At 53.8% G+C, this 114,069-nt stretch overlaps 2 protein-coding genes across 12 annotated transcripts; one reads left to right on the forward strand and one right to left on the reverse strand.

Annotated features, from left to right (window-relative positions):
* The first annotated feature begins 7,304 nt into the window (after positions 1 to 7,304).
* Positions 7,305 to 67,765, forward strand: KIAA0513 (KIAA0513 ortholog). Of its 3 annotated transcripts, none has more exons than XM_032323820.1 (13): positions 7,305 to 7,536; positions 48,454 to 48,926; positions 50,621 to 50,720; positions 52,263 to 52,336; positions 54,798 to 54,868; positions 56,547 to 56,754; positions 57,577 to 57,617; positions 58,170 to 58,248; positions 59,691 to 59,768; positions 60,937 to 60,966; positions 64,001 to 64,081; positions 64,556 to 64,650; positions 65,753 to 67,765. In XM_032323820.1, exons 2-13 carry the CDS (start codon positions 48,598 to 48,600, stop codon positions 65,800 to 65,802), a joined length of 1,236 nt encoding a protein of 411 aa, XP_032179711.1. In that variant the 5' UTR covers positions 7,305 to 7,536; positions 48,454 to 48,597; the 3' UTR covers positions 65,803 to 67,765. The 3 variants fall into 3 exon arrangements, with proteins under 3 accessions (XP_032179711.1, XP_032179712.1, XP_032179713.1); XM_032323821.1 differs by having other exon boundaries at positions 7,305 to 7,453; XM_032323822.1 differs by lacking the exon at positions 60,937 to 60,966.
* A 7,900-nt stretch (positions 67,766 to 75,665) lies between these two features.
* Positions 75,666 to 93,480, reverse strand: CIBAR2 (CBY1 interacting BAR domain containing 2). Of its 9 annotated transcripts, none has more exons than XM_032323831.1 (13): positions 92,818 to 93,480; positions 89,993 to 91,962; positions 89,582 to 89,688; positions 87,917 to 88,010; positions 84,374 to 86,329; positions 83,172 to 83,406; positions 81,482 to 81,550; positions 81,306 to 81,407; positions 81,184 to 81,189; positions 80,279 to 80,383; positions 77,905 to 78,018; positions 76,825 to 76,926; positions 75,666 to 76,023 (listed from the first exon to the last, which is right to left on the reverse strand). In XM_032323831.1, the coding sequence occupies exons 5-13, from the start codon at positions 84,391 to 84,393 to the stop codon at positions 75,895 to 75,897; spliced, it is 882 nt and encodes a 293-aa protein (XP_032179722.1). In that variant the 5' UTR covers positions 84,394 to 86,329; positions 87,917 to 88,010; positions 89,582 to 89,688; positions 89,993 to 91,962; positions 92,818 to 93,480; the 3' UTR covers positions 75,666 to 75,894. The 9 variants fall into 9 exon arrangements, with proteins under 9 accessions (XP_032179722.1, XP_032179714.1, XP_032179717.1 ...); XM_032323823.1 differs by having other exon boundaries at positions 89,993 to 91,984; XM_032323826.1 differs by having other exon boundaries at positions 89,993 to 91,984; positions 92,147 to 93,480.
* Positions 93,481 to 114,069: the final 20,589 nt, after the last annotated feature.

A 114,069-nucleotide genomic window follows, 5' to 3' on the forward strand; every position in this document is an offset into this window, starting at 1 on the left:
CTCTCTCTCTGTCAAATAAGTAAAATCTTTTAAAAAAGTAAATAAAAGAGAAAAGGTTATCTGAGACAAACATAACCACATGTCAAGTCTTAATGTAACTCGCCCATTAACGAAGTATGTAAGATGATACGTATAGTTGGTTCAGACATAAATCCAAAAGGCAGACGCATATCTAGGCAGTCAAGAATGCTAAAATGAATTTTCTTAATAGATGCAGAGCTGGCTTCTACAGCCAGGCCGGGGGGGGGGGGGGGGGGCAGGAATCAACTGAACTTTCACCAGAGAAAACTGACTTTATGTCTGATATCTGTGGACAAGCCCTGCAACGTGTAAAGTTATAAATAGCTTAAAGAAAAGGTCCCCAGGGAACAGATAACCCCAAAGGGTGTGCCAGACCTCTGGTTGTTCACTGAAGACACCCAATAATCATTTTGACCCATTTCAAAGTCTTTCCCAAAAAATGAAGAGTGGAGGAATCCTTACCCCCATGATTCTTCTTAGAGTCCCCATACTTGTTTGTGTTGCCTGTGTCCCTTAATCCTGGTGTAGCTTGTCCACTATAATGTTGAAAGTGCTCCCCTTACTATAGGAAATGGCACAGTAAAATCATCCATTAAAATATTTAAGACGGACAGCAAAGGTTGACACAAACAGTGCTACTGTTATCAAGGAATTTCATCTTAACAGAATTGTATGTTTTTTCAAAAGACCTTCTGCAAGTCATTTCTCCTTTCCAAGCATCAGCTTTTGTTTTTGTTACTTTTCTTAATCTCCAAAATATGAGATTAGATTTGATTTCTAGGGCTTGTTCCTGTTTTAAGACTGTGGTTCAAGACTGTGAGGTTTTGGTTTTGGTTTTGGTTTTGGTTTTTTTACCTCTCCCTGATTTCACTGAGGTCCTGAGAGCAGAAACCCTACTATTTCCCATTCCCTTTGCAGGGATGGGAAACATCCCGTGTCCAGGGTTGGTTCTGTTTATCCTTCAGGAGCTGGTTTCCCGCTCACCACTCATCCCTGGAAGCAGCCCTTTCAAAGCAGACACTCGATCCAAACATGTGGAAAGACGCTCAGGCTCTTTCAGAGTAAAAGGGATGAATGCATATTTGAAGAACAAGGAGGTACCATTTTTCACTGACTAGATTGGCAACGCTGAAAGTTTGGTAACACTCTGTGTTGGCACACAGACTCAGCTGATGCAATCGTAAATGTGTTCATCTCTCTGCAGAGTGAACTAGCAGTATGGACCACAGAATATGTAAGCGTACGTGCCCTTTGACCCAGCAACCCGCCTTAGTTTATCCTCCAGATAGGCTTACCCACATGCACGAAGCTGTTTGCGCTTGCGTGCATACGGTAGCGTGCTGTAGAAGCAAAACAGGCAGCACGCTGTAGGCCTGTGAATATATTCGTTGGACAGGTTGTACATACAAATGGGAATGCTGCGATGTATAATTGTAAAAAAAAAAAATGCCGATTTTCATGAATTCAGATGTCTGTGGTCTTCAAGGCATATCAGGTCTGTTGTGTCCATCTGTGTGCGTTCTTGTTAAGAAAGCAGAATGGGAAGATGTATATGTTTATTTTATTTTATTTTGAGATGTATATGTTTCTATGTACATAGAATATTCCTGGACTGAAATACAAGAAATGGGCCTGTAATTCATTAATTTTTTAAAACCATATATTTATATAAATACATAAAATATGACAAAATGAGAGTGCCCAAATGAGCAAGACACTCAAACAGGCCCTTCACAGAAGAGACTCTCCAGAACATGAAAAAGCGCGCATTCTCATTAGTCACCAGGGAAACGCAAACTTAAGCCACAGAGAAATATTTACACACCCACCAGAACAGCTAAAATGACAAAGCACTGAGCATTGGCAAGCATTGGGAGTAACTAGAACGTCCGTACACCGCTGGAGGCAAGGTCATTATTAAACCACAGGGGACGGCTGTTAGGACAATCTGCTGAAACTGAGCATACGTGAACCTGTGTTCACCAAAAGACACGTGCCGGAATGTTCCCTGAGCGCTGTCCACAGTGGCTCCAAACTGGAAACATCCTAAACATCTGGGACCGACAGGAGGAATAGATTGTATACACTCATAGAACCAACTGTCCGACAACAGCAGAAATCAGCTTCTCAAATACATGCTGGGTTAAAAGAAGCAAGATACACTATGTGATTCTATTACTAAAAGCTTCAAAATAGGGCAAAACTGGTATTTGGCATAGGAAGAGAAAGCAGGGCAGCGGTGACCAGGGGGTAATCATATTCCGCGTCTTGATCTGGATGCTCCTTGTACTGGTTCCCACTCGGGGTCAATTCATTTGCCTCTGGACACGGGATTTGTGTGCTCGATTTCAAGCACACAGCGGGAGAGAAAGGGATGCTTCTAATGGTTGTACAGTGGACAATCAGAGGTTTCTTCCGGAAGGGTGTTGGGGTTGTTCCTCATTTTTTTACCACGGCTTTGTGGTGTTGAATGCAATGGCCAGAATAGGGAAGCGAGAAGGCCGACTCTCCCCAGCCCATGGTGTTGGACAAAGCCCAGGGAGTCTGAAGAACCCAGAGTGGTACGATGTGTCCTAATTGCTCTGCACAGGGCCACCTTACCTCCAGCTGTGGATAGAGCCTGCTGGGACCCCGTGCCTATACTTGGTGGGGCAGGCGTATGGCTAGTGGACATTGCGTGGAGCACTTATTGCCGGCCATGTTGCTTGTGTCCACTGGTGCTTCCCCAGCTCCTGTTAACCAAAAAACCTGCACTGAATGAGGGAGTGAACACGCTATGGGTGGCCCCTTTCAGAGGTGAAGAGACAGGCTCAATGCAGTTAAGCAGTGTGCTCAAGATCACACAGCTAGGAGGAGAGAGCCAGGATTTGGACACAGACCTGTCCTCTGTGCTGCTGTGACACCCATAAACTCACCTCATCCTCACCGCCCTGCGAAGCTGGTGTGATCCCTTGCTGGGCTAGGGAAACTGAGGCTCAGAGTGAAGTGACTGCCCCCACGGAAGCAGAAAGCCCAGCTAGCTTGCAGACCTCTTTCTGTAGGCCTGCAAAGAGCCTACTTCTTATACTGTGCCAGACTCTTCCTCCAACGAGCCAGAGGCCAGGCTGTATACCGATGCGCTCTACACCAGGCCCTGATGGCTTGCTTGCTCCTGCTGCCAAAGGCCCCATCACCAACTCTCCTGGGAGCAAGGCCCTAACCACGTGTGCTCATCATCTTCTTGTCCTCTCCGCCCCAGATCCGTGTCTTAAACTCAGGTTGGTTTATTCAACAAGCATTTAATAATCAGCTCTGTGCTTGGCCCCTTGCTAGGTGCTGCAGACACATGAGTAAGCAAAACCAGCCAGTGCCTGCTTCTTACAGAGCACAGAGACTAAGGTGAACCAGTAAATAAGTGCCCAATTACAAACAGGGGTGTCCTATAAAGGAAAAGGACATCGCATGGTAGAAAGGTATACCTGGGCATCTGGCCTGGCCTGGGGTCACACAGCTTCCTTTTGTGTGATAGGTGAAGGACACATGGATATTTCATAAGCAAAGGCATGCAGGGGATGGAGGTGGAGGGTTCCAGGCAAAAGAGTAGGTCGGAAGGCCTTGCAGAAGAAAGCAGCGTGGATTGCGGGAAGTTCTGAAGGGGCCAGCATGTGGAGGGTGAGGAAACCGAGCTGGAGAGCTTGGAAGGGCCAGACCATGCATGGCCCAAACAACTGGAAGGATTCTAGCCACATCTGAGGGGCAGTAGGAAGCCACTGGAGGATTTGGTCCCATGTGTGATTTCTAAAGGTGACTTCAGCTGCTTTGCAGAGAAGAACCGGAAAAGGTCAAGGACTTTGATTAAGACCACTCCGATTAAGACCACTCAGCATCCGGCAGTCAGCCTGGCATTATCATTACTGGATGCTCAGCCGTTGGGTGGAAGTTCATTGGAAAAAGAGGATATTTAAATAGTCTAAAAGTATCTTTCCCACAGATGACAAAGGGGAAAAGATACTGTTACAGTAGAAAAATAGGTCACCATCTCAACCGTGGGCCAACAGCATCGGCAATAATGAGACAGAGGGATGTTTGTGCCTCCTGATCCGAAGCCCTGAGGACACACATCCGTGCTGTTGCTGCCCGCACTCTGCCACCTGACTTTGAGGGGCAGACAGAGAACCCTACACTGAGAGACATCCGACAAAACCACCAGCCTGTGCCCTAAATACGCATCAGTGCCTAGAAGGGCTCCGAAGAACCAGGAACTATTAAAGGGGTCTGCCTTGGAAGATTGAAGAAGACCCCTCCCCCAGCTAAGGGATGCTGGAAGCCCCCCAGAAACTGGAAAGGCAAGGAGGCCCTCCTCCCCTAGGGCCTCCAGAAGGAACATGGTCCCTCTGATACCTCAATGTAGAGATAAGTCACTTAGAACTTGAACTCCAGTGCTGTAAAAGAGTAAATCTAGGGGTGCCTGGGTGGCTCAGTGGGTTAAAGCCTCTGCCTTCAGCTCAGGTAATGATCCCAGAGTCCTGGGATCGAGCCCCGCATCGGGCTCTCTGCTCCGCAGGGAGCCTGCTTTCCCCTCTCTCTGCCTGCCTCTCTGCCTACGTGTGATCTCTGTCTGTCAAATAAATAAATAAAATCTTTAAAAAAAAAAGAGTAAATCTATGTTACTTGAAGCCACAACATTTGTGGCAGTATGTTACAGAGCGGGAGGGGGAAATAGGCATGGCGGGCAACCAGAAGCGGAAGAGTTGCCTGGCTGATCTCATAGAATTCGTTTTCCGAGCCATCTTCTAGTCAAGGTATTTTTGAGTATAGACTCAGCCATCCAATCAATTTCCTATTTCTCCCACCCTTTCTTCATGTCCTTTATACGATACCATGAGATACCTCAGCACATGCTTTGTCCTGGTTATCTGTGACATTCCCCTACCGGCCCAGAATCTATCTTCTCAGTTCCCTGTGGCGACGCCCCATCCCAAGGAGTCGGGTAGGGCGGAGCTTCACTCCTGTCCAGTCACCCCAACAACCTGGCCTAAGGGATGGGCTTGAGGGGATGAGCGCACGACCAGTGCTGGTCCACTGAGATGAAATCCTGGGACTTTTGCTGGAACTGTTGAAGGACAGAGTACTTCTGCCCCCCGGGGTCTCTAAGTTGAAAGGACCTGTGCCGTCGCTCCTGGAGACTACCTTATAAAAAAGTCACTGATCTTAGAGTGAAGCCAGATCAGAAGGAGGCGGTCAAGTAGGGGAGAAAGACTGAGTTCTGAGGACATCATTGGTACCCCTGGATCCCGCTGGGCCAACCCCAGAATTTAGGTGAGTTATGTAAGCCTTTTATTCTTTTATTCTTTTTTTTTTTGAAAAACCAGTGTGAATTGAGTTCTGTCACTCTTAACTGAAAGAATCCTGGTAAATACACCTCCCAGGCCCCAGTACACTCTTTCTATACTATTTCCTGACTTAGCAGTCTGTATGTTTCACAACAGAAATATGGTCAACCTAGCGATGACCTGGTCTTTGTCATCAATGCTTCCTCTTCTGAGGGCTCACAGTTATTTTGTGAGTGATCTGTCCTATTTCCCACGCCCTATGTCCAGTTCACTGGCCTGTGGTTTGCAGAACTCTGCTCCCCACCCTTTTTTAAATGGCTATGTATCTGCCTCTCTCCAACCTGCTGGCAAGGTCAGAAGACCTTTTCTGAGGCATGGCGAGGCAGGGTTCATACAAATCTCTTGAGAAATGATACTTTGCCTGAATGGAATCTGACCCTCAATGAGCTCACATTTTCCAGTTTTCCTGAAGAGTGGTTATCACCAGAGTCAGGTCAGGGCTGCTTGGGTCCTTGCCTTATGCTGTGTTCACTCCCCAAACTAGGTGAGGATTTGTCCAACCACAGATGCCATCCTGTTCCCACAAAGTCCACTAGATGGGCTCGTATTCTGCTGGAGGCATCAAAGGCAATGCACACCTTTTTGTAGTGTCCACTTAAGGGAATGAATGCTAGCTTACACTCCTTCCCTTCCTGAGTTCATACTAAACTTGAAATATTTCTCATAGATGATGGCCACACCGAGCTGGTCAGGCAAATCTGGAATGGGCCAGAAGTAGCTATGACACCAAAGGCCCCATAATTCTTGTGGGTAAAGTTTCTGGCTTTTTCCTTCATGTTGTTTTCTTAAACTTTGCCAACCCTCTGCTGGGATTAGCAGGTGCACTTGGGGCACAGCAAACATGTTTGGTCATCAGTCCAAGTGGCCTTTTTTCCTAAAAGTGGCAGAACCCCAGATCCTCCCGTGTAACTCCTAGGGCTTCAGAGAACCTGCAGTTCTCTGCATAGAAATTCTGCACTGACATTCCCCCCTGTTTCAGAGAGCACTACGCTTATTGGGACGGGGCTTTATCATTTCATACAAGCAACCACCAGAAGGAGCCCTAGAGCTCTGTAATGCAGGCTGGAAGCCAGGGGAGAAGGTCAGCCCACTGGGATCCTAGGCTCTATCTTGCTGGTGCTGGACCCAAGTATGACGCACCCCCGAAATTACTGGGAGTGGGCATCAGTTTATGTTTCTATACGTCCTTCCTCTAGAATTGAGAAGAGCTTCCACAGGAGACACTTTTTTAACCCTTTCTCTTAATTTTAGAGGTATGAGGGAACCAGGAACCAAATGGTCTGAAAGTCCTTTGCTGCATCTGCTGAAAAGATGCAGACTGGCCTAGAAATTTCGGGGCAAGCGAGGTGGGATCTATCAGCTTTTCAAGATGCCCCCTTCAAAAACTAAATCAGGCCTCCGCGTGCCCTTCGGTACCTGCTTCCTTGCCCGACTCACTCTGAAAGCGTGTTCGTTAAGGTCAAGACTTCACCCTATCCCTGGAACTGGAGGGCAGGGGACGGCAAACGTCATCTTGTCTTAAAGGTGGCGACAGTCGGGGCCCCGACGCACCCAGAACCGGTCTCACTCCGCGGCTCCCGGCCGGGGCTCCCCCAGCCCTCCGGACCCAAATCCCCAAATCCCTCTTTTCTGCGCTCGCAGAACGGCCCGTCCCACCCAGCTGCCCCCGGGGAACCCTAGTTCCACGACTTTCCGCAACAGCGATCCACCGGAGCCGTCCGAGCGCGCTCCCGGGCGCCGCGGGACCAGATTTCCCGCCCAGGGACAGCCCCGGTACCGAGAGATCCGGGACGGGTACCGGGACTGTAACTGCCCCGCCCGCGAGCAGCCGCCCCGCCCCCTCACGTGACCCGCGCTCCGGCCTGCCGCGGGGAAGGGGCGGGGCCACCCTCGCGCCTGCGCAGTCGGCGCCGGGGGGCGGGCACGGCCGCCTGACTGACAGCTTGCGCGGCTGTCGCCTCGGAAGGACCCGGCTCTCAGGCCCGCGCAGTGGCCGCAGCGCGGAGCCCGGAGGCAGCCGCTCGCTCCCCGCTCGGACCCGCCGGCCGGTGCCCGCCGCGGTGAGAGAGGCTCCCGCCGGCGCCCGGGAGGGGGAACACGGGTCACTCGTCCGGGCGGCGCGGGGCTCTCCGAGGGCCGGCGGGTGAGGGGCCGCGCGTGGACGGAGGGGGCCGCGGGATGACGCGGGGTCGCGCGCGGGGGTCGGGGCCTCGGGGGCTTTTGCAGGGTCGGCGCGAGCTGGGGGTGAGGAGGAGGAAGGGGAGCCGGGAGCCCGCGGTGCGGGGGGCGGTGCAGTACCTGGGGATGCTGGGGGGGGTGGACTGGGGGTCCCCACCCCCCGGTGGCAGATGGTGTCGTCAAGTGGCTTTGGGGTGGAGTCAGCTCCTCAGGGTCGGGGAGCAAGAACCCCCAGACTCCGGGGAGCGCGCGCTGGGGAGGGGGTGCCTGGGGCCAGGATGGGAAGGACGTCAGCCAAGTCGTGCGGGGTGTTCGGGCGCAAGTTCGCCGCCTCTCTGCTCCTGGGCGGCGGGCGGGCTGCGGGTGCGGGTGCGGGTGCGGGAGAGGGGGCTCCGGACCCGGTGCTGCCGCGCCAGCGCTGCCGGTGCCTGCCCGGGGCTCCCCCGCCCTCCGGACGGGCCGGCAAGCAGACGAGGTTTGCAGAGGGCACGGCAGCGCGGGCGCCGGGTTGGCAGCTGCGGAACAGCTGGCTCGGGGCGGCCTGAACCCGTGGTCCCGGGGACTGGGCGCCTCTTCCCGCCGGCGCCCGGCTTGCCCTTCCCTGGCTTGTACCTCGACCGGATTTCAGAGGACGACTTTGCGGTGGGCACTAGCCTTGGCCTGCTCGTCTGACTCTGGGGTTGAGTGTGGGGCGGGGGCGCCGACCTGCAGACTGAGCAGGAACTTGGCTCGGAGCAGGCAGGTGAGGCGCCTGGTGGGGAGGTTGTCGCTGGGGTGAGTCAGTGGTGGAGGCACGCGGACAGCTGTCAGGGCCCCGGCTGCTTTCCACGCTGCCGCCCAGACCGCGGCCGCCTAATGCTAATGTTTCAGAGTCACTTCAGGAGAGGGACCCCCTCCCGGAACCAAACCAGGGCAGCCAAGATACAGAACAGGGAATTAAGGAAAGAGGAAAAGGGTGATTTTGATTGGTTACACATGAACCCTCTCCTTGGTCTTTTACACCTTCCCGTTTGGAAGTTTGTTTTCTCTTTGTTCAGTCTCTCCCTTCCACTGTCACTCGTTTTTTGTTTCTTGTTGTTGTTGTTTAAGATTTTATATTTGACAGAGAGACATAGAGAGAGAGGGAACATAGCAGGGGGCGTGGGAGAAGCCAGCTTCCTGCGGAGCAGGGAGCTGGATCCGGGGCTCAGTCCCCCTACCCTGGAATCATGACCGGAGCGGACAGCAGACCCTTAATGACTGAGCCACCTAGGCACCCCTGTCACTTGTTTTTATGTCCATTTGTTCAGAAATAGGACTGCTTACGCATTTGAAACTTGGGGCGAAAGGCTTTTGAGACCTGCTCACAATGAAAAAGTTGACTCATGAGATTTTCTTTTTCTATAAAAGAAATGAAATGACTGGGGACTCACACATAGGCACTTTCAGTGATTACAGATGATCTCTAGCCTCTTGTATGGTTTTGGGATGCATTCCCATGGTTGTTTTTGGATTTGGGGGTTTTTTGGTAACATGTGTCTCTCCTATGGCATGCGTCAGCCTGAAGATGGTTTCCATTATTTGAAAATGTAACAACTAAAGGCAGTAAAAAGCTACTACTGGGTGATGTGAATGAATCACAAACCTTAAATAATTTGCTACAGAACTCCAGAGAATGGACAATAGTGATACTCTTTGTATGACAATTAACTTTGGTTCTTCAGAGGTAAAGTGCCTTATGGTGACCCCCAGAGATGACATCTTTTAGGACAATCCCGAGAAAGGTTTAGAATGGAATGAGTCACACTATATGCCCTCCCCCACTGCTTCCTCCCTCAAAAAAAGGAAAATAATTAGGTTAAAAGAAACATCAAAAGCAACCTGAGAAGATTTTTTTTTTAAGTCATGAAAATTCAACCAGCAGCAGGAAAAATACACAAAGGGAGGAGTAAAATCCTGTCGCTCATAACAACCCCTCAGTTGTACATGACAGAGTACTTTACAAAGGGGTCGTGCACAAAATCTCAATTGAGCTTCACCATAAACTTGGGAGTGATAGGTGGTGTTACCAGTCACATGTCACAGATGAGAGAACAGAGGCCAAGTGAGTGCTCAGAGTCACTTAGGTCCTAGTGGCAAAGCAAAACGATAAGCCTCACCTTCTGGGGTTAACCAGAAGCAGCAGTCTGCCATCAGCCTGTGGGGTGGGTGGGGAAAGGACAGGACAGTTTACGGTGCCTCCGAGGACGTGGGGTCTTCCCCAGCACCCAAGGGCAGAACATCTTTCTCTGCCATCACTGGCCTCTTGACTCCGTCAGCTCAGCTCCCCAGTACTCCTGCACCGGCGGTTCCCCCACCACAGCCCCAGAGCTTCTGCATCTACTCAGATTTGTTTATGCGTCTTTGAGAACTCTAGTAGGAAGTGGCTTGCAAGGAGCCTCTTGCCCAACTGCTCTGTGTTTCCAAATAGTCTAGGTGTCTTCAGCGGTTATAGTGATGCAAGAGAACAAAGCAATTCTAGGGAAATGTCCCTGAGAGTTTTCCTTGTCCTCCACCCGGAAGAAGAGCGTGGTGGTTGTGAAATGAGGGAAGCTGGCCCAGTAGTTTTATTGATCGGATACAGTATTCGATACGTGGCATTGTTTGGGTTATGGTGACACCTTTTTTTTTTTTTTTTTTTTTTTAAATAGAAAACAGGGCACAACTGTTCTTGTTAGAGAAGAACATGCTTTAATCCCACTTTCTAGCTCTGGGCATCCAGATCTGGAAAAGGACTTCAGAGGGAGGTTATCTGAGAGATGCCTCAATGGGCAATGGTAGAAAACAGAATTAAAAACCAATACAGGGATGTCTGGGTGGCTCAGTCAGTTAAGCGGCTGCCTTCAGCTCAGGTCATGATCCCAGGGTCCAGAGATCGAGTCCCGCACTGGGCTCCTTGCTCCACGGGGAGCCTGCTTCTCTCTCTGCCTCTGCCTTCCACTCTGCTTGCTTGTGCTCTCTCTCTCTGACAAATTAAAAAAAAAAAAAAGCCAAGACAACCTTAGGGCACAACAATAGATGTACAGTCCCTAATGAGAAAGATAACAGTTCCAATCTATGACTCCGTGCTTAGAGTATTGTGTTCTTTTGCGGACATCACATTTAAAAAGGAGATAGGGGAAAAAATCAAGAATAGCCATTGGAAATTGCTGTGGTGGTGAGTGAATTAGAGCTGGAAAGTGTGAGAATCTGGGTAGGGGGGCATGGTCACAGGGTTCAGGGCTGTCATTAATAAACTTGTTCTGTAGTGGCCCAAGAACCAAAGGACGCAAGTTATAGTTAGGAAGATTTTTTTAGTTTAGTTTTCTTTCTTTCTTTCTTTCTTTCTTTTTTTAAGATTTTACTTATCCATTTGAGAGAGAGAGAAGAGAGAGCAAGTGAGCGCAAAAGCAGGGCGAGGGGTGGAGGGAGAGGCAGACTCCCTGCTGAGCAGGGAGCCTGACTAGGGCTCGGTCCCAGGACCCTAAGGTCATGACCCAAGACAAAAGCAGATGCTTTACCTACTGAGCCACCCAGGCACCCCAGGAAGGTTTTAGTTTTAAGAACTGTATCATGCCAGAGTAATCTTGTAAAAACTGTGGGTGGAAGCATACCTCTCCCTGGTGGTTCCCCAGTACTCTGGGGATTGAGTTCACTTCTCATTGTGTTGTACTTCAGGTGCCAGGTGAGTGCTAGCTGACCTTTCTTGTTTCTCCAGCTTCACAAGTCACCTCTCTCTTACTCACAAAATCCCATCTTCTTCTTGTGCCTTGAGCACATCCGGTTCACTGTGCCTCAGGGCCTTTGCACTGACGGTTCCTTTCACCAAAATTTCCACTGGCTGGCTCCCTGTCATTCAAGGGACTGCTCTAATATCACATCCTTAGACCTTCCCTGACAACTAAAACAGTTTCCTCCTGGTCCCTACCCCATGTACTTTATTATATTAGAGTGTTTAATTTCCCTCATAATATCAGAAATGGTCTTCTTTGAGAAAGCTTTTATTGTCTGCTGCCCATTTACCAGTGTATCAGCAGTGCCCCAGAGAGCGCCTGGCATATAGTACATGCTCATTAAATATTTGTTGAATGAATGATTTTAATGACAGACTTTTTCAAAGATGGGAGGGATTGCTGCCACGGTCGATACTGAGTTAGTTTTCTTGTACTGGGGACAGTCAGACATAGACACAGACGTAGAATGGCTGACTAGTCAGTCATTAGACAAGACAGTTCAAGCAACTAGATAGAGAGGAAAACTGGATAACTTACTGTACTACTTTCCTGAGGCTTCTGTAACAAAGTAGCACAACCAGGTGGCTTAAGACAACATCTGTTTTTCTCCCACAGTTTTAGAGACCAGGAGTCCAAAGTCAAGGTGCCAGCAGGGTTGTTTCCTTCTTGGGGATCCAGACGGCGGATTGGTTCCTGCCTCTCTCCCTGCCTCTGGTGGTTTTCCAGCAATCCTCGTATTCCTTGGCTTGTAGCCTGCATCTCTCCGGTCTGTACCGCTGTGGTCACACGGCCTTCCTCTCCCTGTGTGTGCATGCATGTGTGTGTTTCTTTAATTCATATAAGGACGCCATCGAGTTGGTCATATTCCATCATGACTTTATCTTAAAGTAACTAATTACATCTGCAAAGACCCTGTTTCCAAATAAGGTCACCGTCACAGATTCTGGGGGTTAGGACTTCTGCATATCTTTTTAGGGGACACAGTTCAATGCGTAACAGCTTCTAACTTCAAGACCCAGTAACATTTTAAAGGGCAAGACTGGCAGGAGGTGCTGGGTTCTCTTTAGGGATGATGACGTGGATTTGGATATTTTTACATGAAGCCTTGTGCTCTTGACAACTTGCAAGGTCAGTGGTGATCTGCATGTGTCAGAGTGAGGAGGCCAAGGGTCCAAGCAATTGAGTGTCTTGCCCAAGGTCAAGAGGACAAAATGAGTCTCCTACATGGGATAGCAAGGGGCGTGCCCTCCCGCCTGCTAGCAGACGGGTCTCTCTAGTGGTGCAAGCCCGGGCTAGGCTGCAGGGTTTGTCTGATGGCTGTGTATGAGCCCTGGAGGGATGATTTCCTTCCTTGGTGGTTTGCTTTCTCCTGTCTTTGTAGTGGAGGCCTCTCTCCTTGACGTCCCACAGTGAAGTAAACGGTGCAGCTGAGCTGACATGCCAGCTGTGGGCCTCACGAGGCCAGATCTGCTGGGTGCTAGACCATTCGGAGAAGTTGCATCTCCCCTTGTTGGGCTTTCCCAGTGATTCAGAAGGGCTTTTCCATAAGGTTTTATGAGTTCTGGGTTTCAGTGTCTCAGGTTATGACCCGGGAAAAGTATTGCTGGCGTTCCGAGAATGAGCCCTCCAGGAATTCATGGGGGAAACTCTTTGTATTTGGGGGGCTGGGGCCGGGGAAACAGGGCAGACTGCCAGCGAAATGTCCAAAAGGACTTGCACCTTTGCCTTTGAGACCTTGTCACTTCTGGCTCTGTCTCGCCTTATTAAGGGAGTTAGAGGATCCCTTCTTTATTTAACGTGGAGAGGTTTTGGACAAGGTAATACCTGCAGATAGTACAGAATTCAGATGATAAGAAAAACATGCCCGGGGCGCCTGGGTGGCTCAGTGGGTTAAAGCCTCTGCCTTCAGCTCGGGTCATGATCCCAGGGTCCTGGGATCGAGCCCCGCATCGGACTCTCTGCTCGGCAGGGGGCCTGCTTCCTCCTCTCTCTCTCTGCCTGCCTCTCCGTCTACTTGTGATTTCTGTCTGTCAAATAAATAAATAAAATCTTTAAAAAAAGAAAAAAAAGAAAGAACAAGATGCCTGGTGAAGAGCAGTTCCTGCCTCTGCCCTCCAGCTTCCCAGTCCCTTCCCCAGGGGCACCCATCACACCCGGTTTTTCTTTGTCTCCTTCCAGATCTGCCGTCCCTTCTGATGTCTCTGAGTGCCACCCCTCACTCCCCCCACCCCAAAGGCGGTGCTTACATCCCCTGCTTTCCATTCTTCCTTCCTGCTGTATTTTCGGAAGCCCTTCTGTGGGGACCTGACGGGCCGATGCGTCCCCACGTGTTAGGCGCTGGTGACATTAGTCTGCCAGGAGTCCGATATTTGGAGGGAAGGTGCTCAGAAGCAAGGAGCCTGTGATGTGAAGTGTGCGGCTCTGAGGCCGGAGGGTGGGGAACGTGCTCGTATTCCTGGGGTGGTTCTCGGGGTCCCAGGTCCTGTAACGGCAGGGTTAGCCACGATGGGAGGCAAGCGCAGAGCCTTCTGGGGGAGAAAGGCGGGAGGGGCAGTTGTGCTCCTGGGGGGGTGGGGGGCGTCGCTGGGACAGGTCGTGCTGATCTGCCTCGCTCTGCCGGGCCCAGCAGTGTGCTGAGCGCGCTCGGGGGTCATCATGCTAAGCCCCCCAGGAACACTCCGGGGGAGCTGTTGGTGCCATCCCTGCTTCACAGACGAGGAATCGGCCCGCTGTCCACGCGCAGCTCGTCTTTCTGTCCCACGGTCTGATCCGGGTCCCGCTCTGGTCTGGGGCGGTTCTCGTTTTTCCTTGTTTCACGTTCCGTGTAGTGGTCCCCTTGTAAAACAATAGCGTCGTAGCTCTCGAAGAGCGACCCTCGTGTGGCCTGTGTGTGAGGTTGGTGGTGTTCCGTTCCGTAGAGCAAGAACGTTCCGGGAGAAGAACCTGCTTTCGTCCTCAGGGGTTTTCTGGGCTCGTTTCAGAAATGTCCTTTTGCCTCTCACAACCCAAGACGCATGACTGAGATTCGTTCCACCGTAGGAATCATCTCCAGCAGATGCTGAGGGACGTGGTAATTCGGAGGGGGAGGAAACAGGAGAGACGAGGGGATTTTGTTTTTTAGTTAATTACTGAATCCACTTAGGAAAACACCATATTCCTCAGTGACGTCCTTTCCTAAGCCAGGTGTGTGTTCTGAGGCATTTTCCCGGGCTTTGCCTCACAGCCAGGCATGACTCAGAGCAAATGACTCACCAGTGGCAAAAGTGACCAGTGAGCTAGGGGAGAAGGAGACGGTAGCAACAGCGGAGCAAACAGCAAATGGAAAATACCAGAGCAGATGAGCTCAGAGGGCCGCTGTTTGCCGACACTCCTGAGTTAGGGGACTTGGTTGGGGGGGATCCCAGGAGGCTGAGATGCAAAAATAGGGCCCAATTAAAAGGAGTGAAAGCCTCATGAAAGCCTCATGCGAGAAGAAAACCAAGTTCTGAGTTAATAGTAGAGTAGCAAGAATGAAGTAAACGCATTAAGTGAGACCAAAACAAATGACAAACCTAAAAATCCCCAGTTTGAAACTTCGTGCAGTGGTATAAGGAAGTAGGAAACCAGTTCGCAAAGGTTAAGCGTCTGACTCGTGGTTTCGGCTCAGGTTGTGCTCTCTGGGTTGTGGGATCAGCCCCGCATTGGGCTTGGCGCCCAGCGGGGAGCCTGCTTCAGGCGCTCTCTCTTCCTCTCCTTCCCTCCTCCTCACACTCTCTCTCTTTCTTAAAAACAAAAAAAACCCACCAAACTTCACTTACCTGCTCTTGGGGCACAAAGAGGTGTTATATATAATCAAAATTTTAATATAAGTTGAATTAACCAGACTTAAATATCCTGTGGGAAATAAGTAGCATCTCTGAACTCATTCCCTCGCCTCTACTTTCTGTTTTTAAGGATTTATTTGAGCGAGCATGGGCGCACTCTCTCTGTCTCTCTCTCAGAGCAGGGCGAGGGGCAGAGGGAGGAGGGGGCAAGCAAACTTCCTCCTGAGCGCAGAGCCAGTGCGGGGCTTGGCCCACAACCCAGGGGATCGCGACCTGAGTGGAAACCAAGAGCGCTGCTCAACCGACTGGGCCACGGGGCGCCCTTCCTGTCTTCCCCCCAGGAACCCTGCCAGCTGACCCAGAGTGCCCCAACAGCTCGAGGGGTCCCACGAAGCTCATGCCTCCCTCCCGGCAGGCCTGCCTCTGTTCTTGCTTGCATGCCAGTCCTCTCTCCACACAGCCACGCGAGGGTAGCATCTTGGTAAAACCTAAATGAGGTCATGATGTTCCCCCAATGCAAACCCTCCAGGGCCCTCCCATGGCTCCTGGGATGAAATCCCAACCCCTTAGCTTGGCCTCCAAGCCGCTGCCTCCCACTGGCCCACAGCTGTGCCATTCTCAGCTCCTTCCCTCCCTCTCTATGTCCCCCCCTCCCCACAGAGCCACACTGCCTCACTATCGCTTTAATGGGCCAGGTCCATTCCCACTGCAAAGCTGTGAATTGGCCATTTCCTGGGGCTGGGATGCTGGTGCCCCAGATGGCAGAGTGACCCTCCCCGGCCTCTCGGGCCGAAGGAGCTTCCCACTTCCATCTGGTTTCTCTGGCCCAGCACCGCCTGATGGAAATAGGGGCGAGCTGTGTGCATTGAACTAAGTTTCTAGCAGCCACACTAAACAAGTAAAGAGAACAGGCAAAATTAATTTTTATCACGGATTTTATTTAATCTGGTGTATCCAAAATCTCATTTCCACAGCTAATCGGTATAAAAATTATTAATGAGACATTTTACATTCTCATTTTGCACTAAGTCCGAAATCCGGTGTGGTCAGCACAGCTCAGCTTAAATGAGCCACATCTCACGGGCTTCCCAGCCATGGGCGGCAGGTGACTTCTCTGTCGAACGGCACAGCTCAAGCCCGTTGCTGCTTTACAGCCCCAATGATGGGCTGTAATGATTCCTTGATCTCCTTGTTCTCTGACTAGAAGAACATAAGCTCCCTGTGGGCTCGGCTTTTATTGGTCTTACTTACCTGAAACACTGGCGCGCTGCCCATGGACAGTGAGTTGAACGAGGGCGCAAACCTATGACAGCCACCGCCATTTGGAGCCTGTTGGAATCAGAGGGCTTCACTGCGCAAGGTCTCCTGTGGCTAGAAATGTAAACCGTTTCACACAGAGTCATATATTGTCTTCAGTCTCTTGTGGTCCCTTTTTATTGGATCTATCTGGGGGGTTGTGTGCCGTGATCCCCAGAGAGAGAAGGGTTCTCACTAGAAAGCAGTTAACGGGATTGAGGTGCTTTGGCCATGTTTGCTGCTCCGAGTTAATACAGATCAGAGGATTCGACTGGGGGAAGCATCCAGGACATTTTTTCTTTTAAAGATTTTTATTTATTTATTTGACAGATAGAGATCACAAGTAGGCAGAGAGGCAGGCAGAGGGGGGCGGGGAAGCAGGCTCCCCGCCAAGCAGAGAGCCTGATGCGGGGCTCGATCCCAGGACCCCAAGATCATGACCCGAGCCGAAGGCAGAGGCTTTAACCCACTGAGCCCCCCAGGCGCCCCCCAGAGACTTTTTTTTTATAAAGATTTTATTTATTTATTTGACAGACAGAGATCACAAGTAGGCAGAGAGACAGGCAGAGAGAAAGGAGGAAGCAGGCTCCTCACTGAGCAGAGAGCCTGATGCGGGGCTTGATCCCAGGACCCTGAGATCATGACCTGAGCCGAAGGCAGAGGTTTTAATCCACTGAGCCACCCAGGCGCCCCCCCCCCGAGACATTTTTTATTGTCTCCATGTTGGGGTGCTTCTGGCATCAGTGGGGAGAGGCCACAGAGGCTGCTGAACATCTCACTGTGCCCACACAGGACAGCTCTCCCTGCAAAGAATGTCCCAGCCCCAAAGCTGATGGTGGTGCTGTAGGTCAGGCCTGCTGTAGATCGGAGCGGTGCCGACATCCCTGGCGCTTCTCAGTCGCTTCTGAAAACGTCAGGATGGTTATTGGTCTCTGGAAACACGACAGGTTCTCGGCAGACCCCGTCTTTTCATTCCCTTCTCTCTCTCTCAGGTTAAACCTGCCTCTGATTCTCCGTTCTCTTCCTAAAAAGGGGAGACCGAACAAAACTGCCTTCAGCTAAAGCATTGGAGAGGAAAGAAAATTAGCTTCCCTTTTAAACTGGGAGTTAGAATTCTGCAGGGAAGACATCTGGAAGAGCCTGTGTCCTCAGAACCGCGGATCAATACGCTGGAAGCACCCGCGGAAAGCTGTTTAGTTGCCCTCCGAGCAGAGCCGCAGCTGAAACGGATTTCTTTTCAGTTACATGCAAACATCTGCCAAGTACCCTTGTAAAAAAAAAAAAAAAAATCCTTATTTACACTCCAAAGCAGGATTGGAGCACAGAATTATGTGCATTTTAATTCTTGTTCTACGTGTGGGCTCCCCCAAAAGAAAAGCATGCGGCTCCCATTTATTGGGAGTAGAAAAATGATCACGCACGTTTCGGTTTTCAGGTTTTGGGGACTACAGTTGACTCTGGAGCAGCAGGTTCAACGGGTTTGAGCTGCACAGGGTTGCTTATATGCAGATAATATAGTACCGAGTTGTAAGTGTGTTTCCTCTTACAACTTTCTAAATTCTGTTTTCAGCTTGCTTTATCGTAAGAAGAAAATACGTAACACGTAGCATCAAACACGTGATAGTCTGTTTACATCTTCGGTAAGGCTTCTGGTCAACAGTGGGTTCTCAGGAGGTAAGTTTTGGGGGAGTCAGGAATTATACGCAGATTTTCGACTGCGTGGGGTTTACCCCCCGCCCAACTGTGGTCCAAGAGTCACCGGTACTTGCAGATACAAACTGAAGTTGCGGCAGACTTGGCGATCCGTATTCGGTGTCCCTCCGGACCCTCCAGCAAGGTCAGAATGCGTCCGCGTTAACTGTGTGCAGGGTGTCTACTCCCCGCAGCTTCGGGAGAGACCCGTCCGGGGTCTCCTCCCGAGCCTGACCAGCAGGCTTCTCCTAGATGCAGCCTGAAGAACAATGTCTTTAAAGGGTCCCCAGGCAGAACGGAGGCAGAATGGAGCGCTCCTCCTTCTGGGCTCCCAGTGACAGCTGTGCCCTGGAATCAGAGCCCTTGTGATGTCGCTGTGATCATTTCCTTGTATCTGTCCTTCCCTCCATGGTGTTGGGGGAGGAAGGCACATATCCTATTGTTCCTTGACTCCCAAGGTCCTGCCACAGTTCCCACTGTCTGGTAGGGGCTTCATACACGTTTGTCAAACAAATGACCTGAATTCTACAAAGTAACACTGTGCCCCTGTCCACACGGGTGCTGCGGGCCATTCGAGGAGAAAAGAGAAGCAGCCGCCTCGTTCTTTGGCCTGGGGTGGTGATATTTTAGGACGTGGTCCTGAGCCGGGAGACGACAGACCAGTCCAGGGAGGAGAGTGATCGTTCTCCCGGGGTTTCCTTTACCCATCAGGTGATGTTGTAGGCAGAAAGCGTCGGTTCTAGACACAGCTGTCTGTGAACCACTTTGCTGTCCTGGGTCTCACGGCTTTCCCCCCAGGCTTCCTTCCCCTGTCCCTGTCTTGTCTGTCTGCCAGCCTCCCACCATCTTCTGGAAATTTCAAGTCCCATGCAGCTCTAACATCGTGGGATTTTTAGACTCTCACTTTTTCAACCATCTTTCACTTTTCCCAACCATCAAATGGGGATTCCAATAGACCTAGCCCACGGGTTACAGGAGAGTTAAATCAGGTTATCTGTACAGCATTAGCTCAGTGGCCCAGAATGTAGTGAGCTTGAAGTTAAGTGGTGATTATCATTTCAGCATTAAAAAGTATTAGATAATAGTAAGCATATTGGAAAGAGGACTTCCGAGCGGCTTGGCTTTCTTACACCATCGCATTTACCAAAGCAGCAGTGGGAAGCAGGGGCTCTGACCTTCCAGGGAGCGCGTAACGCCAGGGACACCGCAGCACCCGGGTGGGGCGGGGCAGCCCACATGTGCCCGGGAGAGGAAGGAGCAGCGACTGTTTTGAGATGTCTGAAATGCCATCCGTTATTGAAATACGAACTTGAAAGGAAAAATTTCAGAAAAATGTGATTGTCTATAGCTTCTAGAATGGGTGGTATAAAATTCTTTAAAATGTTTTGCTAGAAAGACCTGTCACGTCACATCTAAGGACCACTTGGCAGAATTGTGATGCCTTGTCATTGTATCCGATAGGGAGTCTCCGTGTGTGTGTGTGTGTGTGTGCGCGCGCGCGCGTGCATCCTTCCTTGTCTCCTCCTCTGTTTGTCCTCCTATCTCTCTCTGTCCCTCTGTCCTTCTGATCGTTGGAACAAACTGCAAGGGTGTTCTGGCCAGAGGCGCTGAAATGACTCTTTCCTCCGTGTCATGTTTGGGGGATTCTGAGTCCAAAAAAAATACTTGATCTCTTAGGTTAAAACTGGAGAGTCTGGAAGGGGATCTGAGGAAGACATTCATATGTGCTCAATAAAGGGTCAGCAGCTGGAAATGGGGCAGATCACTCCAGGAAAGAAAACAAGTGAAGCAGGCCACAGGGGCGGTGGGGGCTGGAAGCAGGTGTCCTGGCTCTTTCAAAGTCCTGGGCAGAGGAACTGGGGCCATCCTCCCTTGGTTCTCCTGAGCCTCGGTGTGTGACTGTCCCAGGCCCACGTCCCTGGGTGGAGAGAGGCTGACGACTGGCAGAGGTCTGTGTCAGGCTGTGGCCGAGCAGAGAGTTGGACGCCCGCCCCCATAGCCGCATTGCCTCCAGAGACCAGGGCACCGCCCTGCCTGGCTCCCAGGCCATTCTCTGTTCTCTTTGCTTGGGTGGTTCTGCCGTGAGCTAGTTGTGGGAACATCTAATTCCCTGAAATACCTTATGTGGACCTTCGTGCCTTTAGAAGGGCGTGCGAGGTCTCCATCTCTGTCTCCTTAAAGCCACCATGGCTCGGAAGGAAGGAAGCCCTGGTTACAGAAGGCTTGCCTCTTTCCTCAAGGTCACTTGGTGAGTTCTGTGCAGCTCAGTGCCTTTGTCTGGCCCATACCAAAGAGTCTGTATCCTCCCGTGGGTTTGCAGGAAGGTGGCGACCCCATGTCGGAGCGCACGCTGGGACCATGCGCCCCCAGAAGAGGCGTTGATGGTCTCCTGCTTCACTCAGGACAGGTCACCAGCCTTTGGAGGTGTGACTCAGGAACGAGACCCTCCGTCATGGCCCTGAAGGGGGAGCTTTGACTGCATTTGCTTCATGGTGATGCAGAAGGGTGAGGCCCCCCAACTTTACCAGCAGCTCTGGAGACCGTCTCTCCCTCCACTATTACTAGGGTCAGGAGGAAAGGAATTTTCCATTCCTAGAAATGGTCAGAGATGTGCTTCTAGACAAGTCCGTGGCACGACAGTGGAAGGAGAGGAGGACAGGACTGCCCGTCTCAGCTTTGCAGGGCTGTCGGTGAGCACCAGTTTTGGGGAGAGGGAGTCCTTATATGTGAGGCTTAAGCAGGTGCCCCCGTGACCTTGGATTAAGGATGTAGCAGAGGGAGTTCTGAAATTGGGTTTCCGCTTCAAGGATTCAATGATCCTAAGTCATTGTGACCAGGTTCTGCCCTAGGGGGGCAGGGGGAGGGGCGTCTGTGTTCCAGCCTGTTCAGGCTGCATGGACAGTTGTCACCTTTTCTCAGACCAGCACTCAGTTCAAGGCTCTCTGGAGCCCTTCTGCGTGACCAGCCTCGATCCTGACATCCAGCTTGGGCTTTGGGTACCCCTCTCGGGTGCAGAGCTGTCCCAGCAGGTGAGGCCCTCTCCCAGGGGCATCCACTTAGGGACGGGTCTAAAAGGAGACACGGGCGGGTGCTGGGTAGCCTTTATGAGGACAGCCAGGCACTTGCATTTGACACTGTGTGTTCTAGCTTCTCAGATGCAGGGAGCTGCTTCCGACTTCACTCTGGTCTTTGGCTGTTGGCGCTTCACGTAGAGAATCTGGCAGGAGCCGTGCCTGTGGGTTTCCCTCATTAAATCTTTCTCGCCATGTGTCTTTTCCCACCATGCGGTCACGCCTGCTCTGCGTGGCTGGTGTCCCTGTTTAGTTCAAAAACAAAACTGACTTCATCTGGGCTACTTTCTCCATGTATGACTCTCTTCTCCATGTAGACAAGGATGAAAAAAAAAATCACAGAAAAATTAGGGACTCTGGTATGGTAGAACCACCCAGTCCTCTGCCTCTTTTCCCCGCAATGTGGTGCCCACCCTGCCTAGCAAGAATGGTGACAGTGTACCCACCGGAAGCCCTTCTCCCCTGCCTTCATCCTTTCTGGGCGCTCTCTGTCTGCGGGGCCCTCGTGCAGCAGAGAGAGAATTCCTTTTCCAAGAGAGTGGCTGCTGGTTCATGAACACCAGAGGAGGAACAGCCTTTCTGTGGCCGGTACCATCCTCTGAGGTCAGCTGGTGGTGGAGAGGAGCTGGCTGACTCGGTTGCCCCACATTCCCCAGGGATCTACGTTTAGAACCTGCTTGTCAGGAAGGGTGTGTAGCTCCAAACAGACACCTGGGAGAAACGTGAACAGAGAAACCAAGAAATCTAGGACGTGCTGGATCATGGGCGGACATTAGCCAAGCAGCTGAAGAATTAGGTCTCTAGAGCCCAAGTTCTTATATAAAAAAAAAAAAAAAAGGAGGGGGTAACTACCATTTACTTACATTACCACTTACTTTTGCTGTGTTCTAGGAACTTGGCGGGCTGTTTCCACCTCTTTTTTTTTTTTTTTTTAACAACTTTTAATTAGCCTGTGGTAAATTGACCTTTTCTTGGAGTACATTTTTATGAGTTTTCAAAAATGTATAAATTCATTAAAAATAAAATAAAACCTAGAGATTCATGTAACCATTGCTGCACTGAATTAGGAAACGAAACATTTTCTCCATCACCCCCCAAATCTCCTTGGGTTCTCCCCTGTATTCACACCCACCCCCATCCCTAACTCCTGGCAACCGCTGGTCCCCCTCTTCTGGGCTGCGTCTTATAAATGGAATCATACCATAGGCAGCCTTCATGCTCCACAGTGTGTCTGAGGTCACCCGAGGTATTTTGTGTCGTCAGATTTTATTGCCGAGCGACAGACCATTGTGTAGGTATCCCCAGTACTTATTCATTCACCTGTTTATGGTCATTGGATGATTGTCGGGTTTTGATGATTACGAACAGAGTTGCTAGAAACACTTGTGTACGGATTTTCGTGTGAACCGAAGTTTCTGTTTCTCTCAAATATGTATGCAGGAGTGGCCATGCTGGGTTATGTGACAGGTGTATTTTTAACTCTACAAGAATTGACCCAAATCTCCTATGCAGAATTCCAAATAAAACTACCCACTCCTTCAGGAGGGGCCGCCCACAGTGACGTCCTTCCAAAGAGGATGGAAGGGAAGATCAACCCACAGAGTGTCCCTGCTCTGGGGAAGCCTGATGACGGTGCCCTCCGCCGCGGTCAAGGTCAGCCTCTGAGAAGTGCTCTGGTTATATGCCTCTGACAGGAAGTGATGACAGTGGCACTTTCCTTCTGGCCTTCCTCCCCCAAATCCATACCCCGAGTCTAGCCAGGAGAAAAAAGGTCAGACAGATCCCAGTTGGGGAACATTCTATGAAATATCCAACGTGTACTCCTCAGAATGGTTAAGGTCATCAAAACCAAGCAAAGTCTGAGAACCCTTCAGAGCCAAGAGGAATCCTAGGAGACACAATGACTAACTCAGGGTCCTGGAACAGGAGAAGGGGCATTAGGGAAGAGCCAAGGAAATAGGGATGAGGTACAGATGCTAGTTTCTAAGACTGGATTGACACTGGTTCATGAGTAGTGAGAAATAGGGCTCGTTAATGTAGGATGTTCCCAGTAGGGGAAGCTTGATGTGAGTTGGGTGGGAATTCTCCACTCTACACCTGTCTACACCTCTATGCCTCTACTCTACGCCTCTACTCTACACCTCTACTCTACACTGTAAATTTCTGTAAATTTAAAACTCTTCAAAATGAAGAAGTTTATTAAAATAGAAAAAACACCTGCCAAATCATTTCACATTCCCACCAGCGACATACGAAGAGTTCCATTTTCTCAGCATCACCGTCAGCACAGTTCTCAATATTTTTATTTATTTATTTATTTATTTTATTTGACAGAGAGAGAGAGCACAAGTAGGCAGAGAGGCAGGCAGAGAGAGAGAGGAGGAAGCAGGCTCCCCGCTGAGCAGAGAGCCCGATGCGGGGCTCAATCCCAGGACACTGAGATCATGACCTGAGCCGAAGGCAGCGGCTTAACCCACTGAGCCACCCAGGCGCCCCTCAATATTTTTGATTGTAGCCATTTTAACAGATGTGTAGTTGTAGCTTGTCGTGGTCTGGACCTGCCTTTCTGCGGTGGCTGATGATGCCGCCCCCTTTCCAACGCACCGACTTACCATCCGCGTGGTCTTTGTGCGATGTCCTGTCTTCCTCCCGCCGGTGTTGACTGGTATGTTTCCAGAGTTCTTTCCACGTTCTGGACCCAAGTCCATTGCTGGCTGTGTGACCAGCGGGTATTTTCTCCCGGTCTGTAACTTGCTTCTTCATTGTTTTAGCAGTGTTTTTCACACAGCACAATCTTTTAATTTTTAGGAAGTCCGGTATATCAAATTTTCCTTCTAAGGGTAATGCTTTCGGTGTCACGTCTAAGAACTCTTTGCTGGTTTTATCCTAAAAGTTTTGTGTTTTATGTTTTACATTTCGTCTGTGATCCGTTTGACTTATTTCTAAATAAGGTGTGAGGGTTAGGTCCAGGTTCTTTTTTACCTATCTCTCTACCTCCCTCTTTTTAAAGATTTTATTTTGAGTGATCTCTGCACCCCAGGTGGGACTTGAACTACCAACCCCAAGATCAAAAGTCGCATGCTCCAGGGACTGAGCAAGCCAGGCGCCTGGTCCTTCTCTCTTTGTCTCTCTCTCTCTCTGTCTCTCTACCCATCTCTCTATCCTCTTCCCCCACATCTTTCTTTCTATCTCTGTTTGCCCACGGGAGTCCATTTATATCGATACCACTTGTTAAAATGACTGTCCTTGTGCAGCCCTCTTGGGCCCCCTCCGTCTTTGGGAGCTTTGCGCTCTGTCATTCAATAAACCTTACTGTCGCTTAAAAAACTTGAAATAAAATGACTCTCCTTGCTCCATTGAGTTGCTTTCGAATCTTCGTCAAAAATTAGCTGGCTGTACTTGTGTGGGCCGTTTCTCGAGGCCGTCCTGTTTCATTGGTCTGTGTGCTTGTCGCCCACCAACATCACACTGTCTCGACTACCGTAGCTATCACAGTAAGCCTTAAAATCAGAAAGTGTGATTCTTCCAACTCTGTTCTTCTCTTTGAGTTGTCTTAGCTATTCTAGTTCCTTTGTCTATTCATATAAATTTTAGAACAAGCTTCTTTATATCTACAAAAAGTCCTTCTGGGATAGGAACTGTGTGAAATTTGGGAAATACCAATTTGGGGAAACTCCATATCTTTACTGCGTTCGGTCTTCTAGTCCTCAGGCACAGTCTCCATCTCCTTTATTAGGTCTATTTTGGCTTCTTTCTTTCTTTCTTTTTTTTTTTTTTTTTTAAGATTTTCTGTATTTATTTGACAGAATGAGAGAGCATAAGCAGGAGGAGCAGAAGAGGGAGAGGGAGAAGCAGACTCCCTGCTGAGCAGGGACCACAATGCGGGACTCGATCCTGGGATCCTGGGATCATGACTTAGCTGAAGGCAGGTGCTTAACCATCTGAGCCACCAGGCGCCCTGGTTTCTTTCATCAGTGTTTGGGAGTCTTCAGCATACAAATAGTGTACATGTTTTATTAGATTTGTGCTTAAGTATTTACTTTTTTCAAGTTATTGTAAATGCTATTCTCTTTTTAATTCAGTTTCCAAATGTTCATTATAAGTAGAAATATGGTTGAATTTTGTGTTGACTTTGTATCTTGCAAACTTGCAAAAGTTATCTGTTCTAGGGATTTTTTAGAAAAAGTTTCCTTAGGGGGCCTCTGGCAGGCTCAGTTAGAGAAGCATGCAACTCTTTTTTTTTTTTTTTAAGATTTTTATTAATTTATATGACACAGAGAGAGAGATCACAAGTAGGCAGAGGGGGCAAGCAGAAAGAAGGGGGGAAGCAGGCTCCCCGCTGAGGAGAGAGCCTGATCCCAGGACCGTGAGATCACGACCTGAGCCGGAGGCAGAGGCTTAACCCACTGAGCCTCTTGACTTTGGTGTTGTGAGTTCAAGCCCCATGTTGGGGGTAGAGATTACTTAAATGAACAAATACTTAAAATATATGTTCCTTTGAGTTTTCTGCTTGGACAATACGTCATCTGTGAACAGACAGGATTATTTTCTTCCTCCCAGTATTTTCGTCAGTGCCTTTTGATCTCTTTCCCTGACCCCTTGCGCTAGGTAAGGCTCGTGCTGTGCTGTGTTAATAGGAGTGGTGAGGGCTGCTTTGCCTTGCTTCAGCGTTAGGGAAAGCATTCAGTCTTTCACCATTGTGTATGTCAGATGGAGTTTTTACAGATGCTCTTTATCAAGTCGGGGGAGTTCCCTACTACTCCTGTTTGCTGAGAACTTTTATCATGAATAGGGATTGAATTTTGTCAAATCTATTTTGTTGTTGGATCACTCGGTATGACCCTGTGTTCGTTCTTCTTCAGACTGTCCATGCACCAGTCACATTGTTTGATTTTTGCATCATAGTCCTGGGATAAACCCTACTGGCTCATAATGTGTTATTCTTTTCATGTGTTGCTGTAGTTGATTTGCTGGTGTTTTAACATGTCTACAGCTGTGTCCATGAGGGATGCTGGCTTGTCGTTTTTGTGTACTGTACTGTCTTAGATTGGGTAGAGTAATACTGACATCATAAAATGAATTGGAAAATCTTATCTTTTCTTGCATTTTCAAAGAGAGATTGTGTAGAATTGGAGTGTTTATTTAAATGCTTTGTAGAGGGGCACCAGGGTGGCTCAGTGGGTTAAAGCCTCTGCCTTCAGCTCAGGTCATGATCTCAGGGTCCTGGGATCGAGCCCCGTATCAGACTCTCTGCTCAGCAGGGAGCCTGCTTCCCCTTCTCTCTCTGCCTGCCTCTCTGCCTACTTTAGATCTCTGCCAAATAAATACATAAATAAAATCTTAAAAAAAAAATAAGTGCTTTGTAGAATTTGCCAGTAAAAGCATTTGGACATGGAGATTTCTGTTTTGGAAGGTTCAAAGCTATCAAATTCTTTAATAATTAATGGACTATATATGTTATCCATTTCATCTTGGGTGAGTTTACATAGCTTGTGATTTTTAAGGAAGTGAAATTAACCATCTTATCTAGCTTTTTGACTTTATGTGTGCCCTTGTCATCCATTTGTTTATTCATTCACTCATTCATTCACTCATTCATTCATTCGTTGAGAAGGAGATAGAGACAAAAAGATAGAAATGAGAAGGGTAGTGAGAAAGAGGAAGAGAGAGAATCTCAAGTAGTTTCCACGTGGGGCTTGATCTCACAACCCTGAGACCATGACCTGAGCCAAAGTCTGAAGTCAAATGTTTAACCAGTTGAGCCACCCAGGAACCCCTCTTGTCATCCTTTTAATGTCTGTAGGGTTTTCTAGTGATACCCCCTCATTTATTCTCGATATTCATGATTTGTGTCTTCTCTCTTTCTTCGTTGATTTTGCTTGAGGGTTAAGTTTAATGATCCCTAAGAAGACATTTTTGGTTGCATTTATTTGTTTCTTTTTTTTTTCATTGATTTCTCATCTTTACTATTTCCTATGTTCTCCCTTTTGGGGTTATTTTGATATTTTTGTAGTTTTTATGTATTTATTTGTTTTTAAAATATTTATTTATTTATCTGAGAGAACGATGTGGGATAGGCAGAGAGAGATGGAGAGAAACTCAAGCAGACTCAGCTCTGAGCGTGCAGCCCCACAAGGGGATTGATCCCATGACTCCGAGATCAGACCTGAGCTGAAACCAAGAATAAGATGCCCAACCAATTACACCACCCAGGTGCCCCATTTCATTTTTAGGATAGAAGCTTAAATTATTGATTTGAGACCTTGGTTCTTACCTAACTTAAGTATTTCATGCTATAAATGTCTTTTTAAGCCCTGGTTTCACTGCATTTCATAGACTTTTAATTTGTTGTAGTTTCACTTTCAGTTAGTTAAGTAAATTTTCTGATGTTCTTTGAGACTTCCTTTTTGACTAGTTGATCATGTAGAAGTATGCTGTTTCATTGCCAAATGTTTGAAGATTCTCCTGCTATGCTTCTGTTAGCTTCTCGTCTAATTCCGTTATGGTCAGAGAACACGCTTTGTATGACTTCAGCTGTTTTAGGTTTGCTAAGGTTTATCTTATAAGCCATGATGTGGACTGTCTTGGGGAATATTCACTTGAAAATAGTGTTTATACTGCTGTTGTTTGGTGGAAATGTTCTATAAAGGTCAGTGAGATCTAGTTGGTTGATGTTACTCATGCACGCTTCTGTGTCCCTGCTGATTTTCTGTCTGCTACTTCCCAAGAGACGAATCCTAAAGCCTCCAACTATAAGTGTGGCTTTGTCTCTTTCTCCTTTAAGTTTCCTCACTTTTTGTTTCATGTATTTTGAAACTCTGTTGTTACGCACATGCATGTTTAGGATCATTTTATCTTCTTGGTGAGTTGACACTTTTATCATTATGTAGTGTTTCCTTTTATTCCTGGTAATTCTCTTAGCTCCAATCTGAACTTTGTCCCTAACTAACATGGCTTTTCCAGCTTTCTTTTGATTAGTGTTTGCATATGTCTTTTGTTTCTCCTTCTGTTGTTCATCTACTAATACCATTACATTTGAAGTGAATTTCTTACAGGTAATGTACAGTGAGGTCATGTCTTTTTATCCATTCTGATCATCTCTGTCATTTCATTAGTACATATTACACAACTTACACTTGATATAATTATTAGTAAGATTGGATTTAAGTCTACCATTTTATTTTTATTTTGTTTACTTGTTTTCTCTTTGTTCTGTGGAGTTTTCTCTCTGTGTTCCTTTTCTATGTTTGCCAGGATTATTTGAATATTTTACATCTCCATTTTAATTTATCTATTGAGTTTTTTTTTACTTTATATATACAGTTGACCCTTGAACAAAATGGGGTTGGAGGTGACAATCCCTTGCACAGTTGAAAATTGACATGTAACTTTTGACTCCCCCAAAACTTAACTACCAATAGCATACAGTTGACCCAAAGCTGTACTGATGACATGAACGGTGGATTAATACATATTTTTGTCTGTATTATATATTACATTCTTACAATAAAGTAAGCTAGAGATAATAAAGTGTTACTAAGAAAATCATAAGGAAAAGAAAAGACATTACAGTACTTACTGTATTTATTGGAAAAAAAAAAATCTGCCTATGAGCGAACGCAGGCCATTCACACCCCTGTTGCTCAAGGGTCAATTCTAGCTGGGTTTTTTTTTTTTGTTTGTTTGCTTTGGGTTTTTCAGTGTTTTCTCTAGTGATTACAATACGCACACTTAACTTTTAGTCCACTTAGAATCAATATTTGACCTTTGCAGGTGGAAAGTAGAAGCCCTAACCACCACGCAGGTGCCTTTATTCTCTCCCCTTTGTGTTGTAGTTTTAATGTGTATTATCTTTACTTATGCTGAAAACCTCCTCAGCCAAAGCTCTGACTTTTGCCTTCAGCTGTCCGGCCTGTGTTAAAGAACTCAAGAGGAGGAGACTGGTCTCACATTCACCCAGATCTCCTCTGTTTCCTTTGCACTTGCTTTATTCCTGTTGTGCCGTTTCCTTTCATTGTTTCCCTTCTGTCTAAAGAAGTTTCTTTATGACTTCCTGTGGAGCAGGTCTGCTAGCAGCAAATGTTTTCACTTTGCCTTCGCTCCAGAAGCAATGTTTTTGCTGGATATAGAATTCTAGTCTGGCAGTTCTTTTCTTTCAGCACCGAAAATGTAAGTTTCACCTCCTTCCAGCGGCCTCGGCTTCATCGAGAAACCTGCCATCACCGAATCCTTAGTGAGTGATGTGTCTCTCTTTCCTGGCTGCTTTCAAGATGTGTCCTTTGGTGTTAGTGTCCACAATTTTAGCATGACGCCCATGGCTGGGGATTTCTTTGGATGTAATCTTTTTCATTCTTCTTGCTTCTCAAGTCTGAAGGCTTATGTCCTTTGCCAAATTTGGGGAGTTTCCATCATTATTTCCTCAAATTTTTTTTTTAATTATTTATTTATTTATTTATTTGACAGGCAGAGATCACAAGTGGGCAGAGAGGCAGGCAGAGAGAGAGGAGGAAGCAGGCTCCCTGCTGAGCAGAGAGTCTGATGTGGGGCTCAATCCCAGGACCCTGAGATCATGACCTGAGCCGAAGGCAGCGGCTTTAACCCACTGAGCCACCCAGGCGCCCCTCCTCAAATTTTTTTTGTGCAGCCTTCTTTCTTCTCTCCTTCTGGGACTCTCATAACACCAATGTCACATCTCTTAGTTGTCCCACAGGGCCCCAAGGCTTTGTGCATTAAAAATAATAATAATTATTATTATTATTTATTTTTCTTGTTCATATGAGGTCATTTTCATCGATGGGTTATTGTGTTCACTGACTCTTCCTTTTACTTGCTATGGTGCCTATCCAGTGATTTTTAATTTTCCAGTTACCGTATTTTTTTTGTTGTTCTGAAATTTGGATCTGATTCTTCTTTATGTCTTCCATTTCTTTGCTGGGACTTTTCATCATTCCCTTCATTCCCACAACTCCTGACTTTGGGGAGTATTTTTTTAAAATAATAACTTCTTTGAAGTCTTTGCTGATGTCAGTACCTGTCACCTTGACATTGGCATCTGTTGCTTATCTTTTCCCTCATGAGCTGAGGATTTTCCTGGTTCTTTGTATGTTGAGTAACTTTGGATTGATCCCGCGTATTTGGATATTACACTGTGAGACTCTGGACCTCGTTGGGATCCCGTGGAGAATGTGCTGCTTCTGTTTTAGCAGGCAGGCGCTCAGGCTTTCAGTCCCTACCAGCCTTCATGGGCTTCAGCATCCGTAGTGCTTTCAAAGCCTTCATGGTGCTCTTCAGATCTGTCCCCCGTGTGCCACCCCCTGGCCAGCGTGGAACCCCAGCAGTGGTCTCTCCTGAGCCTCAGCACTCAGAGTCTAGGATATGCTGTTGAGGATTGTATCTGTGTATGCACAGCCCTGGGGCGAGCCCAGAGCTCGTAAATAGCTTTATGGGGTTGTTCCCCGGAGCTCCTCCCTCTTCACAATCTCCCCGGTACATCAGCTCCAGGGACCTCCTCCCCGTGGGCGTTTGGCCAGAAAGCAGGGCTGTTACTTCTCCCGCTCGGCTACACTCTCCCTGAAATTTAGCTTGCTTCCGTGGCTAAGCAGGAGGAGGAACAAGAGAGAAAAACCCAGTGGGGTTGTCACCCTCTTGAGAGCACAGCCCCTCCAACGGGAACGGAAGGCTCCCTCCTCTGGGGGCCCCTCTGCTGCTGTTGTCACTGCTACTGCAGAGTCACTGGGGAGCCTGGGGCAAGAGAGCCCAGAAGGCCAAGGTACAAGAACAAGGAAAACCCCCTGGGATCTGGCTCAGTGAGAATCAGGGGCCCCTTTCCTGCTCCTGAAGCAGGACAAGATGGAGCCCTGCTCTCTGCACGGAGGTCCCCTTCTGGGTAAAGTTCAGGCTGAGGGACATGGCCGGGTCACCAATGCTTGGGTGGCCCTTCAAGTTGTCTTGAACTTGAACTCCTCTACCTGGTGTGGTTTACTTTTCCGGGACATCAGGTCGGGTCGCTGCCTGGTGCCTTCTGCCCAGGTTTTACAATCACATTCGGTGGATGAGGCTGGGTGGACTGTCCCCACCCCATCTCATTCGGAACCACAGGGAAGCCAGAAGACGTGTGTTTTAGAGGCATTCAACAAAGAAATCTGGATTAAACAAAGGAATGAGGAAGTGGGGATGTAGCTGGGGCACAATTAGAAATGTTGGAGGAGTCGGTAGGTGTTAGTGGGAACAGCGGCCATGCAGTGTCCCCCATATGACTCCAGGGCCCCTCCCTTCAGATCGCCTCACTCCCCGTCCTCATGTCTCTGCCCTTACTGAGAGAGATGGGGCTTCCTTGGCACCTGCTCAGGCTGCCGGCTTGAAGCGAATATTTGCTTTGACTATAAGCAAATGCGCTTTTCCCCTCCTCATCGCGGGAGTGCTAGGAAAATACCCATGGAGAAGCAGACAAACACCTCTGTGTGCGTGGAGTCTGTACTCTGGGACGCCAAGCATCTGTCTCCAGGTCGTCCCTGGTGTCCACAGCCTCGCACTGCAGAATCTAGATCTGGTCTCGAGAGAGGCTAAACCCGTGAGGTAGACCTCTCTGTCTCACTCACTCAAGTAAGGCAAGTTACTGCACGAATAATTCCTGCTTTGCTAAGACTTTCTGAATGAGTGGCCCTATTGATACCAGTAACTGTCGCCCTGAATTTCCACCTGCATATGTCGACACAGATGAGAACAAAGACCGTCTGTGGACGGTAGAGCAGAACTTTTGAAGTGGCCTCTTTCTCGGGTCTCTGATGCTGATGTGGTCGTCAGAGTTTCCGTCTCCCTTTTGGCTCCTGCCCTGAACGTTCTTCAAATGCCCAATTATTAATGCCGTTCAGAATTTGTACATCCGCCTTTTTTTGTTGCTCTGTTAGCTTGCTTGATGTTAGAAGGGTACACCGGAGAGCTGTGTTATTTTTACAAAGTTGTCCTCACAGAAGAGTTTCAGTCTTGGTTTTCCATTTTCCACTTCGTTCTCATGTCCCCTGGGCATTGTCACACAGTGCTGTGTTGCCCTCCCTGCTCTCTGTGACACTCCAGCAGACCTCTTGAACCAGGACAGCAGAACTCGCCCAGGTCCTTGTCAAGAATGGAGGTTCCTGTCCCTTCTGCTGTATTAAGTCACTGCACGTCAGCTCCTGGGCCACGCTTGGGCATATGTCCTTAGGATAAACTTAGGATAGACTTTTAAAATACTGTCAAGCATGTTTCAACATCCAAGAGGATTTCAAAAGACCACACGTGACATCGAGAAGACACCAGCATAGCCCATGAACAAATTTCAGATTTCTCCATGTCGACGAGTGGGGTTGAGGTGTGCCAGGAGATTTAGCCAGAGGAAGGTGGGTGGTGTGCGTAGGGAAGTGAAGAAAGCAGTGACAAAGGCACGGGCTGTGTGTGAGAGAGCGAGCGAGGAAACCAGCCAGATCAAAGCAGAAGCTGTGTCTTGAAGAGGTTAGCAACCGAATGCTTGTGGCAGGTTGCTTTTCTATAGGGACAGCGTCCCCTCTGCAGGTGGCCCCTGGAGAGGTGTGTGGGCAGCCTCGACCAGCTCCAGACTGCAGAGCGTCCTGACCACCAGCCAGAGATGACGCAGCCTGCCAGGTGAACCGAGTCCAGGAGGATTTGCCTGGAGCCTTCTCTCCCAGAGACACAGATGTCCAGTGGGCACGCTTCTTCATAACGCCAGTAGAGCGAATCACCAAGCCCAAAGAAAATACATGTTTGTTCAGTTCCATCCCTCCCCTCCCCTGGGTTCTCCGGAGAGGGACCAAGTCCCGGATCTTTTAGGGAGCCCATCCCAATGCAGTGATGAATCGTGGCTATCTCCGTAGCAGGGGTCAGAGCAGTACGAATTTATTTGGTTGAATTATCTGAAAGCCCGGAAGGCCAAGTCATTCTCCATCCAAACTGAATCCAGCTGTCACCGCATTGTCAGCTGGGGCCTTCTTTTGTTGAAGAAGTGCGGCTGCCCACCAGGGATGGGAGGTGCTTTGCAGTAAATTCTAACACTGGGTTATCGTGGCACCAACTTAGCAATCAAGAATGAGCATTGACGGGAAACACCTGTCGCCACATGCCTCCTCGCCGCCTCGAACTGCAGGGCTCACCCGCTCACCGCGCGGTTGCCCGGGGCGGGCGAAACATCAGCAGAGCGAGAAACGTACGTTGTGTGAGAGTGGCTCTCCAGCTGAGAGTCAGGGTGACTTTTGAAAACTAAGAAAGTTAAAGTCTCAGACCATGGAGAAGTGGTTGGTGGGCACCCCTAGTTCCCTTTCTCTGCCTCCACTGGGGCCAGTGGAACTCCTGGACCCTTTGGGTTTTTGGCAGCATGGCAAAATGAGATTTGTTCAGGAGCCTTCCACAAGCTCCATGAAGCAGGAAATTCATCTCTCCCACGGCTCTCTTCCCGGCACTTAGCACAGCGCCTGACCCGGCATCATGGATTGAAAACCGACACAGCGGAGTCGTGGTTCTGGGGGGAGGTCTTTGTGGGCAATGGAACCCGTCTCGCTCTCTGACCACGCTGGGGAACTGGCAGATGGTCCCTTATCTCTTTTTCCTGTGAACCGTGGACGCTTTAGATGTTTCTTTCTTCCCGGAGGTCATAAAGTCGGAGTGTTCTTCGGGGAGCAGCGTTAGAACAGGTGCAGTGGGGGAAGCCCGCATTGCGCATCGTAAAATGTTATCTCGGGATGCCAGTGGCACGGACCCCGGAAGGCCAGCGACCTCTCCTGCGGATAAGCTGCTGACCAGCAGACGTCCACCCTCCGCTGCAGGCAGCCCAGAAACGAGATGGGGCATCATTCTGGTGGTGGACATTGCTGCCCGGGTGGGCCTCCGCCCTCAGACTCCCTTCTTCCTTCTGCAGCCGCATAGAACCAATCTGGCCTCTCTGTCAGGTGCCCGCGGCTCGCGAATTTGAAGGCTCATGTCCTGTCCCCCAAGTTGCTCACTTCCAGTCGGTTTCTTCCCCTTCCTCGCGGTTCCCCAGGTGACAAGACCATCAAGCAGGCTTTCATTTTCATCTTTCTCCTTTTGGATGCTCTCTCGATTCTCAGGGGCTCTCTCCTTTTGTCTCCCCCCCCCACCCCCCATTTTTTAAGTCTTAAGCATTCACGTTTATTGAATGAATAGGCCCTTGCAAGTGTATTATTTTTTTCCCAAGCAAGGGATCCTCATGGGTTGCTTTGGACTTAATGCTGGAGGAGAGCAATGCGTGGGGGCTCTTGGACGCGTGTCCTCGGTGTCGCTGCCCTCAAAGGAGCCGATCGTTCCTTTCCAGGTGTGGGATTGGGCAGAATGTCCCGGGAGCAGCTTGACCAGCCAACGCGGGTGGGGTGGAACCGCCGCTCCTGTTTGGGTCAGCTTGCTTTCATCAGCGCAGCTGGAGGTCCGTTTGGAGTCTGTCCTTAGTGTCAAACACACAGACGAGCGGGTGCAAAGCCTCCCCTGGACGGGGCTTGGGCACGTCGGTGCTCACACGTCAGACTCCCTCGCTAATAATGTATGAGTGACTCAAGGGCAGAGACCACATTGTCCTTACCTCTTGGCTGCCGCGTCATGCCTGGCACAGGGAGTCACTCAGCAGGTGCCCAGCGAACGAACAGATTTGCGTGGAGAGGTGTCGTTTAAGACAGCCCACCACTGAAGCCCCCAGCAGCTTTCTGGGTCCCGATTGTGTCGTTCCCTGTGTTAACTGCCCGTCTGGCTTTAGCTTCTGCACATTCTCCATCCCCGGGCTATTCGCCTTCAAACCAGAGTAATTGATGAAGGTGTAGAGTAGAGCCTGCGCCGGAGTCCCTTGCCTGTGAGTGACAGTCATGTTTCCCAAGGGGACTGTCGGGCAGTGCGGCCAAGCCCCGTACTTCATCGAATCTAAGACCTCATCAGTTGTAAGATCCACCCTTGTCTTACGCACAGTGAAGAAAGACGAAACACTGCCATTTTACTGCCTCACGATGCCTTCTTATCAGTCAGAAAATCTGACCTTATTGAAAGAACAGCTTTAGAATTAGTTTGATTATTGTCAGGTGTCACTCTGGTCCGTGGCAAGGAGGAAAACTTAAGGGAAACAAGTGCTTGAAGTGCTCCTAAAACTGCTTTCCAGAGACCCATTCTTCTGAAGTACACGGGTTTCTGTACAGTATCTGTCCCCAGGCATTGTCCTCTGTCCCCAGCTGTTCGTAGGGTGTCCTGTCCGTGTCCCTTTGGGGAGGACAGTAGGGAGGACTGGTCCTGTCCACGTCCCGGGGGGTTGTGGTTACGCGGGAGTGTTCACTTGGTGAGAACCGGTGAGCGCTGTAACTATGATTTATGCACTTTTGGAATTTATTTCATTAATTACTTTGAAAAATAAAGGAGGGTCCTCTCTTGTCTCTGCATAATGACAACAGATCATGATAAGCCTACCTGGGAGCAATGACGAGGCATCCAATTTCAGTGATAGTAAAATGAAAAAAGGGGGGCACCTGCATGGCTCATTCGGTTAAGGAGTCCGGCTCAGGTCATGATCCCAGGGTCCTGGGGTCGAGCCCCATATCGGGCTCCCTGCTCGGTGGAGAGCCTGCTTTTCCGTCTCCCTTGCTCGTGCACACTCTCTCTCTCTCTCTTCCTCAGATTTTAAAGATGTTTAGAAAAATAAAATGCAAAAAAAGTGTATTTCAGGGCAATGAAATACAGCATTTATGAATCAACCCAGTTTTCACAATATTCAGGCCCCGTGTGTCCATTTCAGAGCTGTAATGAATTCTGTCCAGCGCCTTGCTGAAAGGAAACCCCAGTGTACAATTTGCGCAGTATCCTCCGGATCTACAAGTGTGTAAGACACAAATAGCGCCGGAGATGAGGTTGGCTCAGAGTGTGACCTTGGTCCTCACCACTTCCCTCTCTCGGGGCTCACAGAGCTGCCCTGCTAGTTACCGCTAGATACTCCCTGGTCCGGCTGTCCCCACTCAGTCTCTTCACAGCATCTCCTTCCTTCGCCTCTAGAAGTGAGGTTGAACATTTGTCCCTGTCACGTCTCCCCTCCTATCATCTTCACTTGTTCAGAGAAGAGAGATCGTGGAGGCTTCCCCTGCAAAGGCTGGGGATTGTAATGCATCACTGTGGCAGACACACGCTCCGTTCCGGGCCCCTTGACCAGCGTGGGCTCTTGCCCCATTAAAGCCCCTAAGCTGGTGTGTCGTGCTGGGCTTCGGGCTGACCCCATGCTCCCCTTCTCCCGCACCTGCTGGTGTCCCTTTCCTACGCGGCTCCCCCTCTAGCCAGCGCTCAGCTTTGCCCTCCTCTGCCCTCTCAGTGCTCCTGCCTCATGATCCCCAAGAACATGTCTAGCCTGGGCTCTCTGGGGAGCTGCCACCATCTGGTTTCACATGTCCACGTGCCACATGTCCTCCCTCAGGGGAGCCGAGCATTGTGTTGGGATGGATGACATGAGGGTCTGGGGTTGGGATCCAGGATCCAGAATGTGAATCCCAAATGGCCACAGGCACCCTTTGCCCCTCCCCAGACCTCCACCCGTGCTCCTCCCGTCAGTGACATATTACAAAAGCCCACCGCTAGGAGGCCACCTCTGGACACGTTGCCCATCCGTGTGAATGTCTCAGAAGCCTCTGGTTTCAGATTTGGACACGACCGTATGACGTTACCCCCAGGGCCGCACCACAGTGGTAGCTCACTGTGTTCCACAGGCCACCCCGTTGGAAATGTCTGGACTCTCCAAGGGCGCTTCTCTCCCGGCCTCTACTTAGCAGAAATGGACCCAGCCTTCCAACGCGCTCCTTGCCAGCGTGTGGTCTTGCTTCTTCCGAGCCTTCATCTCCGTCAGGCCCCTATCCTGTCGTGTGCTGGGGCCCCCCTGCCTGTTGGGACCATTAGTTAGATCCTCATCTTACTGTCCCTCCTGTGCGTGCATCTCGTAAAAACTGGGTCTGCAAACTACTCTTCTTTGCACCTAGGCAGAAAACAGGTTTGTTTCCATTCTATTGTGGAATGTGTGGGTTATGTTGGAAGCCCACTGAGGTCAGGAATTGTGTGGTCTCCCCGTGCAGCCTAGCAGAATGGCTTAAGGGCAGGACTTGCCAGCTTTACGAACTGAAAGGTCAGTAGTGTTCCTACAGTTTTTCCTGCTTTCAGTTGTAAAAGTATGGGCAGTGGCATTTTTTTTTTTTCCGTTTTCCTTCAGCTTCCTCCTTCGTGAAGGCCAAGGGCACTGGAGGAAGCGTGTGCCCGTGATTAGGACTGGGTGGGTGGGCGGGCCAGCTAACCTGGCATGTGCAGCCTGCGACCTGTGATCCCCTTTGAACTCTGACCTGGGAGATTCCCACAACAACAGATACTCCCTGTGCAATTATTCTGTGCCGGAAGCCTCACCTGGGGGAGCGCAGCCCTGAGGTCACTAACCCCAGGCTGTGAAGAGGCTCGGCCCACTGGGGAGTGTCCCCGACACTCTGGAGTCAGAACACTCCTGCCAGGTGCCCAGCTCAGATGCATGCCCTTGCAGAGGGCCCACCCGTGAGCAGCCTGTCCTGCGGGGGAGCCTGGGGTGCTCGAGCATGGCTGTGGAGACAGGGTGGGGAGCTGCCACCGGCCTCACTATGAGGGGGGGTAGCCCCTGCAGCCAGCCCGCTGCTGTCTGTGTCCGAGGGAGGGCGCCAGCCAAAGGACCTTCCTCCCACTGCGGGGAAGAGCGGCATGTGGGTCCCGTTGGGTTACCCATCAGGACACCGGAACGCCTGACCTTCACTCCAGTCGTGTGCTCCCCTGCACCGAGCTGCTGTAACGTACGCCTTCAGACTTTCGGAGAGGCACTTAAAAATGTATGTTTCCACCTCTCTGTTTCTTTTATGGAGCCATGTAACTCTTACAGACCTCGGGACAGTAATCAGCAGTTTCCTCATATGAGGACTTCCTTGACAATCTCGCTTTTGACGTCAGCGTCTGGAAACAGTTTTCTCTGCAGATGAGTGCGTCAGAATGAAAGAATTGTAGGACCCAGTGTGCGTCCTGATGTAGGAAAGAACGTTAGGGTTCGGAGCCCCATGGCCCAGAAAGAATTCTTGAGACATCTTTGGTGTGGAGAGCCATCCAGCAGATGCAAGGAGTCACGTAGACGAAAATGCCTGAAGATTAAGGAAGTGAGAATGATTGGCTAGGTAGGGTATGGGTGCGCTCGTGGCTGATGCATGAACAGCACCAGGAGCCAAGAGAGAAATGCATGATTACTGCTTGAGAACAATAGAGCCCTCTGTGGTTACATAAGGGTTCACGAGGAGACCGAGTGCACAGGGCAGTGACTAGATAACTGGGCTGGACCGCCTACATGTATATATTGCCAGAACTTGCTTGAGAGAGGAGTAGAAGTAAAAGTAATATAGAAGTAAAAGTAAGTAGAAGTAGAAGTAGTAGTAGTAGTAGTAGAGACGCTAATAGAAACCCTAATAAAGAAGTTTGCTCCTCATCACGTTTGCGGGTCGTTCTTGCTGGCGAGAGCGACACTTTGGTACCAAAAGGTGGTTTTATTAAAGCCCGGGGACAGGGCCCGGGGGCAGAAAGAGCTGCCCCGGGGTCAGAAGGACTGGCCCATGATAGACTTCCACGTTGGGAGAGGGTTAGGGATAGCTCAGTCTCAGGGAATTTTGGAAGCAAGGTTTCCAGGGCCTTGGGCTATTGATGGGAAAAGGTCATTTATTACCGTCTAATAAAACCTGAGTCATGAGACCCTTTAGGTGTATATCGGTGGGCCATATGGTTGGGGGGTTTAGAGATAAAGGAAATTTCTAAAGGCATTTTGATATGTTAAAGTAGACTTAGAGGATCCTGGGTGGGAGGGGGTGGGGCTAGGATTGCCTTTTGCCCTTAGCAAAATATGATCATTGAGGCAGTTGAGTCCCTAGAGGAATGTCCCTCTGCTGGTCTCAAGGACTTGTCCGCTGGCTGTAGGGAGTAAGGAAGTGTAATAATGTGTCTTCTGCCTTGGTTTCCCACATCACTTCTCTTTTTCGCTTTGGCTACCAGGAAACTCCAGTAAGCTCCTTGCCCGGCTTTGGGAATGGGTGTCGTTATTATTGTTGTTGTTTGATTCCACGGGCCTCAAGTTGCCCTAGATCCACACTGACTGGATAGAAATCCGTGTCCAGCAGCTGCCCAAACACACTGGCATCTAAAAGGACACTGGTGACATTTTCTATTGGACATGGATTCATTCCCTGGAATGACTACTGCTTCGTAGCCCCAGACGGCCCAGACCTCTCTTCCTGCTTCAGAGGCGCAGTCCGCCATCAGCCGGCCAGAAGGCCGCCAGCAGAGGGACTTGTTGGAAGCCCGAGGGCTGGGCCACTCGGCCCCCCACCCCCAACCCCGGGCAGAGGCAGATGAGAGCCCTAGTGGTCTCATGGCCTGAGAATTTCGGAGCAACAGGAAGCGTGTTCTTACCAGCTGGGGCTAGGGACTGAGCTCTGGGGGTGCTGGAGGGCCCAACTCTACAGGGGACTCTGTGGGCTTCCTCAATGCTGCCTGCCCCAGGCCAGCCCACTGGGGCCCTTCTCTGACTGTGGGGGTGGGGCGTGAGGGGAGAAAGCTTTGTGTGGAGCAGATGCCCACTGAGCAGGGAGCGCTGTGGCTGAAGCTGATTGTTTGTGGCAGGCGGGCGGGAGAGGGGGATGTGGAAGCAGCTCCCACACCCAGAGAGGCCGACTGAGAGGCGCTGAAGGGAAGGGGCTTCCGGATAACCTCGGCGGCTCACGTGGCTCACACACTTAGCCGCGCTCCCAACCGCGCCTTTCCCTACAGGATGATCCCACTTAGCTTTCTCTTCCTCCTCCGCCTCCTCCGCTCCAGCGGTTTCAATAAGCACCGTCTTCCTGGAAACCGTCCCTTCTTAGGTCTGGTAATAGCGGAGCAAAGCCAGGTAACGGTGACCTCATAATGGATCAGGTTTCAAGGCAGCCCCGGAGACCAGAAATCTAAGCCAGGGGTCTGTCTCCCCCTCATTCCTGCCGCGCCCTGTTGACCTGCCCTTAGGTCTACTGGAAATTAAATGCTCTTTGGGGGACGAGTGAAGACCCCTGAGTGAGGTCACCTGCGTGTTTGCAGATGGGAGAGGGTCAGCCAGGGCCTCGGCAGACCTCACAGTCGGACCTCCCTCGGCGTGGCCGCGTACAAGCACCAAGACAGGAAGGAAAGACACAGAAATGGAGATGGCCTTTGAGGCATGCTGCCATCCAGAGGCTTTATCCCCCCTCTGTTTCCAGACTTTCTCTCGTGACGTGTTCACGTTGGAGGGAGATGGAAACTGCATGGTCCCCACGAGCTCCGCTTGATTCTGGGCCGGGTCCATTCCACAGGGATCCGTGTGAAGCCTGGATCGGGTTCAAGGCCCACGTGGTAGACAAGGGATTTGGCTCAGGCCCACGCCTGGAGGTCACCACGCTCATGGCACCGTAGTGTCTTTCTCGTTTTGCCCTGACACTTCTAGGCTAAAGCAAGTAGGGCACCTCTGTGGGTCTTTATGTCCCAACCACATACTGGCTGTCTTTGTTAGCTTCCTACAGCTGATTTAATGAATTTCCACAAACCCTGTGGCTTAAAATCTCACACATTTACTGTCCTAGAGTTCTGGGGGTGGAAGTCCAAAGTCAGTCTGTTGGGGCTAATGACGAGGGTGGGCAGGACGGGTTCCTTCTGGAGGCCCCCGAGGAGACTCTTAGCCCTCGAACTTTTCATATTCTAGAGGCGCCTGAATTCCTTGTTCATCTGCCTCCTTCAGGTGCAAAGCACCATTCCAGCTCCTGCCCTGACTCTGGCCCTCCTGTTTCTCTCTCCTAAGGACCCTTGTGACTGTGATGGGCCCCCCTGAATCATCCAGGATCATCCCACGGCCCCACACTCAGTCCTATCTGCAAGGTCCCTTTGCCGTGGAAGGTCATGTCTTTGACGGTTCTGGGGGATGAGCCGTGGGCACCTTTAGGGGACCACTCGTCACCCCCTGACACCATTTGAAAAACTATTTTTCATTTCATTCTTCATTGGACACGGCCATTCTCTTTCCTTGTTCCATACTGATCTGCAGGCACTATGTGCTTTTCATAACTGCAGAGAATTCTGCTTCGTAAAGACGAGAGTCGCAGAAAGGAATACGACATGACCTAAGGGTCAGACTGGAGCTGCTTTGAGCCGGTAGTTTGGTCTGTGTCTGGAGGATGTCCAGTATTGCTGTGCTTTCCCTCAAAATAATTGAAATATCCCACAGCACCCCTGTGAGTTTGCTCTGGTACCCCAGGGTGCCCTGGCACCGGTTTGGGAACCCCGGCTGTGGGGTCAAAGCACCTTTGCTCAGTTCCTTGGGCTGTGCTTCATGGGGTGAGGATTGGGGGCACCCCCTTAGCCAGGCCGCCTGTTCTGGTTGAGCCGGGGGCCGCATCCAGCCGATGTTGGGTAAAGAAGGCTGCCTGGATGCCGAAAGGCGCCCACACCTGGGGGCGAACCATCCTTCAGGGGTTAAATCCCAGAGCTTACGGGAGTCTGATGGCTGCCCGGGAGAGGTGCTGATATTCTGGTTCCTACCCAAGACCCTCACCTTCTCTGCGTTTGGGACAGGCCCTTCGCTGGAGGCGCATGGGGTTGAACGTCTTAGGGCTCGTGTCTGAGGGTCAAGGATGTTCGTGATCAAGATCAGGGAGGGGTGTGCAGGTGTTGGTTTGCTCTGGCCCTCTGCGACCCTGAGGCTAAGCAAGGCGGATTTTCTGTGGGGACGTTAGCTCCCTACTTCGGGTGAAGCCCTGGCACGTGACGTTCACCTGGGGGCTGGAGAGAGATCAAAGTGGAGCAGAAGCTCAGGTAGCCACTGAGGGACTTTTGACCTCTGGTCCTAGACCAGTAGGTGGTCCAGCTCCGTACCTGCCCACAGGGGACTCCACGCAGCCATGCTCCCGCCTCCCCCAGCCGCAGACTTCTCGTCTCTGACATGGCAATAAAAACAGTCGTGCCCAGCCGCTTGACGGAGGGGTCCAAGACAATGTTCTCATGCATCTTTGTGCCTCAGAAGGTGTCGACTGTTCTGATAATGCATCAGCGTCGTCTCTCAGCAGTCTTGACGTGGCCGTGGCCGGGCTCTCGTTCAGCTTCTCCCCGTGGGTGAGGACAGTAACACAGCTCCGTAGCCCGGCCACGTATTATCTCATTCATCTTGCTATACTCCAAATGAGTCTAGAAAAAGAAAAATTCACATTCACATTTTCCAGAAATAGGAACTGGTCCTGACTTAAGTGACTTTCCCAGGGGTGCCTGGCCGGCTCCAGCCCATGGGACCTGAGACTCCTGATCTCGGGGTTGTGGGTTCAGTCCCCATGTTGGCTGCAGAAATTGCTTAAAAATAAAATTTAAGGAAAAAAATGACTTTCCCGGTGTGAGTCAAAGTGGAGCTGGAGCCCGAGGGAGGAGGCTGGCTTTCTCTGTTCGGGCCAGTCGTCAGGCAAAACACTCCAGCCACACGCCGGTGTCGAAGGCTAGGGCTCGTGCAGGTCATGCTGCAGAGACACAGCTGCCTCAGTTTCCTCTTCTGCAGAATGGGCCCGCCCTTCCTTGCTGCCCCGAACTTGACCCGGAGTGAAACAAATGGATCAGAGTTCTGAACCCGGGAGGCAAGGTGGCATTTTGACCTTACAGTTGAAAGGAAGGTGCAGACGTGAAACCCACCGGGTGTATGTAGCCGCAGTACAGGCTCGGGGAAGGTCACTCGGTAGCATTCATCGTCAGCCCTAGTCACGCTCGGAGCTGTGACCCAGCAACCCCACTTCTAGAAATGGAGCCCCAGGGGAGTACCAAAGAGGTAGCTGTAGGGGGACGACGTGGTGGTCAAGGGCAGGGACTTCTCGGTCGACATGTGGCTGGATGTGTGTGTGCCGTCGCTTCCTAGCTGTGTGCCTGGGCCTGGGAGTGAGCCTCTGAGCCTTGACTGACAGGCGTCATGGGGTGAAGGACGGGCTGGCTGGACACGAGTGTGAGCCAGCGTGTTAGGAACACGGGTGAGCGAGAGAAGACAGCACATCTGATGGCTCTCGGAGACACTAAACGAGAGGGAGTTGCCTGAGGTGGATGGGAAGGGACAGAGTTACAGAAAGTTCCGGATTCACAACCCAGGGAGCCTCATCTGATTGCTCAAGGTCTACCGGCTGGAGAAATCCTGGCGCGCGTTGCCTCCGGAGTGCTGGGGAAATCAGAGTTTGAGCAGGGCCCTGTGGGGATGTGGCTGGGCAGCTGCAAGAGGGCGCCTCCTTCCTAGTTCCTTCTGCAGCTGGGGCCACAGTGGCGGGAAAGGACTGGGGGCAAGGGGATGGGGAGGGGAGAGCAGGAGGTCAGGAGCCCCCCACCAGGATGTTTCCACCTCGCCAGCCTCCCCCAAGCCCCCACCCGGCCCCTGTGCTCCCGTCCTGTGCATGCAGCTGCCAGTATTTAAGCTGGTCCCGCGGCTGCCATAAGCCTGGACGGACCCCAGGGTGGGAGCCTGGCCAACCTCTGCTCTGTGAGCGGTGCCCCTCAGCTCATCAGCCTCCTGATTCCTGAACTTTCCAAAGTTATTGCTGCCGAGGGCCTCTGTGCAGACCCTCACCTCTGCGCAGACCTCTCTCCTGTCGGAGGACCCTTGAGTCGTCTTGGCGGGTCCTCCTTCCCTCTCGGCTCGCATCGGCCTCCCCTGCTCCCAACCCGAAGAAGCGCTTCTGGGGGCTCTCAGGGACGTAGCCTAGAGACTCTCCGTAGTGCTCAGTGCCCCCAAAAGTTCTTGTTTGGGTTTCCGTTTTATAAGCTGTCTCTTATGAGACCTCCCCCTGCCCTTCGCCACCGCCACCACCCCATCTCTTAGCCTGCACCCCCACATGTTACCAGATGCTCCTTCCCGCCTGTTTCACGCCTGCGTTCACAGCTGCTGACGTCCTAGCCGACGCAGAGCAGCTGCTCAGTAAACACTGTCCAGGGTGCCTGGCCGGCTCAGCCAGTAGAACACACGATTCTTGATCTCAGGGTCGTGAGTTTGAGCCCCACATTGGGTGAAAATCCTACTTAAAGAAAAGATAAAAAAAAAGAAATACTTATTGAATGAGCACGTGGGTGGTTAAGGCCTTTGGGTTATAGGTGGACTTAGAATTTTCTCCCAGTTTGGTTGGTAGAAACTCGTGCTGTAAGGCCCAGAAAATGAACTGCAGAAGTACAATTGCAGGAAGGTTTGTTCTGCTTCAAGGCTCCAGAAGATCATTTTTAATATACATGGTCTGGAGTTGCAAAGATCCTGCTATGAATTGATGGCCTGGGTCTCGGAGCCTGTGGCCCTGCTGTGCCTCTGGAACCTTCCTTCTTCTGCAGAGAACAAGGCAGAGGGTCTGGGCGCAATCCATAGGTGTGTTTTCTTCGGGCCGCTGCATGTTCTGAAATAAATGTAAATTGCCAGTGTTGCGGAATTGGAGGGTCTCGTGCATTTTGGGCATTCTTTGGAAAGTTCTTTAGATCTGGTGCAGGTGGGCCTGCCCTCCCGAGTGTAGCTCTTGCCCCGGGGATGGCACGACTGGTTCCCGCTGGGCCCACTTCCTCTGTGTTCTCTGGCTGGCCCAACACGGAGTCATGCGAAGGGTGCAGTCCTGGTGTGTTCAGAGCGACTGTCACCTCGACCTGCACTGAGGCCCGTGATTACGTTTCCATCCTGAAGGAAGAGGGTGGGCGTGCTTCCAAGGCCCCTACCCACACACGGTCGCCTCCCTATGGTATCTTAGCTCCGTGAGCAGACTCAGCACCCCTGCCTTCTCTCCTTGACAGAGAGGAGATCTCTGGGCTAAGGGGGCAACAGGGTGTGGAGACGGAGGTCTGCTCTGCATACCGCAGCCCGCCGGGCCCTGGCACACCGCGACTCGGGTCGCCCGCCACTTCTCTCGACCCAGCAGTCAGGCCTCTCACTTTCTGCCTCCCTCTGTCGCTCTGTCCCTCCTGCCTGAGCCCACACAGGAGGCTTCTGGAAAAGGATGACTCACACGCGCTCCCAGAATTTCGAGTGAGGGAGATGCTGGGAGAGCCGCTTGCCATCCTCGGGCTGGACCAAAAATAGCCAGGATGGTTTGCTCTGATCCTGCAGTCCTGATGCTGGGGCGTTCTGCTTGGTAAATCGGTGCAGCCCTGCTGACCGCTGGAAACCATTTCCAGATCCAGAAATTTGTTCCTTTTCCCTCCCAGTGTCTTATTTATTGCAAACTGTATCATTATGCTCAAGAACACAATCAAAAGGAAAAATGACCTCAGTTACAGGACTATAAGACATTTCTGTCTTCTTTTCCAGCCCTTTTTGTACATATGCTTTGTTGTTATTTTTTAAAAAATTAAAATCCGTGCACTCCAGGATTCCTAGCACCCACTCCAAAGGACGGCGTGCTGTGGGATTCAGTTAGGACTCGCTGACGGCAGATTATTTTGTTTACTTAGCTGTAAAGTGAACATCGTTCACTGACGTTCTGATTGCTTACAGCTGCAACTCATGACTATTGCATCAAATTGTTAGAATGTATTTGCCGTTTTCCTGTATTTAGATTCCCGCCCCGCCCCAGTTTATCAGGATTAGAAGTACTGTTGCAAGGAGCATTTTTTCCTCCATGTAACCGGTTTTGAGGGGTTTAAATTATTTTCTTAGGATAAATTTCTTTAGGATAAATTTCAAGAATTTGAATTCCTGGATCAGAGGATAAAATAATAAAAATCACAAAGAATAGTTTCTAGGGGAGCCTGGCTGGCTCCGTTGGAAGAACCGGCGACTCTTGATCTCTGGGGTTGTGAGTTCCAGTCCCCCATTAGGCACGGAGAGTACATGCATAAATACATAAGCAAACACACACACTTTCCAGAGTCTTATTTATCCCTATTTTCAGGATGGCTTGAGAGTTTCAACTTTACCATAACCTCATCAGTATTTTGTTTGCATTTTAAAGTTTTTGCTCATGTAGTAGTGTAAGATGCCACCTAGTTGTTTTAACTTGCCTCTCTCCATGCGCGGCTACCAGTGTAGGCTGAAGCGCTGTCTAAGCATTTAGTAAGAGAATTTCTTTTTTTTTTTTTTAAAGATTTCATTTATTTATTTGACAGAGAGAAATCACAAGTAGACGGAGAGGCAGCCAGAGAGAGAGAGAGAGAGAGAGAGGGAAGCAGGCTCCCTGCTGAGCAGAGAGCCCGATGCGGGACTCGATCCCAGGACCCTGAGATCATGACCTGAGCCGAAGGCAGCGGCTTAACCCACTGAGCCACCCAGGCGCCCCTTAGTAAGAGAATTTCTTACATGACTTGTTTGAGTCATTTGTATTCCTTCTTAGAACACAGTTTTCAGTTGGTTTCGGGGGAATTTATAATACAGATCATTTTGACCCCATTTTCCTATCATAACGACGGCGAACGAGATCTTCCTAGTGTGTGACTTTTCCATTTTGAACGCCTAGTGTGTTGTCATAGGTGCGATTTTCTGTGCTCTGGAGAATCTGAAAATGGACCTTAGAATGTGAGCCCAACCACAGTGTCTCAGACGGGGAGACCCTGGCCCAGGGAGCAGAGGCCACAGGCACAGGTGGCAGGAGGGGGACCAAGGCTGAACCGGCCTCCGACTGGCCCCCTCAGTGACCACCTCTCTGGGTGGTGGTCCTGTCAACCCCGTGGTTCTCTCCTGGCCCTGACGGCTCTTTCGAGTGGAGGTTTATGCTTCTCTTTTTTGAACCAAGGTACGCGTCTTAGGATCTCCTCAAAGTGTACCGTTCCCACTGCGGTGACGAGGAACCAGCCAGCTGTTCCATCTCTCTGACTCAGGGCGTTTAAAAATATCCTGAGCTGGGCAATTTGGAGGAACCCATGATCGATTTGTGAACATTAAGTTCTTAACAGGCAGCAGACACAGTCTAGTATCAAATTACCCTCAGAAGATGCAGCAGTGCTGCTGCAGCGGCGGCCACCTGCCTGCCGGGGATTGTCCTAGATATCCGGGGTCTGCGGAGGGTGCCGAGGGGGCATGCCCAGTCGTGAGGCTGCCCTTGCCTGGAGGAGCTCATGCATCAGAAGGGCTCTTGCTTGGTGCTGAGCTGTCTGCGTCTTGCCCCGGGGAAGGCGGGTCCCAGACCTGGTAGGCAACGCCCCCAGCTGGCAGTCAGGAAACCTGGTTTAGATGCAAAGAGTCCAACCTCTGCATCCTGGAGCCCCGTCCCCAGCTCTCGGGGTACGTTCACGCGCAGCCCCGTCGGTCCGTTCGCAGACGTGCGGCAAACACCCGTAGTCGAGACTGCACGGGACAGCCCACGGCTCCAGAGGTGCGTGGACTGTGGCAGGACGAACAGAAATGGGAACACCTGTCCGTCACACAAGCGGCACCACGAATGGGGGTAGGCACAATGCTGGAGGTGCGCGCAGGCATTGGGCATAGTTTTGGCCGGGGCTGGAGTGAGCTGCTCAGAAGAGGCGTCACCATGTCCCCCTGGGAGATGGACAACATCCGGGCAGGGTGAGGCAGGAAGACGGGGTGGAGTGGGGAAGGGGGAGGGCAGAAGGACCAGGCACCGCGAGACACATGCCTTCATCCGGGTGTCCTCATCCTGCACGTGCAGGGGGAGGGCGGGAAGGAGAGGCTGGGTCTGGGCAGCAGGTGACCCTCAGAAGTGGGTGACGGGGCGGTGAGTGACATGAAAAGGGGCATCTGTCTGACAGCCTGGGAAGGCTCTGGGCCTTGAGGAGAAGCGTCTTCAGGTGGGAGCCCAGGAAGGGAGAGACGCACAGCCGGGAAGGGAGGGCGCACGTGCGTAACAGAGGCGGCTTTCCCAGCATGCCGGACGACACCATCTCCCATAGCCAGTGACACGGCAGTGAGCAGGCAGATGTGTCCCTGGTGATTTTCTGATTCAGCCCAGCATCGGCCTTTCTATTTATTGGCGTCAGTCGGGTGGGCCCGAGCAGGGAGGCGGCCAGCAGGTGCAGTGGCTTTGAAGTCATAGGTGTAGTTGGGAGAAGCCCTGCTCGTTGCTGTTCAACCAATAGTTACTGAGTGCCTGCATGTGCCAGGTGTGTAACAGTAGGCAGTCGGGAAGTGATGTCCATGTCGTGATGACCCAGATTCTAGAAGTTTGGAGCCTATTCTCTTTTCAGGAAATTTGTGGCCTCATTCGTTCATTGAAGTCTGGATTCTCAGCGCTAAGTTCCCCTTACGCAGGGAGTAGCTCTCGTGGTGATCATATTTCTGTGTCTTCCATTCTAGATGCCTTAAGACCACGAGAGCTGCCCCAGAGGACTCCTGGTGGCCAGCAGCTACCAAGCAGCCTGTGCGCGTGGCCTCCAGCTCCCGCTGACGCGTCTGGGAGTCCCGTCTGCTGATCTTCCAGCCTGGAAGCCTCCCCGAACCATGGAGGCCCCGGAGGTCCCCGTGGGCACGCTGATTGACTTCGGGACTGAGCCGTCTGCCTCCTCGCCCCTGGAGATGCTGCCTCCAAAGCTGCAGGATGGGGACAGCTCCCAGGGCGACGGAGCTTCGGAGAGCGAGACCACAGAGTCTGCGGACAGCGAGAATGACATGGGCGAGTCGCCGTCCCACACGTCCTGGGACCAGTACCGCCGCTCCTCCTCCAACGAGTCCTTCTCTTCCAACCAGAGCACCGAGTCGGCCAAGGACGAGGAGACCTTGGAGCTCCGGGAGTTCATGCGCGGCTACGTGGAGAAGATCTTCTCTGGAGGGTGAGTGCCCGGGACCACGGAGCCCGGCTTCCGCTCCCTCACCGGCCAGGGGTGGGCCTCCGGGGTGGTTCTCAGCCCCCACCCCCGGCTGCAGGTAGAAGCACTAGAGAGCTTTCGCCGCCTCTTCTGTCCCACCCCCCGGCTCCAGCCACTCCACTGACATGTTCAGGTCCTTTCTGCTAAATCCAGGAGGCCTCTAGGGTGGCTTCCCCGCGTCTGAGTCCTGGCACGTTAGCATCGGCCTCACGCGGGGGTGGGGCGCTGCCGTGACTCGGGACTCTCAGGGCAGGGATGCTATAGCCCCGAAGGTTTCGATGACCCGTAATTCTCGCGATGCTCGTGGCAGTGGAGGCTCAAGCAGCTGCCAGGATGCGGACCCGTCCTTGCTGCTTCTTCTTGCCTTTCTTGGACGGTTCTTGAAGGTGTACATAGGATCCCCGGCCCCTGGAGCAGCAGGGAGTGGAGCTCAGGTTGGGATCAGACAGAGGAGAGGGTGTCTGTGGGAAGGCCTCCAGCTCCCCCCACAACTCTTGTTGTATCCCAGCAAGGGTGGAGGGAGCCTGCAAACCCAGACTCCTGGGTTTCGGATGTCAGCCTTGCCCTGCGCCCCCATCACACGCTAGTCCCTGAGGGCCTTGCTGCTCGTTCCCTGGATGGGGACCCGCAGTTGCCGCATCACGGGAGTTTGCTAGAAATGCAGAGTCTTGGGCCCCACCAGACCTGCTGAGTCTGAATCTGCATTTCAGCCAAACCTCCACACTCTCTGTGCCCACACTTCAGGGTGAGGAGTTCAGGGACCGACGGGACCGTTTTCCCATTTAATTAAAGCAGTAGGAAGAATCCGCCTGTTGACGCCACGTAAAGAGGCCAGTATTTCCTACAGCGATTAAGGGCCCTGGTTCGTAACCAGGCGCGGTGGCCGTCGGCCTTTTCTAGGTGTGTGTCCATTCTCTTTGCCGTTAAAATAGGGAAGAGAGTTCCGTGACGATCTGTATATGGGACGATCCCAAACCGCATTCGGGTTTGGTTTTGCACGCATTCTGGGAGAGCGGTAGATGTGGCTCTCTCCTAATTTTGTTTGACTAACACTGGAATTAGTCAGCTTTCTCTGAGCACACCCAGTTAATGAAAGGGGAGAAAGCGCAGAAGCCTGCTAATTTGTCAGGAAGGCTGATCTGTATTTGCGGCCGCCTGTCAGCAGTATGGAGCCCAGACAGCTGAGCCGGATGCATTCTCAAGAGCGTTCCAGAAATCACTGCAGACTGGCTGGCAGAGTCCCCGATTTCATCTGCTGTTGGTATTTGGGGATAAATGAGACCAAGATGTTTTCTACCAAACCTTAAATAAACGAAAGATTGCATGAGCTCATTGATCGTCAGCCTTCTGCTTCTTTTTTATCTTGTCTTTAAATCTGGGGACAGAGTGTTCACCTCCCACGATGAGTGATCAGAGGTGGTTTGAGGTCAGGTGAGCGTCTGTTCACCCTGGCTGTGATGACCCCTGGGCCCCCCAGTCTCTATCCCTCACATACACCGCCAGGATTGCCAGAGGGTGGGACGTGCTGGTGTAAGCCAGGCGTCCGCGCTTGGCTGGGGGGGGCCACAGTTCCCGGTTGCCTCTCCTGCCCCTTCCCCACTCTGGCTGTGTTTGTTGCCGAGGACTGAGAGTTCCTTTCCCTGCTCTGTTCCTTTCAGGGAGGACTTGGACCAGGAGGAGAAAGCCAAGTTTGGAGAGTACTGTAGCAGCGAGAACGGAAAAGGACGCGAGTGGTTTGCTCGATACGTGAGCGCCCAGGTGAGGGCGCGGTGACGGGAGGTACAGCTGGTGTGGCCGTGAGCGCCCAGGTGAGGGCGCGGTGACGGGAGGTACAGCTGGCGTGGCCGTGAGCGCCCAGGTGAGGGCGCGGTGATGGGAGGTTGGTTTGCTTGATACGTGAGCGCCCAGGTGAGGGCGCGGTGACGGGAGGTACAGCTGGCGTGGCCGTGAGCGCCCAGGTGAGGGCGCGGTGACGGGAGGTACAGCTGGTGTGGCCGTGAGCGCCCAGGTGAGGGCGCGGTGACGGGAGGTACAGCTGGCGTGGCCGTGAGCGCCCAGGTGAGGGCGCGGTGATGGGAGGTTGGTTTGCTTGATACGTGAGCGCCCAGGTGAGGGCGCGGTGACGGGAGGTTGGTTTGCTCGATACGTGAGCGCCCAGGTGAGGGCGCGGTGACGGGAGGTTGGTTTGCTTGATACGTGAGCGCCCAGGTGAGGGCGCGGTGACGGGAGGTACAGCTGGCGTGGCCGTGAGCGCCCAGGTGAGGTACAGCTGGTGTGGCCGTGAGCGCCCAGGTGAGGTACAGCTGGTGTGGCCTCTTCTCGCCACCTCTGCTGCTCCCGCTCTGAAGAGAAGAGCCCCAGGAAACAACCCAGCAGAGAAATGAGTAGAACTTACTTAAAGATGTTCCCAAAAGGCCTTGTTAGAATAGCGGGAAACAGGAAGTTGCTCATCTGGTTGTCCCGCTAGAAAGAATGAGCGAGCAAACTCATTTGTAATTGCACAAATTGCAAATCTGTGCAGTTACAGAAAAGTTCCTTTTTTAAGGGTGAGCATGTGGACGATGTCCATGCGTAGTTTTATTCAATAACCCACAAAGTTCAGTTTTACAAAGGTAACGTAGATGGTGACAGCCATGTGAGTTCAGAAAATAATAATTTTTTGTAAATACCTAGTAGGTTCTTTTTTTTTTTCTGCAAAGTAGCTTTAGCTCTTGGTTTTTTCAGGTATTTTTTATCACAATTTATTTTTCTATAATTTTTAAAAAAGATTTTATTTATTTATTTGGCAGAGAGAGACACAGCGAGAGAGGGGAAACAAGCAGGAGCAGAGGGAGAGGGGGAAGCAGGCTCCCCACTGAGCAGGAGCCTGAGTGGGGCTCAATCCCAGGACCCCGGGATCCTGACCTGAGCCGCAGGCAGATGCTTGACAGCTGAGCCACCCAGGCGCTCTTAGCAATTTATTTTTCCAAGAGAAATTAGAAAATGCCGATCAGCACGCATAAACGGCCCCAAACTCTCCCATCCAGAAATGGCCCGTGTTGTCCTCCGGGGGCTTCATCCCTGCAGGCCGTTCTGTGTTGTATGGGTGAGTGTGTGGGGCTCCTAGTTCTTAAGATTTCAGAGAGATGCAGGAAAGTGTTGGCTTGTGCTCTGCTGGGGGGCCCAGTTACTCTGGCACCAAGGAGGCTGCTCCCGTCCAGACTCACGGCCCAGCTGTGTCGGGCAGTGCTTAGTGTGGTGAGCCTGTCTGAGTGACAGCCGCCCGCCCACCCAGTGACGTGTCTGCCTGTTCCCGCACAGCGCTGCAACTCCAAGTGTGTCTCGGAGCCGACCTTCTACCGCCTGGTGCAGTCTTTCGCCGTGGTCCTGTTCGAGTAAGTGATGCTGTGCCCAAAGCCTTTGTCCTAAAGCACATCTTCCCCGTTTTTCCTGCTCCGTACTAACCCAGTTGTAACAGCCACACGGGTCATGAGCTCGTGCTTGCTCTGAACCACCGCCCCCCCTGCCCCGGCCACTCGCTGGCATCCACAGAGAGGCCTTGCCCCAGCCTCTCGGGGGAGGAAGTTAAGGTCCAACCCCCACGGTAGGGGAGGTTAGGGGACAGCAGCTGGGCGTAAGCAGATCCCTCTCGGAGGGCCGCCAGGACAGGCGGGGCCGACACTCCACTGACGCTGCCCTCCTGCGGTGGAGATGCAGCCTTTTCTGGATTTCTTGTTGTGAAGCACTTCCAGCTAGATAACCACCCACTTAATGATGCGATCAGATGCCTTCAGCCTGCTCTGCGTGCTAATTAGGCCCTGCTGGAACCCTTTATCAGAGACAGCACAGTGGAAGCTGGGGGGGGATGAAAGGGCCCCCCTCCACCTCTGTGTAGCTGTGGGACGCAGGCCGTGTGACTCACGGGCTCTCTCCTCCTGAGGCCCCGGGGCCTGGGACGGCTAGACTCCCATCATACGAGCTGGACCTGCGTCAGAGCAGGTGACGGCACCCCCTCCCCCACACACACATGAAAGGAGGGGCTGTGTCTCTGCCTTGGGCAAGGGAACAGCAGCCTTACTGATGGGACGAAGAAGGGGGCACTGGGAGGGGAATTGGGGAAGGACGGGGGAGAAGAAGCCCCAATCTGATAGTTGTTTGTGCCCCACTTACCCTCGTCCCCTCATTGTGGCCCCGAAGCAGGTCCTGGTCCCATGGTTTGTCCCCATGTCCCTTTTGTCCTTCCAGACCTGAAACCCCCCACCTTTACTTTTCCTTCCCCTTCTGCAGCAGAGACATGCCAGCTCCTAATTCCCCAGTGTCTCAATGTCTCCTCCCCTCTTTTGTCCCTGCCCCTGCCACGACCATGGAGCGTGGACTGGAGGAGAAAGACCATAAAGGGGAGGGTCCCTATTTTTCCGGCACCTGCTGGGAATGTCCCATGTTGAGGACAGGCTCCTGTGCGGGGGGATTCTGGGTCTCGGAGCTGGCAAGGGAGGAAGAACAAGAGAGCGTCACGGAAGGAGTGGGTTTCAAACAGGCGCAGCTGTCTCGTGTGCAGCGTGCTCTTGGCCCCGAGAAGACTTCAGCTTCCGGACATTCCTATCGTAGGATTTCTCACGGATCCATGTTGTGCAGACATACCTGTCCCACGTGGTAACATAGTCAATTCTGGACTGAGTTTGATTTTTTCCTTCAATAAAATTGGGGGGGTGGGGTAGGAAAATAAAATTCAAGTCCCAACCCAACCAAAACACAGACTCTTCCCATTTCTCAGTGAGCATGTGTATTTCTGTGTGTAGGGGAAGAAAAAGGAAAAACACCTTATAGTCTCCTAAAAATATGTATTTTTAAAATTTGAGTTTTATAATTTTTAGTTTATTAGTGTCTTCTGTTTTTACTTTTATTTATAGTCCTTTATGATTTTATTGGCAGAGTTTAGTTCTTCAAGTTTTATTAGTTTTTTTTTTAAAGATTGTATTTAGTTTTATTTGAGAGAGAGAGAGAGAGAGCACGAGTGGGGGGTGGGACAGAGGCAGAGGGAGAAGCAGGCTCCTTGCTGAGCAGGGAGCCTGACGTGGGGCTCGATCCCAGGACTCCAAGATCGTGACCTGAACTGAAGGCAGATGCTTAACCAACCGAGCCACCGAGGCCCCCCATTAGATTATTTTATATTCAAAGATAGAACTGGCCCTGACCCCACCGTCTAGATAAATTCCATTGACTTTTCTTTTTTTAATACTTTAAACATTAAATACATTAAACAAGGTTAATGTAATAACCTTGTTAATACAATGTTAGAAACTAAACAGAAAAAAGGTCGGGAACTAAACAGGAAGAAAAAGCACAGAAGAACAGAGTAGAGAGGCACAGCACCTCAAATGGAAAGGAAACCCCCTCTTACAACCCTGTCTTTGGTCCTGTGGCCCTCCTCCTGGCGATAACCACTGTTGATGACACACATCCCGGCGAATATAGATCTTTCTGAAGAAGATAAGCAGTTGGGGATTCTTTTTGGTTGCTTCTACATAGCATCTGGGGAGTGAGGTATAAATGTGGGCCTTTTTTTTTTTTAAAGATTTTATTTATTTATTTGATAGAGAGAGAGAGAGATCACAAGTAGGCAGAGGTAGGCGGGGTGGGGGGGAAGCAGACTCCCCGCTGAGCAGAGAGCCCGATGCTGGGCTCGATCCCAGGACCCTGAGATCATGACCTGAGCCAAAGGCAAAAGCTTTAACCCACTGAGCCACCCAGGCACCCCAAATATTTATAAAATTTTTAGCTCTTGCTTCAGGAGCTTGCAGTGAGAAAAGTCGGCAGGATGGCGTTTGAGCTGGCCGGCCTTCCTTTTCATTTTAGGTGCCATCAGATGGACGACTTTGGGCCTGCTAAGAACCTCATGACCATGTGCTTCACCTACTACCACATCGGTAAGGCCCGGGGGCGCGAACGCCGTGGAGGGCAAACACGGAAACTCAAGGCTCGTCCCCTTGTAACGTGGCATCAAGTGAGGCTTTTCCCCATTAGCGGTGCAGTTGTGAGGCTTCCAGAAAACTACAGAACCTGGGGTTAGGGCCAGATGTGCAAGGAACAGGAGGGGTAGGTGTGGTCCGTAGCGTGGGTCAAGTGGCTGCCTTGCCGCGGTAGGAAGGAAGCCACCCAGCAGCTGTCCACTTGGTGGGCCATTTCGTGGGCGACTCAGGAATTGCTGGACGTGAGGACTTCTCTTTCACGTTTTAGCAAAATACAACACAGGGTTGGCCCTTGAAGACTGTGGGAGGCATAGTAAAGGGTCTTGGGGTGGAAAGCGTCCCTGGTGTGGGCCGGTGATGTCCCCCCGGCAAGGGCAGATCATTCTTCATCCTGACGTCTGATCTTTCTTCATTCTGGCTCATTGCTCTGGAACTTTCTGGTCATTGGAGCTTGCGGACTCCCTGCATGAGGTTCCTTGGGTGTGACGTTAGGGACTCGTTCAGGCCACTGTAAGCAGAAGGCTGCTGGGGGCCCGCGTGGTCTAGAGCTGGGTCAGCGCGGCAGTGGGCACGGCCTCCCTTCCCGCCTCTCTCAGGGTGCACAGTTTTGGTCTTGGGTCCAAACCCCGTGTCTTCTGCAGCTCAGCTCTGTCCTCCCCACACTCCCAACTGCCCATCCCCCCCGTGCCTCAGTTCTGGTGGTAGCTGGGCGACTGCCTTAGCGCTGGATGGGCCCTTCGTGCCAGACCTTTGGGTCGGATGGGAACCCCTCATCCAAACCATGGCTCCTCCTTCTCAAAGGAGTGGGAGTCACATCTGTGCCCACAGCAGCTTAAATTAGTAGGGGACACTCAGCACCTTGATGGTGGGGGGGTGGCCTTTGACCCGCAAGGCTCTGAAAGGTCTTTTTCTTTTTAAGATTTTTTTTAAAGGTCTTACTTACTTGACAGAGACAGTGAGCAAGAGAGAGAACACGGAGGGGAGGGTCCGAGGGAGAAGCAGAGAGTTCCCGTTGAGCAGGAGCCTGGTGTGGGGCTCTGCCCCAGGATTCTGGGATCATGACCTGAACCCAAAGCAGACGCTTAACGACTGAGTCATTCAGGCACCTGAAGAGGGTATCTTTGATCAGCAGTCCCGTCTTTATCTGTCAGGGCACCTCGACTTGAGGGCGACTCTGACCTGTCGGCGGCGCCTTAAGCTGCGGGAGAGCCTTTGGCCTTACTGTTCTCTCCGGGATGCCCACTCCCGCCTCGTCCAGTTTCAAGCCCACACGGGGGCCCAGAGCCTGTCCGGAGTCTGCATGCCTCCTCCTCGCACAGGGAGAGGCTCCTCGCCCCCCTCTAACCCTGGGCCTCTGCCGCGGCGGAGCTCCGCGTGTCCGTTGCTCCCTCCTTCAGGTCCTCGGGCTTCAGGGCTGGGTCCGCTCCTGTTTCTTCATTAGTCTGGGTGCACCTGGCTGCCTTCTTAGATGCAGCAGGTGCTTCACTGTGGCCTGAGAGGCCCGGCCCTCCACCTTCCTTTGGCATCTTGGGTCCTTCGCTGGTTGCCACTGCCTCCGAGAGGCTCCGGCGTCGTGTTGTTCCCCCTACACAGCGCAGTTCCTTTCCTGCCCCCTCCCGCCTCTCCCCCACTCCAGGTAAGCCGCACCTGCTGCCCTCCGAGTCCAAGGAGAAGCCCGCGGGGAGCATCGACTCCTACCTGAAGTCCGCCAACAGCTGGCTGGCGGAGAAGAAGGACATCGCTGAGCGGCTGCTAAAGAACACATCGGCCAAGACAGAGAACGTCAAGGGCTTCTTCGGGGGGCTGGAGACCAAGCTGAAGGGGCCTCTGGCCAGGAAGCAAGAGTACGTGTCAGCAGGTGGACTGTGGGGGGAGGGGCGGCTGTGGCCGAGGGCTGAGGCCCCGTGCCACCTGCTAGTGGCGGTGACGGGGAGGCCGTGGGCTGGCCGTGGAGGCATCCACTTGGCCTCCCTGGGTGACCTTTGGAGCCGGCAGCACAGCTGCTAGCTCCGCTTGACCCCCCAGGCTTCTCTGGGGTTCACGCATGCTGGTGGGTTGGCTGACAGGCAGGGATGTCCTGGGGGCCGGGGTCTTCTAGGACTGATGGGGGGAGCATGTGGAAGCTGTCAGCGGCAGGAGGGGAATCAGCTCCTCCCTGGCTCTTCCTCCCGGAAGTGCGGTGAAAGCTCGTGTGAGCGGAACCATGTAGGCAGGGGAAAGACCCCCGTCCCCCAGGACAGCCGCTTTGCAGCAGGAGCTCAGGAGCCTTCCGGGACCGGGCGCTTGAGAACGGGGTGTTGAAGCCAAACCTCCCAAGAAAGGGGGCACGTCAGCAAGAGAACCCCGGGCTCCCTGCGGTCCCCACTGTCCTCTGCGATGGCTGGTTCCCGCCGGGAGACTTGGTTTTGTTCCTTGTCTGGTCCGAGCAGTTTTGGAATCAGAGAAGATGGTGCAAGGGAGCCTCCCTGCCGCATCTCCTTAATCCTGGAAGATTGGCAGTTGGTAAATAGAGCACCGACTTCATAACACTTTTTCAAAAGAAACCACATGAAATGTATCCATCGCTAAGAGACATAATTCTGCTTCAGCCAAGTTAGACTGGTTCCTTTGAGCTGAGAAAATGGGTGGGGGGGTCGTTATGTCACTGCTGCGGTTCTGTCCCCCAGGGAGGATGAGAACAAGCCCAAGGAGAAGCCGCAGAAGACAGGTGAGTGTCTCCCAGGGCTCTCCTGGCCTAACAGGTGTCCGGCTGTGGCCACAGCAGCGCCCCTGGTCCCGTAGCCAGGCCCCCAAGGGGTCTTCGACCACCCCCAGCCACCGTCCTTGGTAACCAGCAGCCTCACCAAGCAAGCCCCTGAACATCCGGGCTCCTTCCCCCCCGGGCACCAGATTCTGTCCTAGGTGACTCCCAACTTCTCTCCACCCTGGCCTGGACTTGCCTATGGAAGTTTGGCGGGGAGCTTCTTCTCTGGGGAGAGGATTCGGGAGCTAAATTCCTCATCGCAGGGAAGTGAGGGAACATATTGGCGGGCGTGGGGGGCCGAGCCAGGGATCCTTCCCTCAGAAGGAGCCCCCACAGCCAGGTGGCAGGAGCATCCTTCCCGGCCGTGGGCGATGTTGGACAAGTGGTCTGGAAATTTCTACCGTGCGTTTCCATAACCTTTGGGGAGAAGCGGTGCCTGCCAGGAGGGTCGCTGAGGGGTTTGCCAACCTGTGCGGGCAACCGGAGCCACGGGCGGTGTCTGTCGCCCTCCCGCAGTGACCGCGTGCAGCCCAGAGGAAGAAAGAAAGGGGGAGAAGATCTACCTGTACACGCACCTGAAGCAGCAGCCCATCTGGTAAGGCCGCCCTCACACCTGCGGGCCTGAGCTCCTGGCCCCTGCGGCTCCCTCGCCAGCCAGGGCTCACCATGCCCCCCCGGGATAGCTGGAATGGAAAAGGGGAACCGTGGTAGGTGTGGGTGAGGATGTGGAGAAACTGGAACCCACATACCCTGTCTGCGGGGAGGGATGGGGGACAGCGGCCGAGCAAACCTGGCAGCTCCCCCAGATGTTAGCCGAGAGTTAGCCTGCAGCCCAGCAGTTGCATTCCTAGCCAGGGGCTCCAGGGAACTGAGCACAGGTACTCGGGCCAAGACTCACGCACATTTAATAGCCCATAGCTGGGAAGCACCCAGATATCCACGGACAGGGATGCATGATGTGCGGATCTGCAAAACGTGATACCTCCCGACCACGTGGTCTTCTTTGGCCACAGGAGGGGCGAGACGCTGACCGTTGAGACTCGGGTGAACCTGGAAATAATTACAAGACAGACACGAAAGGCCACGTAGTAGATGATGCTGTTTATCCTCATCTGTCGTCAGGGACAGGCCCGTCCCTGGAGACAGAGCAGCTGAGCGGTTGTCGGGGGCTGCGGGAAGCAGGAGTCAGGGAGGGACTGTTCACGGGGACAGGGTTTCTTTATGGGGGCATGAAAATGTTCTGAGGATCGCACTCCGGGCTGCACAACTCGGAATAGAGTAAAAACCACTGAATCGTGGACTTTAGAAGACTGAGTTTATGGTATGTGAATTATATCCCAATAAAGCTATTTTATACGAATGTCTAGGAATGAAGGTTGTGAGTAAAGTGAGAGGCTGGCGGTCGGGGGAGCCCCTGCCCCTGCCCTGCCCTCTCTCTCTCTCTCTCTGGATCACTGTTTGGGCCGCCTTGGTCCCTCCAAAGGCTCTCCATCGCCAGGCTATGTTCACCCCCAAGTAGACAGAGAGCCGGCCCCTGAGCCCCAGGGATGTCAGATGTGCCCCTCCCTCGAAGGCCACAGTGGCGTAGTTGGCTGACCCTTGATCTTTAGGAAGAACGTCTCTCACTTGTGAGTCCCTATGAACATGTTTGTTCTCCGCACACGGCCTGTCCTCGCCAGGTTCCCGTTTATGTTACTAGAGCCTGTTCTCGGGCAGCAGGTGTCCCCAAACGCCCATCTTCCTCTGGGAGGCCCAGCGGGGGTGCAGAAGCGGAAGATGGCCTTCCTCCATGTCCCGCAGATGCATGTGGACTTTACCTGCCTCCATGTCATACCCTCCTCCTGGGAGAGAGATGACCCTTAGCCAGGAGCCCAGGGACCCACCTCGATTTCGGGCAAAGGCAGCTGGCCAATTTCCTCTTCCCTGCTCTGCCTCTCTGCGACGTGCCTGCAAGCCGCGCATTCTTATCCCTCCGGTGTGCTGAGCGCTGCCTCCCCGCCTCCCCGCAGAGGACTGACACTCGGCTCTGTCCCCCAGGCACACACTGAGGTTCTGGAATGCGGCTTTCTTCGATGCTGTCCACTCTGAGAGGAGAAAGCGGTCGCCCACTACCAGGTAGGAGCAGCGTCTGGGCCCGCCTTGCCTTGCGGCAGAGGCCCGGGGACTGGCTTTATTTTCCGGTTTCTGCAGAGGAGAGCAGAACGGCAGCTGAGTCGGTGCGTCCGTCTTTTTCAGCTCCTTCTGGCCCCGGCGCCCGGCGAGCTGCCTGGGGGGATCCCGGGCACGCACAGCTTCGTGGGCGGGAGTCGATGGGGGTTCCTCGGCTTGCATGAGCGCTTTCTGTCCTGGGCTCTGGCATGACTTGGGCTGACCCTCCTCTGAAACGCACACTCCCCCAGAACGAACCCATCAGGACACCCAAGGATTGAGTCTGCCTATTGCTGTAAGAACCGTGGCCACAGGACTCGGGGCACGCAGGGCCAGCTGCCCTCCACCTCCCGCCGCCATAGACTCAGCTCAAGAGAGCTAACCTCTGGGGAGATGCGATTGCTACCTTCAGCTTACTGCTCTGGTCTGCAGCCTGAGATCCCCCCCCAGCCTCCCTGACGCTAGTCTTGCCACATCAGGAGACCCCCTTTGTAAACGGTCACACAGAGCACAGGGCAGAGTGAGGGCTGGTGGCCCTTCCTGCTCTGGCCACAGCAAGCCACAGTTACTGCCCACTGTGTCGAGTGGCTGGTCAGGAAAGGGCAGCAGCCCTCCCAGTCCTGGCTCCCCTATTGGCACCCCCTCTCTGTCATGAACCTCTCCTTCTCTAACAGGGGGAGACCCCTCAGCCTTTCTCCCTGGCAGGGGACAGCAGGTGCCTGCTGTGTGGCCGGTCCACCAGCTCTGGGGGGATTGGAAGTGCAGTCTTCCTGTCTGCATGGGTCGGGGGCAGCGACACCCTCCCTGGGCGGGATGCCCTGCAGTCCGCTGCGGCTGCCTCTCCTGAGGGAGGCAGAGGGAGCCGTCCCGGGGATTCTAGAGAGAGAATCCCACGCTCTGCCGGGAAACCAGACTGAAGGAAGCGCTTCGATGCTTGTAGGCGAACGGGGTTTCCTCCTGCTGCTTACGTAGCTGTCGGGCTCCTAGCAGATGAGCGGTCTCGAGTACCCCGTGTCTCTCCGTCTCTGTTTCTGCCGTAATAACGCTCCTCTCTCGCTCTTCTCTTTTTTCCATCCACGTATCTTGCATGACTTTGACATGTTCCTCTGTTTACCTGTTTCTGCTGCCGCTCCAGAGGGGATGCTGGAGAGGAGGAGAAGAAGAGGTGTGTGTCCACGTGCCTTTGTTCATGCTCCGGGGCCGGGGGTCCCCGCCAGGGCCGCCTCAGGGTGGGAGCCGCGCGCCAGCTGCTGCAGGAGGCAGAGCCCGCACGCAGGGGCCGCTCGGCACCGCCGCCCGGGGCAAGCCCCGCGCTGGGGACAGGCCGGTGGCGGGGGGGCGGGGGGACTCGCCAAGGGCAGAGCACCAGAAACAGGACACACAGAAGGCCCTCGAGACCCTGCAGGGCCTGGTGTGAGTTCAGAGAGGGAGAGGCCAGCCTTCCACTGGCCACTCCAGCCCCTCCAGAGCAGGCCTCGAACCCACCCCCTTGACGTCACGCTTGGTAATCTGGTCGTGGCACAAAGCCATGGGGGCGGCGGGGGTGGGGGCGCACAGAGAATCTGGCTCTGTCAGCCAGGTGCGGGCGTGTGCAGGGGTCTGGAAGACCCTCCCCTGCCCCTGGGACAGGCCTGGGGGTCAGGGAGGAAGGACAGCTGCCCTCGCCTTGCCAGCCATGGCCTGGTGTGGAGCCCGTGCACGCGTGTGCGTGTTTGTGTGTGAGGGTGCCCCCTGCAGAGAAGGGCCTGGAATAGGCTGTTTTCTTGGAGCCCCCAGTGGGGTCTGAATCTCATCATTTGACCTTTGTATTTGTTGGGTATCTTTTTTTTTTTTTTTTAAGATTTTATTTATTTGTTGATTATCTTTTGTAATACATTTCGGCAGCTCAAGGCCTGCCTATTCACAATACAGTTTCTGGTACAGTGATTGTTTTCGCCGGACATTTCCTAAAGCACGCTTCCTTTCATCAGTGATATATTTTTAGTGCTTATTGTTTATGAGAGATCTTGTTTCTTACGCAGCCTTATTATGACTATACAAGGAGCATTTAGGCATAAGGACATGGCCTTTAGTACAAAGCCCCCGCGTCCCCACAGTGTCTCTGGGTGGGGGGGAGCATGACTCACCACAGCCTCCCAGGGGCAGGGCTGCCTGGCACCCGTGGCTGAGGCCCAGGAGAGCTGAAGCATCACGGCCGCCTCCAAGTCGGTCGGCACCAAGCCCACGAGGGGGTGCCGGCCTCTGGGCCTCACTCTGAGCCCCAGAGCAGATGTGGTCTGACCACACAAGTCTCGGACCTGCCCCCTGGGACACCCACACATGCTCCCGGCCTCAGCCGGATGAAGGGCGAATGTTCCTCTGAGACCGGGGCGGGAGGGTGGGCCCTGGATCCCTGGGCAACCTCGTGCCTCCGGCATCATTTCTCCTCTTCGGTAAACCCGGCTGGTGAGACTCAGAGGCAGGAAGGCCTCCGTTTCCAAAAGCATCTGTTGCTTGCAATCCAGCTCCCACCGTGGCAGTGTAGACACACGTCCTGCTGTCTGTGTGGGATTAGACCGTGCCCGGTATTGGGTATTGATCTCAGTTTTCAGGAACTGATTGGACAGCAGGCAGCACCTGACCCGCTGAGTGCCAGTGGCCTTCCACCTCTTTCTTCGAAGGTCAGATTAAATGCCCCACTTCTAGGACTTACCACAGCCAAGAGAATCTCCTCCTCATCCAGGTCAGGAGGGTCAGGGCGGCCGGTCATTCCCACGTGGTGTGGGGTTGTGCATTGCACAACCTACACAACTATACACAGCAGGCCTGATGGTGGTATGGGGATTCATGTGCCCGGACAACCACTGCGGGAAAGAGGCTGAGAAGGAAGATGGGATCAGGGTCATGGCTGGAAGCATGCGCTGGGTATCTTCACGGACGTCCTGTCATCGGCACGAGGAGGCTGGGAATGACACCTGTCCCCGGTGTCCGGCGGCCTTCCGCTAAGCCGCAGCAGCACAAGTGGCCCTAGGCCCGGCGGGCGGGGAGCAGTTAAGGTTTGATGTCGGTTCTTTCTCTCTTCCTTTGGCTTCTTCGCTCCCTCACTCTGCCTCGTCTCTCTCTCGTCGCTTCTCTCTCTCTAACCTTTAGTCAGACTCATCACCCAGAGCGGAATCTTGAAGGGGCAGTGGGCTTAAGTGAGCATCTCCTCCACACCTGTATTTGCCCCTGCAAGGAGCCCGCTTCTTGGGAGACACGGAGGGGCCGGGGATGTGCTCGAGACCGAGTGCTCTCCCAGGGGAAGGGCAACCACACCCACAGCGAGTGGCTGGAGGCGGCTTTCCATCAGGACACACAGCTCACAGGGCTCGGAGAGCAGCGTCCCCGCCCCAGAGCCGTGCGGGCTCGCGTCCCTCTCCAGGGAGGACAGTGGGGCTTCAGAGTCCCGCCCGGGCAGCTGCCCACAGACCGCGATGCTTTCTCTTGGCGTTTCTGCACTTTGTGCTAAGGCCTCGTGCCATCTGCACGGGGGCCTTCGGGGAGATTGGGGTCTCATCCTTGTGCTCCTGGGAGGGGCGCAGGGCACGAACCTGGGCCTCTGAGGAAGTCAGGGCTGGGAAGTACAGCCGGGTGAAGATCTGGCCTGATGGGCCGGGGCCCTCAGCACGGCCAAGCTCCCCTGCTCCCTGGGCCTCCCTGCCACAAGAGGCTGACACGCTGCCCCCTCCAAAGAGCCCGTGAGACCTGCAGCGGGAGCACCAGCCCGAGGGACCTCCTGGACGGGTTCTCAGCTCCCCCTCCCCTGGGACGCCAGCGGGACCCTGTCCTCTCTGCAGGTCATCCTGCCTCCCCAGTGGCGTCAGGACCTCCCATCTGTGACCCACAGAGGAGGACACGGGGGATAGTGTCCTTGTCCCCTAGAGAATGTTCTGGGCAGCCACTGAGTGCCCATCATCGCTGGGTCAGTAGGAAGCGTATGAGCTTTCGGATCGCTTTGTCTCAGGAAGGACGGGGTGATGTGGGTTGGTGTTTGGGCCTGTCAGGCAGAGTGGCAGAACCCTGGGCAGGCTTTTGTGGAAGAGCGGATCCAACAGCTCTCTGGGGAGGTGCTCCCCACTGTGGATCGGGGGCCCCTGTAGATCAGAGCGGGGCAGGGGGGAGTGAGAGGCAGGGGAGCGTGACGGCATTCGGGAACCCTCTCCTGTCCCCTGTGCTTGCAGGGAGAAGTGGTGCCACATGACCCAAGAGGAACGCAACGACAGTCTGCGGTTCAATGAGAACATCACCTTCGGGCAGCTGGGGTGAGAGCACGGACGACGACCCCACCCGGGGGCCCCGACCGAGTGGGGCGGTGCGGGGGGGCCAACCTGGGGTTCTCCTGTGGAAGGCCTGTCCTCGTGCAGGGCAGAGGGGGGCACCGATGTCCAGATATGGTGCAAGAGGCCCCCCCGCCAAGGAGACCTTCCGACCTGACCTGCGGGACATGGCAGGGGGGAGGTGTCCCTGACAGCACCACACGTCTCTGTGTCATTGTAGCCCTGTGTTTTCACGCAGCCCGCAAGCCCGCGGTTCATGATGTTTGACCCGGCTTCCGGTTCCCAACAAACACGCCTCGTGCCCCGCCGCCCCATGGTGGGCAGTTGCACAGCAAAGTAGCCCCGGGCCAAGGCAACTGCCCTTTGTACCCCGCCCCCGCCCCCCCCCCCCCGCCCCGGCCCTCCTCCCCTCTCAGAGAGAAGGAAAGGGCAGCCGCTCACGGGTGTCTTTTCCTCCAGCACGTTCACTCACAACATGCTGGCGTTCGGGCTCAGCAAGAAGCTGTGTAATGATTTCCTGAAGAAGCAGGCCGTGATCGGCAATCTGGACGAAGGTGAGCGGCAGCCGGAGGCGGCCAGGGCTCGGGCTGGGGAACCAGTGCTCTGCCCCACCCCACCCCACCCCAGCCCAAGGATTGCCAGAGTTTTCATTAGAAACGTGATGCTGAACTGTCGGCAGACTCACGGCTCCGCTCTTCCCATCTCCCCTACATGCCCAGGACACTTCCCGTTGCATTGAAAGGCCTTTCCTGCCTAGGCAGCATTTGCCGGGGTGGGGAGTGGCACGCTGGGGTTGGGGAGCCTCGCCTCCCCCGTGTTTCCAAACGGGGCCAAAGGCGAAGATGGGACTGGGCACTCAGACTCTGAACTTGAAGCTCTGACCATCAGTTGCCCTTGCTTCTAAATGGCCTGCTTTGTTTCTTGAACCACGCTGCCGTGATGGGTGTAGGAGCCGTGACGTCTCTCTAGAGTCTCCGACTTCTCTAGCAAGAGAGGATAGGTTACATATCCCCCCCACTCGGTTAGAGCTGGTGTTTACGTAGCATCGCACCTGCTACGAAACGGCTTTCCTCATGGTCTAAAAAGGCTTCTGCTTAAATACACATTTGGATGGACACAGTGGTCTTTAACAAAAAAAAAGCAGGGAGTCGGCTTGGGGTTTTCCCTCCCCTGCCACTGCTTGCATTTTCTCTCTCTCAGATAAATCATTTTTTAAAATCCTCCATCCTGCACCAAATTAAGAGGGGCCACAGAGGAGTGGCCTCAGGAGTTAGGAGAGTGCCCGGTGCCCCCCCGAAAATCGCAGAACGCGTCCATCAGCCCCACAGCACGGGGCAAGACACTGTCTCCTGGCCTGCCCCGTGGCCCTCCATCCCTGTAGGACTCAGGCCTGGTTCCCTTGGCACGGTTCGTCCACCGGCACGGAGCCTTCCCTAGGCTTGAGGTTCTTTCCTTAAAAACACGTGTCTCATTTCCGGGGAGCCCAGTCCCAGGGGCCAGGCGGGCAGCATGCTGGCGGCTCACGGCTCAGTGTTCCTGGTGACGCTGCCATTCCCGCCGAGGTCATGCTTTGCTACTGCCCACATGCCAAGAGCAGGGTCTGCCCGTCAGTGTGGACATCTTTCTTCCAAGAATTAACGATGTTTTCTTTTCCAGAGCAGTACAAGCTGCTGAGCGACCACATTGAGCAGATGGCCATTGAGTAGGCAGGCCATGAGAGGTCGCCCGGAGCACCCTCCAGGAGGACCGAGGGTGCACACCCCTCTTCTGGGCCAGCGACTGGCTGTCACCCTACCTGATGACCCTGCATGACCTCGGAAGCACCCAGAGCCACTCCACGCTGCCCTAGAACTAGCGGTTAGAAGAATCTGGTTGCCCGTCTCCCCACCTCCCTTCTGCCTTGTCTGCTCCCCCCATCCGCGTGCCAAAGGGTCTCTGGGATTACACGGCTAAAACCAAGGTGATTGCCCCTGCTCCTGGGTGTCAGGGCCACGACACAGGACCGAGCAGAGGAGGAGGAAGGACGCCAGGGCCGAGGTGGGCCCAGGGCAGTGCCTGCTGCGGCCGCCTGCAGGGGGGGGCGGGTGGGAGGTGCACGGGGGAATGCAGATGGGGCGTCGGGAGCTGGCATGCGCCAGTGACGTGGGCGACAGTCCAGGACCCTCTTGTTCAGCAGCGGGATGGAGTGGGGGTGCTCCCCCAGTCGGGGCTCCTGCTGAGCCACGGCCTTGCGGAGGGGGCAATGGGCCTCCCCGGGCAGGCCGGGTCGGTCCATGGCTCCTGCCGGCTCTGTGCCAGCTGCCCACCGTGTGACAGGAACCGGAGTCCTAGGAACTGCTAAGAGGAAAGAGACACTTGGCTATTTTAGGGAAAGAGAGAGCCTGGTGCAGAGGACCTCCTTCCCGGCCGCAGAAGGCCCAGCAAGGGGTGTGAGCGTCCTGGAGTCCTCGTGAGATCTGCGTGGTGGCTTGCGAATCACACCAGCCCCGGGGCGGGGGCGGTGTCAGGGCACCTGCAATGCGCTGTCTGCGCGGCTTCCTCGTGATGCAGACAGAGTTCCCCACGTCCATCCTGGGGGGAGCGCGGGCCGCCTGCCCCGACAAGAGGCGCCGATGAGAGAAGTCTCTCCAGTAGCTGCAGAACAACCACCCTTGCTCTTCGGTATTTCAAGGAAGACGGAAAAATCTGTGTCCATGTCACGGACAGTCGGGCAGAGGTGGCTTCTGGGGGCAGTGGCTCGTGTGTGGAGTGGCCATGAGGCCTGGGGACCCCGCCCCCCAGCAGCCATGGGAAGGCACCTCTGCCCCTTCGCCCCTCACGGGCTGACCGCTTTCCTGCACACTCGGCAGATACCCCCTCATCTCGCTTCTGGTGTCGGGAACGCTGGCTTTTCTCTTGGGGTCTACGCCAGCCCGAGGGGACGGACGTGTGACCGCAAGCAGCCAGCATGTGGCTCCTCTGGCATGAATACTTCCCGTCCATCCGCTTCCCTCTGCCTCTGCCCCTTGCACTTGGGCACTGACCTTGACAGTAGGCCCGTGGGCGCGCTCCTTTCCCCACATCCGCCTCCTGTTTCCCCTCTCTGCCTCCCCACCTCCCAGTCATCACATCACGGTCTGCCCTGGAGAACAGCAAAACCATGCCTGCTGGCCACTGACCCGGCCAGTGCTGGAACGCTTTCTGTCGTGGGATGCCTCCCTGGAACATTCCAGAGACGAGCAGGCAGTGACGGAGCTGTAGCCGCATGTCTCGGTGAGCACAGGAGAGGCGACGTGAAGCTTGGTGTGATGGGACTGGGCTGGTGTCCGAAGGCTGGATCCTGAAACTCCGCTTATTTTTATAACGGTATCGTTCGTGTGTGTGTGTGTGTGTGAGAGAGAGAGAGAGAGGGAGAGAGAGAGAGGTCAGCCTGTCTGGTGATGTCACCACACAATGCACAGCTGTATTGCTGGGGCAGGTCGCACAGACCGGAAGTCCCTCCACCCCACCCTGGGCCAGTGTTGAGCCCAGGGACCGTGCATGTCTCTACCAATGGCATTTCAGACAAATAAGGTCAAATTAAGGGGTATGTAGGCCCCTCCTCCAATGCTTCTGTCAGATAATGCGTCCCCTCCTGAAACACTCAACTGTGACCCCTGAATCCGTTGTGCTCCCCCCCCCCCCCCCCGTAGAATCAGGGCTGCATGGGGGAGGGGGTCTGTCCGAGTCCCCGCAAGGCTCTCCCTTGATGCTCGACGACTTTGGCTTTATTAGTCACATCTCAGTAGTTAGTTGAAATGCGTTACAACTTTTTCGTAAGGTGCCCCAAAGACTTACCCATGTATATATAAGAGTTTTGTATAAAAGTCTGATTCTGGTTTCTGGAGGGAGTGGAGTGTGTTCTGAGGCTCTCTCCAGAGTGCCCGGGAGCGAGGCGCTGCCCTCCCCACCCCGGGGCGGAGCCAGCAGGACTCCTGGGCCTTTGGAAGGAAACGCCCCTTTGATTTCTTTGGGCTTTTCCAAGCACTTTAACTTCGAAAATGATCTTGAGAGGTTGACTCCCCCCTGTAGGCCTCCTGAAATAGCATTTGAAGGTGGAAGCAAGGACCGCTTGGGGTTTTCTCCCCTCCCATTGCTTGTTCTGGATGTGGCTGGCAGAGTGGGGTTGAGCTGCCCAGTTGGCTCAGACCGTGCCGAGACCTGGGCCCTCCTCGATGCCTCTGGCCTCTGTCACTTGGAGGAGTCTGGTCCCTGGAAAGAAGGCTGGCAGCTGGCCCTGCTGAGATGCCCTGGGTCCCTGTGACCCCGTCTCTCCCCTCGAGGGCCCGGCCAGAGCAGACTGACAGGGGACACTCTCAGAGGTCCAGAGCGTGCAGAAGTCTCCGTCTGCTGCACACACAGGGACACGTCGGTATGAGAGCTCTGCGAGCCCTTCCTGTAAACTCAGGAACCGTCGACTCAATGCAGGAAGGGTCAGATCGTATCCTAGAAGAGAGCTTCCCGTCCCGGCAGGTGGAGTGTCCAAAGCCAGGAGCTCTGAAGTCTTGCCCCTCATCATGGGTGGTTCAGACTTTCTGCTGGCTGTCCGCCAGGGCTGTGCACTTCACAGTGAGCCTGGACAGCCAGTCCTCTCAAAGAAAAAGTTCCCTGCTTGGCAAACAGGATGATGTTGAGTTGCAGCTTTTGAAGGTGGGCCAGGCACTGAGGGAGAGAGAGAATCCCAAGCAGACCCCACGCCCAGTGCGGAGCCTGAGGCGGGGCTCTATCTCACAACCTTGAGATCATCACCTGACCCAAAATCAGGAGTCAGATGCTTAATTGACTGAACCACGCAGGTACCCCAAGATGCGGCCCTGTATGTGTTTAGCCCGTTGTTTTCATTTTAGCAATATCGGTAGGTGGGGGGTGGGCACGTTAATAATTTGGATTGCATCTGCCTTGTGTGTGAGCATGTGTGTTGAACCAAAGGTAGGAGAACCGGATTGTGATACCCTAAGTTACTTGTACTGTAACATGGAGTGAACTATGGTTTCCTGTTGCCAAAAAAAAGGGGAAGGTTTGCTAAGTTCTTACGTTACCAAAAGGAGGACCAGAAGGAGTCCCATTTCCTGAGTTCTGTACCCAGATTAAAGTCTGGGATGTTCGGGTGAACCAAGAAGCCACCCGGGGGCAGGTTGGCCCGTGACTGCCTGTCCGGGCCGCGAGCTGCAGGCCGGACCCTCCGGCACTCTCCAGCAGCCTCACTGTTGGTTGACGGGTGGGCCCGTCAGCGTTATTACCAGATGACCTAAAGCTGCAGACTCCTGGCAGCGGGGTGGAGGCTGGGGGGAGCCCTTTTCCTGGAACAGTGAGGAAGCTTGGGAAGGACGGTCTGTCCAGGGCGGGGAGGCCCGGCCCCAGCCTGCGGAGAGGGGGTTACAGCGCTCAGACCAGTCCAGGCTGCTCTCTCCTCTCCCCGTCTTTAGTCAAGGATCAGCTGCCGGGTGGGGGTCCCTCGTGCCTCCCAGCCCCCAAACCCCCTCGCTCTCATGTCTCTGCTGCCTTCCCCTAGCTTCCCTATAAGTCATTTATTCCTTATGACCCTCGGGGATGAGTTTCACCAAAAAGGAAACTGGGTGGGCTGGAAGCACCCTTAGCTGAGCAACATGCAACGTTCAGAGCCCAGGCAAAGCCACACAGGCCACCGGTGTCCTGCGTCCTTGTCGCCGTGGAGCTGGGAATAGGGGTGTGCTGACTGACCAGATAACAAATGCATGGGTCATTTTCAGATTATTCCCCTTCAGCAGATATGCTCGATGCTAAGACCATCCTCCATGGCAGGCTCTGGTGGGACCTCATTGGTGTTCCTTGCTGTCCCTGGGGCAGAGAGTCTCATGCTCTTTGGGGAGGGATGGAAGGGTCTCGTGGGAGCCGGGGTGCTCTGTTCCCGGGGTGCTCTGTTCCCAAGGCGCTGGCCTGTGCTCCCCGAGTCCACCAGAGGTCAGGAATGGAGCCCCACCCCAGCTGTGTCCAGTCAACTCCTATGTCCCTCAGATTCAACTGGGGAAGTGTTCTCAGTGCAGGGCTCTTGGTTACTAATGGAAACAGATAAACTTATCATTTCTAGAAAAGCATCAGTAGGTCTGGGTTTGCCCATCTTCCTGTCTCTTCCACACACGCCTGCCACGGGGTGTCTGAAGATGGAGGGGATCCCAGATCCTCATAAGCCCCAGACTCCCAAGGCTTTGACAAGATGGAGTCTGAGCAGAGCCCACCGCCACCTGGAGCCCCCCTGAGCTGCCCCCAAAGAGGTCTGCACTTTAGCTAAAGAGACTGCCTGTTGGTAAATCCCCCTTGAGCCATGGGTCAGTCCTAGAATTGGGGTGGGGGGGCTGTACCTGTTCCCTCCTTGGTCCTGGACGCGTGCTTGTGAAAACGGGAAGAAGGCGCTGCGGGTGTTGTCCCCCAGCGCTGACACAGGTGTGGTCCTGGCCTCCCCTGTGCCAGAGACAGCGTGGGTTAGCTTCCTCTGCAAGGTCATGAGCGAGCCTGGGTCTGTCCCTTCCTTAAGGCATCTTAAAGAAGACAAGCCAAACCTTTGAACATCAGGAAATGCTAGAAATTCAGACATTAGACATAGATCCCTTTCAAATATGTTAATGTGTTAGAACAAGGCCTGTCTGCTGCCTTTGTTACAACCGCGGCCTCTGCTGGGGCCCTCGGGGATGGTGTACACGCCTGCATTAATGCGTTCTCTCCTTCAGCCAGCCGGTCTTGGACCCCACATTTGCTGTTGCCCCACCCAGACCTTGCCTTTAGTAGCCCCAAAGTAGGGTTCCATGATGCAGATGTTGGTGTGCCCCTTATGCAATCCCGTGTCCCACCAGATGACGTCCTGCAAACAGTATTTTAAGGCTGAGGAAGTTTCAAGGTGGCAGATCTCAGAACAGTGCTAAAATCAAAACTGTTTCCTGTGAAAAAAAAATCTATGTCTCTATATTGCACCTCAGGTTGTCAGAAGGTGGAAACTTAAATAAATTATCTTTAAAAAAAAAAAAAGCTGTTCTGTTTAATTTTTGTTTTCACCTATCAGTGAGGCCTTCTTGGAGAATTGGCAGTCTTCTCAGGGGCGTGAAAGGGGGTCTGTGCTGGTGGAGTGGCGACCGTGGACGGGACCTCAGTCCGGGCCTGCAGGATGCCTGACACCCCTTCTGGCTGGAATCCCGATCCTCTGAGCTCCAGCTGCCCCCCTCCTGTGTTTTGGGGGCTTGGGGTGGGGACTGTCGGTGGCATCTCCTACCTGGCAGGAGCGGGGTGCCTTTATCAGTCCTTCCCTGTGTGGTTGGACAGATGTGTTTTGTGAAATGTTGGGGCTTTTCTCTTTTTCGGATTGTAAGAAGTCCGTAGCCACGTTCTAAATCTCTGGCCTAAACGGATGAGGGAGATGAATCTGGGGAGCCATGAAGGGCCTGGGGGAAGGGTCGTCAGCCCGAGGAGGGCTCAAGGGCAAGACGGGGTGTGCTCCCTGGGGTGAGGGCCTGACCTCCATGTCCCCAGGTTCCCCACCCAGTCTGGAGAACACCACTCCCCTGTTAGCTGAACATAGAGGGTTGACCTGGGTGGTGGGTGCTCCCAAGCCCAGGCTGTCCCCTCTGACTCTTCCTCTTGTGCTTGGGGTGGGGGTGGAGGGTGCTCCAGCAGTGAGAGACCAAGGGTGGGATTCAGAGGCAACTATCCAGAAGGGGAAGGATCCCCTTAGGGCAACAGAGACACAGAAGACCACAGGGTAGGGCAGGGTAGCCCCAGGAGAGAGGCCAAGCCCCATTCTACCTCCCTACCAACTACCAGATCGTTCTTTGAGCCTCAGTGTCTACATCTGTAAAATGGGAAGGAACATAGCGCCTATCCCACGTGGTCCTATGAGAACCAAACGTGGCATTCACAAAGCACAGACGGCTTCACACTGCTGCTCTTGCCTTTATTATCCTCACGAAATAAACCAGGGAGCTGTGCCTGCAGGAGGCTAACCTATGAAAAACAGAAAAAAAAAAAAAAGACTGGACTTTTCTGTGTCAGTTTTGTAGGAAGAAATTTAAAGCCTCTTATTCAAGATTCACAAAACTAAATATAAAATTTAAACAGGGAGGCTTTCAAATGGTGTTCTCTGTGGTTTGTAACCTTTCTTTCCCCTAACTTCATGGAAGGCCTGAGGGGTCACCCCTCTGTTTCCTGGAGGGGATGCTGCTGCCCAATTTATGAGCCGCTTAATAAGGCCAACCAGATCCTCTAATTAATTTGGCTGAATTTTGTATTTTAACAGAAGCATCCCTGTGCCTTACCCTCCCGCGACGGGTCGTGTCCGTATCATTGTTTCGGCGTTCAGCGTTCTGAAAGGGAGACATGCTAGCTGGTGGCTGTTCTAACCCCCGATTCTCTAACGCGCGATGTGGGCCTCTCTCGGCTGGTATCGCGCCTGACCCCTGTCTTCTCTGCCGAGGTGACTGTTCAGACCTGTACCCGCTTTGGATGGGGTGGGCTGTCTCCTTACTGTGGAGTGGTGGGAGTTCTTTGCATATTTTGAATACAAATCCTTTGTCGACATGGATTTTGCAAATATTTTCTCCCCGTCTGTGGCTCGTCTTCTGGTTCCCCGAACAAGGTCTTCCAAGGAGTGGGAGGCTTCATTTTACAACGTACACATCACCGATGTGTGTGTGGGTGGGTGGGTGGGTGGGGGGGTCTTTTGGTGTGTTTTTTTTTTTTTAAGATTTTTTTATTTATTTGTTTGACAGACAGAGATCACAGGTAGGCAGAGACAGAGAGAGAGAAGGAAGCAGGTTCCCCGCCAAGCAGAGAGCCCCATGCGGGGCTCGATCCCAGGACCCTGGAACCATGACCCGAGCCGAAGGCAGAGGCCTTAACCCACTGAGCCACCCAGGCGCCCCTCTTTTGGTGTTTTGTGTGGGGACTCGTCACCAGACCCGAGGTCCCGCAGACTGTCTTGTGTATTTATTCTAGAACGGTTACGATGTGCATTCGAAATGGAGCAGTGGGCAGTTTGGAATGAATTTTGGTGTACGTTGTGAAGTTGTAGCTGCACTCATGCCCTTCTCTACGGCTTCCAAGTAATTGTCCCTGAACCGTCTTTGGATAAGGCATGGGGTCTTCGGGTCCGTTCGGCTTGAACACCTGGGGGAATCCGCAGGCCTGACCGACAGGGAGCGGTGGCGGGGCGTCCTGCACTGCCCCGGAGGGCCGGCAGGGGGCAGCCGAGCCTCCCCTGCAGCCCTGCAGGGCGCATGCGTGTTCCCGCCCCACACTGTCTCCACGTGCCGGCTGACGGGAGATGCTGAGGACGCCGAGGCGGCGAGGACGCGGAGGGAGGGGAAGGCGAGGGCGCAGGAGGAGAAGGTGAGGGGAGGAGGACGCGCGAGGAGAAGCAGGCGAGGGCGTGGGAGGAGGAGGAGAGGACACTGGAGGAAGAGGGGAGGACGCGGTGGGGAGGAGGGGAGGACGCGGGGGTGGGGGAGGGGAGGACACTCGGGGCGGGGAGGGGCGGGCAGCATCCCGCGCATGCGCAGCCGGGCCGCCTGGCACGTGAGTTGGCTGCGCGGGGACGCGCCGGGTGCGGAGCCCGCGGGCTCGTTCGGTGGCGGCGGCGGCGGGAGTGCGCGTCCCGCGTGGCTGTGGCGATGGGCCGTGCGCGCGGCTCCGTGCCTCTTGGGTCCCCGGGGGCCTCGGCCTGCCGCGAGGGCTGTGCGCTCCGGTGGCTGCGGACGGGCGTGCGGTTCGCGCGGGAGCAGGAGGCTCCAGCCGGTGGGTGTCCGCCCTCTGCTTGGGCCGTGGGGCTCCTCGGGCTCCATGGCCTTTGGGTTGTAAGTTGTGTCCCTGGAAGCTGCCTTGGACGTCGCTGGGGGCCACCCTGAGTCCGGCCGAGGTGGGTAGCGTAGACGCTGGTGTGTGGATTCCTCCAGCCATGGGCACCGTCCGCCGCGTCCTTGGCCGGCCCGGCCGTTTGCAGGGTGCAGGCCTGTCCCCTCCACGCCTGAATCAGGAGGCCAGTGCCTTCCCCGAGTAGGGTTTCCCCTTGAACCGTCGGAGCACTGCCCGCAGCGGCCCTCCTGCGTGTTCCCCACGGGGCCCGCCGCGCTCCTGCGCCCCGCAGCCCCATGCCCTGCAGCAGCGGCTCCCCGTCTCGCTGTGCCTGGACGAGGCTCCCACGCACCAGGCCAGTCCGTCCCGCCGGTGGCCGGGCCGGTGCGTTCTCGCTGCACGCGGACACCTGCAGAGGTTGCCCCGGGACGCGGTGGGTGAGCTCCCCTTCCGTGAGAAGGGGAGAAGAAGCCAAACGTACCGGGGCGGGGCGGGGGCGGGCATCCAAGTCCAGTGGTGCAGAGAGCCCCCCGTCATGCTCCTTCCAGCCCCATCCACCCCCACTCCGCCTCTGGGGCCCCAAAAGAGAGAAGCTCTGAACTTTCCTGCCGCTTCCCAAGTGACCATCCACACAGATGGTGGCAAGGAAGGCTCTGGCCGAGTCCAGCCCTGGAATTAGGAACCGTCAATCCGTTGGGGGCACTGGGGTCAGAGCCAGAAGGGATGACCGTCTACTGTGTCCAGGTGCGCCCCCCCCCACCAGCGCGCCAGGGGAATAAGCAAGGCCATCTGGGGTTTGGACACAGCTGAGGTTGAGGAAGATGTACATTTGTGTGTGTGTGTGTGTGTGTGTGTGCATACATAGGCATATAAAAGTATGAGATACAATATATAGTATAAAATGTGACTCCCTGTAAGATATAATCTACACATTGTTTTTACCTATTATCTATTATATAGAAAATATAGAACGTTTCAGTTATTTTTGGAGTGAGTGTTCTCCCTGGTAGAATCAGGGTGGGCTTCCCTGAGGAGGTGCCATGGAGCAGGATGTGGCGCTGTTCCTCCCGCAGTGATCCCATGAAGGCTTTGTGTTCCCCACTTTGTTAAGAAAATCATGGTCCTCACCTCCTTCCTTCACCTTTGTCAACCCTCCAGCTTCCTAAACTTCTGCGATGTGGCCCTGGTCCCAGGATTATCCCCTAATATCATGGCCATGTCTTAGGGGTGACTCATGTCCCCCCCACAACTCCTATGTTGAAATCCTATCTTCTGTTGCCTCACAATAGTGGCCTTATTTGGAAATAGGAGTCTTTGTAGATATAATTAGTTAGGATGAGGTCACCCTGGGTCTATTACTCCAATAAGGCTGGTGTCTTTATAAAGAGAGGGAATTTGGGACCCAGACACACGCACGGGGAGGATGCCATGTGAGCATGAAGACAGAGATCTAAGCCAAGGGAGGCCAAAGATGGCCAGTAGGCTCCGAAGGCTAGGGAGTGGCCCAGAGCACCTGCTCCCTACGGCCTCAGCAGCCGCCCACTCTGCCGGCATCTTGAACTCAGACGTCAGACCCCAGAGCCAAGAGAGAGAAACTTCCTCCTGTTTGAGCCCCGAGTTCACCGTGCTTTGTTCAAGCATCCCTGGAAGATGAATCTACCCTGTTCTCAGAATCAGCAAGGGCTCAAAAATCCGAGTCCCTAGGCCATAAGGTAGAAAGAGACCCAGCACGATTCAGGTTAAGATGCACCCTGCATTTATTGAGCACCAGTGGTGTATCACAGAGGCTAGGCCCGTGGATCCCCAGAGTGACTTGTCAGGTGAGCGAGAGTGTCCCTGTTGCACAGATGAGGAAACAGAGACTCGGAGGACACGGGACTCACCCAGGGCAAGGACCCAGCAGAGCCTCCAGCCCCCCCCAGCCCTGAGCACCCGGAGGAGTGCTTTCTGACAGGGGAGCTGTGGTCCTATTGCTGGGGTGCCCGCCCCTGTCCCCTGAGGTCCTCCACGGGGTCCTCCTCAGCAGAGTGTTCCGTGCTCTCCTCCTCCTCCTCCTCCTCGTCTCTCCCCTGGCTCCGAATGGTGGTCTGAGTGCTCTGAATGGTAAGTCATCAGCACAGCAACAGTATCAGTAATACTAAGGGCAGCGACAAGGATCGAGCACTTTCTAAGAGCTCCCTGGAGCTCTGTGTGCCTTGTACTCACCACAACCCCATGGCGGGGGGGTGTTCTGCTATTAGCCCTACTTTGCAGGAAAGGAATCTGAGGCACAGAAAGGTTAAGGCACTTTCCTAAGGTCACACAGCTTGGGAGCTGTGGATTTGGACCCAAATCCTCGCTGGGGGTCGTACTTGGTTCACCGTCTTTAGAGAGAATTATTCGGGAAGCTTGCCCCCTCCACTGTGGGGCGAGGCTCCCCTGGCCCCCCAACTCACTGAGTGACTGAACCTCCCCTGACTGGCATGAGGCCGCTTAGGGTCTCTGTCTTACTTGGTTGAGAACTCAGAGGTCTTCCTGCGGAAATAGAAATGTGCTTTGCTGAGCTTGTAGGAGAACGTGGAGTATATGTACTGTATGACTCTCTGAAAATCTGAGAAACTCAGACTTCTGAAACCCACGGGCCCCGGGGGCTGGGAAACAGGAGTGACCTGGCTGGAGCCCTTGCTTCTCAAGTGACACACTTCAGGCTGCCTCTAGGGGGCGCTCAGGACACATGGTGGCTGCACTGCCTGGCGGTGTGTGTTACTGATTCCACCTCCGAGCCGGTCCAGGTCAGACCCTGGGGCTGGTCTCCCCACTCCTGAAGCAGTGACTCCTCTTCAGGACCTCGTGCGAATCCCTGTCCTCAGATGGCCTCTCCCCGCCACAGGATTCACTCTCCCACCCTCAGTGCTCACCTGGCCAGTGAGAGCCCACGGGACAGCTGGGGAGGGCGTGGTATCCTTGAATGGCCGAGCATCATAGCGTCCGTAAACCCCATGCATCTTCGTTCTAAAATCCTGCCCAGGAGAGACCGGGATGGGCCGTTTCCAGTCAGGAAAGGAAGGAAGGACCGGGGGAGGGGAGGGAAGAAGGTGACCTGAGCAGAAACCAAGGGTCAGACACTTAACCCACTGAGCCACCCAGGCGCCCCAGGATGCTTGCTTTAGACCAGCTGTCAGGCTGTGAGGAAGCCCACGCCAGCTGGAGGCGCCTCAGGGAGGCAGGCATTTGGGCTGTGGACCCCTGTGGACCCAGGCAGGTGGGGCCGTGTGGATGTGTGGCTCCTAGAGTAAGTGGCCGAGGACCCCGAGCTTGGATGTGCCCTGTGTTTGGTCTAATACCCTGCTGTCAGTCTCTTGAAGTTCTTAATAATCACTGAATGACAGGCCCACATTTTCATTTTGCCCTGAACTCTGCAAACCTAGAGGCCTGTCCTGTACACAGACAACAGCCATCATCTACCAGATACAGGAGAGGGAGCCTTCAGCGTGACTTTAGCCCCAGCCACCGACCAGCTGGAAACCCAGGAAAGACCTGCGTAAGAGCACCCAGCTGAGCCCACCAGCCCCGGAACCACGAAAGAGAATTCCAGCGGGCGATAGCTGTTTGAGGGCTCTGGGACTGGCATGGTTGGTCATAGCTAAATGAGCGCGTGCTAGGTACTCATCAGATCGGGTGGGATAAGCAGTTCGTCCCCATCAGAGTGTGGCCATCATTGGCCGGGGATGCTCTTTGTCCCTGTCGACTTCTCTGCTTGTTTTTAAACACCCAAGGGATGCTGAACTTGATTCCTAAATGACAGACTTGGGAAAAAAATCACCCCACCTCTAGTTGTGGCACCCAGAGGCAGATAATTAAAAGAATTTATCAGAATGAGTCTTCAAAATAATCACCATGGCAAAATGTTGCCAATAAAAATGGTTTCTATCAAGATACCTAAAATCAAATTGAGTCCCACATCGTCAAGTAGAACATGGGGCACTTGCGGGGTATACCTCCAGATCTCTCTCCAGGTCGTAGCTCTCCAGGATCTGGAAGGCACTGGAATACACCTCCACCGCTTTGGCGTGGAAGACCATCTCGATGGTGACAAAGTCTGAAAAAATTTTCTGTGGGGAGAGAAGCCCGGATCGCATAAGCAGCACCGTCCTAAGGGGAGTCCTGGGGTCATCGTGAATGTGGACAAATAGGGGTGGGGGCTGTTAGTTGTTCTCATGGGGACAGGTCCTAGGCCCATGTTCCTTTTAATTTATTTTGTTTGAACGGACTATACATTCCCGTTCAGAAGCCGCCTCGCACGGGAATTGTTCTGGGAACGCAGAGGGCTTGTGTTCTGGTGAAGGCTTCCTGGGGGGCATCCTGTGCTCTGCTCTCTCACCTGGGCTCCTCTGCACAGCCTTTGCTTCTCTGACACTGAGGGACGGTGTTTGCAAGGGGACAGCTATGATACCTCTGGCCTCTGTCATCCGTGGGCTAGGAGTGGATCTTCCCAGAGGCGCCTCACCACCAGACAGGCCAGCTCATCCAGATGTAATATGGGCTCCTCTCGATCACATGGTTCTGCTCAGCTCAGCAAGCTCTGACAGAGCCCCTCCCGCATGGCTGGCCCCAGCGAGCGCCCCTCCCGCATGCCAGGCCTTTGCAGAGGGTCCTGCTTGACTCTGGGCCCCGGCAGGACGTAGTCCCACGCAGCCCCACAGAATGGACTCCACAGTGGGCCCATCATGGGGGCATCTGCGTTTTCAGCCCTCCAGGGGATTCCTGCTGCCCGCTCAGCTCCGCGAACCCCTGAACAAAAGCATCCTTACCTGCTTTCACAGGAACCCGAGCACTTTGTGACTGATCATTTTATTAGACATGGGACTTAGACCTGATGCGGTGACCGTCATTATCTCCAGTTCTGAGTTTCTGCTCTCTCAGAACTGGGAGGGCTCTCTTGGTGCTTAGATAAGCACCCCTTTCAAACTTAGTCCCCCGAGTTTAGAGGATGCTGCATGTGTCCACTGGCCCCTAACTGCGGAAGCCAAATCTCAAGTCTCCTTCCAAACAAACTCTTGCTGGCGCTCCACAGAGCCCTGCTTTCAGGCCACATAAACATCAAGTGCTTAATAATGGCCGGTTGGAAATTTAGGTCCCGCCTGCAGCAGAGATGGCAGAACACTCATCACCCCGGGTTCTGTTCTTGTGCATTCGTTTCCCAAATACTGACTGAGTACTCGAAGTGCCAGGCCCTGGACCCGGTGCGGGGACCCAGCAGGGGACAAGGCAGGCAGGCACCACATCATGCCCCATGTGTGCGTGCCCCATGGCACAGATGCAGTACGGGGGGCAGGCTTGGAACAGCAAGGTGCAGCCCCCTCCTTCACTCCGTAATGATTAGCATGTGTCATAGGTCTTCCCCAAGGTGTCCGCTCCCTGAGGACAGGGGCCTTGCTTTCTGGCATGGTGCCTGACACGTTGTAGGTGTGTATTCAACATTTGCTTGATTAATGAGTGAATTAAAGATACAATTAACCCATCCCCCTGAGATCGCTGTCCCTGGAGGGAGCAGAGCCATGAACTAACTTCAGGGCTGGACTGGCCTGGGGGTCCAGGTGAGTTTCCCTGAAGATGAGGTGTTAACTTGATGCAGAGTGTGGGCAAAGCCTTCCTAGCAGAGGGCACAGCCTGTGCAAAGGCACTGAAGTGTGTTGGGGTTTAGTACACTTGAGCTTGGATTGATGTGTCCCAGATAAGGCTGGGCTGGGGCTTCCGGAGACACGGGGAGGATTTCGACCTTTATCCCTCTAGTAAGGGAAGTCATAGGAGGGCCTTTAACCCAGGAGTGACAGATTGCAGCTGCCTTTGGTGAGATCCCTGGGGCTGCAACTTGGGGGTGGGGTTGTTGAGAACGGGTGCAGGGGTCTCTGTGACAGCTGGGGCTCTGGGCCCAGGAGCCTGGGCTGCACTGCAGGGATGGAGAAGGAGGCAACCCCTCTGCCACCTGCTGTGCCGAACCACGGCTTGCTCGGGGGAAGGGCAAAGAGAGGAGGAGGAAGGCAGAGCGAAGGCTGTGGGTCCTTGTGTGGCCTTGGAGGGGGTTGTGGGGACAATGTCTGCCAAATTCTCCTGGTGGGGAGCTGGGTTTGGGTGCTCAGAGGAAGGGCCTTTTCCCTGCAGCCAGGATTAGGCCAAGATAAACTGTCCTGGGAGCCCCGGCTCCAAGCCGTCTGGGCGAACAGCTGTACACACAGATGTGCTCACACACACATCATGGACACACGTGTTTGCATGCTCACACAGATATATACGGGTTCACACACACACGCGTGTATGCAGACACTCCGACGTGAGGCCAGAATACTACTAACGCAGGGCCGAGCCCACTACCTGCAGGTCCTTCAGCTTCTGCTTCTGGAAGGTGTCGATCACCTCCTCCAGCTGGTGGGTGATGCGGCTGGCATCCACTGAGGCCCTCTGCACACCGGTCTCCGCCTGGCTCCAGAGGCAGAAGGGTCATGGGGTGGTTCCTGCCTTTAGACACTCTTCTGGGTCATTTTCATTCTTCCCTTGGGTCATTTCTCCTGCCTGGTGACATCTCTTGCCAATTTGGTCATTGAAGGAAAGGCCAAGTAGGACCATGGTGAAAGGGCCAGGCGCTGCTTGGACAGACCTGCTTCCCAGCTGGGTGACCCTGGGCAAGTCACTAAACCTCTCTGAGCCTCCGTTCCTTTGCTTGTAAGCAGGGGGCAGTAATAACAGGTGCTTCGCAGGGCTGTAGGAATTATACAGCCCGCACCTGCTGAACTATTGTAACAGGTGCTCCGCTTTCAGTAATAATTCCTGCCTGTGGAATGTTTTTAGGTAATTAAGTAATTCATCTGACCCAGCTCCTGGCCAGGCACACGAAGAACATGCATTTTAGAGTCAGATACCCTCAGAATGGAGTTCTGGGTTTGCCCCGGTCTCCCTTGTGTGACCTTGAGCAGGTCCCCTTTCTTGGTCTCAGTTTCCTCATCTGGACGATGGGCATGAGGCTAGAGGTGCCCACATCCCGTAAGCATTCAGTAAGTAGCTCTGATGAGGAGGTGGGGGCACAGAGGGGGTGACTTCCCGGCTTACTGAACAGTGCGAGCGAGGGGACAGAGCCCAGGTCTCCGGACTCCCGGCGACTGCTTGCCCTGCACCTCTGACCTGCATCCGAGCAGCCAGGCACAAGCTCGCCTGGCGGTTTTGTGAGGTCATTCGTCCCTTGCATGAGATTCCGCCTTCCAACACAGACCTGGGGCACTCACCTGGGACTGAGAAGGGTCCGGTCAAGGAGCCACATCAACCAGCAGCCCCAACCCAGAGGACCGTGGTGAGCAATGGCCACCCTGGCCCAACAGCCTCAGGCCTGACCCCCAGGGAAGGATACGATCATTTGTCGATCCGAAGGTGACTTCTGCCTCAGTTTCTCCAGCTTTTCTAGTTGTTTCATCTCGTTCTTCTGGACTTGTTTGAATTTCTTGATCTCGGCCTAAAGGAAAGAGGAGAGCTGTTTCCTGGATGTCCGGGCAGGCCAGACCCCATCGGGCAGGGCTCCCTGCTTACCCGTGTCTGCTTGATGTGCACCCCATAGAGCTTCAGGGGGCAGATGACCTTGGTCTCCAGCCTCTCGACCTGGGGGAGCATGGACACGCAGAGAGTCAGAGCAGACAGGACCCGGGAGGTGCGTGGAGCCTGGGGGCCTGCAGCCTGCATTTAGAGAGTGCTCTCTGGCTGGAGCCTGTGGGGGTTCTGGAAGCCTGAGACACACTCTGCCTTGCCCCTTAGGGTTGTGAGCACCTGCCTGCGCTCAGGGCTCTGCCTCCCGAAGGCTCGGGTAATACCTTTCATCTCACGAGCCTTATTTCCTCACCTGTAAAATGGGTCCACTGGGAGCCACTGGGATCCCAGTTCTCCAGCCTGCCTTACGACTTGGCTGAGGGGACTAGACAGACTCACTTAGAACATGAAATAGCCCGGATTCAGAGCTTCCTGAGCTGTGTGCGGCCCCCAAGGGCAGAGCAGGGTCTGTGAGGGGAATGCCGCACACCTGAGTCAATGCCTAAATGCCAGACCTTGGAGCCCCCCTTCCCTTTCCCTTGGGCTCCTTAAGACCCTGACTGCCGGCCACCACCCCAGGGGTCCTGAATCAGCACGTCCTCATTGTGGCCCAAGATTCTGCATTTCTAAGTTCACAGGTGAGGCTGATGCCTTGAGCGCCAGTGGCAGGGGGATCCCCAGAAATCTTGGCGCGGCGGATGGGTGAGGTGATCTGGAATCACCACCAAGCCCCTTCCTCCTCCTTGTCAAGGTTTATGACCCTGCTGGAGTAGAACACAAATCTTAAATAATAATAAATTTCCCAGGAGTCAAAAAGGAAAAGGGACTTCTCCCCTTGCTTGCCTTACAGCATTTTCTTTTAGAAAACCCGCAACTGTAAATCCCTTTCTCTGTCCCTTTGGGACTTACGTAAACCTTTTTGAAAGCTAAATAAGATTCTTGATGGTTTACAAACTGGGAATGGCAGGCATCTCTTTGAAAAGTCAACATCAAGGAAGATGCGACTCCCCGGGGAGTTTGCTCTGGGGCCTGGCTCCCAGCTCTGCCGACCAGCTGGTGACAGAGATAGAAGCTTTACTCTTCCTTGGGAGAGAAGTGACACAGGTACCACCCAGCTGCCGGTGCAATTCAGAGGTCCTGTGGAGCCAAAGGTGCCGTCTGGTCCCCTGTCTGGAGACCGTGCACGCGGGGTGGTTTCTGTCCCGCTGTGCTGGGGAGCGAGGGTTCTACCTGCAGGCCCTGACGCATGGCCCGCAGTGTGTCCTGTTGTGCTTACTCAGAAGAAAAGCTGGCTGGATCTTGTCTGCAGTCACACGAGGCTTTCCTGGGCTGGCGGGTGATGTGTATTTTTAGTTCTCCCCTAACACGCTGCTGCCTCCGTGCCCTCACCCGCCAGGGTCTTGGGCCCTGGAATGTGCCTCCTGCCTGGGACTCACGGAGCCCGCAGCTACAGCCCTCAGGCCTGGCTTCCGGGGCCCCCTGCCTTGTCTGGTCTTCGTCCAACTGCCACAAAGCCTCCAGGCTCTGGGTCCCATAAAGGGTGGCGTGACCAGGGAGAGAGGGGTGTGAGTGTCCACCCTTCGGGGATGCCTTTGGCAGAGGCAGGTCCTTGAGCTGGGGCCCCGGCGGTGCGTCTCCCACTGTGAGGCCCGACCCCAGCCAGGGGACTGGGGTCCTCCCCCGCAACCCCGCCTACCTCGGCCTGCCGGTAATCCTGCACCTTTGCCAGGTCCTCGGCGAAGTTCCTCATGGTGGCCCGCATCTCTGGGTTCTCGGTGTTGGCAAAGTCGGTGAGCTGTCTGACGAGCTGATCAGCCTTGTCCCGCAGCCGAGCCGTCTTGCGGGTGTAGGCGGCCAGCAACGAGCAGAACTGGCCAAAGTACTTCTCGGCATTGGTCACAGTGTTCTCCATCACCCTCACCTGGCTGTCCCTGGGGAGGACGGGGCCTGAGAGGCTGTTCTGGCAGGTCGGGACAGCGACTCAAGGGTCACCCCTGCATTACCCCCCATCTAGCTGTCGAGCAACCCCCTGCCAGGTGTCTGTCCCCTCCCCCAGTCATGCACATGGTTCTATCCAGGCGGATGTGGGAGACCAGCAGGGTGGAGAGAGGCCCCTCAGACTGCCGACGGGAAGCCAAGGCTGCTTTGACTCCACATCCAGCCTGAGCCTCCCTGGGACCCTCCGGGGCCTTTGATCTTCCCACCACCTCTAGCTGCCACGGCCCCTTCCCTCCAAACTCCTGATTCTGCTCCCTTCCATTCTCCCTCTTCTCCAAAGCCTGAAGGTTTAAAAGAAAACTTAAACTTTTTTAGGGGGCCTGTTTTAGGTTGACAGAAACACACTTTAAGTGGAAAATCCAGAGAGGTCCCATATGGCCTCCCCTCAGGGCGCACGCGGTTTCCCTGTTATTACCAGGGGCTGCATTTTTAGAGAAGCACATAGAGTGATTGGCAGGGACCCTTGAGTTGGCGACGCTCGGAGGAATCAGGCGCCAAAACATACAGGTGAGGGGCAGGCAGGCTACGCGGCCACATTGACAGGGTCTGGCCAGAGGCAGTGCCGTCAGGGACGATACCACAGGGGCGCAGGGTCTGGGGGGCTTGGAGGCACCGAGAGAGGTTTCCCAGGTGGAGCCAAATGAGGGAAAGAGGGAATGGATCCTGTGAATTTGGCTACCCCAGAGCTGTGGGTGATGAACGCTAGAGAAGCAGAGGCCCGATTCTGGAAGGTTTCCTGGGCTTCCCTTGACCTTGAGGTGGGGTGCTGTGGGAGGGAGGGCACCCTTTACCACCACCCGGCCCCAGCAGGCCTGGCTGCCCCATCTCTCTTGGTGCATCAGACCCCCCAAACCCTGCTTCCCCTTCCCTCCCAGCCCAGGCCCGCGCGGGGCCACTCACCTGGAGAGAACAATGCTCATTGTGACCGGAGGCTCCAGCTGTCCTAGGCGAGGGGAATGAGGCCACGGCCCCAGGGGTCCCGAAAGCCAGGGCGGAGCGGGCGGGGCTGGGCGCAGCTGTGCGATCTGGGCTCCAGGGACACTGGCACCTGGTTGCCAGGCAACATGGCCACCCACAGCCACCCTGGGAGGAACCCCAGCTGGTTGCCTGGCAACCTTTCCCCAGGCCAGCCTTGCCAGCCTCGCACTGGCTGGGGGGAGGGGCCCCAGAGAGCCCCCATATCCTTCGTTTGAAGTTGGAGGTTCTGCAGCGCCAGGCAGTGTGGGGGTTCTCTAGCACAGATCGGATTTAGGGCAGCTTGCTTGGGGCTCAGCCATGAGGGGCTGCCGCCCAGCCTTCCCCCAAATTCTGGGAGCAGCTGGCAGGGTCCTAGGATACCTGGTTCTCCGGGAGGGGCTGTAGGGGAAAGCACAGAGGCCATCTGGGGGGTCCTGGAGCCTTGTAGCTGAATGGAGGGGACAGGGACCCCAGCCCAAAGGGACTTTTTTAACATTTCAGTCATTGTCTTGTTATTCTCCCCCTTATTTATAAAAACAGTTATTGCTCATTGTTAGAAAAGTAAGAAAGTAGAGAGAACCCGGAAGGAATTCCCAGACCTCATGATGAAGCTGTACTAAGGTGCATGTTTTCCTGAATGAAGGCCGTGTACCTTTCACCGCATGCACGTTTCACCTAGAGAAGGACGAAGGTGCCAACACTGAGAGGGATAGGGCACGCGGAGGGGCAGGTGTGGTCCAAACACGCCGAGCGTTGGCAGCTGCTGCTGTCGTGGGATTCCCTGGCTGCGTCTGCTCCTCCTGGTGCGTCGGCAGGTTTTCAGAGTGGAGAGCTTTTTTTTTTTCTCCCTTAAGCACAGATAAAAGCAAGGACTTGAGAGTTTACTAAACACAGGTTTAAATCCCAGAACCCAGCCTTGCTATGGGACCTTGGGCATGTCACCTTCCCTATAAAATGGGATTGTGACAGTACCTTGTTGCCTGGTCCTCGTTAGCAGAAAGAAGTCTCTGGTGTGATGGTAAAGGACAGGGCAAGGCCAGACTTCCACAGCGGTTCCGTGCACATCAGCCCAGCGTGGTGACGGCTCCCCCGCAGCGCGTCCTGGGTGCCCCACGCCCTGTGCTGCTGCCTGCCTGCTCCCTACACTTCGCTCTGCCCTGTGTGCCCTTAGGCTCCCCCCTGCAGGATGCTGGGCAGGGCAGAGGCTTCTGGGCCCCCCACTCTGCACACCAGGTCCCGTCCCTCTCAGGTTCTTGGCCCCCTTCATTCTTGGGGCTGTGCTGAATTGAATAGCATCTCCCCCAAAATGTCCCCCTGACACACCTCCGGAAGTGACCTTATTTGGAAAGAGGGTCTTTGCAGATAGAACCAGCTGAGATGGGTCATGCTGGAGTGGGACGAGCTCTAGTCCAACAGTTGGTGTCCTTATAAGAAGAGGAAGCAGAAGCCCAGGGAGACGGCTGTCTGACACAGGGCCGAGACTGGAAGGGTGTGGCCGCTGCCAAGGATGGCCGGCAACACCAGGAGCTCAAAGAGGCATGGAGGATCCTCCCTTGGAGCCCTCAGAGGGAGCTCAGCCCTGCCCCCACCTTGATTTTGGACCTCTGGCTTCCAGACTGTAGCATAAACCTCTGTCGTATTAATACTTGTTTTGGTATAGTGGCCCCAGGACCCTTGCCCGTCCCCTCCCTCCCCGCAGCGCTGCTGTGTTCCCACATGGCCAGCCTCTCTCCCCATGGGGGCTGTGGCCTGCCTGTTTTCTCCAGGTCTTCTGACTTCACACGGGTTCCCTATACCTTGATGATCCCTTTGGTTGATGAATTCCGTCCTGAGCAAGCCTGGCAGTGTCTTGTCCATGTTGAGAGGCGCCACGATGAAGGTGGGTTCTGGATCTGGTCCCTGGTCAAACAAGCATGCCACTCTGTGTCCCTGTCCCTCTACACTTCTTTCTGCCGGCTTCAACACCAGCAAGCCTCTCCTCCTCCTGGAGAAATGCCCCCGGCTGACTCCCCCAACCCTCTTCTCTTCTACTGCCCACCTCCTTAGGGAACTTTCAAACCAGCGGCCTTTCCTCGCTCGGTTCCCTTCACTCCCTCTTGTCTTTCCTCATTGTCACTATTTCCAGGGCCATGGCCCTGGCCCATGGCATCCAGGCCAACAGTCTGCTCGATGGATTTTGGCCTTTCCATCCCCCACAATCCCAAGAGCCAACTCCTTAAAACAAGTCCCTCATCTTTCTGAGCGTCTGGTTTCGTCCCTCTGGAGACCCCAGCTCTTGTAGGGTGAGGAGAAGCTACAAAGGTCTGCAGGCTTCTGCCCTCCTGGAAGGGCGTCTGTGTAGTCGGTGATGGCCACAGGAGGGCAGCAGAGACCCCCTTATGAGGGCCTCTGGGGCACAGGACAGTGTGGTGGGGGACCTGGAAACCCAGCACTGGGAGCACCGCCTTAACACCGATGGCAGAAAGAGCAGTTTGTGGGGGTGGTTGTCAGCGAGAAAGGGCGACGTTTTAGTTCACGTCTTAGAAACTTAAAGGAACTTCGAAAAATGAAAACCACCTTCCCATAGGGCCACATAGGGACCTCTTGCGGCCGGAGAGGGAATAGCTGGGGGACCGGGAGCTGCAGGGCTGCAGGTGCCCCCTCCCGCCGCCTCCCGCCGCCTCCCGCTGCTTCTCCACCCCACCCCCCTTCTCAGGGTCAGGCTGCTCTGAATCCTCGAGAAAAATTGAACACAGCCGCTGGAACGGGGCGGGGGGTGTGTAGAGCCCGTGGGCTCGGTCTCTCTTTCGTATAAACATGTTTCTGCCGAACCCTACAAGGGAGGCAGACATCCTGACCCTCTGCCCAGACCCCAGCATCTGCAGGCTTCTGTCCTGACCCTACAAAGAGCAAGGACATTCTCCTATGAGCCCTCGTGGGGCTGTCACACCCAAGAAATTAACCCGAACGCAATACCCACTCTCGAAATTCCCGTGTCCCACACCATCCCATGTGTGTCCCTGAGTGCTGGCTTTCCTGCTAATTCAAGAGGAGTTGCAATTCCTGCCTGAGTCTATCGGTCTCCTTAAATTGGGAACTGCTCCTCAACCTTGTAGATACTGACTTTTCTATTTTGTAACTTTTCATTTTGAAATCATTTCAGTTGTACAGAAATCATGCAAAACGCTTTCACCCGAATTCCCCAGTTGGGAACATTTTACTGATTTTATTTTGTCTTACCATTCTCTTTCTCTTTCTGTGTGTGGGTGGTGTTCTCTGATCTACTCGAGAGCCAGCTGCAGACCCGATGGCCCTTTACCCAGACACTTCACGGGTGTTTCCTAAGAGCAGGATGGACCTCGTGCAGCCACAGTACAAATGGCGAAATCAGGAAACTAACATGTTTTTTTTTCCTATTATCTCATGGCCTGACTTTGTTCAGAATTCACATTTGTTGTCCCAATAATGTCATTTTGGTCAAGAAGCAAACATCGTTTTTGGGCTCACCTGCTGTCTGTAGCTGGCCTGATCCTGACGTGTGTGTATACTCTGGGCCAGTTGTTTTAGAGAAGATTGCTCCATTCGGGGTCACTGATGTTTCCTGAAACATTGCGTTGTACACTTGGGAGGAGTGCTCAGAGCTGGTCCTTGGTCTGGGCTCAGTCGCTCCTCTGTCTGGGATCAGGTGCTGCTGATGGTCCCCTCCACTCCGGCTCTGGGCTCCTGGTAGGGACACAGCCCTACACGAGCACACAGGTCCTTGCCTCATGGAACTTTCTGTCTAGGGGGCCAAGTCTGGGTTCCTGGCTGGGACCCAGGACAGGCCAGGACTCCTCCCTGAGCCTCGGTGAAGTAAGGATAATAATCATCCGCTCTCATCGTGTCACTTTGAGGTGATACTGGGAAGGATCCTCGGTGTCTGGTTATAGTAACCCAGGGCAGGACGGCAGTGGCAGGTCCAGGTGGGCAGAGGGCCTACCAGGGCCCGCGGAGGCCCCGTCCCCACATGGAGTCTGACCTCACTGGCTCAGGGAGCTCTTCCCTCCCAGGATCCAAGCCTCAGACATTGTCAGTGCAGCCAAAGATTGAATTAGTTGTTTTTTTTCCAGCAGCCACATTACACTGTGCTGACATTTCACAGACTGTGCAAAGCCAGCAGGCTAATGCACAGACTCAGGGTGGGGGCTCAGTTTGGGGCCTCTGCAGACCCCACAATTGGCAGTGGTTTTGTGATCCTGCCAAGCCCCAGCATTTCTTCTGATTCTGAGTCTGGTTTGGGGGATGTGTGCATGGATCTTGGGGGTCGTGCTAAGAGGCAGGGGGGATGGAGTTGGGTGAGGCTCCTCTCCGGGTCCTGGTTGGTGAAGGCAGTGGGATGGACCAGATCCCCTGGGAAATGGCTCCATCCCAAATGGGGAGGCACTGGGGGACATGAGGTCCGCCCAGGAGGGGTATGGCCGAAAGGGGCATTAGAGAAGCCGACGCCAGAGTATTGTTCCCTGGGTGCCGGGCCTTGAATTGGCAGAGGGCAATAAGGAATGGGGCAGAGTGTCTCAGTTCCATGTGCTGGGCAGTCTCTGGAAGGGGTGGGGGTGGGGCTCTCATCCAGACTCTGCCTCCTGCTCTGCCTCCTGACCTCCAGGACATGAGAAAATAAATATGTGTTGTATTAAGCCCCAAGTTTGTGGCCATTTGCTACCACAGCCACAGGAAACCCCCTCTAAATTCCAAGCTTGGTCATCTATCCCTTCTCTGGGTCTGGCCACAGAGAACACAGAGAAACCCTGAAGGGCTGGAGAACTAGTGGCGGCACCTGTCCAGCAGGCACTGATTTTGGCGCCCCCATTGCCCTCATGGGCTTTAACAAGCTCCCCACTCCTGGATGTGGGCCCTAAGCTCCAGACCAGACCCCTGGCACTTTGCTCCTGTTCTTCCTGTTGCCTGAGCCCTGATCCTCAGCCTGCAGAGCCACAGGAGGACTGTGGAGCCAGAGTGCCCAAGTCCAAATCCAGCCCTGCTGAGTGCTGTGGGGTAGTACTCACTCTCTCTGAGCCTCGGTTCCCTGCCCAGTATAATAAGGATGGGATGCGTCTGTTCTACTGGGTTCCCAGGGCATCATGTGAAATAATATCCATGAAGCTCTTTGTCACCATGCCTGAGTATGTCACTTACTCTTCCCATCTTTAAGGCCATGTTCAAATGCCTCCTGCTCCTGGGCTCTTCCCTCTGACTGCAGACAGCCCTTTGCATCCCATGTACCAGGATACAGGTTTAGTCACCTGTAATGACAATACAGTTGCTAAAATTTGCGGGGCTCTTACCCTGAGCCAGGCACTAAGCTAAATAGTTTACATTTGCATATTGATACATGCCACAATTACTATTATGCATAATAATTATCAGTCTCATCTCAGAGTGTGCCCCAGCCTCTCACACAGAGTAGGTCCCCTTCAGCCCCTGTGCACTTGACTGCAGTTCCACCCCCCAACCAAAATATGGTACGTCATTTAGAAATAGCATTGCCACAAGTAAAAGGAAACCCCAAATAATCATAGCTTTAAGAACATGGACATTTATTATCACTTGTGTGATGTCAGGATGTCAGAATTTAGATTTCTTGCATCTAATTCTTCTGTTGGATTCTATTCCTAGAGTTGCCTCATGGTCCAAAGTGGCTGCTGGAACTCCAGCCATCACATCCACCATCTATCTAGTAAGAAAGAAGAGAGGGTCAAAGAAGACCATGCTGCTTTCTTTACTTAAGTTGTACATATCACTTTGTGTTCATATCTCATTGGCCAGAACCACACCACAAGTCATAACCACACCTAGCTGCAAAGGAGGCTAGGGAATGCAGTCTAGGCTGTAGGTCCCCACTTTTGGCAGGGCCCACATCTACCAACTCCCCATGGATTCCATTGGCACGCACATCCTCAAAAGCCCCAGCTTCAGGAAGCTTGATGGAGACTCCTTCGGTCTTTCTGAATGGGAACCCAAAGTCAGGGATCTGGGGAAGTTGGCTGACACCCTGTACTCTCTAGAACTCAGAGCTCATGTGCTGACCAAGCACCAGTGACAGGCCTGATGTCCTGTCTTTCTCCAGGCCAGTGGGTTCCCTGGGCTCAAGATCATATTTGTGGCTTGCCTCACTGACTGTCTGCAGTCTTGACCAAACAATTAGAAGGGACTCTCAGATTTCTTCAAATGAGCAGAAGAAAAGAAAGAAAACCCAAAATATGTTTCCCTTGGAAAACCTAGGGATGATTTCAAAACCTGATGATGCTCAAGTCGGGAAAGGGTTGGAGTTGCTGCTATCTGGGTCCACCAGATAGAAAAGTGCGGAATGCTGTAGGGGAAGGGCCCTGGAGGGGAGGGCTCAGGAGTGGTCAACTTGCCCGGGGGAGACCATGCTGTGTGACCTGGACAGGTCACTTTCCCTCTCTGAATCTCATGTTCTGGTCTGTATGAGGGTGGGACCACGTGTCCTCCCATCTTTGCCACCCTGGAGATCTGTCCCACATCCCACAGCCCCCCCCCCACTCTGACCCCCAAACAGCTTGCCGATGGGCAGAAAGCCCTCATCTCCTCGCTCAGCACCATCCTGGAACGCGAGGCTCCTGAAGCTGGGCTCCATTTCCTCTCCTTCCTTCCTTCTGCTGGACTTCTGGACGCACAGACATTTCTGTAGAGCAGGACAGCCTTACCCTCCCAGGCAAAGGGAGCATGTAGGAGCAGTTAGCTCCCTGCCAGGGAAGAGAGGGAAGGGTGACGCAGAGCAGGAAACCCCAAGACACAGCTTACTCATATTTTTTTTTACAAAGCACTTCCCCCTAATTAGAGAAGATCCAGAAATATAGGTAGAGAGAGAACAATCATACTCCCCCATCCAGAGGTATCCATCAGAACCATGTGGAAACATTTCTTACCATCTCTTCGGTGAATACAGTCTCCTACTCTTTGCATATTGTAGGCATTTCTGGGTTCTGCACAAACTCTGCATTGGCATGATTTTTGTTATTTTCCACCTTTTTGTTAAGAAAGATTTCGAGTATATAGATCAATGGGAAACAGGATGCCGCAGTCTGTCAACCCACCATAGAGGTTTGGGAAAGGTCAGGTTTCTAACAGTGCAAAAGCCAGCCCAACAGCCTTGCTGGGCGCTCTGGGCCCCTAAGGATGGGGGAAGGTCTCCAGGAGCCTGTGTCCCATGAGTTCGGGACCCTTCCCCTCAGTGGGAGGGAATCACCAGGGCGTCCCCCTGCCCCCCACCAGTGGGGATCCGGTGCCAAGCGCTCCCAAGTTTTCTCCAGCCACATCTCCACAACAGCTAACTGGTAGGATACCACCACCGACTGGGGGGGGGGGCACCTGTAGCCCCCATGGCTGGCCACATGCCAAAGCTGGCCTGGTTGACATTTCCATAGTTCAAAGCAAACAAATGGGGAAGATCATGGGAAATGCTACAATACACTCACCAAGTGTGGCTGATCCCAGTTAAAAAAAATTCCCGAACTGCTGATCTCCTTTGCCTTGGCCAGGGTCATGTGTCTCCTCTTGGGTGCAAAGTGGCAGTGGCTGAAAGTGGTATTTTGAAAAATGTCCTCGTTTGGCAAAACACAAAGTTGGCAACCCTATGTTGGTCCCCCAAACTGAAGGAAAGAACGAATCACTAACGTGCGGCGTTCAGAGCCGTACTGGGGACTGCCATCTGGTGTATCTCTTTGGTCTCTCGCTTACCGCCTGGCCTGTCCCAGGGCCCACCCGTCCAGGGCCTCCAGAAGGTGGGGGAACAGGACCACCTGGGACGTAGGTCAGCCTCGGAGGTCTGTGAGGGGGAGGGGGAAACCCCACCCGGTGGCAGGGATCCGGCTGTGTGGGATGACGATGTGGCACATTGATGCCCGTTTTCCAAATGAGGAAACTGAGTGGGAAACGGTCTGTCCTGTGCCTGAGAAGACCAGAGCCAGCGCCAAAGCCCGAGCCTCACCTCCCCACTATGTCTTGATCCCACCAGTCAGGAAAATGCAAAATAATAATCCGGGGAAGCCCATGCAGACTCGACAGCTCACTCTTGGGCCAAGTCAGGATATTTTTTTAAAAGTTCCCCAAATGGAGGTCTTCCTATCACAGCATTTTATTCAAATAAGGATTCTGTAACACACACACACACACACACAGCTATGAGCTCAAAAGACAGCTGTCCCTTCCAGCTGATGTGTTCTAAGCATGTGGGGTCCTTCGTGCCTCTGTTTTGAGCTCCTGGTAACTTCAACCTGTTCCTCACCGACCCCCAGCCCACCTTTTGGGGACCGCCACAGCCAAAGTGCTTGTTTCGAATCCTAGCTCTTCTGCCTCCCAGTCGGGCGACTGGACCAGTTCTGACCTGCTCCAGGCCTCAGTGTCCTCACCTGTAGAATGGGAATAGGAAGACAACCGCCTTCCTTGTCGAGGGTCAAAACCACCACCGCAGTCTGACAGCGTCTGGCGCAGATTAAAGGCTCCTAAGTGTCCCTGAGCAGGGGGATGAGCAGGGCCTTGGGTAGAAGCTTCCTGGTGGAGCTGGGAGCACAGTGGATATGAGCCAGTAAAGTGGGAAGGCACCCAAGAGCAACTCTGCTGACTTCAGGTTCCACTGAAGCCCGCGGCCACCGTCCAAGCCGCCTCTGTCGGAGGGAACGAGAGTGACCTCCCTGCCGGCTCCCCGATCCCATGGGGACGACTCCGCGCTGCTGGACAGAACTTCTTTCTTGAAACAGTAAGTGCTGAGCGCTTGCGTTTCCTCTCTCACAGGGCGGCCTCAGCACATCCGCCTCGATGAATTGATGTCCCGCCACATTTGGCTGAGATGACCGCCTCCGAGGCCAAGTCGCGGGGGCTGGGCCCCAGCCAGGCCAGGGCACCATCCAGGAGCAAAACTGCAGCACTGGGGCCTGGCCATCACCCCCACCCCGAAACCAAGGCCCTCCCTGGGCGGTCACTGTGAGGATGGGGTCCGCCTGGGCCAGGCTGAAGCCGCAAGTTGTCGGAGCAGAGCTCTCAAGGACTTGGAAATTTCCACATGATGCCAACGTCGCTGTGGCTTTCGGACGTCTCACTGATAAAAAAAAATCTTTAGATCAAAGCAGCACGCAGTCAGGATTCATTCGACACTATTTTTGTCAGGAGCAGCTGCTCTGGGCTGGGCCCCGGGGACCGCGGGGGACAGGACAGGTGCGCTCCCCGACTTGCTGGAATCTCAGGCTGCGGGAGCTCCCCTAGCTGGAGCACCACAGGAGGACTACATTCTACATTCGTAAGAGCAGGGAGGGAGGGAGTTCAGAGCCGAGAGGGGTCACCCCAACTGCCATGGTTGGAATCAGACAGACAGTAACCTGGGGGGTGGGTTTGCAGGGAGACCAGAACCCAAGTGCACTGCCCGCGGGCGTGGAAATGGGGGCAGCCGCCCTGGCCCTTCCTCCAGAGGCTAAACACACGCTAGCCGCGTGACCCTCCTAGCTATCTGTCCAAGACCGGTGACAGCGGCCACAGAAATGCGTTTGTGAACATTCACAGCAGAACTGTCCACAATAGCCAGAAAGTGCCAACAGCCCACGTGTCCACCCGCGGGTGAACGGATAAGCGAGTGTGACCTGACCTCGCCATGGGATGTTGTCCAGCTCTCGCGAGGAGCGGAGCTCTGACACAGATGGCCGGGCCCGAAAAACACCCGACTAAGTGAAAGAAGCCAGTTTTGAAAGACCTACGTATGGTGTGATTCCATTTATGTGAAATGTCAAGAGTAAGGACATCAGACAGAGCCGATTAATGCTTGCCAGGGCCAGGGGAGGGAGAGAGGGTGACCCTGAAGGACACGGGGTTTCTTTAGGAGGGTGAAGAAAATGCTCTTGGCTGCACAGCAGTGACGGGTGCGCACCCCTGTGAGTACATCGCGGACTGCTGGGGGCACTCGGTGGGTCAGACATCTGATTCTAGATTCCAGCTCAGGTTATGATCTCAGAGTCGGGCCAGGCGCTCGGGGTAGAGCCCACTTGAAAGAGTCTCTCTCCCCCTCGCCCCTCCCCCCCACATGTGCACACACTCTCTAGCAAACAAAATCTTTTTTAAAAACTGCTGAATGCTACCCTTTAAAATGGAGAATTTTCTCATATGTGAATGATACCTTAATACTAAAAACAAGGCGGAGGAAAGAGCTGGGAAATGGGGGCTTTCAACCTCTCACGGCTTTCTCGGCTCATGAGTCCTGGAAAGTACACACAGTATTCGTGCCTTTGAAACTTCCCAGGCCTTCAAAGCCAGTGACTCCAACGTCTTCTTCAAGGTCTTTTTGCTAGAGGTTATGTCTATGGCCTGGACTGTCCAGAGAAGGGGCCGGTACATTTTGAGCACAGTTAAGTGGCCCACAAAGACATGTGAGGAACAGCAGGGAAATCTGAGATGGCCACCTCTTTGTTTCTCTCTGGAAGTCTGAACGCCAGCCAAAGCCTTTTGCCCTTCAAAGCCAGCCCTTGCTGGCTCCTCTCAGTTTAAATGTGTAGCCTTTTCATGAAAAAGAATAGAGAGACTACTGCCAGGTACTGTTGGGCAGGTTGTCTACTGCGTAACATTTATTGAACATTGGTATGTATGAGAAACTGTACCGAGCACTTTACCTAGGATGAACTTGGCCTAATCCTCCCGTTCACCCTTCAGTGAGAGTTATCCTCAGTTTATGAAGACAGGAATCTTGGGAAGGTTCATCAGTCCCCAGATTCATCCTCCTCTCACAGTGGCTTTGGGAGGGATGCAACTCTGGCAGGAGCCTGACCTTCCTGCAGAGCAGGTCCTGCCTGAACCCCTAGGTCACCCAAGGAGCCTGCGGCCTGCCTGTAGCTGGAAAGGGCAGTGGTGAAGCACGCAGGCCAGGCATCAACAGAACAGCAGGACTTGGTCCAATCTTGCTGGCTCTGTTCTTCTGGAAGCTCTTTAATCTCTCTGGACCTTGATTTCCTCATCTGTACAGTAGGCAGTGATGATATCTTTCTAGAGCTGGTGTAAGGATTGAACAATTTAACACAGGCAGAGAAACCCCAGTCCACAGTAGTGTTCAGAGTCATGTCTTGGCTGCTTTTTCCCATCAGTCCCGGAGGACAGGAGGCTCAGCTGTCCCGTTCATAGGGATACCCAGTGTCCTGTGCAGTTCCCGGCACATAGGAAGCCTGGAATTAATAGTGTTTGAACAAATGAATGAGTGAGTTCTCCTTAGTGCAGAGTCAGGGCTGAGATCTCAGGATGGGCCTCTGGAAGTCACCAGACCCTGGTCGAAGAGGCCACAGCCCCCAGATGCCCCCGCCTGGGCAGAGGTCGGGCTCTTCGTGGGTGGTCCTGCCCTGGAGTTTGATCAGCACAAAGCGTAGAGAATGTGGCTGGAGGGGCCACCGTGCAGTGGGGGAGCTGGAGGGGGAGCCCTGGCCTCTCCCGTTCCGGCCTTGCCAGCGCCATGACCTTCCCCACCTGGCCCTGTCTGTCTCACTGGCTGCCCTGGCCACCAGGGACTCTGCGGGGCAGCCCGGCTTGCCTTTCACATGGAAGGGGCACCTTCTCCATCTGTACCACCTCTCTGGGACGTGCCTCTCCGGCTCTCAAATTACATTCCATTCACAAAAAACAATCTTGATCTTAAAACGGGTGAGCACATTATGGGGGAAAAAAGTGAGGTGGAAAAATGTGGTCAGAGAGCGAGCAAGCTGGGATTCGGGCACAGGAAATCGCTACGCCCTCCCCCCCTTCCACCCACCCACACACACATGCCAGCTGGGGAGTCTTTCCATCTGCTGCGTAGGCTTCTGGTCTCTGAGCTGCCCGCTGTTTGGAGGGGGTTGTGGGGGCTGAGCCAGGGAGGCCAAGAAATTCAGAGGTGGAGCCTCTAATCAACCATCACCCTGTCCTTTCTTCTTGGCCAGGGTTGCCAAGTACAGTTGAGCAGGTTGTTCACTCTGTGAGAGTATCTGGCTCGCTCCAACAAGTCATGTGCCCTGGTATGGAGCTCTGTTACTCCACTGGAGCATCTTTCCCTCCCATACAAAGGTAGTGCATGGACTAGTGATCCTGGCTCCTGTTTCTTTCCTTCTAATATGCCTAAAACAGAACTTGACGAAGGGTGACCCCCTCACTCTAATACTCCCCATGGTTCTCACTGACCTACAGGATGATAATAAATAACACATTTCCTGACCGCTCACTATGTGCCAGACTGTGCTAAGGGAGTTTGCATGCAGTGTTCCTTCCTTACCATCACATACAGTCTTCACATTACAAAGCATAATACATGTACAGAAAACAATATAAAATATGTACATCCTGTTTAACAAACTATAAACACTTTAAAACCTCACACAGCCCTGTGATATCACCACTGCTACCATCCCATTTTCCAGATGTGGAGACTGAGACCTAGAGAGGGTAAATTGCAGGCCTGAGATCATCTAGTTGGTGGTAGGGGCAGGATTAGAACCCAGGCATCTGGCTGCATAATGCTATAGGAATCTCGTGCTGCCTTATCTCAGGGAGGCCTCGCAACAACCCACCAGGGACTTCTCTCATTGTGTTCATTTTCCAGATGGGACCCTGAGGTCAGAGGCATCAAGCGTTTGTCCAGGGCTCTAGGCCCAGTGTGGAGGAGGCCATACTTATGCTGTTCCACTGTCCCCATGCATGCAGTAGGTGCCGAATAAATGTCTACTTGAGGGTGGCAGGTGTAGGAAAGCACACCAGCAGTCAGGCACCTCTCCAGACAGCTCTGAGCCTGCTGGGGGCCCTTCCTCTCCTCTCGGCTCCTCCCAGTGCTCCTTGTGCCCAGGGGAGGCTTGTTCCAGGGCAGAGTCCCCCTGGGTGGCCATGCGTAGGAGTGGGGACTTTGCCTTCTAGTTCCTTTCCCCACTGAGCCCCGCACATAGTAGGACCTAGATGCACACAGTAGGACCTAAATGGAGTGGAATCCCGGGCAGCTACAAGAGCCAGTGTTCCAGTTCCCACTGCCTGGTCATGCCACCTTGGGGAGGGTACTTCTCTACCTGAGATCTTGGTCCCTTCACCTGCACGATGGGGTGAACAGCTTGCCCTCCGCTCTGTTGTGTGACTTCCACGGCCTATGCCCTGTCCTGAGCCTGGGAATGGGCCAGCGCACAGTAGGCATGCAATCATTGCTTTCTTTCCTGGGCTGAGACCCCAGCAGTGGCAGAACTGGGGTGCAGACAGATCCGGCGGCCTGCACAGAACCGGAGACTGCTTTTCACATTGAATCCTTATCCACGTGGCCCCACAGGCTTATTCCTGCTCTGGGATTTTTTTTTCCCCTGTTGCATCTGTCAGTATCATAAATACTTGCAAGGGGAAGAAAAAATTCCCCCAGACTTTACGTCAACACAAACAGCCGTAATTGGTCCTGGAGCCTCATAATTCTCCGATTGTCTTGACCGTGTGTATCTGGGAAATTCACAGCAGTAAAGGTGAAGGGTGTTTTCATTCGTAAATTGAAGTGGAGGCTTTGTCTTCAACTGAAATTTGGCTCCAGCCCCTCGCCTTGGGGCACTTTTTCTATGTGTGTGCAGAAATCTGACTTATCACTTTCTTAGGGGAAGGAGAAAATGCATGAATATTTAATTATTCTGCTGCCAAGAGGGGAGGGTTAGAAGCTAAATGAATAAAGAACTGGATTTTTCATTTCAAAGGCCAAGGCAGGATCCAATCGAGCTCTTTGGATTTTCCCTCGTCCTCCCCCCGCTTCGTCATGTTGGGGGCCACAAGCTGTCATGTTTCTGCTACCCCGGCGTCTCTAGTTTTGGAAAGGACCAGCTGTGGGCGAGTTTGGGTAATTTCCGGTTGGTTCTTCTGGGCTCCTTGGCATATTTTGTTTTGGTTGCAACAAACATAGGAGAAAGGGTGGCGGAGGCGGGCGGGGGTGGAAGAGGGGAGGTAAGGGCCAAGCACGTCTTTGGCCAAAGAATTGCCAGCCCAGAGGGAAGAGGTGGGGGGGGGGGTGCCTGTGGCTGACCTGTGGCTGACAAGGCTAGAACATTCTGCAACGTGGAAGCCAAAAAATTCCGAAAGAAACATTCTGTAGCTTCCAGCCTGTAAGAGGAGGAAGAGGATTTCCTCTTTGGGCAGCTTCTGGGGGATCCAGGGGAGGGCCCCCATCAGTGGCGGCCCCTCTGGCGTCCAGCACTAGAGGGGCGGGGAGTGGGGGCAGGGGACAGGAAACAGGGTCAAGAGTCTGGGCAGGACCAAATTTGGAGATACTCAGGGGCAAGAATTTCAGGCCAGGCAAAACAGGACTGTGTAGGAGCAGGCCATCCTCCAGCAACCGTGATCCTGGGAAGAGCTGTGTCTGCCTCTTGGGACGGTAAACTGAGGCACAAAGAAGCTCCATGTTGCAGAGTACATTTCCAGCAGAGATGCGTATCCAAGGAGCCTAAACACCAATACCACTTGCTGAGCACCAACTGTGCACCATAGACTTCCAGTACATTCCCTGAATCTTTAGCACGCCCTGCAAGGGACAGGCCCTGAGGCATATAAGACAGACAGGGAAACTGAGGCTCAGAGAGGTGAACAGTGTGGCCTAGACTCCTTGGAAAGAGTTTAAAGTGTACTATTATAGTCTCAACAACAGCAGTATACCAAACATAAAGGCATGCAGTATAAACTGTTGAACATAAAATAATGGGGCATTCAAAATTTCCATAACAACCATTAGGAATAATTAAGACAACTGCATTACTTGGATTTTGTTAGGTCACGTCCCTCTGTTGCCATATGACAGAAAACTGACATGCTTGATGTGCAGTCAGCCTAAATGTCACATCAATCAGGCTATAATAAAAACACAAAAAGATTTTTTTTAATGAATAAAGATGTCCACAATGCCAACAGCATCTCCTTAGACATAGCACCTTGTGCAGTGAACAACCTAAAGAACTGTCCACAGCGCCCCTGATGCATAAACAGATTTGAACTTGGGGCGGCCTTCCAAAGCCTCGGTACCACCCAGGCTCATTCCATGATTTAACTGGCCACACCCCAGCTCCTAACCACGAAGACAAAAAGCACTGATGGGTCAGAAAGGAACAGAAGGAACAGAGGGTGCCAGGATTATACAGCTGGTCATTGAACAACACATGGGTCCACTTACTTGTGGATTTTTTTTCGGCAAGTACAGTACGGCTCCATAAGCATCTTATGATTTTCTTCTCTTTAGCTGACTTTATTGTAAGAAAACAGTGCATGAAGCATATAATATCCAAAATATGTGTTAATTGACTGTTCCTGATATCAGTGAGGCTTCTGGTCAACAATAGGCTATTAGGGGTAAAGTTACACATGGATTTTCTCCTGTGGGGATAGTAGTTGGCACCCTTGACCCACCCTCCCCCACGTATACAGGTGGTATCCCTCTCTCCCCAGGGTGAATACAGGGCTTGTCACACAGTGGGTACTCATGAGTGCGGTCGGAATGAACAACTGTACCTGGGAACGGAAGCTAAGTCTACGTGCCCTCCCCCGCTCTTCATCCGCAGCCCCTGAAGCACTGAGCCTGGGCGTGGTGGCAGATGGAGGGCTGCAGTCTGAGACCCCACTGAGTCAGGGGAATGGGAGCCAGTGCCCACAGGCCCCGGGACACAGTGAACCGTGTGAAAGCCACCAGCCAGAACCTCTTGTAATCAGGGACAATGCTTGGCCCTCAGTCCCGAAGGACATCCCGGGGTCTCCGGAGACGAGAGCCGTCCTGCCAAGTGCCCTGGCCTTCTGCCCGCCCGGCACTGCTTTCCGAGGGTGGGACCCACCTGGCGACTCCTTCCTTCCAGCTGCTGGCTCCGGGGGTTCCGGCCACACCTTTCCTGTGGCCGCCCCTTCTCTTCCCGGCCCCCACCCTGCTGGCCAGGCAGCTCCATTTTCTGCCCGCCACCACCCTCAGCCCTTCGGGGCTGCTCCCCTGAAAGGAGGTGAGAGCAGGGTGGTGCCGGCTGGGACCTGTGTGCCTGACTGGCTTGTCACGCTCTGGGGGGCACGGCGACGGGGGTTCTGAGTGATAACCAGCACATGGGCACCCTGCACACAGACTCCCTAGGGCTTCGCTCAGTGGTCCATAGGCAGGTGTCACCCTCCCTTGACAGATGGGGAAACTGAAGCTTCAGGGCTTGAGTGACCTGACGAGGCAACATCAGCTGAGGCTCCCAGCAGTGGGCAAGCCTTAAGCTCAGGCCCATCTACCTCCAAACTGGGAGTGACTGACCACTGCACTGTCCTGCCTTCCAGAGGTGAACCCAGGACTCAGTCGCACACTCAGGCTGTATCTGTGCTTCTCATGCCTGGTAGAGATGCCGGGGCCATGTTAGAGTCAGAGAGAATGCCCCAGACCCACCCTGCCAACTTCTGGCTCTGGTAACATTCAACAAAACCCTGAATGGGGGGCGCCTGGGTGGCTCAGTGGGTTAATGCCTCTGCCTTCGGCTCAGGTCATGATCCCAGGGTCCTGGGATCGAGCCCCGCATCGGGCTCTCTGCTCAGCCAGGAGCCTGCTTCCTCCTCTCTCTGCCTGCCTCTCTGCTTACTTGTGATCTGTCTCTGTCAAATAAATAAATAAAATCTTTAAAAAAAAAAAAACAAAAAAAACCCTGAATGGGCCAGACAAGTGGCCTTTGCCCAAAAAGCAGTTCTTAGGGGGAGGCCAGAGTGATGGAATATTCTGGAAGACAGGCCCTGGGTGTGGGTGTTACCACATACACCTGGTGGGCAGATGTCTCCCAGGAGCTGGGCTGTCAGGGAGAAGAGGGCAGGGCGGGCGAAAGCAGCAAAGGGAAGGGAGGCAAGGACCAAAGTCAAGCCTCAAGACCGGGCAGCTGTATGTTCCCCGAGGGAAGGGCAGGGAGGAGAAGAACGGGCAGCTCCTGGGGGAGTGGACCCCCCGGGCCTGGAGGTGTGTCTGCCCTTCAACCCCCTAGCAAAGCCTTATCAGTAGGAACCCCTGTGCTGCCGGGGAAAGAGCCCTGGTCTGGGGGTCAGGAGAGCTGCATCCTGACCCAGTCCCATCACTTCTTAGCAGCTGTTTTCCAGGGCGGCTACATCACCACTCTGACCCTCAGTATCTTCATCTGGAAAGTGAGCAAAGCATAGTGCCTACCTCACTGGTGGGGAGGTCTGGTGGTTGTGAGGAGCAGACAAGCCATCATGATGAAAGCCAAGTGTTTCTTGGTGTTCCCACAAGTTGGAAAGAGAGGAAGAAGGTTTAGGCCATCCCAGGAGGTCAGTTTGAGGGTTGAGGGAAAGAATCCTCCATTTCCTCCGGGGCTTGGCCTTCGTTTGGCCCACTTCCTGCTTGGAAATGCCGCTCCTTTAACTCCTCCATTGTTCCTCTGCTTCGCCAGGGCCCAGTCTGTCCAGGGTAGTTTAACTGTCCTCAGCCTGAGTCTTAAGGCAAAAAGAGGCCACCCCTTGCAAGACCCTACAGAAACGGTCCCCATCCTCACCCCAGCGTGGGCTACAGCCGCCTGTGCACCCCCTGCCGGTTGCTCTAACACTCAGGGGCAGTGGGTCACGCAGTGTGGTTCCTGTGCCCATGAGCCCGGCTAAGGAACCAGCACGGTGGCCGCCAGCACCAGGGCCACAAGCAACCCTGGCCAGGCCCGTTGGGGCTCGGCCTGGCTGGCCAGCACGCTCTCCCGCCCTCTCGCTGTGTGGGCTCTGGACCCCCGTCTCCTGGCGCACGGGGCGACTAAGGGGATTGGGAGCGTTCTGCCAGCTGTGAAGTCCCCAAGGTGTGAGCTCTCCGAGGGACTTTTCTTAGCCTCCCTCCGCCTAGAAAAATCTCAGGGAAGAACTTTTGATTGGCTCTGTTTGACTCACAAACCCATCCGTGCACCAATCGCAGCGGCTGGAAGAATGGCAAAATGTGATTGGCCAGCACTCGGTCACACGCTCTTCCCTGTCGTCTAGGGGCAAGGGCCCACCGCTATGATTGGCACCTGCCCCCAGAACCTCAGGGTAGGGCCAGGAGAGCCCCATTCCCCAAGGGCAGGGCACAGTGCCATGGGCAAGGAGTAGGGGTTCAGGGCAGACCCAACCAGATGTCCACCACCAGCTAAGTTCACAGTGATGTGACTTGTGGGTTCAGGCAGCGGGACCCCACCCCTTCTGCCGTGTGTCCAAAGAGAAGGGGCATGGTGACACCTCTTGTGCGGATCCCGACCGGTGGCCAGGCTGTCCTGGTGCCCTGGGCCTCCCCTCCCTGCCGCTAGAGCACATGTTGCAAACATCTGCCCGGCAGGGCGGCTGCTGGGGGTCGCCTCCTGGAGTTCCCCGCTGCTGACAGGAACCAGCTCGCCTTTTTATTACCCGCAGCGCACATCTGGGAACACTCTGGATCAGTCTGGTCGAGCCAGTGGGCTGAAGAGCTGACTCCTGGCCAAGCTAACGGGGCGGGGAGGGGGGCGGGGGCGGCGGCAGTGGCGACAGCCTGGGTCTGGGAAGCGCCACCCCCCCACCCCTCCCGCAAAGCTGCCCTGTGTGACCGCTGCTGGCCGGCTGCCACCGGGGCGGTTGTGTAACCAGCCTTGTCCAGGAGGGAGGGGATGGCTTGGGCCCAGGGCGGGGTCCCACCAGCCAGCCTGGCCTGCCAAGTCTAGAGAGGGGCCTGTAGGGGTGGTTTCGGGGTAGGGGCGTGATGGGGGCCGGTGCTGGGGCTTCTCGGATTAGGGCTCAGGAGTGCTTACCCCTCCTTTCCTTCCCTTCTCCTTTCTGACCCTCGTTCCCTCCCCCTCCTTGTCTCTCCTGTCCCCCCGAAAACTTTGCAGCTTCTCATTGGAAGAGCACATCCTTAAAGATTTGCCTTTAAAACCGAGTAGGAGGCAAGATCCCGAACAAACATTTTTTGTCTTAATTTTTATTTTATTTACGTATTTTTAAAAGTAGGCTCCACACCAGCGCAGAGCCCAACGTGGGGCTTGAACCCACCACCCTGAGATCAAGACCTGAGCTGGGATCAAGCGTGGGATGCCCAGCTGACTGGGCCACCCAGGAGCCCCTGAACAAACATTATTTTTAGATAAACCTAGTCTTTCTGCTTGGAAGGATGACTGGATGGTCATCTCTTCTGCAAATGCAGAACCCCCCCCCCCCAGAGAAGCTGGGTCGGACCCCAGGGAGGCAGGGCAGGGGTGCTAATCCCTGGTCTCCTCAAAGCCAGAACAGCAGGGAAGCCCTCAGGTGCTGCTGAGGCCCTCTGCACCTCCCGCCACAGCCAGAATCTCCCCCTGAGGTCTCTTCGCCGCTTTCTTGGGAGAGTGACCCCACCGTCTGGGCTTAAGGCACATGCTGGTGACCTGGGTGGTAAAAGCATGAAAGACAGAATGTTAGGAATAAAACAAATCCAGTAAGTCGATGCAAGTACTTAAAATGAGAGTGGGTCTGTAAGTGGAGTAAACCCAGGAGGCCAAGGTCAACCTGTTTCAGAAGGGCGAGGCTCCTTCAGCCTGGGCGGGGCAGGGAGAGAGGTCCCATCTGGTGAGGCGTGGAAAGGATCCCCCAGGCAGTCAGAAGACAAGGTGCAAAGGCCCTGAGGTGGGAAGAGCTTGGTGGGTTCCAGGATCTGAACAGAAGCCGGGGCTTTTATGGACGGAGGTGGTTGGGGGCAGGAGAGGGCCTGATTACAGGGGTCCCGGGGCCTTGGCTTGAACTTTGTTCTAAGAACAACGGGGAAATCACTCCCTGAGCTTAAGCAAGGGAGCATCGTGACATGGCTTATATTTTAGGAAGACTACTCACCAGATGGCAGGAGAACATAAGGGGAGACAGATCAGAGAGGTGGGGAGGAGTCAATTATAATCATTTCAGCAGAAGTGATGGTGGCCTGGGCAGGTAGGGCCCTGGAAGTAGGACAGCAGGTTAAATCAGAATTAGTGTCTCCCCCCTCACTAGGGCCAAATTAGCAAGGGGAACAGTGAAAGAGGTATTTAAATACCAAAGACAGGGGCAACTCTGGGGGCTGCTGGAGTCCTTAATAAGGGGAAACTAACCCATTCTTGGAATGATCAGGAGGACTTCCTGGAAGAGGAGACACCTAAGCTGAAAATGGGAAGATATGGGAGAGTCAGGAGAAAGGGGATTGGTGCAGCAGGAGAATGGGTTTCCAGACAGTGGGAACAACCCATGCCGGGCTGAGACGAGGAGCAGCATACACGCCTGAGGGCTACAGAAAGTCAGCATGCCCAGGGCATGAGGAAGAGGAGAGGAAGTGAGGCCAGGGACACGAGTCTAGTCGGGTTTTGTCTTGGCAGCTTCTTGCTGATCCATGGGTCATTAGCCACCCAGCAGCTGGGCCTCGCCTGAGGGGCGGCAGGCGATATAGGGCAGTGGGCTCCTGGGTTAGGAAGCCAGGCGTTCCCGTGCCAGCACTGCCCCGGTCTGTGGCTCTGAGACAGACAGGCACGGGGGAGAGAGGCAAGGCTTCAGGCCACGTGTTTCCATCTTGTGGGGGCCTGGAGCCCTAGGCCTCACTGTCTCCTCCTGGATCTGGGGCTTCCTGCTGGCCTGGGGCCGGTCTCCCTGCATCTAACTGGCAGACCCTGCTCAGACCTCAGGAGGGAGGGTCCCTAAGATCAGGTGCTGGCACCTTTTTCTGTTTGGGCTGTATAGGATTTTTGTGAATTAAGAGAAGAAAATGTATAATGTATTTGCCTATGGAAGCTATTGCACGGGGATGCCTGGGTAGCTCCATCAGTGAAGCGACTGCCTTCGGCTCAGGTCATGATCTCAGGGTCCTGGGATTGAGTCCCGCATCAGGCACTCTGCTCATCAGGGAATCTGCTTCTCCCTCTCCTTCTGTCCCTCATCCCCACTCGTGCACACGCTTTCTCTTTAATAAATAAACAAGAGCTTTAAAATTTAAAAAAAAAAAATTAGAAAAAGAAATAAATGAAGCTACTGCATGAACAGCCTAGCTTTCAAAAAACTTCAGAATATTTTCGGCAATCCGGAACCTCCCTTCGAGGTGCTCTTGGGCGGCTGCAGAGGCTGGTGGTGACGTGGCTGCTCAGCCACAAGAAGGGGTGTTTGGAGAAGTGACCAAACGGAGGGAGAAACACAGAATACGGGAATGAAGTCCACAGATATTTATGGGCTCGTCGCTGATACCCCATAACTATAACTTAAGCATTAATGAGCCCATTTAACTCAGCCTTGGCCTGTTGTCCGCTGTGGGCCTTGCCCGGGGAAAGCGAGATCTACGGAGGTTCTACAGAGACTCTCCATTCGGGGAACCGAGACTACACACCACTCACCTCCCTCTTAGCCCTGCCCCCCACCACTGTCCCAACCCCAGGGTTGGTTTGATCCAGGGTCCAACTAAGGGCCACACTTGTAAAGGTTGATTTCCTATCTGAGCTCAGGACGGAGACCCTTTAATAGGTAGGCATCGCCTTCATGCCTTTCTGTCTCTTCCTCTGGTCCTCTCTCCCAGTCCGTCCCTGTCCGTTTCTCTCTCCAACTCCCTCTTCCTCTGTCTCTGTCTCCCCCCTCCCTCTGTCCTTACAATGTATTTATTGATGGAACGGGGTTGTTTGTCTTGGAGAGATTCCCACAGTCCTGGGAATCTATTTTAACATGGTCCCTAAGTAGTAATTCATAGATGTGTGTGTGCGTGCATGTGAGTGTGTACATGTGTGTGCGTGTGCATGTGTGTTTGTGTGTGTTTGAAAACCAGTGCACTATGTCACAGCTCTCAAGCTCGGTGCCACGGACATGGAGACCGTGTCATCCCTTGTGGTGGGGCCGTCCTGTGCCCTGCGGGACACTGAGCAGCTCCCCTGACCTCCCTCCTCACCAGATGCCTGTGGCACTCAGAAGCTGACTCTGGGGGGAGCGGATGTGCAGTCATTTGTTGGGGTGCCTGGGATCAGCACTGTGGGGGGAAGGGGAATGGTGGGGCAGGGGACCTAGAACTGCTGACTGGCCTTGGCCAGCGCCCTGGGAGCTGAGAGGTCGGGGTGGCCCCCGGAGTTGTCCCCAGCTGGGCCGAGGCAGCCAGGCCTTTAGGCACCAGAGTCCACGGGTCACGGAGCGCGGGCTGTGTGGGAAGGGCCTGACCTTGGGTGCGGCTGACCTTCAGGGGTAACAGCTGAGCACCATCTACAGACAGCTCCGCCAGTGGTTGGGACAACACGTTCCCATCGAGGGGGTTGGGGCAGCCCACTGTGTCACCAGTATGTGAATGGGGGTGTCTGAAGCACGGGGGGCAGACCACTGGGCCCTGAGCTCTGCCTGCAGGAGGAGCATGTGGAGAGAATTCCAGGTCCCTTTCTCTGAGCACCTCCCACGGCCAGACGCGCACAGAGCCTTCGTGTGTCTGCAGGTGATGTGGCCCAGGGGCTGGTGCATGGCTGTGTGGATGGGGGGGCGGCGAGGAGCCCTGGCTGTCGAGAAGTTCCTGATGATGGAGCCAGCTGGAAGTCGGTCTGTGTAACGGTGTCACTGAGACAATTCAAAGGCCGCACTCCATCCTAGTATACAGTTCAGTGTTTTCTAGAATATTCACAGAACGTGCAACGACGGAATCCACCACCTGATTCCAGAACATTTTCGTCAACCTGAAAAGAAACTCTAGATTCCGTTCTTGCACTGTTCTCCCATGTCACTCCAGCTCCTAGCCCTGAGCCACCAGGAAGCTGCTTTCCATCCCTAGGGACCTAGCCTGGATATTTCGCACAGAGTCATACCCCGTGTGGTCTTTCGTGACTAGATCCTTTAACACTGCGTGCTGTTGTCAAGGGTCGCTGTGTTGGGCTTTACTCCTTTTGGGGGCTGAATTATATTCCAGTGCAGGGCGGGACAATACATTTGGGTGGCTTCCACTTGGGGCAGTGATGGACACTGCCGCGGGGCCATTTGTGTACAGGACTTTCCGTGGAAGCATGCTCCCAGCTCTCTTGGGCATAGACCTAAAAGCAGAATGGCAGGGTCCTATGGTACCTATGTTTAACCTTTTGAGGAACTGCCTGACTGATCTCCAGAGCAGCTGCCCATGTTACATTCTTCTCAGCCACGGGTGAGGGCTCTGCTGTCCTACGTCCTCCCCAGCCCTTGCTCCTGTCTGTCTTTTTGACAATAGCCGTCCTAGGGGATGGGAAGTGTATCTCACTGTGGTTTTGATTTGCATTCCCCTAATGACTCACGACACCAAACTGCTTTTCATGTTCTTATTGGCCATTTGTGTGTCTTCTCTGGAGAGCTGTCCATTTATGCTGTTTACCCTAGATCAATTAGGTTATTAGTCTCTTCACTGTTGAGTTGTGAGTATTCTATGTTCTGAATAGAGGCCCCTTATCAGATACATGATTTGCACATATTTTCTTCCATTCTGTGGGTTGTCTTTTCACTCTCTTGACAGTCTCATTTGGTTATTAATTTTGCTAAAGTTCTGATATCCCTGTTTTTTCTTTTGTAGTTGGTCCTTTCGGTGTCATTTCTAAATGCCATTGGCTAGGTGCCTCGTTAGCGCAGTAGGTAGCGCGTCAGTCTCATAAATGCCATCGGCTAACCAAGGTTATGAAGATTTCCCCCTAAGTTTTCTTCTAAGGGTTTTATCATTTTAGCTCTTGCATGTACGTCTTCGGTACATTTCTAAGTTTAAGTATATGGTGTGCGGAAGGGGTCCATCTTCATTCATTTGCCTGTGCCTGTCTAGTTGTCCCAGCCCCACTTACTGAAAAGACTGTTCATGGGGCACCTGGGTGGTACAGTCCGTTGAACATCCAACTCTTCATTCTGCTCATGTTTTGATCTCAGGGTTGTGAGAGCGAGCCCTGTGCTTCTGTGCTCAGCATGGATTCTGCTTGAGATTCTCTCTCCCTCCTCCTCTCCCCTCTCTTGCTCAAGGTCACACAGCTAGTAAGTAGTAGGACCAAACTCTGAGACTTAGGGTCCTCAGTCCCTCTCTCTCAAATAAATAAATAAATCTTAAAAAAAAAAAAAAAAAGGAAAAGACTATTTTTTCTCCACTAAGTGGTCCTGGAACCCTTGTTCAAATCAGCAGACTATAAAGGTGAGGATTTATTTCTGGACTCTCCGTTCTCTTCCATTGATCTACCTGTCTGCCTTCATGCTGGAAGCACACAGTCTTAATGACTATAGGTGTACAGTAAGTTTTGAAATCAGGAAAAGTGTCCCTCTTTCAGTTCTATTCTTTTTCAGATTGTTGTAGAATTTTCCAGATGGAGAGTTTTGTATGTCCATATGAGTTTTAGGATCAGCTTTTTCAGGCTGTTTTTTTTTTTTTTTTTTTAAGATTTTATGTATTTATTTGACAGACAGAGATCACAAGCAGGCAGAGGCAGGCAGAGGCAGGCAGAGAGAGAGGGGAAGCAGGCTCCCCGCTGAACAGAGAGCCCGATGCGGGGCTCGATCCCAGGACCCTGAGACCATGACCTGAGCCGAAGGCAGAGGCTTAACCCACTGAGCCACCCAGGTGCCCCTTCAGGCTGTATTTTATTCTAAATAATATCAGGGTGACTGAGTGGCTCATTTGGTTAAGCATCTGTCTCTTGATGTTGATTCAGGTGTTGGTCTCAGGGTCGTGAGTTTGAGCCCTGTGTTGGGCTCCATGCTGGGTGTGGAATCTACTTTAAAAGAAAAAAAAATGTGGGACTGTGGACCCTAAGTCTCAGAGTTTGCTGTCCTTGGTCCTACTACTTACTAGCTGTGTGACCTTGAGCAAGTTAATGGGCCTCTCTGAGCCTCATCCATCTCAGGTGTGGAATGGGAATAGTGAGCATATCTACTTCGCGGGGTTGTCCTGAAGATGAAATAAGCCAGTGTGGGGGGAGGACTTCATTGCCCAGAACTCCCTGCAAGAACGCAAGGTGTCCCTTCGGGACCTTAAAATGTACACTCTCCAGGGGCCTGTCCCCCAAAGTGCTGATTTGATAGGTGCAGGTTGCAGCCTGGGAAAAGCGTTGTTTTTTGGATTTTGTTCTTTTTTAAAATTTTTATTTTTTTGTTTGTGAGAGAGAGTCAGAGACAGAGAGAGCATGAGCAGGGGGAGGGACAGAGGGAGAGGGAGAAGCAGACTCCCCGCTGAGTAGGGAGCCCCATGCAGGAATCGATCCCGGGATGGTGGGATCGTGACCTGAGCCGAAGGCAGTTGCTTCTCTGACTGAGCCCCCCAGCTGCCTCTTGGTTTTCGTTCTTTAACTCCTGGGTGGCCTCACAGGAAAGCACGCTCAGGATGTTACTATATTCTCCACATGATGAGGCACCTGGGCACCCACACCATGGCCACGGCCACGGATCTGGGAGGGGGGGGCACGTCCCCGGACCTCAAAGAGCTGACAGCTCAGCGGGCGGGCAAAGAGGCCAGCAAAGAAGTCAGGCGTGCTTAAATGGCAAGTTACTGGCACAACACAAAGCGTGACGACGAGAGAGGAGATGCAGTCTCTTTAGAAAATATTCGGGAGCTCGGTGAGCCCCCAGGGGCTGGACAGCGCGCTGAGGCCCCCAGATCTGGAGTCGAGCCTGGCGGGCTGGTGTCATGTGGCCACCCCCGCACCTCTCTCACAGATCGCCGAGGGCGATGCGGGGACATCAGTGTGGGTGCGGTTGCCATCACGGATGGCCACAAATGTTATGGCCTGTAACCACGCCGACTGGTTACAGCCAGTTCTGGATGTCAGAGGCCCTAACACAGAGGTGTTGGCAGGACTGTGTTCCTCCTGGAGGCTCTAGGGGAGACTGTTTTTCTGCCTTTCTGACTTTCTCCAGGCCGCCTGTGTTCCTTGGCACGCGGCCTCTTCCCCCTTCTTCGAAGCCGGCAACGAGGCTTCTGCCCGTCTTCCTCTCTGACTCTGCTCCCACCACGCACCCCCTCTGACTCAGGCTCTCCTGCCTCCCTCTTAACAAGGACCTTTCGGATGACTTTGCCCCCGCCCCAGCCCAAGCCAGGACGACCTCTCCATCTCGAGATCCTGACTGGGCTCCCATCTGCCGAGTCCCCTTGCCACATAAGGTCCCATATTCACAGGTTCCAGGGATGAGGGTGTGGGTATCTTGGAGCCGTTATTCTGCCAACCACAGCGATCACAGTGAACGGTTCCTGGTCCCTTCTGACCTCCCAGGCGCTGCGCCCTGTGTACCAACCTGCAAGGCCCTTCTGGGGGAGCTGGAGTTCCCATCTGATCAGTGGGGCCCCGAGGCCCTGGGTCATAACACCAGGGCAGGACCCGGACCAAGGCAGGCCTGGCTCTCTTGACCGCGTCGTGCACATCGTCCTTGTGGGAACAGCAAGGGCAGGAACTCAACTTTTGAGCTGTCAGAATCGATCATGATTAGCATGAAATGAGTTAGGCCACTCCTCAGGGCTGAGATAGCCAGAGGGATCATGGCCTTCCAGGTAGGCGAGACGGTGGGGGCAAGGCCTCAGTCAGGCCTGGGACATTTCGAGTCAGAGAGGGGCCTGGCTGGAGAGATGACCCCCACTGGTGGGGAGGCCTGAGAAAGCCTTGAATGCTAAGTCTCGCTGTCTAGACTTGATCCCACAGGCAATGCAGAGCTACGGAAAGTGTGAGCAGAGGAGTAGCATGAGAAAGGGGCATGTTAGGAAGGTTTCCCCTCCCGGGCTCAACTGCCCATCCCCTTCCCCAGTGCAGTCCTCTGTCCCTGTGGTCAGGGCCCTTGGCGTTCCTGGGGGCCACCTGCCTAGACCCTTTAGAAAACACCAGGGCCACTGGCACCTCGTGGGCCTGGGGACCACTCAGCCACCGGAAGCAATGCATTGTAATGCTGGCCTCCAGGATTTCCTGCAACAGCCCAGGGGCTGGACGGGTCTTTGTGGACACCCTCCCCAGAGAGCCCTGTGCTGCCTGGCCAGGGTCAGGCCCAGGAGGCGACAGGAGGGGGATTTGCTTAAAGCCAAGTGGACCTTGAGGAAGGGGCCTTGCGGGAAGTGGCTGCTCTCTGCTCATCGGGCCCAGGACCTCCGGCCTCCAAGCTCTGGGTGTGGGTCACCTCCCAGCATCCTTTGCAGTGGATGCTGTTGGCTCTGACCCCAAGGCAGCCCAGCGTCTCCTGATCCCAGCTAGCTGTTGGCTCCTCTGCTCTTCGCATCCAGCAGGAATGACATCTGGGACACCAGGGAGCTTAGGATATGCTCCTTTCCTCATCAAGAGGGCCCTTTGGACTTCTCCCCCCTTCCTGCCTCACACAGGCTGGAGGAATGACCCCCCCCACCCCCGCACTGAGAATGTGCGCGGCTTGTCGCTCCTGGCCTCCAGCCACTCTCGGCCGAGGGCAGAACACACATGGCCCAAACAGAGTTGTATTTATACAGACATCGTCCACCCAGCGCCTGGCAGCCAGAAGGGGCTTGACACATGGGTGTCAGAGGACCCCGGGAGGACAGTGGGGGCGGGAAGACATCTGCGCTGCCCTCCCATGCCAGGGAGGAGGGGGCTTCCACACACCCCGGCCACGACCTGCCACCACCCCGACAGGCTCTGGGGCTCAAGGCTACGATTCCCAGGGGCACAGCCTGCCTCACTGCCGTCTCCAGAAACCAGCCAAGGCCACAGAACATTTCCTGTCACCAAACCGCTGAGGTCTGTGTGTTCCTGTGGCCTGGACCCAGGTCATTGTTGCAGGTAGAAGCTCACCAAGGAGTTAGGGCAAGGTCAGGAGCTGAGGTGGGTGTCGGCAGCCTGAATTTTGCCCCAGAGTGACTGGAGGAAACACCTCAGCCCCCAAACCTCCCGCCACCGGGGACGTCTTGTCCCCCATCCTGCCCACACACACCCCGGTAGCCTGGGAAATTCTGACATGAGCGGCTCACCCCCTTCCCTTTCCTCCGGAGCCGAGGACAGACTGGGGTGATTCCATCCACCTACAAAGGGCTTCTGAGTCTTGCTTGCCTCCCCCGTGACCCACAGTGAAATGCCCTAGGGGAAATCAGAGCAGGTTGGAAAGCTGGCTGTGTGACCTTGAACAAGGCCCTTCCCTGCTCGGAGCTCCATCGCCTCTCCTGGAGAGAGCCCCCCTCCCCAGAGGTGGGGTCAGATCGCTCCGGGTCTGCCTTCACCTATGGCCCGGCCGGAGGGAAGATAGGACACCCGCAGGCCATGTTCTCCATGGCTGGGGAAGGCAGCTACCCGCTGGCCCGTGGGCCAGGGGTCGTCGTGGTGGAAGCAAGAGCGGCTGCTGACTGAGCACTTGTGCAGGACTGTGCCAGTCAGCAGCCTGGGCATCCTGTTTGGCCGTCACCATCCTGGCAGGAATGTCACACATGAAACACCTGGACTCAGGGAGGGATCACTGCTCTCGACTCCATGTCCCCCAAAGGTCAGCCCTGAGAGGGGTCTGTGGATTTCCCCTCCCTGGCATAGGCACAATGCTGCCCTCAGGAAGATTCTAGAAAATAAAGCTAAGCTGTAAATGGAATGATTTCCAGTGGTGAGTACGCCACGTGGGGCGTCTCCAATAGACAATTAGAGAGTCCCCCTCAGAAGAGGTGACGTTCTCACATGTGCTGTGTTGAGCCTGGAGAGTAAGAGCTTTGCGTCCAGAGGGGACGAGTGCTGCAGGAGCTGTGTGGGCAGAGGCTCTGCCGGGAGGCTGATCCAGGCTGATCCTGCCTGCTCCCCCCTGGAGCAAGTGAGGCCAGGCTGACCCCCAGGACTGAGGGGGTGGGAAGGCCGCCTGTGCTTCCGGAAGCCCACACGGCCCTGGGTGCTGTGGGAGAGCCCTAAATCCGGCTTCCTGCCTTTAAGGAAATTCCAAGTAAATGTGAGATGAGACGCAGGGACGCGGCAAGTGGCTACCAATGGCAGGCCGGGAAGAAGGTGAGCAGGACAGGAGCCCAGAGGCGGCCGTCAGAGGCCTTGCAGGGGCTGTGAGGGCCTGAACCTCCTCAGGTCTCGGGTCTGGGCAGGATGGGGTGGGGAAGGGAAGGAAGGCGTGGCCGAGACCCCAGCAATAGGACAGCATGTCCACGCAGTATATGGGCGTCCTGTGGCTGCCGTGACAAACGACCACAACCATGGCTGAGAGCATCACCGACCGTGTCCCTTACAGTGCTACAGGTCGGGCACCAGACACGGGTCTCACTGGCCAGATCATGCTGTCCACAGAGCTGGCTCCTTCTGGCGCCTTGGGGGAAAATCTGGTTCCCTACTTCTTCCAGCTTCTAGAGGCCGCTGCCTTCTTTGGCTTGTGACCCCTCCCTCCGTCCTTAAAGCCAGCATCTCAGCGACCTCCTTCTCTCTGTCTGGGTCTGACTCTGCAGCCTCCCTCTTCCAAGCAGCTTGTGATTATGTGGTGGCCACCCAGAGAACCAGGCTAGATCATGTCACACTCAGGGTGAGATGTTCCATCTCAGGACCGTCTCAAAAGGTGAGCAAATGAAGGATGTCCCAAGAACATCTGTGATAACAGCAGAGACCAGAGACCTCACTCTGGCACACAGTAGGTGCTTAATGGGTGTATGGAGAATGAATGAACAAGTTGGGGAAGGGGTGTGGCTGGGAGAGCAGAAGGCTCTGGGTCTTGCATAAGGGAGAAGTAGGGACAGCCGAGCCGTGCCCAGGGACAGAGCTGCTGGCCGGGGTTGGGGGTGGAGAGAGGCCTCCCCTCTCCCAGAGGTGCCCCTTCCT

This window comes from Mustela erminea, chromosome 19, assembly GCF_009829155.1.
Source record: "Mustela erminea isolate mMusErm1 chromosome 19, mMusErm1.Pri, whole genome shotgun sequence".
Taxonomy (NCBI): domain Eukaryota; kingdom Metazoa; phylum Chordata; class Mammalia; order Carnivora; family Mustelidae; genus Mustela; species Mustela erminea.

What these genes read in the sequence shown, in the direction of transcription:
- KIAA0513 (XM_032323820.1), top strand. Translation starts at nt 48,598, where the DNA reads ATGGAGGCCCCGGAGGTCCCCGTGGGCACGCTGATTGACTTCGGGACT. An exon ending in GGAGAGGAGGAGAAGAAGAG is followed by an intron (nt 60,967 to 64,000) that starts GTGTGTGTCCAC and finishes CTGTGCTTGCAG; the next exon opens with GGAGAAGTGGTGCCACATGA. An exon ending in GATCGGCAATCTGGACGAAG is followed by an intron (nt 64,651 to 65,752) that starts GTGAGCGGCAGC and finishes TTTCTTTTCCAG; the next exon opens with AGCAGTACAAGCTGCTGAGC.
- CIBAR2 (XM_032323831.1), bottom strand. Translation starts at nt 84,393, where the DNA reads ATGAGCATTGTTCTCTCCAG. An exon ending in ATGAGCATTGTTCTCTCCAG is followed by an intron (nt 83,407 to 84,373) that starts GTGAGTGGCCCC and finishes CGTCCTCCCCAG; the next exon opens with GGACAGCCAGGTGAGGGTGA. An exon ending in TGCACATCAAGCAGACACGG is followed by an intron (nt 81,408 to 81,481) that starts GTAAGCAGGGAG and finishes TCTTTCCTTTAG; the next exon opens with GCCGAGATCAAGAAATTCAA.